At 37.1% G+C, this 144179-nt stretch overlaps 1 long non-coding RNA gene and 1 other non-coding gene across 2 annotated transcripts; one reads left to right on the forward strand and one right to left on the reverse strand.

Moving 5' to 3' along the window:
• Positions 1-51931: 51931 nt before the first annotated feature.
• Positions 51932-104978, reverse strand: LOC141276739 (uncharacterized). The gene is made up of 3 exons (XR_012326728.1): positions 104916-104978; positions 91336-91428; positions 51932-52034 (listed from the first exon to the last, which is right to left on the reverse strand). It is a non-coding gene; the product is annotated as an uncharacterized lncRNA (long non-coding RNA).
• Positions 76108-76209, forward strand: LOC117308569 (U6 spliceosomal RNA). The gene has a single exon (XR_004522667.1). It is a non-coding gene; the product is annotated as a U6 spliceosomal RNA (small nuclear RNA).
• Positions 104979-144179: the final 39201 nt, after the last annotated feature.

Genomic DNA, 144179 nt, shown 5'->3' on the forward strand with positions numbered 1-144179 from the left:
ACTTTGAATAGTCCAATTCATATTTCAGCATTCAATAGCCAAAGTCCACACTCTCTAATGATAGAATGAAGTGCACTAATTAGACCCACTTGACAGTTCCTGAGGCAGGAGAATGAAGGAAAAAAAGAATCAAATTCCCTTAGAGATCATTTTTAAAGAGTAAATACCTGCTTTCCCAAATGGAGACCCTTTGAAATAAGTGGGTACTTATATTTTGGCTGCCACTTTAGGAAGCATCAAGTGACCGTTACAACAAATCTGGGAGTCATTCTCCCACTCCATCTCCCTATCCCTTACCTCCTGTAGGGAGTTAAAGATAAGAATGTAAGGGAAACACACCTACTTCAAAGAGACCTGTTTTTCTCACTGTGCTCTAAAAAGTGTAAGGGCTATTTTGTTTTCTCTTTCCATACCAGTTTTCACTTATATGTATGTATGTATGTATTTGTCAGCTTGTTTCTTTATTTTTATGTTCATGTATTTACTTATTTAGTGAAAATGACTGAGGTGCATTTTCTGACTTCTCTATTTTTTATTTTTTCAATTTCTCCTTTGTTCTCCCTTAGTATCTAGTCTCCACTTTCATGGAGAAGTATCTACCAGTAGGGTTTTATTGACAAATAGGAGGGATGTACCCAGTGTTAGAGAAATTTAATTAAAAATAAAATCTCCTCCCAATTCAGAAAACCACTCTCCTCAAAGAGGTTTCCAAAAGAATTTTTTTTATTGAATAAGGATTAAGCCAGATGTGCATCACAGGTAATTCAATAAGGAGACTGCAAAGACAGAGAAAAAAATCTCATATTTTTATAAAGCCAAGCAACCCATTGCATACATGCTCTCAAGATAAACAATAACTAGTCCCAAGTAGGAGGACTTGACAGCGCTACTTGTCACACATAGTTTACCCTAGATCCACCTGGTCATTGGGGTGGCCATCTGTGCTAACTAAATGTCTTTTTCCAAAGGAAAAATAAACTTCTTATAGCTTTATGACAGAAAGCAGTTTGGGAGAAAGACATCAGCCCCACTAAAGGTAGGCTACTACCCTCACATAGAAACTGCAAGGTAAGGGTGTTATCTTCCTTGATGATTACATTTGAAAGATGTGGTTCCCAGGTCCTTAAAGAGACATTTCTGGATCCTAAAGCTGGTAAGAGGATTATTTAGCTTTTTAAAAATTTACAGTACATTTCAACCAGAGAAAGAAGTTTCCATTACAAGCTTTCTAAAATAAATGTTCTAAGAAAAGAGAGTGGGGTGAAGTCTCTTCTCTTACTTTTAACAAGAAGGATTAAGCCTTTTGTTTTAAATTTGTAATTATCCTTACATCAGCCAAATACATCACACTAGGAATCAGAAAATTAGGCATCAGTCCTTTATTTCTCACTCAGCGGCTGTTACTTAGCATTCTATGAACCTCAGTTTCTGTTAGGAGTTTAGGCTAATAACCACAAAATATCTAAGACCTTATATATAATGTGCCAACAGCACAAGGACCAGCAGTAGTAGGGCTTGTTGGATAAACATGATCTCAGACTCCCTTCAAATACTAAGTCAATGTACGTAATTTAAGAGTACTTCTGATGATTCAGCATGTATTTAAGTTTCAGAAGCATTACTCTAAAGTCATGGTTCTCAAAGTGTGGCCTTAGACCAGGAGCACCAGCATCATCAAGAAACCTATCATAAATGGAAAATTTGAGCCCCATCCAGATCTACTAAATTACAAATCCTGAGTACAGTATCCAATAATTGTATAATTGTGTGTGCGTGTGTGTATTTGAGTAAGATTTGCTGAGATAAAATCTACATATTGTAAAATTAATGCTTTTCAGATTACAAATCAATTAATTCTGACAGTCTTGTAACCATGACCACCATCAAGACATAAAACATTCCTATTACCCCTAAAAGTTTCATTGTTTCCCTTTATACTTAATTCTCTACTTAACCTCTAATCCTAACAATGACTAATCTGTTTTACAACCCTATAGTTTTGCTTTTCCTAATGTCATATATGTAAAATAATACATTGTATAGACATGAGTCCAGCTTCTTTCACTTAGTGTAATGCATTTGAGAATCATTCATGTGTATCGTTTTTTACTATATATTTTTGAATTTTCTAACGATTTTTCTGTTATTAACTTCTAGTTTTATACCATTATAGCCAGAAATATGATTTAATATGATTTCAATCTTTTTGAATTTGTTAAGACTTGTTCTGTGGCCTAACATTTTATCTATTCTGGAGAATGTTCCATGTGTGCTTAAGAAGAATGCTGCTGCAGGATGGAATATTTTGTGTATGTCTGTTAGGTCCATTTTGTCTAGCCAATGCTGAAAGTGGAGTACTGAAGTCTGTTACTATTGTTGTACTGCTGTCTATTTCTCATTTCAAATGAAAAGGAGAGACCACTTACAAACTCATTTTATGAGGCCAGCATTATTATGGAAGAAAGCCAGAAAAGTATACTACAAGAAAACAAAATTACAAGCCAATATTCCTGTTAAAAATAGAGGCAAACTCTCAGCAAAATACTAGCAAACTGAATTCAACAGTACATGAAAAAGATCATACTCTATGACAAAGTGGGATTTATCCCTGGGATGCAAGGATGGTTTGATTTAAGCAAATCAGTAAGTGTGATATACCACATTAACAAATGAAGGTTAAAAAATCATATGATCGGGCTTCCCTGGTGGTGCAGTGATTGAGAGTCTGCCTGCTGATGCAGGGAACACAGGTTCGTGCCCTGGTCTGGGAAGATCCCACATGCCGCAGAGCAGCTGGGCCCGTGAGCCATGGCCACTGAGCCTGCGCGTCCGGAGCCTGTGCTCGGCAATGGGAGAGGCCACAACAGTGAGAGAGCTGTGTACAGAAAAAAAAAAAAAATCATATGATCATTTCATATGACTTTGAAAATTTAACATCTTTTCCTGATAAAAACTCTTGAATTAGGCATAGTAGAAATGTACCTCAACATTATAAAGGCCGTGTATAAGAAGTCCATAGCTAACATCACATTCAGTGCTGAAAACTTATAGCTTTTTTTCTAATATCAGCAACAAGTCAAGGATGCCCATTCTCACCACTTCTCTCCAACACAGTACTAGAAATGTGAGCCAGAGCAATTAGACCAGAAAAAAATATAAAAGGCCTTCAAATCAGAAAGGAAGAAGTAAAATTGTCTCTGTTTGTAGATGAAATGATCTTATATATAGAAAACACTAAAGACTCTACCCAATAAACTAATAACTGAGTTCAGTAAAGACAATCTCAGAGACCTCTGGGACAACACTAAACTCACCAGCATTCGAATTATAGGGGTACCCAGAAGAAGAAGAGAAAAAGAAAGGGTCTGAGAAAATATTTGAAGAGATTATAGCCGAAAACTTCCCTAACATGGGAAAGGAAATAGTCACCAAGCCCAGGAAGAACAGAGAGTCCCATACAGGATAAACCCTAGGAAAAACACACCAAGACACATATTAATCAAACTAACAAAAATTAATTCAAAGAAAAATATTAAAAGCAAAAAGGGAAAAAAAAATCATACAGAGGAATCCCCATAAGGTTATCAGCTGATTTCTCAGTGGAAACTCTACAGGTCAGAAGGGAGTGGCAGGATATACTAAAAGTTATGAAGAGAAAACCTACAACCAAGATTACTCTACCTAGCAAGGCTCTCATTCAGATTTGATGGAGAATTCAAAAGCTTTTCAGACAAACAAAAGCTAAGATAATTCAGCACCACCAAACCAGCTTTACAACAATGCTAAAAAAATTTATCTAAGCAGGATACACAAGAGAAGGAAAAGACCCACAAAAACAAATGCAAAAAAATTAGGAAAATGGTAATAGGAACATATATATTGATAATAACCTTGCATGTAAATGGATTAACTGCCCCAACCAAAAGACAAAGACTGGCTGAATGGATACAAAAACAAGACCCATATATATGCTGTCTACAAGATACCACTTCAGACCTAGGAACACTTACAGACTGAAAGTGAAGGGATGGAAAAAGATATTCCATGCAAATGGAAATCAAAAGAAAGCTGGAGTAGCAATTCTCATATCAGACAAAATAGACTTTAAAATAAAGACTATTACAAGACACAAAGAAGAACAGTACATAATGATCAAGGGATCAATCCAAGAAGAAGATATAACAATTATAAATGTTTATGCACTCAACATAGGAGCACCTCAATACATAAGACAAATGCTAACAACCATGAAAGAAGAAAGCAACAGTAACACAATAATAGTAGGGGGGCTTCCCTGGTGGTGCAGTGGTTGAGAGTCCGCCTGCTGATACAGGGGACACGGGTTCGTGCCCCGGTCCGGGAAGATCCTACATGCCACAGAGCGGCTGGGCTAGTGAGCCATGGCCACTGAGCCTACGCATCCGGAGCCTGTGCTCCGCAACGGGAGAGGTCACAACAGTGAGAGGCTTGCGTACCACAAAATATATATATATATATATATATATAAAATAATAGTAGGGAACTTTAACACCACACTTACGCCAATGGACAGATCATCCAAAATAAAAATAAATTAGGAGACACAAGCTTTAAATGACACAATAGACCAGATAGATCTAATTGATACAGAACATTCTCCAGGACAGATCACATCTTGGGGCACAAATCAAGCCGTGGAAAATTTAAGAAAACTGAAATAGTATCAAGCATCTTTTCTGACCACAACGCTATGAGATTGGAAATCAATTATAGGAAAAAAAAGCTGTAAAAAACACAAATACATGGAGGCTAAACAGTGTGCTACTAAATAACCAAGAGATCACTGAAGAAATCAAAGAAGAAATAAAAAAATAAAATAAAAAAAATACCTAGAGAAATATAACAACGAAAACACGATGACCCAAAAGCTATTGGACACAGCAAAAGAAGTTCCAAGAGGGAAGTTTATAGCACTTCAACCTCACCTCAAGAAACAAGAAAAATCTCAAATAAACAATTTAACCCTACACTTAAAATAACCAGAGAAAGAAGAACAAAGAAAACCCAAAGTCAGTAGACGGAAAGATATCATAAGGATGAGAACATAAATAAAAGAAATAGAAACAAAGGACACAATAGCAAAGATCAATAAAACTAAAAGCTAGTTCTTTGAGAAGATAAACAAAATTGATAAACCCTTAGCAAGGCTCGTCAAGAAAAACAGGGAGAAGACACAAATGAATAAAATTAGAAATGAAAAAGGAGAAATCACAACTGACACTGCAGAAATACAAAGGATTATAAGAGACTACTACAAACAACGATATGCCAATAAAATGGACAACCACGAAGAAATGGACAAATTCTTGGAAAGGTACAATCTTCCAAGACTGAAACAGGAAGAATTAGAAAATATAAACAGACCTATCACAAGTAATGAAATTGAAACCATAGTCAAAAATCTTCCAACAAACAAAAGTCCAGGACCAGATGGCTTCACAGGTGAACGCTATCAAACATTTAGAGAAGACCTAACACGGATCCTTCCTAAACTCTTCCAAAAAAGTGCAGAAGGAGAAACACTCCCAAATTCATTCCACAAAGCCGCCATCACCCTGATACTAAAACCAGAAAAAGATATCACAAAAAAAGAAAATTATAGACCAATGTCTCTGATGAACATAGATGTAAAAATACTGAACAAAATACTATCATACAGAATCCAACAGCACATTAAAAGAATCATACACCATAATTAGGTGGGATTTATCCCAGGGATGCAAGGATTCTTCAATATATGCATATCAATCAATGTGATATACCACATTAACAAATTAAGGAATAAAAACCATATGATCATCTCAATAGATGCAGAAAAAGCTTTTGACAAAATCCAACACCGATTTATGATAAAAACTCTCGAGAAAATGGGCACAGAGGGAACCTACCTCAACTATATAAAGGCCATATATGACAAACCCACAGCAAGCATCATACTAAATGTTGAAAAAGTGAAAGCATTTCCACTAGGATCAGAACAAGACAAGAATGTTCACTCTTGCCACTCGTATTCAACATAGTTTTGGAAGTCCTAGCCACAGTAGTCAGGGAAGAAAAAGAAATAAAAGGATTAAAAATTGGAAAAGAAGAAGTAAAACTGTCACTATTTGCCAGTGACATGATACTATACATAGAAAATCCTACAGATGCCACCAGAAAACTACTAGAACTAATCAATGAATTTGGTAAGGTTGCAGGATACAAGATTAAGGCACAGAAATCACTGTCATTCCTATACACCAACAACGAAAAATCAGAAAGAGAAATTAAGGAAACACTCCCATTTATCATTGCAACAAAAAGAAAAAAATACCTAGGAATAAACCTGCCTAAAGAGGCGAAAGACTTGTACTGAGAAAACTATAAAACACTAATGAAAGAAATCAAAGATGACATAAAAAGATGGAGAAACATACCATGTTCTTGGATTGGAAGAATCAATATAGTGAAAATGACTATACTGCCCAAAGCAATCTATAGATTCAATGCAATCCCTATCAAATTACCAATGGCATTCTTCACAGAATTAGAACAAAAAAAAAACCTCACAATTCATATGGAAACACAAAAGACCCCGAATAGCCAAAGAAATCCTGAGAAAAATGGAGTTGGAGGAATCAGGCTCCCTGACTTCAAACTATACCACAAAGCTACAGTAATCAAGACAGTATGGTACTGCTACAAAAACAGAAATATAGATTAATGGTACAGGATAGAATTCCCAGAGTAAACCAATGCACTTATGGATACCTAATTTATGACAAACATACAATGGAGAGAAGACATCCTCTTCAATAAGTTGTACTGGGAAAACTGGACAGCTCTATGTAAAAGAATGAAATTAGAACACCACCTAACATCATACACAAAAATAAACTCCAAACGGATTAAAGACTTAAATGTAGACCAGACACTATAAAACTTTTAAAGGAAAACATAGGAAAAACTCTCTTTGACGTAAGCCACAGCAAGATCTTTTTTGACTGACCTCCTAGAGTAACAGAAATAAAAACAAAAATAAACAAATGGGACAATTAAACTTAAAAGCTTTTGCACAGCAAAGGAAACCATAAACAAGACAAAAAGACAACCCCCAGAATAGGAGAAAATATTTGCAAATGAAACAACAGACAAAGGATTAATCTCCAAAATATACAAACAGCTCATGGAGCTCAATATCAAAAAAACAAACAATACAGTTAAAAAATGGGTGGAAGACCTAAATAGACATCTCACCAAGGAAGACATACAGATCACCAAGAGGCACATGAAAAGATGCTCAACATCACTAATTATGAGAGAAATGCAAATCAAAACTACAGTGAGGTATCACCTTATGCTGGTCAGAATGGTCATTATCAAAAAAGCTAGAAACAATAAATGCTGGAAAGGTTGTGGTGAAAAGGGAACCCTCCTACACTGTTGGTGGGAATGTAAATTGATACAACCAATATGGAAAACAGTACGGAGGTTCCTTAAAAAACTAAAAATAGAACTACCATATGACCCAGCAATCCCACTACTGGGCATATACCCTGAGAAAACCACAATTCAAAAACAGACATGCACCACAATGTTCACTGCAGCACTATTAACAATAGCCAGGACATAGAACCAACCTAAGTGTCCATCAACAGATGAATGGATAAAGAAGATGTGGCACATATATACAGTGGAATATTACTCAGCCATAAAAAGAAACGAAACTGAGTTACTTGTAGTGAGGTGGATGGACCTAGAGTCTGTCATACGGAGTGAAGTGTGTCAGAAAGAGAAAAACAAATACTCAATGTTAATGTATACATGTGGAATCTAAAAAGAAATGGTAATGATGAAACTAGTTGCAGGGCAGGAATAAAGAGGTAGGCATACAGAATGGACTTGATGACATGGAATGGGAGGGCAAAGCTGGGGCAAAGTGAGAGTAGCTCTGTTATATATACACTACTAGATGTAAAATGGTTGGCTGGTGGGAAGTAGCAGCATAGCACAGGGAGATCGGCTCAGTGTTTTGACCTAGAGGGGTAGGATAGGGAGGATGGGAGGGAGGCTCAAGAGGGAGGGGATATGGGGACATGTGTATGCATATGGCTGATTCGCTTTGTTGTGAAACAGAAAGTAACACAGTATTGTGAAACAATTATACTCAAATAAATGTCTATTAAAAAATACTAATGGCCAGTAGGTATATAAAAATATGGTCAACATCACGAATCACTGGGGAAATGTAAATCAAAATCATATTGAGACCACCTCATACCTATTGGGAAGGCTGTTATTTAAAAAATAATAAGCAAATGTTGGAAAATATGGGGAAAAATGGGGGAAAATTGAAGGTTGGTATACTTACTGTGAGTATACATTGGTGCAGCTATTATGAAAAGTAGTATGAAAGTTCTTCAAAAAATTAAAAATAAGACTACCATATGATCCAGTAATACTACTACTGGATATTGATCCAAGGGAATTGAAATTAGGATCTCAATGAGGTATATGCACGTCTATGTTCACTGCAACATTATTCACAACAGCCAAGATATGGAAACAATTTATGTGTCCATTGATGTATGAATGAATTTAAAACAAAAATGGGCTTCCCTGGTGGCACAGTGGTTGAGAGTCCACCTGCTGATGCAGGGAGCACAGGTTCGTGCCCCGGTTTGGGAAAATTCCACATGCCGTGGAATGGCTAGGCCCGTGAGCCATGGCTGCTGAGCCTGCGCGTCTGGAGCCTGTGCTCTGCAATGGGAGAGGCCACAACAGTGAGAGGCCCGCGTACCGCAAAAAAAAAAAAAAAAAAGTGGTATTTACATACAATAAAATATTCAGTTTTAAAATAAGGAAATCCTGAGGAGAGACCTTTAAGATGGCAGAGGAGTAAGATGTGGAGATCACCTTCCTCCCCACAAATACATCAGAAATACATCTACATGTGCAACAACTCCTACAGAACACCTACTGAACGCTGGCAGAAGACCTCAGACTTCCCAAAAGGCAAGGAACTCCCCAGGTACCTGGGTAGGGAAAAAGAAAAAAGAGACACAAAAGAATAGAGATGGGAACTGCACTTCTGGGAGGGAGCTGTGAAGGAGGAAAAGTTGCCACACACTAGGAAGCCCCTTCACTGGTGGAGATGGGGGGTGGCAGGTGGGACGCTTCAGAGCCACGGAGGAGAGTGCAGCAATAGGGTTGCAGAGGGCCAAGCGGAGAGATTCCCACACAGAGGATTGGTACCGACCAGCACTCATCAGCCTCAGGGGCTTGTCTGCTCCCCTGCCAGGATAGGGGGAGGCTGGGAGCTGAGGCTCAGGCTTCGGAGGTCAGATCCCAGGGAGAGGACTGGGGTTGGCTGCGTGAACACAGCCTGAGGGGGCTATTGTGCCACAGCTAGCAGGGAGGGAGTCCAGGAAAAAGTCTGGACCTGCCTAAGAGGCAAGAGACAATTGTTTTGGGGTGTGCAAGGAGAGGGAATTAAGATCACTGCCTAAACTACTTCCAGATATGGGTGCAAGCCGCGGCTATCAGCTCAGACACCAGAAACGGGCATGAAATGCTAAGCTGCTGCTGCAGCCACCAAGAAGCCTGTGTGCGAGCACAGGTCACTATCCACACCTCCACTCCCAGGAGCCTGTGCAGCCCGCCACTGCCAGGGTCCCGTGATCCAGGGACAACTTCCCCGGGAGAACACATGGCGTGCCTCAAGCTGTTGCAACGTCATGTTGGCCTCTGCTGCCGCAGGCTTGCCCCACATTCTGTACCCCTCCCTCCCCCCAGCCTGAGTGAGCCAAGCCCCCTAATCAGCTGTTATTTTAACACTGTCCTGTTTGGGTGGGGAACAGATGCCCTGAGGCGAACTACACAAAGAGGCAGGGCCAAATCCAAAGCTGAACCCCAGGAACTGTAGAAACAAAGAAAAGAAAGGGAAATTTCTCCCAGAAGGTTCAGGAGCAGAAAATTAAATCTCCACAATCAACTAGATGTACCCAGCATCTCTGGAATACCTGAATAGACAAAGAATCGTCCCAAAATTGAGGCAATGGACATTGTGTGATTATATATGTATAGCTTTGCTTTTACCATTTGTCCTAGGGTTCTGTCTGTCCGTATTTTTTTTTTTAGTATAGTTTCTTAGCACTTCTTATCATTGATGGATTGGTTTTTTGATTGCTTGCTTTCTTTCTTTCTTTTTAAAATTAATTTTCAAACATTTTTATTTTTAATCACTTTTATTTTTTATTTTAATAACTTTATTTTATTTTTTTTTCTTTCTTTTTTTCTCCCTTTTCTTCTGAGCTGTGTGGCTGACAGGGTCTTGGTGCTCCGACCAGGTGTCAGGCCTGTGCCTCTGAGGTGGGAGAACAAGTTTAGGACACTGGTCCAACAGAGACCTCCTGGTTCCACGTAATATCAAATGGGGAAAGCTCTCCCAGAGATCTCCATCTCAACGCTAACACCCAGTTCCACTAAATGACCAGCAAGCTACAGTGCTAGACATACTATGCCAAAAAATTAGCAAGACAGGAACACAAACCCACACATTAGCAGAGAGGCTGCCTAAAACCATAATAAGGTCACAGACACCCCAAAACATACCACCGGACATGCGCCTGCCCACCAGAAAGACAAGATCCAGCCTCACCCACCACAACAGAGGCACCAGTCCCCTCCACCAGGATGCCTACACAACCCACTAAGCCAACCCTACCCACTGGGGGCAGACACCAAAAACAACGAGAGCTACGAACCTGCAGCCTGTGAAGGGGAGACCCCCAACACAGTAAGTTAAGCAAAATGAGAAGACAGAAAAAAAAAAACACAGCAGATAAAGGAGCAACGTGAAAACCCACCCGACCAAACAAATGAAGAGGAAATAGGCAATCTACTTGAGAAACAATTCATAGTACTGATAGTAAAGATGACCTCAAATTCTGGAAATAGAATGGAGAAAATACAAGAAACATTTAACAAGGACCTAGAAGAACTAAAGAGCAAACAAACAATGATCAACAACATAGTAAATGAAATTAAAAATTCTCTAGAAGGAATCAATAGCAGAATAACTGAAGCAGAGCACGGATAAGTGACCGGGAAGATAAAATAGGGGAAATAATTACTGCAGAGCAGAATAAAGAAAAAAGAATGAAAAGAATTGAGGACAGACTGAGAGACCTCTGGGATAACATTAAACGTACCAACATTCAAATTATAGGGGTCCCTATAATTTGAAGAAGAAGAAGAGAAAAAGAAAGGAACTGAGAAAATGTTTGAAGACATTATAGTTGAAAACTGCCCTAATAGGGGAAAGGAAATAGTAAATGAAGTTCAGGAAGCACAGAGAGTCCCATACAGGATAAATCCAAGGAGAAACAAACCAAGACACAATAAATCAAACTATCAAAAATTAAATACAAAGAAAAAATATTAAAAGCAGGAAGGTTAACAGCTGATCTTTCAGCAGAAATTGCAAGCCAGAAGGGAGTGGCAGGATATATTTGAAGTGACGAAAGGGAAAACCTACAACCAAATTACGCTACCCAGCAAGGATCTCATTCAGATTCAATGGAGAAATCAAAACCTTTACAGACAAGCAAAAGCTAGGAGAATTCAACACCACAAAACCAACTTTACAACAAATGCTAAAGGAACTTCTCTAGGCAGGAAACACAAGAGAAGGAAAAGACCTACCATAACAAACCCAAAACAATTTATAAAATGGTAATAGGAACATACATATCGATAATTATCTTAAATAAAATGTATTAAATGCTCCAACCAAAAGACAAAGACTGGCTGAATGGATACAAAAACAAGATCCATCTATATGCTGTCTACAAGATACCACTTCAGACCTAGAGATACATACAGACTGAAAGTGAGGGGATGGAAAAAGATATTCCATGAAAATGGAAATCAAAAGAAAGCTGGAGTAGCAATTCTCATATCAGACCAAATAGACTTTAAAATAAAGACTATTACAAGACACAAAGAAGGACACTACATAATGATCAAGGGATCAGTCCATGAAGAAGATACAACAATTGTAAATATTTATGCACCCAACATAGGAGCACCTCAATATATAAGGAAAATGCTAACAGCCATAAAAGGGGAAATCGACAGTAACAAAATCATAGCAAGGGACTTTAAGCCCCCACTTTCACCAATGGACAGATCATCCAAGATGAAAACAAATAAGGAAACACAAGCTTTAAATGATACATTAAACCAGATGGACTTAATTGATATTTATAGGACATTCCATCTCAAAACAACAGAATATACTCTCTTCTCAAGTGCTCATGGAACATTTTCCAGGATAGATAATATCATGGGTCACAAATCAAGCCTTGGTCAATTTAAGAAAACTGAAATCATATCAAGTATCTTTTCTAACCAACATGCTATGAGACTAGATAACAATTACAGGAAAAAGTACAAGCACATGGAGTCTAAACAATACACTACTAAATAACCAAAAGATCACTGAAGAAATCAAAGAGAAAATCAAAAATACCAGGAGGGGCTTCCCTGGTGGCACAGTGGTTGAGAGTGCCCCTGCCAATGCAGAGGACATGGGTTCATGCCCCGGTCCAGGAAGAACCCACATGCCGCAGAGCAGCTAGGCCTGTGAGCCACGGCCACTGAGCCTGTGTGTCCGGAGCCTGTGCTCTGCAACGGGAGAGGCCACAACAATGAGAGGCCCACGTACTACAAAAAGAAAAAAAAAACCTAGAAACAAATGACAATGAAAATATGATGACCCAAAACCTATGGAATGCAACAAAGCAATTCTAAAAGGGAAGTTTATAGCAATAAAATCCTACCTTATGTAACAAGAAACATCTCAAATAAATAACCTAACCTCACAGCTAAAGAAATTAGAGAAAGAAGAACAAAAACCCCCAAAGTTAGCAGAAGGAAAGAAAGCATAAAGATCAGATCAGAAATAAATGAAAACGAAATGAAGGAAACAATAGCAAAGATCAATAAAACTAAAAGCAGCTTCTTCGAGAAAATAAACGAAATTGATAAACCATTATCCAGACTCATTAAGAAAAAAAGGGAGAAGACTCAAATCAATTGAATTAAAAATGAAAAAGGAGATGTAACAACTGACACTGCAGAAATACAAAGGATGATGAGAGATTACTACAAGCAACTATATGTGAATACAATGGACAACATGGAAGAAATGGACAAATTCTTAGAAAAGTACAACCTTACGAGACAGAACCAGAAAGAAATACAAAATATAAACAGACCAATCACAAGCACTGAAAATGAGACTGATTTAAAATCTTCTAACAAACAAAAGCCCAGGACAAGATGGCTTCACAGGTGAATTCCATCAAACACTTAGAGAAGAACTAACACCTATCCTTCTCAAACTCTTCAAAATATAGCAGACGGAGGAACACTCCCATACACATTCTGTGAGGCCACCATCACCCTGATACCAAAACCAGACAAAGATGTCACAAAGAAAGAAAACTACAGGCCAATATCACTGATGAACATAGATGCAAAAATCCTCAACAAAATACTAGCAAACGGAATACTACAGCACATTAAAAGGATTATACACCATGATCAAGTGGGGTTTATCCCAGGAATGCAAGGATTCTTCAATATATGCAAATCAATCAATGTGATACACCATATTAACTAATGGAAAGATAAAAACTATATAATCATCTCAATAAATCCAGAAAAAACTTTTGAAAAATTCAACACCCATTTATGATAAAAACCCTGCAGACAGTAGGCATAGAGGGAACTTACCTCAACATAATAAAGACCATATATGACAAATGCACAGCCAACATCATTCTCAACGGTGAAAAACTGAAAGCATTTCTTCTAAGATCAGGAACAAGACAAGGATGTCCACTCTCACCACTATTATTCAACATAATTTTGGAAGTTTCAGCCATAGCAATCAGAGAAGAAATATAAATACAAGGAGTCCAAATTGGAAAAGAAGAAGAAAAACTGTCACTGTTTGCAGATGACATGATACTATACATAAAGAATCCTAAAGATGCTACCAGAAAACTACTAGAGCTAATCAAAGAATTTGGTAAAGTAGCAGGATACAAAGTTAATGCACAGAAATCTCTTGCATTCCTATACACTAATGATAAAAATCTGACAGAGAAATTAAGGAAAGACTCCCATTTACCACTGCAACAAAAAGAATAAAATACCTAGGAATAAACCTACCTAGGGAGATACAAGACCTGTATGCAGAAAAGTGTAAGACACTGATGAAAGAAATTAATGTTGATACCAACAGATGGAGAAATACACCATGTTCTTGTGTCGGAAGAATCAATATTGTGAAAATGACTATACTACCCAAAGCAATATACAGATTCAATGCAATCCATAAAAAATTACCAATGGCATTTTTTATGGAACTAGAACAAAATATCTTAAAATGTGTATGGAGACACAAAAGACCCCGAATAGCCAAAGCAGTCTTGAGGGAAAAAAATGGAGCTGGAGGAATCAGAATCCCTGACTTCAGACTATACTACAAAGCTACAGTAATCAAGACAGTATGGTACTGGCACAAAAGCAGAAACACAGATCAATGGAACAAGAGAGAAAGCCCAGAGATAAACCCATGCATCTATGGTCAACTAATCTATGACAAAGGAGGCAGGGATATACAATGGAGAAAAGACAGTCTCTTCAATAAGTGGTGCTGGGAAAACTGGACAGCTAAATGTAAAAGAATGAAATTAGAACACTCCCTAACACCATACACAAAAATATACTCAAAATAGATTAGAGACCTAAATGTAAGACCAGACACTATAAAACTCTTAAAGGAAAACATAGGAAGAACACTCTTTGACATAAATCACAGCAAGACCTTTTTTGATTCACCTCCTAAAGTAATGGAAATAAAAACAAAAGTAAACAAAAGTAAACAAATCAGACCTAATGAAACTTCAAAGCTATTGCACAGCAAAGGAAACCATAAACAAGACGAAAAGACAACCCTCAGAATGGGAGAAAATATTTGCAAACGAATCAACAGACAAAGGATTAATTTCCAAAATATATAAACAGCTCATGCTGCTCAATATGAAAAAACAAACAACCCAATCCAAAAATGGGCAGAAGACCTAAATAGACATTTCTCCAAAGAAGACATACAGATGGCCAAGAAGCACATGAAAAGCTGCTCAACATCACTAATTATGAGAGAAAAGCAAATCAAAACTACAATGAGGTATCACCTCACACCAGTTAGAATGGGCATCAGCAGAAAATCTACAAACAACAAATGCTGGAGAGTGTGTGGAGAAAAGGGAACCCTCTTGCACTGTTGGTGGGAATGTAAATTGATACAGCCACTATGGAGGTTCCTTAAAAAATAAAACTAGAATTACCAAATGACCCAGCAATCCCACTACTGGGCATATACCCAGTGTAGTGGGATAACTGAGGACATGGAAAGGAGACGTGACCCTTGAGCATCCCCCCCCCCCCCAGCAAACTGGGGGCTGGCGAATAAGCCAGAACTGCAAACAGTCCTGATTGCCTTGAGCACCCCCCCCCCGGCAAATCGGGGGCATGCGAATAAGCCAGAGTTGTGAACAGTTCTGAATGCTTCGAGCGCCCCCCCACCCCACGCAAACCGGGGGCCTGCAAAAGAAGCATTGAGTGCTTTGGGCACTGATCCATGAGATATCCTCAGTATAATCAGAGTGGTGGGAACGCAAGGAAATGTCCTTGTGCTACTTCAGTATAATCAAAATAATGGTGGGAACTTTGTGCTGTTCTTGCGCTCAAGGACGAAGCATGGCAGGTGCTCAGGAAAGCCAATTATTGCTTGTATAATTAATAAAAACATAGGTTTCTGCTTTGGCACTTCTGAAATGTTAAGAAAACAAGTCTTAAAGTGTAAATCTAGATAATGCTTTAATAAAAGTTACCACAGCAAGACAGATGGCGCTGTTTTGCCTGAGCGAGCGGCAGCCCTCTACTGCTGTGCTTTGGCACAATTCATCTCGTGTGATGAGCTTACTTTCGGCCCTGTCCTAAGAAACTACAACAACCCAGATAAAACCATAATTTAAAAAGACCCATGCACCCAATGTTCACTGCAGCACTACTTACAATAGCCAGGTCAGGGAAGCAACCCAAATGCCCATCGACAGATGAATGGATAAAGAAGATGTGGTACAAATATACAATGGAATATTACTCAGCCATAAAAAGGAACGAAATTGGGTCATTTGTAGAGATGTGGATGGATCTAGAGACTACCATACAGAGTGAAGTAAGTCAGAAAGAGAAAAACAAATATCGTATATTAATGCATATATGTGGAACCTAGAAAAAATGGTACAGATGAAACGGTTTGCAGGGCAGAAACTGAGACACAGATGTAGAGAACAAACGTACGGACACCAAGGGGGGAAAGTGGTGGGGGGGTGGGGGTGGTCGTGCGATGAATTGGGTGATTGGGATTGACATGTATACACTGATGTGTATAAAAGTGATGACTAATAAGGACCTGCTGTATAAAAAAATAAAAAGTCAAAATTTAAAAACAAACAAACAAAAAACAGAAGAGACCAGAGATCTAGCTCTTTCTCTCTCTCTCATTCTCTCTCCTTCTTCCTCTCTGCCCACCATGTAAGGATACAGCACCCATTAACCAGGGAGAAGGTGTTCACCAAGAACCTGAGTGCACTGGAATCCTGCTCTTAAACTTCCAGCTTTCAGTTCAGGACTAAGAGAAATAAATATTTGTTGTTTAATCAAAAAAAAAAAAGAAAAAAGAAAAGAAACTGATGAAAGAAACTAAAGATGCTACAAACAGATGGAGAGATGTACCATGTTCTTGGATTGGAAGAATCAACATTGTGAAGATGACTATACTACCCAAAGCAATCTACAGATTCAATGCAATCCCTCACAAACTACCAATGGCATTTTCTAAACAACTAGAACAAAAAAATTCACAATTTGTATGGAAACACAAAAAACCCTGAAGAGCCAAAGCAATCTTGAGAAATAAAAATGGGCTGGAGGAATCAGGCTCCTGTACTTCAGACTACACTACAAAGCTACAATAATGAAGACAGTATGGTACTGGCAGAAAAACAGAAATATAGATCTATGGAACAGGATAGAAAGCCCAGAGATAAACCCACGCACATATAGTCACCTTATTTTTGATAAAGGAGGCAAGATATACAACGGAGAAAAGACAGCCTCTTCAATAAGTGGTGCTGGGAAAACTGAACAGCTACATGTAAAAGAATGAAATTAGAACATTCCCTAACACGATACACAAAAATATACTCAAAATGGATTAAAGATCTACATGTAAGGCCAGACACTATCAAACTCTTAGAGGAAAAATAGGCAGAACACTCTGTGACATAAATCACAGCAAGATCCTTTTTGACCTACGTCCTAGAGACATGGAAATAAAATAAAATAAACAAATGGGACCTAATGAAACTTAAAAGCTTTTGCACATCAAAGGAAAACATAAACGAGACGAAAAGACAATCCTCAGAATGGGAGAAAATATTTGCAAATGAAGCAACTAAGGATTAATCTCCAAAAATATACAAGTAGGTCACGCAGCTCCATATCAAAAAAACAAACAACCCAATGCAAAAATGGGCAGACGACCTAAATAGACATTTCTACAAAGAAGATATACAGATTGCCAACAAACACATGAAGGGATGTTCAACATCACTAATCATTGGAGAAATGCAAATCAAAACTACAATGAGTTATCACCTCACACTGGTCAGAATGGCCATCATCAAAAAATCTACAAACAGTAAATGCTGGAGAGGGTGTGGAGAAAAGGGAACACTCTTGCACTGTTGGTGGGAATGTAAATTGATATAGCCACTATGGAGAACGATATGGATAGTTTAAAAAACTAAAAAGAGAACTACCATATGACCCAACAATACCACTACTGGGCATATACCCAGAGAAAACCATAATTTAAAAAGAATCATGTACCAAAGTGTTCATTGCAGCACTGTTTACAATAGCCAGGTCATGGAAGCAACTTAAATGTCTATCAACAGATGAATGGATAAAGAAGATGTGGCACATATATACAATGGAATATTACTCAGCCATAAAAAATGAAATTGAGTTATTTGTAGTGAGGTGGATGGACCTAGGCTCTGTCATATAGAGCGAAGTAAGTCAGATAGAGAAAAACAAATACTGTATGCTAACACATATATATGGAATCTAAAAAAAAAAAAAAAAGGTCATGAAGAACCTAGGGGCAGGACAGGAATAAAGACGCAGAGGTAGAGAATGGACTTGAGGACACAGGGAGTGAGAAGAGTAAGCTGGGACGAAGTGAGAGAGTGGCATGGACATATATACACTACCAAATATAAAATAGATAGCTAGTGGGAAGCAGCCGCATAGCACAGGGAGATCAACTCTGTGCTTTGTGACCACCTAGAGGGGTGGGATAGGGAGGGTGGGAGGGAGACACAAGAGGGAGGGGATATGGGAGTATATGTATATGTATAGCTGATTCACTTTATTATACAGCAGAAACTAACACACCATTGTAAGGCAATTATACTCCAATGAAGATGTTAAAAATAAATAAATAAAAAATAAAATACGGAAATCCTTCCATTTGCAACAAGATGTGTGATTCTTGAAGGCATGACGTTAAGTGAAACAAGCCAGACACAGAAAAAGGAATATTGTATGGGCTCACTTATGTGTGGAATCTGAAATAGTCAAACTTGTTGAAGCAGAAAGGGGAATGGTGGTTAACATGACTTATGGGAGGGGGAAATAGGGAAAAAATGGTTAAAAGGTACAAAGTTTCAGTTATTTAAGATAGACAAATTCTGGAGATTTACTATGTAATATAGTACCTGTAACTAACAATACCTTATTGTATACTTAAAATTTGCTAAGAGGGTAGATCTTATGTTAAGTGTTCTTATCATACACACACAAATAATAATAAAGGAAATTGAAGAAAACTTTGGGAGGTGGTGGATATGTTTACGGCCTGACCGAGGTGATGGTTTTATGAATATATTCTTATTTCCAAACTCATCAATTTATTTACATTACATATCTACTGCTGTTTCTATGTCAATAATTACTCAACAATTTTAAAATAGTAAGTTAGAAAAAGAATTATAATTTATAGTCTAAGAAAGGAGAGAAAATGCAATCATATAAAATGCTCCATTAAAACTATAGAAAAAGAGTGGGAGACCAAAAAGTAAAAAGACATAAAAAAGGCAACTAATAGAAAAAATTTACCAATAGGTAGATATTAAACCAACTATATCAATAATCACTGTAAATATCAGTGTCCAAATACACAGAGTGGATTTAAAAGAAAACAAGATCCAATTACATGTTGTCTATAAGAAAGCTACTTTAAATACAAATACACAAATTAAAAGGTAAGGGATGGGGCTTCCCTGGTGGCACAGTGGTTGAGAGTCCACCTGCCAATGCAGGGGACATGGGTTCGTGCCCCGGTCCGGGAAGATCCCACATGCCGCGGAGTGGCTGGGCCCATGAGCCATGGCCACTGAGCCCGCGCGTCTGGAGTCTGTGCTCCACAACGGGAGAGGCCACAACAGTGAGAGGCCCACGTACCACAAAAAAAAAAAAAAAAAAAGGTAAGGGATGGAAAGAAATACACCATGCTAACACAAATTACAAGAAAGCTGAATTAACCATATAAAGTTCAGACAATGCAGGCTTCAGAGAAAGGAAAATTTTCAGGGTGAAAGAAGCAAATTCACATAATGATAAAGGAATCAATTCTCCAGGAAAAAACAAACCGATTCTAAATGTGTATGCATTTAACAACAGAGCACCAAAATATATGAGGCAAAAGCTGGTAGAACTTCAAGGAGAAATAGACAAACCCACTATTATATAGTTACGGATGGAGACAACACCCATTGATTAGTAATTATCATATCCAGCAGGCAGAAAATCTGCAAGGATGTAGTTGAACTGAACAACATGATCAATCAACTGAATATAATTAATATAAATAGAATATTCCATCTTAAAACAGCAGAATACACACTATTTTCAAATTTACATGGAATTCACCAAGATATACTAGTATCTGAGACATAAAACATGTCTTATCAAATTTAAAAGAAGCTAAATCATATAAAGTACGTTCTCAGACCAGAGTGTTACTAAGGCAGAAATCAGTAACAGAAAGATAGCTAGAAAAATCTACCGAAGTTTGGACATTAAACAACACACTTCTAAATAACACCTGGCTCAAAGAAGTCTCAAGAGAAATTTTAAAACTATTTCAAACTAAATGAAAATACACTTTATGAAAATTTATGATACAGTGAAAGCAGTACTTAGAGTGAAAGTAGAGCCATCAAATGCACATAACTAAAAAGAAGATCTAAATGTATAATCTAAGCTTCCACTTTAGAAAACTAGAAAATACAGAGAAAACTTAATTCAATGTAAGGTGAAGACAAGGAATAATTTAAAAAATAGAGCAGAAATCAATAAAACTGAAAAAGAAAACCAACAGAGAAAAAAAATCAATGAAATAAAAGCTGGTTCCTTAAAAAGATTAATAAACTTGAAAAACCTCTAGCCAAGTTAAACCAACCACCACCACCCCCCAAAAAAAGCAGACAAAAAATAAAAACTGTTAATAACATAAATGAAAGAGGTATTATCACCACGGATCCCATGAAAATTGAAAGAATAATAAAAGAACATAAAAACAAGTTTATGTTCCAAAATTTCATACCCTAGATGAAATGGACCAATTCTTTGAAACATATAATCTATAAAAACTCACACAAAGAGAAATAGATAATCTGAATAGACTTATAGCTATTTAAGAAATTGAATCAATAATTAATAATCTTCCAAAAAGAATGTAAGAAGCCCAGATGGGTTTACTCGTGAATCCTTCAAAACATTTAAAGAAGTGATACTAATTCTCTACAAACTGCTCCAGAAAACACAAAAAAGGGGAACTATTCTGAATTCAATCTATGGGGCAAGCACTACCTTAATACCAAAACCAGAGAAAGACATTAAAATAAAGGAAAACTACAGGCCAGTATGTCTTATGAACACAGATGCAAATATTCTCAACAAAATATTAGCAAAAGAATTTATACCATGATCAAGTATGATTTCTCCACATTATGCAAAGCTGTTTCAGCACTGCAAAATACATTGACGTAATCTATCACATCTACAAGCTAAAGAAACAAAACGTATGATCATATAAAAATACAGAAAAAGCATTTGAAAAACATACAACACCCATTTATGATAAAAACTACCAGCAAACTGCGGATAGAGGGAAACAACTTTAACTTGACTTTTAAAATCTACCAGAAAATTACACTTAATGTTGAGGAACTAGTTATGTTCCCACTAAGATCAGAAACTAGGCAAGGATGCCCGCTCTCACTACTCTTATTCAACATCGTGTTGGAAGTTCTAGCTAAAGCAACAAAACCAAGAAAAATAAATAAAAGGTATACAGGTATACAGCCTGGGAAGAAAGAAATAAAGAGCTTTTTAAGTCCAACTGGTCTATTGTGTCATTTAAGACCGCTGTTGCCATGTTGATTTTCTGGCTGGCTGATCTGTCCATTGATGTAAGTGGGGTGTTAAAATCTCCTACTATTATTGTATTGTTGTCAATTTCTCCCTTTAGGTCTCTCAATATTTGTATTATATATTTAGGTGCTCCTGTATTTGGTGCATACGTTAACGAGTGTAATATCCTCTTCTTGTATTGATCTCTTTATCATTATATAATGTCCTTTTTTATCTTTCGTTATAGATTCTTGTTTTAAAGTCTGATATTTTGTCTGATATGAGTATTGCTACCCTTGCTTTTCTTGTTTCCATTTGTATGAAATAGCTTTTTCCATCCCTGCACTTTTGATCTGATTTTCTATATTTTTATTTGTTTTCTGTTTCATTGATTTTTTAGCTCTTACCTTTATTATCTCTTTCCTTCTGTTTGTTTTGGATTTAATTTGTTCTTCTTTTTCTCATTTCTTCTATTTTTTTCTGCTTCAGTCTTTCTACTTCTTTGCTTGGAATTCTAATTACACATATGGTAAATTGTTAGATATTGCTTTTCAGCTCTTAAGTGCTGTGTTCTGTGCTCTCTCTCTATTGCACACACTTCCTTCCTCTCTCTCTGTTTTTTCTGATATATCTTCTACTTATCTTTATAAGATTTTTTATATGACTCTTTTAGTTTCCATTTTTTTGACGAAGTTCCTCAAGTCCCCATGCATGTGCACCTTTTCCACTAGATCTTTAAACATTAATCATAGTTATTTGAAAGTGTCTGATGACTCCAGTTACTAGGTCATCTCTAAATATGGTCCTTCCTTATTTGTTGCCTTATTTTCTTGACAATACAGTTTTTATTTTTTCTTGTTTTCTATTTTGTCTTAATTTTTGATTGAATGCCACACACTGCATCATAATATGAAGTATATTTGAGACTAAGAGATGTAGTATTACATACATAATATCTATATATTATTATTTATATGAAAATATACCCATCTTTTCTCAATCAATAAGTGTGGAGGATTGACTCAATCTCATCAGGAATTTAGCTGAGTAGATTTCATTGTTGTTCTGCTTACCTTCCATGCACCAAGAACTTCAAATTACCTTAATTATGCCTTGTATTTATAAAGGAGGCTCTGATAGTTAAAGAGTTATTCTCAATATTTTTGCCACACCCTTGTCTCTCAGCTATCTCTGTACATCTCTGCTTATAGGGTATATCTTTGTATGCTCTTTAGCCTTCTAGGAGTAGTAAACTCCTCTTGCTTGCTGTTCAATGCTTGCCAAATTGAGAATGGAAGACAGGTTCAGTTTTGTCCTGGTCCAGCCTCAGTGTTAGGTATGACCTGTGTTCCGGGGCCTTGGAAATGGGTTCTGTCAGCATTCTTTCCACCTGTACCATAGCAGGAAGCTAACCTCTGCCTTGCATCTGTAGTGTGTCTTGTGCAGGAGAGTTTATCACCTTCTCCGCAATGGTGTGAGACCTCAAATGGTAACAGTGTGGGATCTTGGGCTCTATACATTTTCCTGTGATTATAGTAAAGAAGTAAGAATTTACTAATGGCAATGGACTCCATTTTACATTACACGTTTTTGATAACTATTCAGTTCTTTCTACTTTTAAGTCCTTTGGAATGCATATTGAGTGAAACTTCACACATATAGAGATCTAAACCATTTGAACAAATCACACATTTCCCTTTCTATATTATGGTTGATAATCAGCATTTTCTTTCTATTTTGTCCCACTTCTCTTTTATTATTTCCTCGAAACAACTTTTTTGCAGCCTGGACATCATTCTTAAATTTTAGTTGTAGGACTGCTTTGCTTAATTGAATCCCACGTTGCCTGAGAGTGGTTAATTATCAGAACAGCCACTGTGTTTTCCAAATCACATGTGTGAATGGCTTTTTCTTTGTGTGGCAAAAGAAGTCAATCAGGCAGAACAATATATGTGGATAATTTAGAAATTTTATATGAGAAAACGGGATCTATACACAACTACCATTCAAGGTCTTCCTGTCAAGGGTACTAGTCTAATCAATTATCACTTCTAAATTCACATGGTCTATTTATCTCTTGTGCTGAAGTGTTGAAAGCCAAGATTAATGATGGCAATAGGGAGATGGTGCAAAAGATGGTGAAGAGATATCCTTGGAGAATCTTCTCTGTGTTATCCAATGTTTTGTAATAGACTAGTATGAAAGTAGAGGTATTTTGGTTACTTAACTTTCTAATTTGGGTATAAATGTTAAAAATTACATAAATTATCCAGACAGATTGTATCTAATGTTATGTTCCCATTAGTTGAATGGTTCATTGCTTTATATCTAATCTGTTTTTTTTCCTGACTCTATTGCATAGACTATAACAAATCCAATTAACTTTTCTGGATATTTTTATAATCTTTCATTGCAATTTGCTCCATTTTGTTTGGAATTAACAAATTAGCTGACATTAAATGCTAAGATAGTAATAAATGATGATCATGTTAATATCCTTGTGTTACCACAATTTTGGTTAGTCTTATTTGTTTAAAGAATGGTGATAATAAGATTAAATTTATCAATATTATTCCCATGTGGGCAATACAAAGAGAAAAATAACAAAAACAAAACTTTTGTTTCCTCTCCTGTACATGCCTTTGCATAGTCAGCTATAATATATATGCATAATAAAAATAAAGTGTTATAGACAGTATTTAAAATACTATTTTCTGGTCCATCACTATCTGTGGGATAGGTTCAACTTCTTAGCATGCCTGAGTAGAAAAAGCCCACGTAAATCTTACCTTGCCCTATTTTTCTACCTTCACCTGATGTTTTTGCCTGAAAATGCAGTGCTATAAAAACCCTTAACTTATGACTAATCTCAAACATTTGGTGCCCTTTACGAACTTTCTACCTAGGTATATGCCACTTCTTTCTGCCACTTCCTTTCCTTGGAATATGTATCCTACCCCTGCTCATCACTCAGTCTTAACAACCAGTTCAAATGTTACATTGTGTTCCTGCCTTCTATTTTTCACTTTTTTTCACAATAGTAAATACATTCTTCTGTTATAGAACCTATCATATTATAGTTTTCTGTTTATATTTACATTTGATAAGAATTTTATTCTATATTTCTTCCCTCCTAGGTTGACTATTGAAAGAGCAGTATTGTATCATTATTTTTACAGTCTCAGTGTCCTACGATACTACTTCTCATCCAACATGTATTCTTTGAGTTATAAAGGACTAAGTTGCATATTTGATGATGTATTGACTGAAATAATAAATAAAAGAGTGAATTTGGATCAGCACAGTTACATTTTTATGAGGAAGAAAAGCTTAAAATATTGATATATTATCTTTTGGCAATGACCACATTGCTTATCTGCAGAGAACTCTTTGAAAAATTTAAGAAAACAGAAAAAGTAGATACCAAAGACTGTCTTCCTTCATTTCTCTCATCCCAAGCACAGAGTACTTCTATTGATAAGGTTCAAGCATTTTATCACAATTTTGTTGTTGTTACTTTATAAAATAGCATATATTTAGTGCTTATGTATTATGCTATGTGTTTTGAAACACAATTTTTTTAACAACCTGATATGATCAGAGTTCTATTAATCTGACAAATATTCAATAGTTAATAAATGTCAAGCCCAGGTGGCTTATGCCAATTGATCTCAAACCCAGCTGTCTCCACTGATAGCCTCATTAGAGTCTCACAGTTGCTCGGATTCAAAGATGCTGGCTCATGCTAACAAAACACAAACTAAATCAGTATGTAAATCCTTAAGGACAACTTGCTAATTACCCGTGGGACATATAAAATTCTGGATCAATTGACAATACTTTCAGTCTAACCAGGATTGTCTCACTGTAGACTCGTAACACAGAAGCCAAAGTATCAGAAGCATGCTTGGTGATCAGTAGCTGATAAATGGAAAATGGAAGTTATAATGTAGGCTGTATAATTAATAAGCATTGAAGTCTGATGGGCCTGCCAGGTAGCCCAGGTATTAACTTCAATCTGTTAGGGTATCCTCCTTTGCTGACCAGTTTGAATATTCATTGCCAATGTTTTTCCCTGTCACTCACTTTTTCTGTATCTATTCCTTCACTGATAATCTTTCTCCTTATGATTGTCACAGTCTTTCTCTTGGTATGTTCATATTGTCAGTCAGTTACTCTCTCATTTTGGTGCCCAGGAGTCTCCTTAAGACAGTTAATTTTGAACATCTCTATTGTAAACCATCACAGCAACAGTGAGTTGATATTTAAATTTGTCATGAACCAGGTACTCTACCAAATATTTTCTTGTTTTAATTTAATTTTCATAACAACCTTTGAAATAGATACTTTTTGTTTATCCCTGCCTTACAGATAAGGAAACTGATCTTAAGGAATTTAAAAATCCCTCCTCGAGAACACAAAATGTTATGCAGAGAAGTCAGAGTAAAAATCAAGCTCTGTGTGTCTTCAGAGCCTGAGTACTTAATACTGAGATGATTATGAGTTGATTTCATTCCTTAGCTCTCAGAGAGAAAGATTATTTCCAGTTCCAGTTTTTTGAAGACATGCCATTGTTGTCACCATGTGCTTCCTATAGAGCTATTAGTCCCTTTTCACAAATGAAGAAAGTGATGCTTAGATAGGGGAACTGCCCCCAAATCACACAGCTAACAAGCAGCATAACAAACTAGAATCGAAGCTCTCCTGATTTCAACATTTTTGATCTTTCCACTCCATGATGTTGGTGAAAAATTTGCCAGTCTACTCAAATTAACCAGGGAAATGGAAATATTTTAAGTACTCAGCTGAAGAGGGGTTGTCTTCCAGCAGATGAGTTGCATGGAGTTATACTATCTTAGACTCTTAGAAACAGGTATTTTTACACAATGTGACCTGTGTTTCTCATTCCCCTTAGATGCTAACATTTAAGAGCTTAAAATCCTTCAGGGTAAAGTGATGAGCTGGTATTTCATGTAGTAAACAGAGAAGACTGAGAAAAATTCATTTGAAAATATCATTATATACTGCTTTCTAGAACTTCTGAAAGAGAATGAAATAAGTTTTATCCCTTTTCACAAAAGTCCACATTCCTCCATGTAGGTAACAGATTTCTCTAGGATTTACTATACATAACATATAGATGACTTTGATTAATTTTCCTACACCCTAAAGTATCTACAAGCAGTATTCCCAAATATTTAAGGTTCACAGATGAATTAATTGGTTGAAAAAATATATACAAGCTTGACTGCTTGCATCATTTTTCACTGAGCTTTCAAGTGATAAAATGGTTGGAAAAACAGTCTTGCTTCTCTGGACCAAACAGTGATGTGGCAGGGGAAAAAAAACCCACATCACTTAGAAACTTGAGTGTTAATTTTCATTCTAGTGACAACAGCATATATAACTAACAAAAACTAACACCATCATAACAATCAGTTATGAGTTATTAAGTTCCAATTATATATCAGAGAATTATCTCTCTTCACAGTAGTACCATAAACAACTAATATTAGTTCCATTTTTAAAGTGAGAAAGGAAAAAAAAAAGATTGAATCAGAACATCCTTTCGTAACTTGCTCAAAATCATGAAGTTAGTGTATCAGGTATGGTTCCACTAGGAAAACAGAAATGGAGATCATTTATAACACAAGAAATGGATCACGCAGGTAGCAAAAGGTCAGTTAGAGCGCAGTGAGGCAGCCTAGAGGTTGGCAGTAACAGGAAGCCACTCTCACTTCTAGGCTAAAGGGACAAAATGAAGGAGACAGGCAGTGTTGTACCTAAGTTACTGAGTGGAAGATGGAACTACAAAAGGACTGGCTGTCAGAAGCTGAAGCTAGTTATGATGCTGCTGGTCAAGATATTGTCCAAGGCAGAGAGAATAGGGACAATTTACTTTTGTTCTGAGGGCAAACAGACCTAACAAAACATGGGCTGATAGACACTTGCGATTAGTTTTAAGACCTGTGCTCTTTCCAGGCCACCATGTTAATTCTATGTATTTCCAAAATACTATACGATTTGGGGGAAAGAGTTTAATTCCCTGGGCCTTTTGTTCCTTGTTTTGAAGAACTTCTGTAAAGCTAATTGATGATAGTACAACCATAAAACTCAGACCTCCTGAAATTGTGTAGGATTTCCCTCCACATCAGTCTACCTATAAGGCCTTAAAAGGACTGATGTTTTATATTTTAATTGAAACCATTTTCTTTCCATTGCATCAGTTTCTTGTTTGAATAGTACACTGTAATATGAACAGTAGATTTGTACAAAGCTACAAAACAATCTCAATTACCTTTAGAGGCTTAAGGACTTAAAATAGCTTATTAATCTTAAAAGACAGGTAGATCAATTCAGTAAGAGCTATATCTCCAAGAAAAAAATCCTGTATCATTGGAATTATATTCACCTGGGACTGAGCCTTAAGAACAGGCTGGTGACATTCTATCTCATGACACTGTTAAACACCACAAAAACACTGGTAGCTGGACAAGCAATCAAAACATAGAATTGTATTACAGAATACGCAAGAATTGGATGATTTGTTACAAATTATTTCCAAGAATTCTATTAGACTATAACTAGCCAGTAAATCTATATGGGCAGGCAAAATCCAGGAAGGAGGAACAAACCATAGACGGCTTTCTGCCAGCACTAGCTCAAGTGAAACCCTTAAACTCTAAGTCAATTTGAATACCAAGTTATACAAAGATGCAGACAGTGGAGATCCATTATGCTCCTAATTTTTATTCTGAGCCTGGGTTTCTTTACTCAGGGGAGATGACCAGCAACAGTTTCTTGACATCAGGCTTGCTAAGAAAGTAACCATGAAAAGCAGAGTTGTGCAAATTAGATGACAGTCAATTAATATTCAAGGAGGAGAAGTTACAGCTGCTTGGCTATCCATTCCAATCTGAACCCACAGATCCCTTCCTACTGCAAGCATGCTAGGAAAACTCAAATGTCCTCAAGAGAAGACCAGACTAAGCCCCAAGATATTCTTCTCCTTTTGGTGGGATAGGGCAGTTAGTGAGATTTGGAATTTGGAGTACTCAGAGGAAGAAAAGAAAATCCCATGATATAGCAATCTTGGTATGTTATGAATGCCTCAGTACATAGAGAAGACAAGCCATTGATGAGATATGATAATATCAAAAGAGATAAGAATGAAAGATGTGTTGAATCCCTTTGAGAATCTGTCAGCAATGCATATTTGTCATTGACAAATATCTAATAAAGAATGTGTGAAAATCATCTTGATAATTCACTTCCAATAAAGTTTGGTGGTGATAACATAGTGCCTTATCATGTGATTCTTGCTCTTCTCTGAATGCGCAGTTAGGAAGAGCTGACATAAGACAGTTTGGAGATTTTGACCGTGCAATAGGTAGGTGAGTGGGAAATGGCTATTTATTCTAGCAACTTTGCATGGATAGAATCAGGAATTCAGTTCTTACTTTGGTATTTCATTTTCTTTATAGGGCCTGAAATAGGCCCTATACGTTTTCTATCTGCACTGAAAAGGAAATCAGACTAAAAGATAACCAGATCTTGAGTATAACTTTAATATCAATGTACTTTATAGGGCTAGATACATAAACTATGAACATTGTTTGAAACTTAGAGCAAAGGCAGTTAAAGGAACTATTTTGAAAGACTATTATCTGATATATAAAAAGAGCTGCTGACTTATTTAGAGAGGAGAGTTTTGTAAATGCCATGTTCAAATAATTTAATTTCATTCACCTTTTTTGTTTTAAAATATTTGTTAGAAAAGTTGCTTACCTGGGCATGTATGGATTTTTGGAATCTACGGTATTTTAAGTTTTAGAAATTTTAATGTATTGTGCAATTCTGTTTCCAGAATGTTAGAACCCTAAAAGACCTTGGGATTATGGTCCAATTACATCATTTTCCAATAAGTGGTAAGGAGGTTCCTTACCTCAAGTTATTAAGCAATTAGGGATCAAGAGGATTTCCTCAAGTCCATGAATTTTCAAATTACTTTCAAATTTTCAAATTACTGCTGTTACTCTAGCAGATACTTTGTCAGGAATAATGCCTACAATCTCCAAAAATATTAATATAAGAGAAAATAAACTAGTAGTCCTGCTAGAATGAGAAACATTAGACAAGTCCCGAGAATCAGGGATCAGTGGTGATTTCAGGTGTTTAACATACTGAGAGAATAACTGGTCAGCCAAAATATACAAGGAACTACCAAGTCCTGCTTCCTATCAGCCTCTATCTAGTATCTGGGATACTGCCTGTTTGTCCTCATCTTCTCTCAGCTATGACCCTAAACTCTTCCCTTGGATCACCATGTTTTTGACTACTGATTCTTCCCAGAGTCCAGTTTGTATAATACTGAATCCAGATCCCTTCAGCTGATAGTCTGATCAAGGTCAAAAATTTGAAACAAAGCTATTCAGCTCATCCCTAGAATTAACAGGAAGTTAAAGTCTACTAGCCAATTGTCTTCCCAGGCTTACCACACCCTTCCCACTTATATATTGACTGTGAAGAATTCTGTGACATACTTAGCTCCTCTCTGAAACTTGCCTTGAGAGAAGTATTTCCATTTGGAGACAACAGACAGAGCTAGCGCTTGGAAATCCTGAATGTCCAGAATAATGCTCAAGGCTTGGTCGCTTCTAATGCTAATTAGGCATCCAGTCAGATGAACTGTATAACTCCATTCATTATCGAGCCCTTTGAGCCTCAGAAATCCCACAATGATCACTGGCCAACAATAAAGCTTCTCTCTTCTCATCTAATAACTACCAAATATTATGTTTATACTTCCAAATGTAAATGATACTTCAGCTATCCATCAGCTGAAAGCCAAACGTGAAGTTCACCCAAAAGTAAAACAGGCAGTTAGATAGGCAATTGCTTCATTTTCAAAAGTTCTACATTAAATTCAAATGTTATTCAAGGTTACTGCCATTCATATTAAATTGACATTTAGAAAGAAAATATGAATTCGTTCCTAACCTTTAGAAATAACATAGGATTTAGACATTTCAATATTGTTTCCATCTCCCTTACTTGTGTTTCTTATCAGTTTATTCAGTGCCCGAACAATTATTTCTTAACCTTTGACAGGATGTGATGAGCTGGTCTAAGAACAGCAACTAGTAGACACACGTCAGTACTGCAATAGAGCTCCTAAGAGCATTTTATCTCATTTTCTCTGTGATTTTATTTATACCAATTTTTGAAAATCAATTAAAATGAAAAAAATAATCAAGTACTTTTTGTTATGTGTTTTGGAGTGTGAAATCCAACATTCTCTAGGACCAAATGGAAATATTTTCTGTCTGAGTAAAAAAAAAAAATAAAGCACAAGTTTTTACCATGTCTGTTATCAACTTACTCTCCCCAGTCTTTAACCAAGGATATAATCAGAGACAACTACTTCTACTCAAAATGTTAAAATTGGTCAGAATATTTCCTATGCAAAAAGATAAAACCATAAAATTAATAGTGGAGAATATTAGCCAAGCATTTCTTCCAGAATGAGCATGGAATACAGAGAGGGTCAGCAGTCAGATCTTATGTGACTTTCATTCATGGATTATTCATGCACAAGACTGGGAACACTGTAATATGATGGCAAAGGAAATTTAAAGGAGAAAGGAGTGTTTGCTCTTTAAGAGTTAGTGATAAGATAATTGTGCAACGGTAGAGCTGAGAAAGACATGACTTTTGGTCATTACATATAAGTTAAAAGGACAAAGGCATATGATTTAAGGCATAATTTAAAAGTGGTGGAGTAGACTGATGTGAAAGTTCTCCAGAGGGTATAAATCCATTTATCCATTTACCTATAGACCAATTTCTCTGACCACATGTATAAACAGAAGGTGGTCATATTGTCACAATATTAAAGTAGAGAGTGCAGGTTCAGGGGGCCAGTGTTATGATCCTTAGTCTGTCAGAGAGTAAGAAAGTGCTCAAAAAAACAAAGTAATGGGGGTAAGTCACAGGGACAGAGGCGCTACCTGAAAGAACTCCCGTTTGCTGAAGATGGAACACCTTGAACAACAAAATAGAAAAAGCAGTAATGTATTATAACCACCACAGTATAAAGTAAATATCCATGTGTCCATGTTGATGGAAATAAATAATTTAATACATTTTAAAATGGGAGATGAGACAAATCTACCATATAGAAGTATTATCAATAATTCACATAGATATTCTCGCCTCAAGAAGCACAACTCCTCAACTTTTCAGTGTGGACCATGCTTAGTGATTTGCTTCCAAAGAGTACAATGTGAAAGGGAAAGAATGGGAAATAACGTTACAGTGAAGAAACCAGGCAAACACTACCTTAGCCAGATGATCATGAGGAATGAATCATATCAACAGCATATATCCGTGATACGTGATTAGAATAGCACTTTACTTTTGTGGATTTTTCTCCAATAACTAAAAACTCCAGTCTACACATGACAAAAAAAAACAGACAACCCCAAACAGAGGGGCACTCTATAAAATATCCGACCATTGCTCTCAAAACTAGCAAGGTTATCAAAACAATGGAAATTCTGAGAACCTATCACAGCCCAAAGGAACCTCAGGAAATAATTAAATATAACACGGTATCCTGGATGGTTTCATGGAACAGAAAATGGACAATGGTGGAACACTAATGAAATCTATCTGCTCACTTTTTCCCCCCTTTTTTTCTTCGTTTTCTTCTGAGCCGTGTGGCTGGCAGGGTCTTGGTACTCTGGCCGGGTGTCAGGCCTGGGCCTCTGAGGTGGGAGAGTTGAGTCCAGGATATTGGACCACCAGAGACCTCCCAGCTCCATGTAATATCTATCAGTGAGACCTCTCCCAGAGATCTCCATCTCAACGCTAAGACCCAGCTCCACTTAACAGCCAGCAGGCTCCAGTGCTGGATGCGCCATGCCAAACAACTAGCAAGACAGGAACACAACCCCACCCATTAGCAGAGAGACTGCCTAAAATCATACTAAGTTCACAGATACCCCAAAAGACACCAAACAGATGTGGCCCTGCCCGCCAGAAAGAAAAGATGCAGCCCCACCCACCAGAACATAGGCACAAGTCTCCTCCACCAGGAAGCCTATACAAGCTACTGAACCAACCTCACCCACTGGGGGCAGACACCAAAACAACGGGAACTACAAACCTGCAGCATGCGAAAGAGAGACCCCAAACACAGTGAGTTAAACAAAATGAGAAGACAGAGAAATATGCAGCAGATGAAGGAGCAAGGTAAAAACTCACCAGACCAAACAAATGAAGAGGAAATAGGCAGTCTACCTGAAAAAGAATTCAGAGTAATGACAGTAAAGATGATCCAAAATCTTGGAAGTAGAATGGAGAAAACAGAAGAAACATTTAACAAGGACCCAGAAGAGCTAAAGAGCAAACAAACAAAGATGAACAACACAATAAATGAAATTAAAAATTCTCTAGAAGGAATCAACAGCAGAATAACTGAGGCAGAAGAATGGATAAGTGACCTGGAAGATAAAATACTGGAAATAACTGCTGCAGAGCAGAATAAGTTAAAAAGAATGAAAAGAATTGAGGACAGGGCTTCCCTGGTGGCGCAGTGGTTGGGAGTCCGCCTGCCGATGCAGGGGACACGGGTTCGTGCCCCGGTCCGGGAGGATCCCACATGCCGCGGAGCGGCTGGGCCCGTGAGCCATGGCCGCTGAGCCTGCGCGTCTGTAGCCTGTGCTGCACAACGGGAGAGGCCACAGCGGTGAGAGGCCCGCGTACAGAAAAAAAAAAAAAAAAAAAAAAAAAAAAAAAAAAAAAAAAGAATTGAGGACAGTTTCAGAGACCTCTGGGACAACATTAAACACACCAACATTCAAATACTAAGGGTCCCAGAAGAAGAAGAGGAAGAGACTTAGAAAATATTTGAAGAGATTATAGTTGAAAACTTCCATAACATGGGAAAGGAAATAGTCAATCAAGTCCAGGAAACACAGAAAGTCCTATACAGAATAATTCCAAGGAGGAACATTCCAAGATGCATATTAATCAAACTATCAAAAATTAAATACAAAGAAAAAATATTAAAAGCAGCAAGGGAAAAGCAACAAATAACATACAAGGGAATCCCCATGAGGTTAACAGCTGGTCTTTCAGCAGAAATTATGCAAGCCAGAGGGAGTGGCAGGACATATTTAAAGTGATGACAGGAAAAAACATATAATCAAGATTACTCTACCCAGCAAGGATCTCATTCAGATTTGACAGAGAAATTAAAACCTTTACAGATAAGCAAAAGTTAAGAGAATTCAGCACCACCAAACCAGCTTTAGAGCAAATGCTAAAGGAACTTCTCTAGGCAGAAAACACAAGAGGGAAAAGGCCTAAAGACCTGTATGCAGAAAATTATAAGACACTGATGAAAGAAATGAAAGATGATACAAATAGATGGAGAGATATACCATGTTCTTGGATTGGAAGAATCAACATTGTGAAAATGACTATACTACCCAAAGCAATCCTTATCAAATGCAATCCCTATCAAACGACCAATGGCATTTTTCACAGAACTAGAAAAAAAAAGTTCACAATTTGTATAGAAACACAAAAGACCCCAAATAGCCAAAGCAATCTTGAGAAAGAAAAACGGAGTTGGAGGAATCAGGCTCCTGGACTTCAGACTATACCACAAAGCTACAGTAATCAAGACAGTATGGTACTCACACAAAAGCAGAAATATAGATCAATGGAACAGGATAGAAAGCTCAGAGATAAACCCACACACATATAGTCACCTTATCTTTGATAAAGGAGTCAAGAATATATAGTGGAGAAAAGACAGCCTCTTCAATAAGCGGTGCTGGGAAAACTGGACAGCTATATGTAAAAGAATGAAATTAGAACACTCCCTAACACCATACATAAAAATAAACTCAATATGGATTAAAAACCTAAATGTAAGACAAGACACTATAAAACTCTTAGAGGAAACCATAGGCAGACCACTCTATGACATAAATCACAGCAAGATCCTTTTTGACCCACCTCCTAGAGAAATGGAAATAAAAACAAAAATAAACAAATGGGACCTAATGAAACTTAAAAGCTTTTGCACAGCAAAGGAAACCATAAACAAGACAAAAAGACAACCCTCAGAATGGGAGAAAATATTTGCAGATGAAGCAACTGACAAAGGATTAATCTCCAAAATATACAAGCAGGTCATGCCACTCCATATCATAAAAAACAAACAACCCAATCCAAAAATGGGCAGAAGACCTAAATAGACATTTCTCCAAAGAAGATACAGAGATTGCCAGCAAACACATGAAAGGATGCTCAACATCACTAATCATTAGAGAAATGCAAATCAAATGAGGTATCATCTCACACTGGCCAGAATGGCCATCAGCCAAAAATCTAGAAACAGTAAATGCTGGAGAGTGTGTGGAGAAAAGGGAACCCTTTTGCACTGTTGGTGGGAATATAAGTTGATATTGCCACTATGGAGAACAGTATGGAGATTCCTTAGAAAACTAAAAATAGAACTACCATATGACCTAGCAATCCCACTACTGGGCATATACCCTGAGAAAACTGTAATTCAAAAAGAGACATGTACCACATGTTTATTGCAGCACTATGTACAATAGCCAGGACATGGAAGCAACCTAAGTGTCCATCGACAGGTGAATGGATAAAGAAGATGTGGCACATACATACAATGGAATATTACTCAGCCATAAAGAGAAACGAAATTGAGTTATTTGTAGTGAGGTGGGTGGACCTAAAGTCTTTCATACAGAGTGAAGTAAGTCAGAAAGAGAAAAATAAATACCACAGGCTAACACATATATATGGAATATAAAAAAAATGGTTCTGATGAACTTAGGGGCAGGACAGGAATAAAGACGCAGACATAGAGAATGGACTTGAGGACACAGAGAGGGGGACGGGTAAGCTGGGACGAAGTGAGAGAGTAGCATTAACATATATACATTTCCAAATGTAAAATAGATAGCTAGTGGGAAGCAGCCACACAGCACAGGGAGATCAGCTCAGTGCTTTGTGACCACCTAGAAGGGTGGGAGGGAGGCGCAAGAGGGAGGAGATATATGTATACATATAGATGATTTACTTTGTTATACAGCAGAAACTAACACAACATTGTAAAGCAATTATACTCCAATAAAGATGTTAAAAAAATTAAAGTTCTAAGAAAAAAATGAATCTTTCATAGTATAATTTTAGTGTTTATGAACCTCAGTATATTGAAATGTAGATTACAAGGTTTTCTTTTATAGGTACTACCTCAAAAATATTTTTGATCTTTAAATTATTTCCCTAGACAGGAAAATGCTGGATCAATGTGTATGAGCATTTTAATAGCTTTTGCTATGCCTTGATATAATTTTGTCTAAACAATCTGTATTAATTTTCAAGATCATCAGTACCGAAAATATGTAAAAATTTCATCAAAAATTTGCCAGTATTGAGTTTTATTTTGTAAGAAAAATGTTAATGAGTGAGTATTCAAGAAGGCGGTATGGAGAAACCCTAAACTTACCTCCTTTCATGGACACAACGAATCCACAACTACATATGGAATAATTATCTCTGAAAGGGACCAGAAAACTGGATGAACAGAGCCTCCACAACTATGGGTAAAAGTATAGCACTGAGATGGGTAGGAGAAGCCAAAATACAATTTTGCCAAGGGAAAAAAATTTAAAAATTTAAAAAATAGACACACCCAGCCACAGCAATCCACAATTGAGAGAAATGAAAAAGGTACAGATGTTTTTTCCATGAGGAGAGAGGTATTCAAGCTCCACATCAGGTACCCTAAGCATGAGATCCTATATAGGACAAAAGAACCCACAAAACACCTGAATTTGGAAATCAACAAGGAACTCTAGGGAATGCATGATGAGGAAAGAAACAGAGGGACTACAAAAACAGCCAGAAAGCAATGAACAAAATGGCAATGTGTGCATACCTATTAATAATTACCTTAAATGTAAGTGGATTAAATTTGTTATTCAAAAGGCAGAGTGGCTGAATGGATCAAAAACACAAGACACATTTACATACTGTCTACAGGAGACTCAAGTCAGGAGAAAGGACACAGACTGAAAGTGAAGGAGTGGAAAAAGATATTCCATATGAATGGAAATAAAAAGAAAGCAGAAGTAGCTATAGTTATATCAGACAAAATAGACTTTAAAACAAAGACAGTAATAAAATATGAAGAAGGGCATTAAATAATGGTAAAGGGATATAACAGCAAGAAGGAATAACATTTATAAATGTATATACACTCAACATAGGAGAAATAAGATATATAGAGCAAATATTAATTGAATTAAAGGGAGCAACTGAAAGTAATACAAATAATAGGGGATTTTAACACCCCACTTACATCACAGATAAATTATCCAGACAGAAAATCAGTAAGGAAACCTGGGACTTAACACTTTAGACCAAATTAACTTGATATATTCAGAATATAACTTGATATATTCCATCCAAAGCCACAGAATACACATTCTCCTCAACTGCACACAGAACGTTCCCAAGGATAGATTACATGTTAGGTCACGAAAGAAGCCTCAATAAATTCAAGAGCATTGAAATCATATAAAGAATCTTCTCTGACCATAATCATATGAAACTAGAAATCAATTAGAAAAAATGTGAAAGCATACAAAAAGCATGGAGATTAAACAATATGGTACTGAACAACAATGGGTTATCAAAAAAATCAAAGGTTAAATTTAAAAAAAAATGAGAGACAAATTAAAACAGAAATAAAATGTACTAAAATCTAATAGATGTTGCAAAAGTTGTTCTAAGAAGGAAATTCACAGCAATACAGGCCTACTTCAAGAAACAAGAAAAATCCCAAAAAAACAATCTAAAGGAACTAAAAGGAAAGAAAAAACAGAACACAGCCCAAATTAGTAAAAGAAGAGAAATAAAAAAAATCATACAGGAAATAAATGAAATAGAAAAAAATAGAAAAGATCAATGAAACTAAGAGCTGGTTCTTTGAAAAAAAAGAATATTGACAAACCTTTAGGTACACTAACCAAGAAGAAAGGGGAGAGGCTGCAAATAAATAAAAGCAGAAATGAAAAAGAAGTTACAACTGATACTACAGAAATAAAGGATCATAAGAGACAACTATGAACAATTATACACCAAAAATTGAACGACCTAGAAGAAATGGATAAATTTCTAGAAACAGATCTTCCAAAACTGAATCATGAAGAAATACAAAACCTGAATAGATTGACTACTAGTAAGGAGACTGAAACAGAAATAAATATCACCCAACAATCAAAATCTAGGACCAGACAGCTTCACTGGTAAATTTAGCAAAAGATTCAAAAAAAATTTAACACCTGTTCTTCTCAAATTCTTCAAAAAATAATGAAGAGGATGGGAAACCTTCCAAACACATTTTATGAAGCCAGCATTACCCTGATACCAAAATCAGACAAGGACACCACACACACATACACACACACACACACATACACACACACACACACACACACACAAATTACAGGTCAATATCCTTGATAAACATGGATGCAAAATCCTCAACAAAATACTAGCAAACCAAATTCAACAATACATAAATAGGATCATAGACCAAGATCAATAAGATTTATTCCAGGGATGCAAGGACATTTCAACATTCACAATTAACAAAATGAAGAATAAAAATCACATGATCATCTCAACAGATGCTGAAAAAGCATGTGACAAAATTTTCAACAAAGTGGGTATAGAGGGAACATACTTCATCATACTGAAGGCCATAACTGACAAGCTCACAGTTAACATCATACTCAACAATGTAAACCTGAAAGCTTTTCCTCTAAGATCAGGAACAAGACAAGGATGCCCACTCTCACCACTTTTATTCAACATAGTATTGGAAGTCCTAGCCACAGCAATTAGGCAAGAAAAGAAAGAGAAGTCATCCAAATTAAAAAATGTCACTATTTGCAGATACCAAAATACTATATGTAGAAAATCCTAAAATCTCCATCAAAAAACTGTTACAGTGAATTCAGTTAAGTTACAGGATACAAAATCAATACACAGAAATCTGGGTTGTTTCTTTACACTAATAATGAACTATAAGAAAGAGAAAATAAGAAAGCAATCCTATTTACAACTGCATGAAAAAGAATAAAATACCTAGGAATAAATTTAACCAATGAGGTGAAAAACTTGTAACTTGAAAACTATAAAAAACATTGATGAAAGAAACTGAAGAAGAAACAAATAAATGGAAAAATATGTTCATGGATTGACAGAATCAATATTGTTAAAATATCTATAGTATCCAAAGCAATCTATAGAGTCAATGCAATCCCTATCAAAATTCCAATGCCACATTTCACAGGATTATAACAAATAATTCTAAAGTTTATATGGAACCACAAAAGATTCTAAATAGCAAAAACAATCTTGAGAAAAAAAGAACAAAACTGGAGATATCACAATCCCTGATTTCCAACTATACTACAAAGATATAGTAATCAAAACGTTATGGGACTGACAAAATAGTAGACACACAGGTCAATGAACAGAATTTAGAACCCAGAAGTAAACCCACATATGTATGGACAATTAATTTATAACAAAGAAGCAAAGAACATATAATGGAGAAAGGACAGTATCTTCAATACACCATACACACAAATGAACTCAAAATGAATTAAAGACTTGAATAAAAGACCTGAAACTATAAAATTCCTAGAAGAATACATAGGTGATAACCTCATGAACATTGGTCTCAGTGTTGTTTTTTGTGGATCTGACTGTAAAGGCAAGGAAACAAAAGCAGAAATACACAAACAGGACAAAGCTTCAAATCTACAAAGCTTCTACACATGAGGGAAACTACCATCAAAATGAAAGGGAAACCCACTGAATGGGAGAAGATATTTGCAAATTGTATATCCAATAAGGGGATAATATATATATATATATATATATATATACACACACACACACACACACACACACACATATATATATACACATATGTATGTAATATAATATCCAAAATATATAAAGAACTCATACAAGTCAACAAGAAAAAGAACCTGGCTAAAAATAGGCACAAGATATGAATAGATATTTTTCCAAAGAAGATATATAGATGGCCAAAAGGAACGTGAAAAATGTTCAACATTACTAATTATTAGGAAAATACAAACCAAACCACAAGATATTGCCTCACACGTATTAAAATTGCTGCTATCAAAAAGATAAGAAATAACAAATGTTGGAGGGGATGTGGAGAAAAGGGAACCCTCATACACTGTTGGTAGAACTATAAATTTGAACAGATACTCTGGAAAACAGTATGGAGATTCCTCAAAAAATTAAGAATAGAACCATCATATGACCCAGCTCTACCTCTGGGTATTTATCTAAAGAACATAAAAACACTCATTTGGAAAGATATATGCACCCCCATTCATAATTGGGGTGCATTTGTGACAGAAATACTGTCATTTGTGATGATGTGTATGGACCTTGAAGGTATTATGCTAAGTGAAATAAGTCAGACAGAGTAAGACAAATACCATATGATTTCACTCATATGTGGACTCTAAAAATATAAAACAAACAAAAAACAAAAACAAACTCATAGATTTAGAGAACAGATTAGTGGTTACCAGAGGGGAAGCGGGTTGGGAGAAGGTGAAATGGAGGAAGGGGTCAGCTGTATGATGATGCATGATGACTAGACTTTTGGTGGTGGTCACTTTGTAATGTGTACAAATGTTGAATTATAATGATGCACACCTGAAATTTATATAATAAAAAGAGGAATTACGAACTAAACTTTTGGTTAAATTCAGTTCTCATATTTGAATAACAAGTAACATATTCCTAGATGCTTTGAAGATTTTTATTTAAAATGCATGGAAATTTTAAGATTCTCAGAACTCCTGATTTACCAAGTATCATAAATCCCAAGATTAGAAGAACTAAAATCAATCATTAAATATTTCTGAAGTTGTGAATTATAATGGTTGTGTCTTTTAACATTTATTTTATTGTTCTTTAGTCATAGGATGATTTTGAATACTTTAAAATACACTTTAAAACTCAGTAACTATGATTCTTTACCATGATCAAAGGTGTATAAAAATAAAATCATACAGTGTGCATAATTTACTGTTATTTACATTCTATCATAGTTGGCTTAAAATAGAGTTCCTTGTAACAAAATACATTAACTACAAACTACCTAATCAATGTCTCAAATGATTTCAGATTAGTTAATATAGGTATATTATTATCAAAGATATACTTATCAGGTATTAAAATTTATATGTAAAAATCTGAAATAGCATGAATTACTCTTGCTAATTCTATTTTCTTGTATAAATTAAAATGAAATAAATTTTAATTTAAAAAAGAAATATAATTTAATGTATATATAAATTCATAATTATATTAATAAATATAATTAAATCATGACTTGAATATTCACTGTGTGTTGGGGCCTTGGGCAAATAACTTCTCTGCCCCTTGTTTCTCTCATATATAATCTGAAGATAGTTTTAATAATTCTCTAACAGGGTTATTATGAGAATCAAATGAGATAGTATGGACAAGTATTTAGAATGAGGCCTAGTACATAGTAAATAATAAATAATGGCTATTGTGACTATAATGATATTAGTTAATTTAAATTTTAAATCTCCTCTTTTCTTTTTTTCAATTTAATTCTCATCTTTGTTCCCAGATGCAACCACTATCATAACTTTGGTAAAAAATTTGTAGACCATGTTTTAATAACTATACTACATATTTATAACATTGTGAATGTGACACAGTATAATAATCAAGGCATCATTCTATGTGTGCATTTACTCTATATTTCCCCTATAATTTGACTATAATTATTACCCATTAATTTATTTCTAGCTTGATTTCTTCCTATCAGGCTTTATTGATGTGTAAAGTCTACATCTTTGTAGGCTGTATATAATCACTATTTTCCATGTTTAATGAAAATATTTTTTCTAAACTCATCTTCCTTGCTTTGCTCTGGCTTGTTGGTTTTTATCTAAGGAGGTTTTTTAATGTTATATATTAGAATCTATCAATCTTTCTCTTTGAGACTTTTTTGTGTTAAATATTTTTATTTCTTTGTAACTTTGATAAATATCCCATCTTATATTTTATTAATTTTTTAAAATTAATTTTAATCCTCCTGTATATTATATGGGTTTTGGCATAAAACCAAGAGCCAAATGTCATAATTTAACTAACATATTTCTATCTAGTTATTAATTTTTTAAACTTATAGTCAACCCAAATTTCAATGGCCTTTCCTGACGTTCATCCACATATTATAAATTTAATAAATGGACAATTTCTTGATGGTTATAATTCTGGAGTAAAATATGATTTGCCTATATGTTTTATGATTTGTTTATGTTTCACTAGATCTTAGGAATGAAGATTGAACTTGTAACTTTCAGCCATTTTTTTTCTCTATAGTAAAAAATATTCATGGTCTTAGCTTTTTCACAAGTATGAATATGCCACAGTGCATGATCCTCATTGGTAGTCTAATTGTTTTCTCATCAAAAGTTGGTTTAGAAAGATAAATATGGGATAAGTAACTTGCAGAATTCTCTTCACCTTTGAAAGGTGAAGAATTACCCCAAATAGCTTTGCTCTCTTGGGACCCAATCATTACCATCACAGAAGGATTTATTTAGTAGCTGTATTATCCAGGATTTTATCCAATTAAGAAACTCTATATAAATGTAAAATTAACCTACACTCTCTTGTTTTCCCCTTCCAGTCTTTAAATGAAGAGAATTATCAAAACCTAGAAATTAGGGAATAGATATTTTTAAAGAAAATATTAAACTACCTATCAATTATCTGCAGCCTCCTTATTATAAATTAGGTGCTGCTTACAAAAATTCATTTATATATATTATGGAGTGTAAGGCAAACTTCACACAAAAAGAACAACCCCACACAATATATTTGACACAGTCTTCAGAGAGAAATGATTAAATAAATTATAAAAACCTCCATAAAGTGGCTGGGTTGATGATTTAACAGGCATTGGAGTCTGTCCTCATTTTCTTTATAGTTCAAATCATGCCTACTGCTCACATCAGAAATAGCTTAATTATCAGGGCTAATCTTGGGCTTGAATTCTTTAAAAACAAGGAGGGCTAAGAATAAGGTTTGGGTCATTTATTGACACCATTTCAATCAGCCACTTTATTGACATCTCCAGGTTCTGAGCCATGCTCAGAATATATATCATTGTGGGTAACACAATTTCTGCCACAAGCCAGGGGATCCACTTTATGCTGCACTGGTTTTTGGATGGTTGAAGCAAACTTTGTATTATAGACAATGTGGTAGCGTAGAGGAGGACTAGATACAATTATTAACTTCCACATTCTGGGGGAAATGCCACCTGTTATGGTCACACAGATGAATGAAATATGCCTTGTCATTGAGGAAAGCTGAGTGTAGAAGGAGAGAGAGAGGAATAAACAAATAGCTGAGAGTATAATTTACGGTTTAATATACAGATGCACAAACTGATACAAGCCTATAGGAAGACATTTCAACTCTTCATGGGAAAATTCAAGATTTCGTGAATAGCCAATATTGAAAGAGGAGTGGAAATTTCACTGAGGGAGAAAAACAACAATAGGGCTGGTAAGAAGTCGGTGAAAAAGAAAAAGCCTGGAGGCTTGAATGTTTATAAAGTTTGGGGTTCTCAATTGTAATTCCGTGTGATCATTGAAACCAGGAAGGAAAATAGATGAAGCCAGATGTTAGCTTGGGAATGGATTATGAAGAGCTATGCATATACGTAATGATCAGGAGTATGGTAGCAAGTTATTGAAGGCTTCTGTCTCGAAAGAAATTTTTTTAATTGGTTTCAGAGACATAATATTAGTGTGAAGAGTGGATTATAGAAGGAAAAATATGAAACGGTAATAAATGAAGGTTGTTTTAGTCATCTAGGCTGGAAAAGATGGTGGCCTGAATCCTAGCAGTGAGAATAGAGGACCAAATTTTTAAGAAAGTATTCAGGAAATTAATCTGCTGGGTTTATAATGATTTATTGTGAGAAAGATAGAGAGATCTGCTTGGGGCTAGGAATAATGGCATAGGGGAAAACAGGAAAAATGGAAGAAAGACAGTTCAGTTGCAGAAGGACTGCATTTGAAATTCTATAGGAATATCTACAGAAAAAAATATATTCTAGGCAGTTAGAAATCTGGATGTGGAACTCCAGAGATGGCTTATTTTAGTGTTATTGATTTTTAGGTACCCAGTGAAAGGAATGGGGTTCCCCAGGGACAGCAGAAAGAGAAAGAACATTATCAGTATGACTTTCTGGTAGAGCCCAGGTTTGAAAGCCAGGTTCTGCCATTAATTAGCTTTGTGATCTTGGCCTTATATTTTTCATAGACAGAGTCAACAACAGTCGCATTCCTGATAACTCAGTTACTTAAAACATCCAGTGAAAGGTGAATGTGCTTTGGTAACACTTAAAACATTTTCTATACTTTTGATCATAGCATATTTCCAACAGCACCTATAGATTAAGATGTTCACTGCAGCATTTTAAGGAAAAATTGGAAATGGCCTAAATAACTGTAGCTAGTGATCACTTATATTAAAAAAAGAAAAAAACCTCATCAATTTACATGCAATTATTATTACGATGCCAATAATCTGGGTTGCTACAGAGATTGTAAGATCACAGTAATTGTTTACATTGTTCCATCAAGTAAAAAAAGGTACAAAACTGTATATGTAGCATATTCATTATTATCTAAACATCTATGCAGAGAAGGTAAAAGCTGGAAAGAAGATTTCTAAAGTCTTAGCATCTGTTGTTTTGAAGGGATGATACTATGGCTGATGTCTTTCCTTTTTTTTTTTTTTTTTTTTTTTTTTTTTTGCGGTACGCGGGCCTCTCACTGTTGTGGCCTCTCCCGTTGCGGAGTACAGGCTCCGGATGTGCAGGCTCAGCGGCCATGGCTCACGGGCCCAGCCGCTCCGCGGCATGTGGGATCTTCCCAGACCGGGGCACGAACCCGAGTCCCCTGCATCGGCAGGCGGACTCTCAACCACTGTGCCACCAGGGAAGCCCGATGTCTTTCCATTTTACTGCTATAACTATTTTGGGGGGAGAACTTAAATGTTTCTTGAGTAGTTAATTCACTTGTGAAGCAAATAAGCAAGTCTACTTTTGTCATGTAAAATCTATTTTTTACATTTGGTAGCATGTAGAATCTGAACCCTGAAAAGAAATTTAAAATGATCACACATCAATTACAGATAGATAATTTGAAGCCCCAATAAAGGACATTATACCTTTCACAGATTTCATGGCAGAGCTGAGCTATAACCTCAGGAGTCCTGGACTCTTATTGCAGAACTAAAGCAGGTTAGGTTAAAAACTCCCAAATAAGGCCCCCTGTACTGCAGCCAGTTGTTGAGTAGACAGGACGAAAGCAATTGCAGACTGTGCCACAAGGTATGGCTAGGGATTTGATTTCCACGTAACAGTTGTGGAGGTGGGCAATAGATCAGAGGGAAGAAAGAAAACACACATATAGAGAGTTTTTTCAAGGTGGTTTCTTCTCCCTGAGTCACCTTGCCAAAAGATACACTGTCTTGTGCAGTTCTGGTTCTGAAGGATCAAATCCAATTAGGAGTTTTCTAGAAAGGACTTGAACAGCTCAAGAAGATAATACTGTGTTGTCAGAAGGCCTAGCTCTTTTACTTAATCTTCTGTGTGGACTTGGACAAATTATTAAAACCATTTATCATTTCATCTTTAAAGTATAGCAATAATACCTACTTTGTTGAGATTTCAAAGATCATTTCTGTAAAGTGCTGAACCAAAGGGATTATTGTGGTTGTGGTGATTATTGTGGTTGTGCTGAAGAAGGGATTATTGTGGTTGTGGTGATTATTGTGGTTGTGCTGAAGGTGATGATGGTGAAAAGGAGGAGGAGGGAGTAATAGTAACAAAAATAGTAAAGATGATGAAGTTGACAACAATAACAAAGGTGATGGGGAAGATGGAGAGGAGGATAACTGCATGACGATGAGAATGCCTGATGACAATGAGGAAAAGGATAAACAGCCTGTTCTCTTAAATTTGTAAAGAGGTTCTCAGAGATAACTCTGTGTTTTACTTATGCGTGTCATGGCTCTCCTGTCTGCCTGATGGTAAACTTCAAGAGTACAAGGTCTTTTCTTCTTAGATATTCATTCTGTGCTTATTGACAGATGAATGGACTGCAGTAACTCACAACTGCTTGTACGTATTACAGCAGATAAGAAAGCAAGCTGCTTTCTGCAAGAGGCCATTTCACTTTCTCCTGCAGGGGACAGATGGGGAAAACACTGCATTTAATTTAGCTGGCTGTTTCTGATTTCTTTTTCATGGAGTTTTTTTTTTTTTTTTCTTGAGGGAAAAAAATGGTTTTCTTTTATATTTCTTTGATGGATTCATTCTGGTGTTCTCTTTAAGGTTTTTAAACTTGGGTCTTGGTACAGCAGAATTGCCCTCCAGACTTTTTAAGAAGGCTGACTGATAACGTTTGGGAAGAACTATCATTCTGTGTCTTGACAAAAAAAGGAAGGATTTTTAGTAAATGTGATGGGCCGTGGTTGAAGAATTAAGTTAAAAGAATGTATTTGAGGTGCACTTGGCAACATGCATGATGTATGTTACTACAGCCTTGGTGCCAGGAGTGTGCCCGTAGAACTTAAACTAAAGATGTCTGTCCTCATGTTCACAGATCTGTAAGAAAATAAAAGCCATAAAAATTGCATCTATAAATGGCATGTAATTTATTTTTATGGCTGTAACTTCAGAGATACTGATATTCAATAAAGGAAAATTTACTGGACGAATTATAATTCTGTTCTTCTGCCTTTATAACATGGATGTGTGAAGAGCTAAAAAGGCACATGTTTTGCAGATTTTCTGCATTAGCACCCAGGAGGGACATGGGTTTCCTGCAGTGTAACAAGTCCATGCCTCAGTACGATGCTTCAGAGCAGTACTTTTACTATCGTAGCTCTTGGTTGATGACTTAAATCACACGCTGAAACAGAAAATTAAATAACAGAATACCAGTTCTCAAATCTTTAAAGATTTATACATGACAGCTTTAGAGTAGGTAACCTTCAATATCACGTAGTTATCAAAGAAACAGCATTTTTCTCTAATGTCTTCAATAGAATCAAACAGCAACTTCCATTTTACAGGTGAAAAAGAAAAGCTGAGGTAATCACTGCAGTCTGTTTTCATAATTTATGGGGAATCATAATTAGAAGATCAATTCTCAGTTCCCCTGATCCAGAGTAATTTAAAAATTGGATCCATTATTTTAGAATTCTATGGATTTATTGCCTCTTATTTTAGTCATTCATTCTTTCCAACAACTAATTATTGAGATCGTGCTATGTGCAAATTACTTACCCTTCTAGGGAGTTGGATATTTATGTTCTTACCGATGATCTAATTCACAAAGCTTATTATTGTTTAATATTTAAATGTTGTGGTTTATTATTGTTTAATATTTAAATGTTATGGTTAAAATAATGTTTGTTGTAAAAAAATTCGAGTGGTACATCATTATAAAATTAAAAATAATAGCCCTTCCCCTATCTCTATTCCCATAAGTAATTTTTATTGAAACGTTTATATAACTGAATTTATCCTAATGGTATCATATGATACATACTATTTTGCCTACTGCCTTTCTTCTCTTAATAGTAAGTGATGGATGTAGATAGGATTCTCTTGCTATTTTTAATAGCTGACTAGTGTTTCTTTTTATAATAACTACATGAATTTTGCAAGTCCCTTATTGATGGATTTTTTCTTTTTCACATTTTAATGTCTCTAGATTTAATCTCCTACGTTTAGTTCCTAGTTCAGGCCAGCATTATTTCAAGATAAGATTACCCCAAATGTGTATGGACTACAGTTTTTCCTGCTGATCTACTGCGCTCTGAAATCTTACCACCATCCTGCCTGCACATAGCTAACAAGGTCATCATATAGACCCCCAGGCTAATCAACTTCTCCTCACTCACCACTAAGTGAAGTTCACACCCCTAGTGTAAGATTCAGTGCCTTCTAAACTCACACAACTAAATAGAAAAGCAAACAAGCAAACAAATAATCCAATGAAAAAATTGGAAGAGGATCTGAATAGGTATTTTTTCAAAGAAGACATACAAATGACTAACAGGTGCAATTAATCTATGACAAAGGAGGCAAGACTAGAAAATGGAGGAAAGACAGTCTCTTCAATAAATTGTGCTGGGAAAACTGTACAGGTACCTGTAAAAAAATGAAATTAGAACATTCTTTAACATCATACACAAAAATAAACTCAAAATGGATTAAAGACCTAAAAGACCAGATACTATAAAACTCTTAGAGGAAAACATAGACAGAACACTCTTTGACATAAATCGTAGCAAGATCTTTTTCGATCCGTCTCCCAGAGTAACGGAAATAAAAACAGAAATAAAAAAATGGGACCTAATTAAACGGAAAAGTTTTTGCACAGCAAAGGAAACCAAAAACAAAATGAAAAGACAACCCACAGAATGGGAGAAAATATTTGCAAACAAGGCAAGGGATTAGTCTCCAAAATTTACAAACAGCTCATGCAGCTCAATATCAAAAAAAAAAAAAAAAAAAAAACACAATCAAAAAATGGACAGAAGACCTAAAGAGACATTTTTCCAAAGAAGACATACAAATGGCCAAGAGGCACATGAAAAGATGCTCAACATTGCTAATTATTAGAGAAATTCAAATCAAAACTACAGTGAGGTATCACCTCATACCAGTCAGAATGGCCATCATCAAAAAAATCTACAAACAATAAATGCTGGAGAGGGTGTGGAGAAAAGGGAACCCTCTTGCACTGTTGGGGGGAATGTAAATTGATACAGCCACTATGGAGAACAGTATGCAGGTTCCTTAAAAAACTAAAAATAGAGCTACTGTATGATTGAGCAATACCACTCTTGGGCATATATCCTGAGAAAAACATGGCCCGAAAGGATATATGCACCCTAATGTTCAGTGCAGCACTGTTTACAATAGTCAAGACATGGAAGCAACCTAAATGTTCATTGACAGATGAATGGATAAAGAAGATGTAGTACATATGTACAATAGAATATTACTCAGCCATTAAAAAGAATGAAATAATGGCATTTGCAGCAATATGGATGGACCTGGAGATTATCATACTAAGTGAAGTAAGTCAGACAAAGACAAATACCATATGATATCGCTTATATGTAGAATCTAAAAAAAAAAAAAAAACGGATACAAATGAACTTATTTACAAAACAGAAACAGACTCACAGACTTAAGAGAATGAACTTATGGTTAATAGTGGGGAAGGGTGGGGAGAGGGATAGACTGGGAGTTTGGGATTGACATGTATACACTGCTATATTTAAAACAAAATGCCTTTCCATGAAGAAAAAAAATGGTGCTCAACATCACTAGTTATTAGGGAAATGCAAATAAAAACACAATGAGATATTACCACATACCTGTTAGAATGGCTGTTTTCAAAATGACAAAAAATAATAAGTGTTGCCAAGGATGTGAAGAAAAGGGAATATTGCTGCACTGTTGGTGGGAATATAAAATGGTACAGCCACTATGGAAAACAGTATGGAGGTTCCCCAAAAAATTAAATAATAGAGGTACCATATGGTCCAGTAGTTCCACTTGTGGGTATGTAAAGGAAATAAAATCACTATCTCAAGAAGATATCTGCACCCCCATGTTTATGGCAGCATTATTTACTATAGCCAAGACAGAAACAAACTAAGTGTCCATCAACAGATGAATGGATAAAGACAATGTGAATATATACAAATATCACTCAGCCAGAAAAAAGAAGGAAATACCGCTATTTGCAACAACATGGATAGGCCTTGAGGACATTATGCTAAGTGAAATAAGTCAGAGAGAGAAAGACAAATACCATAGGATCTCATATGTAGAATCTAAACAAATAAAAAAACTTATAGGTACAGAGAACAGACTGGCAGTTGCCAGAAACAGGGGACAGGGAATGGGCAAAATGTGAAAAAGTACTCAAAAGGTACAAACTTCTAGTTATAAGATAAATAAGTCCTTAAAAAAAAAAGATTTTTGTCTTCTGAAAACTATCAATTTGATGTCTCATCACTCACCCTCATAAGAACATTCTACATTTTATTCAAACTAAATTCTATCCCCACCTTTAAAAACATTTTAATTTTTCTCCCAAAATTCTTCTCTTGAACACTCTCTTCTGTCTCTGAAATCTTTACTGTCTGTCAAACTACAGTTCAAATTATAGACCCTTCGGAATTCTTTCTTCCTCTACCTCACATTTTGTACCAATATAGCAAGGACTCAGTCTTTATCTTTCCGGCCTATCTGGAAAACTGTTTGGTACCACATAGTCTCTGTGTACTGCCTAGGTACATGAAATTTAGCAGAGGAGGACAGCAATAGTGCACATAACTGTAATTCAACACTCAGAATGTCATGTGTTTCACGTATCTCCCATCAACTTTTTAGTGCCACCCCCTGCCATATGCTTGTGCATGTATTAAACATTATAGTCATAATAACTAAAATTTACTGAATGCTTATTACATGTACTAGACATCATATCCAATATGTAAAGTAACCATCTTATTTAATCCTCCCAACAAGCACACAGGATAGGTACTATCAGTATTCTTAACTTACAAATGAGAAAACAGCCTGAGAAGGTTCAGCTACAAAGTCATTGAGCTACTACTTAGTAAAACCAGAATTTGAAGCCAGGTTGTCAGAATTTCTAAGCTTTATTATATTTCTTTCCTTAAAATCTGTAAATTGAATCAATAAAATAGTCTTTGGCAGAATTAAATTGGTAGTTTATGACCTTAGGTTCATGACACAAAATGTATGGAAACTCCTTTAAAGGCAAGCAATTGGAAAATATTATCCTTTACAGACTGATGATTAACCAATGACCTGCCTTTGCTTAATAGCTAATTAGAAGAATTATATCTTTAAAAGATCAGGTAAATTGCCAACTAATTCGATTAAAAAGCATTTTCTTCTAGGCCTCAAAGATCTAGATAGCTTGTCATTTTTTTCCTGCTGCCCCATTCATTCTAGATCTAAAAGAGCATTCTTCTTCATTGAAGGATATTGACAAATGGGTAATTCATCTTTGCTCGAAGCAAATTATGTTTCATGTCCTTCTGGAAAATGAAATCATTAGGGCAAATTCTGCCTGGATTTACTCCTTCTAAGGAAACCTTACATTTGTCAAAATGAATGACCATTTTCAATGAAATATTTACTGTGATATGGATTATAGTAACTTCCTCATTTGTCTCTCTGGCAGCAGTTTCATCATCTGTATTAGTTGTCTGTGGCTGCTGTAACAAATTACCACAAACTAAGGCTTAAAAACCCCCAAATTTATTTCCTTACAGTTCTTTAGGTTGAAGTCCAACATCCGTCTCACTGGGCTAAATTCAAGGTTTCAGGAGGGCTGCTTCCTTTCTGGAGGCTCTAGCAAAGAATCTCTTTCCTTGCCTTTTCAGCTATCTAGAGGGCATGTGCATTCCTTGTCTCATGGTTCTCTGGCTCCTTCTTAAACTCCAGCAACAATAAGTTGAATTCTTTTCACATCACATTACTCTTATATCCTCTTTTTCCCACCTGGATAGTCCAGAATAATTTCCCCATTTCAAGGTCCTTAACGTAACAACATCTGCAAAGTTGCTTTTGCCATGTAAGGTAACATAGTCACAGGTTCAGGGGACTAGGATGTGGATATCTTTGGCCATTATTCTGCCTACCATACTATCCCTTATTCCCATTCATTCTCCACACCATTATCAGAGTAAACTTTCTCAAATGTGTATATGAATATTCATGTCCCTGTGAAAAATTCTTTAATAGCTCACCTTTGTACACATGACAAACAAGGCACTTCAAAATTTGGCTTTTGTTTACTCGGTCATTCTCACACTTACCTATTTTGCTTCCACTTTTATTCTATTCTACTACTGAACTTCTTATAAGCTGCTTCCTTTACCAAGCATTCCCTCCTCTTGTGACCCCCTCAAAAGTCCGTATTCTTTCTTCAATTCTTAGTCCAAGGCTTACCTTTTCCATAAATCTTTCTCCGACTCTTCCCAGGGAGTTTTTAGGAGCACCAATAGAAGGTTTCTCCTGCTGTTCAGGTGTTAGGGAATGCTGATGGCTGAGTCACAGCTGGTTTGGGGAGGATATATTCAAAGACCTACCCGGAAGACATAATTTCATTCAGTTCATTCATTCATTCAATCATGCCTGATGATTAGCTGTTAATATAAGAGGGATCTTTACAGACAAATACAGCCACTGATCAGAGGTAGGAAGGTCACGTGGAGTTATCTACTCCTGTTCCTGTCCTGATACTACTGGTTCAGGACCTATTCAAAGAAGTCCATCTTTCATTCACAAGACAACTTACGGCAGCACTGGGGATAGAATTCAGAATTGAGGACTGGGTATGTGTATGCGGTAACAGAACTCTAACCTCCTGTCCTTTGTTCCACTTTTCCTATGGGCCTGGGATCTCTTCTCTTTGGACCCTTGAATACTAAGGGCAGTTGCCTTATTGTCTTCAGTCTGGATGTTTCCCTCTCTTAAACTTCAAAGTGAAGGGGATGGTGAGACTCCATTTTCTGGAAGGTAGAGTCATTTGCCTACATTCCTATGGTCAGTTATTCTCACTGCTTTCCAACAGGCTCACGACATCAAGATTACTACCCATGGCTAGGGCTGGAGGTTATTTTGTGTTTTTCAAATAATCAAGGCACATTTTTGGAAACAATCTGGCTATAGCAAAAAAACAAAGCAACAGCAAAACAGCACAAATCGCAATCTTTTTAGGGCCTCTCAGTATGATACCATAAATTGGTTCATCAACAACTAGCAGATTGTGAGTTCCTTTAGGTAATATAACTTGTTTTCTTTGTTAGAAATCTTTAGACTCTAGCAACATATCTAAAACAAAGAATGAGACCAGGAAAAAAAAAGAGGTACAAATATAAACGAATTATTTTGAAACAAGTAATTAAGTAATGGACAGAGACCACAATTCTCTCCCTAGATGATCTTTAACATTTCTATTTTTAAGGGTCTATCCTATGACAGCCTTTAACTTGTAATACATAGCCACCTTGAATGAGAACTATCCTGATTTGTTTAATCCCACTACTTGCAGCAGATTTGTATTACAGCTGACTAAAAATTAAAGTAGTATCTCAGTCCAAGTAGACTGGTAGGGTAATATGGATGTATTATATATAAAGGTTTACTTAGAAAGAAAAAGGCAAAAAAGAGCCAACATAATCCTAATGAAGAAAAATAAGGTAAAATGATTTGTTCTATTGGTTAACAAGACTATTATAAATTTATCAGTATCAAGATAGCCTGTTACCACAGGTATAGCCAGATAGAGCACACGTACATAGAAACTTGACATATTTTAGAATATCACTAAGGATAAGTGAGAAAGGGATTATCTATTCACAAATGATTTTGCAACACTTGGCTATCCTAATGAGAAAAAACACTGGGCCCCTACCTCACGGCATACATAAAATTTATTACCACGTGAGTCAAATGTTTAAAGATAAAAGGTAAACAATAAAACTTGTAATGTAAAAGATGAGATGAACCTGGAGTATGGAAGGAATTCTTATCCAAGGCATATACACACACACAATGACTAACCAAAAAAAGATCAATGCATTATAATATATTAAGAATTTGAGAGAACACAGGCAACCACAGAGCCCATCCTACAGCCTCACTTAGGGAGAGAACAAAGCCAGCATTCTTCTTAGGGCAACATGGAATATTTCCTATGATAGACCATATATTAGGTCACAAAACATTTCTTAGCAAATTCAAGATGATTGAAATTATACAAAGTGTCTTCACTGACTACAGTGATATGAAGCTAGAAATCAATATCAGGATGAACACTGGAAAACTTATGAATACGTGGAAATTGAACTCTCCTCATCAACCAATTGGATCAGAGAAGAAATTAAAAGGGAAATGAAGTATCTTCAGACAAACAAAAAAGGAAAAGCAGCATAGCAAAACTGATGGGATGTAGCAAAAGTGTAACTAAGAGAGAAGTTCATAGCAATAAACACCTACATCAAGAAACAAGACAGATTTCAAACAACCTAACTCTGACTTAAGGAGCTAAAACAAAAACAAAAACTGAGCCCCAAGTAAGGAGAAGGAAGAAAATAATAAAGATTAGAGCACAAAAAAGTGAAATAGAGAACAGGAAAACAATAAAAAAAGATGAACAAAACTAACAGTGTGGTCTTCAAAAAGATACATAGTTGACAAATGTTTAGCTAGACTAAACAAGGAAAAAAGAGAGAGGACCCAAATCAACAACATTATAATAAAAAAGGAGACATTTCAACTGATACCATAGACATACAAAGGCTAATAAGAAGCTACTATAAACAATACACCAACAAACTGGACAACCTAGAAGAAGTGTAAAAATCCTCAGAAATATTCAACATTTCAAAACTGAATCAGGAAGAGATACAAAATCTGAACAGGTCAATTACTAACAAGGAGACTGAATCAGTAATCAAAAATCTCCCACCAAAGAAAGCCCAGGACCAAGTGGCTTCACTTTTTATTTTACAAAATATTAATTAATTAATGTCAATCCTTCTCAAACTCTTCCAAAACATCCAAAGAGAATACTCCCAAACTCATTTTACAAGGTCAACATTACCCTGATACCAAAGCCAGAAAAGGACACTACCAGAAAAGAAAACTACAGGCCAGTATCCCTGATGAAGATAGATGTAAAAATTATCAATAAAATACTATCAAACCAAATTCAGCAGCACATTAAAAAAAATAAACAAGTGGAACTACATCAAACTGAAAAGGTTCTGTACAGCAAAAGAAATAATCAACAAAATGAAAAGACAAGCTACAGAATGGGAAAAAATATTTACAAATCATATCTCATAAGAAGTTAATATCTAAAATACATAAAGAACTCACACAAATCAATAGCAAAAAACACAAATATTCCAACTGAAAAATGGGCAAAGGATCTGAATAGACATTTTTGCAGAGAAGATATATGAATAGCCAATAGGTATATGGAAAGTTGCTCAACAATACTAGTCATAGGGGAAATGCAAATCAAAATCACAGTGAGATATCACCTCATACATGGTGAAATGGCTAGCATCAAAAAGACAATGGGTGGCAGACAAGTGTTGGCAAGGATGTGGAGAAAAAGGAACCCTGTGCACTGTTGGTGGGATTGTCTGCCAGCACAGCCACTATGGACAACAGTATAGAGGTTTCTCAAAAAATTAAAAATAGAGCAATCATAGGATCCAGCAATTCCACCTCTGGGAATATAACCAAACTAAATGAAAACACTATGTCAAAGGGATATCTGCACCCTCATGTTCATGGTAATATTATTTACAACAGCCAAGACATGGATACAACCTAAGTGTTCATCAACAGATGAACAGATAAAGAAGTTACATGCATACAAATACACACACACACACACACACACCCCACATACACATACGCACAGTGGAACACTAATCAGCCATTGAGAAGGAGAAAATCCTGCCATTTGTGACAGCACGGATGGACTTTGAGGGCACTATGCTAAGTGAAATAAGTCAGACAGAAAATGACAAATACCGCATCATCTTACTTGTATGTGGAACCTAAAACAAATGAATTAACTCATAAAAAAGAGATCATACCTGTGGTTACCAGAGGCCAGGGGTGGGGGAAGGGGAAATTGAATGAACTTGGTCAAAAGTAAAAACTTTCAATTATAAGATAAATAAGGACTAGGGACATAATGTACAATATGATGACTATAGTTAACATTGCTATATGGTATGTACGAAAGTTATTAAGATCATAAATCCTAAGAGTTCTCATTGAAAAGAAAAATTATTTTTTCTTTTTTTGTATTTATATGAGATAAAGGATATTAACTAAACTTACTGTGTTACCATTTCACGGTATATGTAAGTCAAATCATTATGCTGTACACCTTAAACTCATACAGTGAGACTTGTCAATTATATCTCAATAAAACTGGACAAAATATTTCTGTACATCAAAAAAAAAGGGAAAAGAAGCAACAAACTGGGAGTGCAAAGATTTGGAATTCAGAATAAATAAAGAACTCCCATAAATTCGTAAGAAAAGGATATCCTATCCAATAGAAAAAGATGGCAAATATCTATCAGTCACGGCTTCAATAATACTGCATAACAAACAGGTGTCAGATCACAATGGCATACAAGAGTAACTTTACTTCTCACTCACATCTCTGGGTTAGCTGGGCCAACTCTGCACTATGTGTTTCATTCTAGGGCTCAAGCCGGTAAACGATAAACAATGGCTACTTGCAGTTTTTACCTCATGGCATGGCTGAATACTCAAGTGGGTCAGCTCAAACACAAAAGCATAGTTCAAGTTGTTAGTCACATTACTTTCATTCATATCCTATTGGTCAAAACAAAACACTGACCAAGCCCATAGTCAAGAGAGAGAATAAAACACAGCCCAGCCACCAAGAGGCTATATACATCTAACAAGGACATCTACAACGTTATTACAGGGGAGTGAAAAACTGAAGCAAACACCAATCAGCTACACGCAAGAACCGGAATTTCACAAAATAACAAATCAAATGAGGAAATACATGAAAAGTTGCTCAAAACAATTAGCAACATGAAAAAGTGAATTCAAAATCAAAATAAGATAGAAACTAACATCTATCAACTTGGTAAAAAATGAAAAGTTAAACAGCAAGTGCTGGCAAGGATGAGGAACAATGGAAGTTTTTGTACCTTTGCTGCTCAGGGTGTAAAGTTTCTCAATCTTGGGAAAATAATTTGGCATCATCTACCAAAAGGTGAGGCTGCACATATTCTACATTCCCACAGTAATACTTCTGGGTGTATATGCTGGAGAAAATGTATCTCTGGAAACATATACTATAAGAAATGTTACCATACTTGTGTTTATATTATACATACACACAAGCACAGCAAAACAAAAATACTGGGAACACACTAGGTGTTCATCATGGAAAACTAGATGAACAGATAAACATACTATGGTAAATTAATATAAAATTCTATTCAGGAAGTGAAAATGGAGAACTGCTTCTTCACTTATCAGCGTGGGTGTAACTCAATATAATGCTGAGTGATAAAGTGATAAAATAACATCTAAAGTTAAAAACATAGAAAAGTAAAGAATCTATCATTCAGGAATATATAAAGTGAAATATTACACTTATACATATTTTATACAGAGAGTAAAATGTAATAAGATGTTTATATCATACTGAACACACATAACGACTCTTAGACTGCCGAATAAGAAACACAAAAATCAAGTGGGAGCTGAAACAAAATCAGGGAGAAGCACATGGTGGATGTGTTGCTGATGTTTATTCTCATTAAGTGAGGGGATATATGCTTATCATTATTACTATTAATACAATTGTGTCTTACATATGTTATAGATCTTCATTTGTATCTTATAATTTAAAATATGTAAATATATGAGATGTTGGACATGTAATTCATTTATCCCTTTAAAGGATATCTAAAAGTTATTTTCTAAAGAGTTCTTTTGAATTTATTTATATTTGTACAAATTATTCCATGTAATATCAAATAAAAGCTGATTGAAATATAAATTTACATCTAGTAAATTAATAATCAGGGAGTTAAAAATCCCACTCTTATTAAAAATAATCAAATGCAAATATCAACTCAGTTCATTATGTGTTTCCACTTGAAATGTACAGCACTTCTTATTTGAGGACTCCTGGTTATTCCTCTGTGCCTTATTGTCATGGTCCCCAATTACAGCTACCTCTTCCCTTTCTTTTATGGTCTTTGAAATTTTATGTCAAATGTGTCCTTCTACCCTTTCCCAGTGGATCTTTCAGTCCCACAGGTAAGTTGTTCCCGCTCTATGAACTATATTTTCAGAGGCCTCAATGCTCCTTAATGGGCTTGCAGGACCAGCCATTTCCTAAGAGGGCACCAAACTCATTAGGGAAGGGGAATTGTTCCTACTGTGGTTCTGATGGTCAAAATTTATAGAGTCTACTTTGCAGGTCACAGATCCATCACCTCATGTACGCACTATCCTCTCTCCCAGAGTTTTATTATCCCCCAGGGCATTTTGCTGATGGCTTCAGTCTTCCAAAGAGTACTTGTCACATCAAGCCTGGATGCTAGAGTGCAAGTTCCAAGCTATATATAATGTGAGATTTATCTGGAGTCCCCTTTTTATTCTTATTGTATAACCATCATAAATAAACTTTCATGTGGAAAAGAAAACAATTAATGGCATAGTTTTCAATGCTAAGAAAGAAAAAGAATCAAACAACATACACAGACATGCTTATAGATAAATACCAGACAAACCAGAGACCAAAAGGAACATCCTTTCAGAACATTTCTTCCAGCACAGCTTTACTTATATTGAAGTGTTAGCAACACAAAAATGCATTCGCTTTGCTATGCTCAAACTTACTTTGAAGATATACCATTACGCAAATGAGCTAGAAGTTCTTGAATATGTAAGAGTTCATGAAAACACATTAATGAACATACATGCAAATTTTTAAAATGAGATTCACATTATGAATTTCTACGTTGATGCTCTAGGTCGACATTATCATTGAACTAGCAACAGGATCATAAAAATCTGTCTGAAAGACCAGCAGAGGAATGAGGCTAATTATTTACCCTAAATTTTAAAAAAAGGTGCTTACCTATTAAAAATGTCCTTTCTGAGGGATCCATAAGCACATAAGCCTGTTTAATCATGTTTATATTGTTAGCGGTGGACAGACCAATTAGAGCCAAAGCACCTATGCCTTTTCTTCTAATCAGTGAAAGTGACTATGTTTTCCTAAGCACGGTCTAGGAAACTCAGAGTTTTTCTCTCTGTATTCAATCAAGCAGTAAAAAGCTCCATGCCCTTCCAGTACAGTCCTATGTGTGTTGGTTGGCTACACTGTGTTTTCTGGTTCTCTAAACCAGAGTGAAATCAAAGTGCAGCAGAAACACGGAACTCTAGAAAGCACAACATTTGTCAGGGCTCTGGGTTCAAACCCTGTCTCACATTTCAGCCATGAGACCGCAGGCAATTTACCAAACCTATACAGGCTTCTGTCTTCTCATCTTTAAAAGAAGCGGTGTGGATTAAACGATATCTACGTTCCCTCCAGAACTAAATGCTTAAGATCATCATCTCTGTGTTTCCAAGTAGAGTCCTGGTTCTAACCAATGGAAACCTTTCTGATGTTTACATATCCCATCATACCTATCCATTATATAATTATTTAAAAATTCACTATCTGTGAAATGTGACTTTATTTTTAGAAGGGGCTGAAGCCCCTGCCCTGAACGAACACGGTCATCACACATCTACCTTTAAAACAAGTGTGTGATATAACTTTGGAGATTTCTCTACCATCCTTCTGTCTTTTCCTTCCTGGGTATCTGGTAGTTCTATGAATACTGTTCTATTTGCATAGAATACATGCATGAGCAGGTAGCCAGGTTATCCACAAGATACAGAGTGATACACTCACAAGAGCAAACAAGACACAAGAAGACCTTTGTAACTGCTTGTTCTTTTGAGAAAAACTATTGCATTTGATCATCTCCAAAAGGCCCCTTGCATAATAGAAAACTATCCCTACCTAAATAAAATTGGGAAGGAATTCCTACTATTTGGGAAGGAATTCCTACTATTTGACTTATCACTCTTCAACAGCTTTGGTTATAACTTTTGAATTTATAGATGTTTTCCATTAGTTAATATTCTCCTTTTCCTATTGTAAAATATGTCCTTTTGATTTTAAGCTGCTCTTACGTAATCTCAGAGAAGGCAATGCTTTTGTGGAATTCAGTGTATTTGTACTGCAAGGATATCCTTTAAATCCCTCTTATCAAGGAATGTTGGATTTTCCTTCCCAGTCTAAAAATGTAAATGAATGCCTGTTCAAGGCCAGGAAGGGTAGTGGAAGCCTGTTTCTGTTTCTGGCTCTGAGTGTGAGCAAGTCTGGAAACACTTTAATCACATAGTAATACAGCATGTTTGGGGGAGACTTAACTCCCCAGGCTCTTGTAAGTTACTGTTCCAACTCAGCCTCTGGTGTGTAGAGAAAATGCCTCTAGAAAACAAGAATATTGCTTTTAATTAGACCTTACAAATTGGGAAAGCCAGAAAATCTGTACTAGCAGGCGGGTTTACTAGGGGTGATTGTGGACTACATCTGTGCTGTGCACTAAATAGTAACTTCCAAAATAAAAAAAAAGAAAAGAAAATCTCACACATTTAAAGACATCTGAGAATCCTGACCTGACTGGCCCACTGTAGGAACAGATTTTTTTGAGCCACCCATGACTGTATGACCAGCAGGATCTTTCCTTGGAATAGAACATTTTCTTGTTATAGGTATGAAGAAGGAGACTCCCCTCCCCTTGTTTTTGTCTCTATAAAGGACTTTCAGGAGTCCTCTGAGACCAAGAAGATGGCTGAAGGCCAGGAATAGAATCCCTAGCTGCTCACCCAGGACAGGAGCCTTTATTGTTCCCAAGATTACAAACGTGTATTCAAACAGCCACTTGCTACTTCTGAGTTTTCCACTCTACAACTGTCCTTCTGACTCTCACTGGGGTGGGAGAGAAGGAAGGGTCCTGAAGAAGGGACTTCCTATGGTCATCGCATGACACATGAAACAGTGTTCACTTCTTGATCTACCGGCTGTAACACACTGATGGGGCACACTGGGTCTCTGGATTGATCTCCTGCAGGAGTCAGACTGAGGCCAAAATGAACTCCATGAAGAAGAGGGAAAACAACTGTCAGTATCAGGGGAGGTTCACTCCAGAGTGTTGGACTGAATTCACAAGGGTTTGCTCTGTCCCACTTCAGAGTTTTTGAACCATGCAGTTGTCTAAAACTTATTGCTGACAAATAAACTTTTTTCAAGTACTTACTTTGGCCAACTGTTGCCTTTTTTCCCATGTGGTTTAACTGAGAATGGTATGAGGATCTTAATCATTTCTTTAGATAAGATTTTTGAGCGATTACTAGATGAAAATGTGGAGAGTAAGTGAAACTCTCTAGGAAGCACATTAAAGCTGATATATGAGCAGGAGGTGAACATCCCACATGGTTTGAGCCACCTCTTCTTTCTTTTTCTTGTTCCCACTTTCATCTCAAAGAGACATTTTTGGTCTCTGTGTGTTCCTGTGTTTCAATGTGTTGCTACATAAAGTTCCAAGGCTGAACAGTGCGTCTCATGTGTCAGAGAGTACAATGCAGATGGGAAGCTGTTACTCTGTCCAGACTGGTTTGGCTCATCTCTAAACGCCATGAAATTGAACCTCAGTTCCTAAAACAGAGGGAGAACTGACATCCCCACTCCTGAAAGGTAAGAATTTTGAGCAAAACAATACTCTCCGTAGGCTTCTTGGCAACACAGTGGCCTTCCCAGTTAAGACAGATGAGTGATTCGCATAAGTAAATCTGCAGACACCCAGGCAATCACCCTGTCAGGCAACTGCTATTTCCCTGTGCCTCCCTGCAACTCTCTCTCAGCCATCTACCTTATGTCAAATTGTCTAATTTAATTGCCCAGGTAGGTTTGTTTGTGAGCTGCGTTCACTGTGACGGAGGCTGAATGCTGTGGGGAGTCATAGAAAACAACACGGAGAAAGAACGTAGCAGGTCCAGCTTGAGCCACAGCCGGATTCTACTTCTGATGGGCTTGGTAGTGAGTCTAAGGTGGTACCTACCCTCCTTCATCATTTAATCCTTATAAATTTTGTATTACATTATCAGTTCATTTCTTCCTAACACAAATTTATGTAAAATACTACTCTTTATAAAATACTGCATTAGGCCCTTCTGGGAATTTAAGGATTTATTTGTCAAAGGAAAGGTACATAGATAACTCTTAATATAAAACAGAACTAATGCTGGCTAGAACAGCATAATAGGCTTAATGGCTAGAGAAAGCCTCCTGGAAAAGATAACATTGACCAGGGTCTTAAGAGATGAGTAAACATTTTGAATATAGAGGGGTGTAAGGCATGACACTTCAGGCAGTGCTAGTATGAACACAGACCTAAAGATAGAAAAACACATGCTTTGTTGCTACTATAACAGAGAAAAATAAAACTACTCGCTTTAAAAGACCTCCAAGAAAACAAAGTTCAAGATCCCCACTGTGCTAGATATAGAAGTTTCCCAAAATCAGAATTCCAGTCTGCAGAAGGCCCCAGTGAATGAATTCACACTGATGAAACTGAATATTATTCTGACATGCTCCTTGTTTTTGTTTTTTTTTTAACCCCAAATTGAAGTGCTCTTCTTGACTAGCCAATCAATAATGATCCCTTCTGGTGTGACTTGATTTGGGAAGCATGTTAAGAGAAGGCTTGTCCTGTTCCATAAAGGAGTCAGAGATTGACTACGGATTAGGAGTCAGCAAAACTATTGTTCTAGTCTTCATACTCGCCATTGTAGGAAAACTCCACTGTACTTTAGGATGACAATCACAGAATGTAAGAACAGGAAGAAGCTCTTGTTTCTTAAACTTTCATATATGCAGTTATCAATATATAACCTTTGGATTTAGATTGACCAGAATTCAGATTCGCCATTTATCTCACACAACCTTGGGAATATGACATAGCTTTCTGAACCCCAATCTTGTTATCTGTAAAATGGACATAATAGTATGTCACTGAAAAGCTTAGTAGCAGAAAAGTTTGGCAAAGTGTTTTGTATAAAGTAGGCACGTAATTCTAATAGGCTTGTCCCTTTTCTCTCCATCATTGCATATATAAAGGGTCAGAGACATGATGAGCGACGTTGAGAAACTCACACCAGCTAATGAAACTAATTAGCAGCAAAAACAGAATGAGAATCAGGTAGTCTTTTCCTGATATGGCATTCTCTCCTTTCCAACATGATGCTTCTTGGACCATATTTTCAGCAAAATTTTCATTTTCAGCATGTCAGAGCCCAAGTGGAGTTCATTAAACATGTGTCTATAGAACATTAGGAAAAAGGCACCCTTACCTATGACATTCAAGTGAAGGACACATTCTTTTGAAGTTTTTTATATTTAAAATAAGAGTAAAACCAGGGTGGCCTAATTTTCCTTATCCTACACCTTAACTTTTTTCAGTGCTGCTCAGTTAATAATATGGATACGATAAGAACACATTTGTACTTGTGAACTTGGTTTGTTCTGAATCAGATACCTTCCCCCTCATTTGCAAATTCAGACTAGGAAAGCACAGTGGGTGTCTGATATCTGATTTTTTTCACAGATACTGCTTCTGCCGTCCTAATCTCAGGCAGAAAGGAAGGCAACACAGATCCACATGGAACAAGGATAACCAGGGTTAACTGCAACTCAGACCATCAATCACTTTTATTGCCCCCAAGGCAGTGTTTTCATTATTTATGCTGCTGGGTGATCTGCTATATTTATGATACAGCAAGTTGTCATGCCTTTAAAAATATGATGGATTCCTAAATTAATCCCGTATTCCTTGTCTTGAACTTGAAGCATGGGCAGTCATAAAGAGCACAGAGGTTTCTGTAATCACAAAGTTGAATGCCCATGGGTCACGATGGAGGACTGACCATTATGTCCAGAATGGGTTTGTGTCAATAATGCTGAAAACTCCCTATGTATGCTTACAGACTGAGTGCTGAAATTCATTCTATCAATATTTATCAATGCACTGATATTTCCATGTTCTGTGGGGAATAAAAACTTGAATAAGACACGGATTTAACTCCCAGTGGGTTTTGAGTCCACTTACAATTAATATTTGAGAACACAGTTTCTGTCTTAGGAGAAGTAAAAGTAAAGTGCTGGAGATTTTGAAAAGTGAGATGCCGCTTGTTGCTGAGATGAGGGGTGATGATAAAGATGGCTGTGGCATTTGGGGAGATATGAAGAATGGAAAGGTGTTGAGAAGATGTTTACAAAGCGCCATGAGCAAAGAGAGAGAAATTGTGGAGAACAATTGAATAGTGCACAGGAAACGTTGTTTTTGAAGAGAAGGTAGGAGCCAGATCCTGCGAGGTCAAGAGAGAAGTTTTGACTTAATTCTAGAAGCAATGACAAGCGTATATGATATTTTTATAAGGAAAAACTCCCTGTACTGTAGGAAAACAAATTTGCCCATAGAGTTTAGTGTGAATTGGAATGAGCAAAGACATAAATCAGGTTTATTCTTATTGCAAGAGCACAGATAGTAAGAAAAGACACAGTAGAAGCAGGACTGGAAGATACTGTCATGTTAAAAGGAATGATAAAAGGAAGTACAGAGAGAATGAAAACTAAGATTGATGTTGAAATTTGACCCTGTGTCAAGTAGCCAAAGCCTTTACCTTGGCCTACAATGACCTACATGACATGAGCCTCTTTTGCATTGATAAACCCATGTCCTATGATTTTTCCCGCATGCCGACTCCGCACTAGACCCACAGGCTTCCTTGAAGACCCTGGAATGAGGCAAGCATACTCTAGCATTAGGGATTTGCACCAGAGAAGAGAAAGCTCCTCCCCCTAATAGCTGCGTGGCTCATTCCCTCGCTTTTTGTGAGTCTTTTTTCAAACACCCTTTTCTCGATGAGGATTACTCTGACACCTTTACTTAAAATTGCAACCCACCTCACTCCCATCCCATAACTAGTGCTTGCCATCTTCCTACTCTCCTTTTATCTATATCACATATTTCCTCACATACAAAAATATAATTTACCTACTTATCTGGTATACCATTTCCTATCTTCCTGTATCTGCTTGCATATAAACTCCACAAAGGTAGGAATATGTCCATTTTATTTACTGATGTATGCCAGGTACCTAGAAGAGTACCTGACATGTAATATGCGGCTAGTAAACATTTGTTGAATGAATCACCTGTGCAACTTGTTGACTGCTTATCCCTGTTGGTGATTCTTGGATCCCATCATGTTCTGCCAGTCTATGTGTGTACTATGCACAACACATGGGTCTCCACCAGGTTTCTGGATCACTCACAGCAGTTCCACGTTTGATTTTGTTGTATTTACCACTAGGATAAGAATGGCTTGTTCCAATGGATGGAGACTCTGAGAACAGTTTAAACAAGAACTTACTTTTCTGTATATTTGGGAATATCCCTTCTTCCTTGATGCTTTGTAGGCTGTTCTAAAGAAATCCTCTGTGTTGCCTCATCATTCTAGTCTTACATTATATCTAGGATACTTTGAAATTTTAAATAGGAAATCACTTTAAGTTTAGTCATTGGTAATTAATTGCTGTGATTAGAAACTTTTCCATTTTCATCATATGTCCTTTAAATCAAGATGAACATAATGGCAGAAATTTGGCAGAAACAAAGAAGATGATATTTAGTGTGATTTTCAGCTACCCCAAGTAATTTTCATCTTTTCTCTAGCATCTTCTCCAGGATGGAAACAACATTTAATTTGTCATCCCAGAACCTGCTCAGTGCCAGCCCATCAATACTCTAGACCAGTCAGAAATATGGTCATTTCTATGTGCGCAGACAGGTGCGTTAAGAGATGAGAAGTTATGAGTAATACTCACTAAAGTTTTCTATGTGGGCTTCCATTGATATCTTGCCTTGTATTTTCTCTTGGCATGTACTAAGCCATAGGACTATGCTCTTACTTGGGATGTAAACTTCAATATTTATGTAAAGCTGTATAACAATATCAGACACCTTTGGTGATTTTAAGCTATTTGATTTGATGTGTTAAACTTCTTTGCATACAGTCTATATGCAAATTCGGTAAAGCCAGAAAATTGATGATCAATCAACAGGTAGATCCTGAGTATACACCATGTCACTAACAAAGGGCTGAGAAGTGTGGATAAAAATGTCTCTCCAGTGAGTACTGCTAGACAAATAAGCAAAATGTGACAAATAACAAGGGAACAAGGCATAACAAATCATGGCAAATAGCCAAGTTGTGGGTATTTTCCATGAGGTTTAAAAGAAAAAAGATACAAGATATTCTGGGATTTTAAAAATTCATAATGATTACTTTATAATAAGAGTAATACATGTGAACAATAAAACATTTAGGAAAACATAGATTTTTAAATGAAGAAAATAAGGTTGCTATTATAACACCTCCCAGAAATCTTCAATTTCAATGTTTCGGTGAATATCATTTCAGTATATTGTATCTCATTCTCCTTTTGTCTTTCCATGCTTATTGAATGCTCTCAGAAGTAAACAACAACAACAGCAATAATGTCTAAGATACTCTTTAAAAATCTCTGAAGGATGACAGAGATTTGGCACACTTATTGTGCTGACACTCTTCTAAGATCAATTCATGATCACAAGGTGTTTTCTTGGAAGTGGTTTTTAGAGATTAAAAATGTTTAATGACTATAGAGTTGATGTCAAGTACCTTATTGTCATCAGCAATGAGAATTTTATGAGGAGATTGCCACACTCATGGGAAATATATACAGTTGAGTATATAGTGTATATGTCTGGAAATATGATCAATAACAGATTGTAGCACTTGGCAAGAGCCAAATGTGCAGTGTAGAACTCTTGGTTCACAGATTGGCAGCAACAAGCATATGGCTGGGAGCTTGTTAGAAATACATGAACTCCGTCCCTGTTTCAGATTCAATGAGTAAAAATCTTTTTTTTCCCCCAAAATTCATAAGTGATTCTTTTGCACATCAATTTTGAAATCACTTGCAAATATATGTTGAGACTGTTCATTGGAGAAAGTACTCAATGAAGCCAGGGAGGTTAGAGACTCTTAGAGGAGCCTCCAGGTATATCAAAGAATTTCAATATGAGTTATAAAGAAAACAACCAATGACATCAAACTACAACGAAATCAAAACAGGATCCTGAGATGTACATGCATACTTTGGAGACAATCAAATAGATGAGCACCACAAAGGGACCAGTGGTTTAAATACAAATTATGGATGAAAGACTTGAAATTGAGGACAGTCTATCCATTAATGCATTTTTCCCTGCCATTTTGGGGAAAGGTAGCCCAAAAACTATTTTAAAGATGTACCTGGAAATACCAACCAAAAATCACTGTTTGAGAAATATTAGCTAATGTCAGAGCTGAAAGAGAACATTCTTGTTTCACTTTTAGGAAATTATTTATTCTTTAATTATGTGCCAGCTAAGAACTTTCCACCTAAGAGAGAGTCAGTCAAAATTTGCAAACCAGGCTAGACAAACAAGACTACTAGGACAGTTGAGAATATAACACTTATGATTTGTTGGTATATGCGGGAAGAAGATATTGAATCTCTAGTTTTTAAAATTTATCCTATTTTAAATTTATAATAGTGTTCCTACTGTTTAATATATATGACATTAGTAATATTTAACGCCTATATAGTCTTTAATAAACAATGCATTGAGTTTCATATGGAAAAATGTTTTACTGATCAGGATACACTTACCACAAAATTATATATTAACTGATTTTGCTATATATATCAGTCTTCCTTTATCAGTAAATAAAATGTAATGATTTTTTTTGCATTTATATTTAGGAGAAGGCTATGTCTCCAAGTATGAGCAATTATTTTAAGAGATTTTTAAAATAATCATTGATAAATTATGCCAATAAGCTTTGTTCTTACATTATTCAATCTCATATGTAAGATTCAAAAGTTACCATTTTACTAGCTAGAGCAGAGCAGCAACAGAAAAAGTACAAGTGAGTACTTCATAATGGCTTTATGAACATATTGTTATGAACTAGCTGTCCCTAAATAATTGTTGATTAGTTGATGGGTTGATTACTTAAGTAATCACATACCCCCCAGGCACAATGAATAGCAGTACAGTTTATATCAGTGTTTCTCAAAGATACGTTCCCTATTTTGTCTGTGTCAGATTCACCTAGTGTTTTCTGAAACACTAGATGGGCACAAGACCATACCTATTCATCATAATATGGGGGGAATCTAGGAATCTGTATTTAACTAAAATGCCCCAAGTTATTCTAATGTATATTAAAGTTTGAAAACCAATGAGATTCTAGATCTTTACCTTGATATAAAGGATGACTGCCTTTTAGGACCAAAAGCATACCACAAAATTATTGGAAGCTTTATCCCCAGAATTTCCATACCTTTCAAATGAAACTATTCTGGAATGCTACAGCACATCACCCTGATTATTGACATCTTGTTTTGGTAGTTATCCAGTTATCAAGATCTATTGTAGCATGGGGTAAATACTGACCTCATCATTGGCCTATCATTTACACATTAACTCTGTTCATCTTCTCTGCCTCAGTAGGAAACATCTGATGCATCTTTGACTGTGGACACACTGATTTGACCATTTACCTGAAATATGTTGGAGGAATTGAAAGGCAACACTATCGATGAGGAGAGGAGTAGGAAAAAAATTGATTCATGTAGCAAGATAAATGGGCAGCATTTAAAAATCAAATGCACTTGCATTTTGAGAAACAAGCTTAAATCATAACACTCAGATGCCAAAAACACACATTCAAGAAAACTGTGAATGTAAAAAGTCTGTCTTTATGATGGCAGTATACTGAGCTTTACAGTTAAGGTCAGTGTATCTTTATGGAATAAGTGAAACAATTTTCAAAGGACATAGTGTCTGCACCCAACATAGAAGCACCTCAATACATAAGGTAAATACCAACAGCCATAAAAGGGGAAATCGACAGTAACACATTCATAGTAGGGGACTTTAACACCCCAATTTCACCAATGGACAGATCATCCAAAATGAAAATAAATAAGGAAACACAAGCTTTAAATGATACATTAAACAAGGTGGACTTAATTGATATTTATAGGACATTCCATCCAAAAACAACAGAATACACTCTCTTCTCAAGTGCTCATGGAACATTCTCCAGGAGAGATCATATCATGGGTCACAAATCAAGCCTTGGTAAATTTAAGAAAATTGAAATTGTATCAAGTATCTTTGCCAACCACAACGCTATAAGACTAGATATCAATTACAGGAAAAAACCTGCAAGAAATACAAACACATGGAGGCTAAAAAACACAGTACTTAATAACCAAGAGATCACTAAAGAAACCAAAGAGGAAATCAAAAAATACCTAAACAAATGACAACGAAAACACGACGACCCAAAACCTATGGGATACAGCAAAAGCAGTTCTAAGGGGGAATTTTATAGCAATGAAATCCTACCTTAAGAAACAAGAAACATGTCAAATAAACAACCTAACCTTACACCTAAAGCAATTAGAGAAAGAAGAACAAAAAAAAAAAAAAAAAAAAACCAAGGTTAGCAGAAGGAAAGAAATCATAAAGATCAGATCAGAAATAAATGAAAAAGAAATGAAGGAAATGATAGCAAAGATCAAGAAAATTGAAAGCTGGTTCTTTGAGAAGATAAACAAAATTGATAAACCATTAGCCAGACTCATCAAGAAAAAAAGGGAGAAGACTCAAATCAATAGAATTAGAAATGAAAAAGGAGAAGTAACAACTGACACTGCAGAAATACAAAGGATCATGAGAGATTACTACGAGCAACTCTATGCCAAAAAATGGACAACCTGGAAGAAATTGACAAATTCTTAGAAAGGCACAACCTGCCAAGACTGAACCAGGAAGAAATAGAAAATATGAACAAACCAATCACGAGCACTGAACTTGATACTGTGATTAAAAATCTTCCAACAAACAAAAGCCCAGGACCAGATGGCTTCACAGGCAAATTCTATCAAACATTTAGAGAAGAGCTAACACCTATCCTTCTCAAACTCTTCCAAAATATAGCAGAGGGAGGAACACTCCCAAACTCATTCTACAAGGCCACCATCACCCTGATACTCAAACCAGACAAGGATGTCACAAAGAAAGAAAACTACAGACCAATATCACTGATGAACATAGATGCAAAAATCCTCAACAAAATACTAGCAAACAGAATCCACATCACATTAAAAGGATCATACTCCATGATCAAATGGGGTTTATTCCAGGAATGCAAGGATTCTTCAATATATGCAAATCAATCAATGTGATACACCATATTAACAAATTGAAGGAGAAAAACCATATGGTCATCTCAATAGATGCAGAGAAAGCTTTCGACAAAATTCAACACCCATTTATGATAAAAACCCTGCAGAAAGTAGGCATAGAGGGAACTTTCCTCAACATAATAAAGGCCATATATGACAAACCCACAGCCAACATCATTCTCAATGGTGAAAAACTGAAAGCATTTCCACTAAGATCAGGAACAAGACAAGGTTGCCCACTCTCACCACCCTTACTCAACATAGTTTTGGAAGTTTTAGCCACAGCAATCAGAGAAGAAAAGGAAATAAAAGGAATCCAAATCGGAAAAGAAGAAGTAAAGCTGTCACTGTTGGCAGATGACATGATACTATACATAGAGAATCCTAAAGATGCTACTAGAAAACTACTAGAGCTAATCAATGAATTTGGTAAAGTAGCAGGATACAAAATGCACAGAAATCTCTTGCATTCCTATACACTAATGATGAAAAATCTGAAAGTGAAATCAAGAAAACACTCCCATTTACCACTGCAACAAAAAGAATAAAATACCTAGGAATAAACCTACCTAAGGAAACAAAAGACCTGTATGCAGAAAATTATAAGACACTGATGAAAGACATTAAAGATGTTATAAATAGATGGAGAGATATATCATGTTCTTGGATTGGAAGAATCAACCTTGTGAAAATGACTCTACTACCCAAAGCAATCTACAGATTCAATGCAATCCCTATCAAATTACTACTGGCATTTTTCACAGAACTAGAACAAAATATTTCACAAATTGTATGGAAACACAAAAGACCCCAAATAGCCAAAGCAATCTTGAGAAAGAAACACGGAGCTGGAGGAATCAGGCTCCCTGACTTCAGACTATACTACAAATCTACAGTAATCAAGACAGTATGGTACTGGCACAGAAACAGAAATATAGATCAATGGAACAGGATAGAAAGCCCAGAGATAAACCCACGCACGTATGGTCACCTTATCTTTGTTAAAGGAGGAAAGAATATACAGTGGAGAAAAGACAGCCTCTTCAATAAGTGGTGCTGGGAAAATTGGACAGCTACATGTAAAAGTATGAGATTAGATCACTCCCTAACACCATACACAAAAATAAACTCAAAATGGATTAAAGACCTAAATGTAAGGCCAGACACTATCAAACTCTTAGAGGAAAACACAGGCAGAATACTATGACATAAATCACAGCAAGATCCTTTTTGACTCACCTCCTAGAGAAATGGAAATAAAAACAAAAATAAACAAATGGGACCTAATGAAACTTAAAAGCTTTTGCACAGCAAAGGAAACCATAAACAAGACCAAAAGACAACCCTCAGAATGGGAGAAAATATTTGCAAATGAAGCAACCGACAAAGGATTAATCTCTAAGATTTATAAGCAGCTCATGAACCTCAATAACAAAAAAACAAACAACCCAATCCAAAACTGGGCAGAAGACCTAAACAGACATTTCCCCAAAGAAGATATACAGATTGTCAACAAACACAAGAAAGAATGCTCAACATCATTAATCATTAGAGAAATGCAAATCAAAACCACAAAGAGATATCATCTCACACCAGTCATAATGGCCATCATCAAAAAATCTAGAAACAATAAATGCTGGAGAGGGTGTGGAGTAAAGGGAACATTCTTGCACCGTTGGTGGGAATGTAAATTGATACAGCCATTATGGAGAGCAGTATGGAGGTTCCTTAAAAAACTACAAATAGAACTACCATATGACCCAGCAATCCCACTACTGGGCATATACCCTGAGAAAACCATAATTCAAAAAGAGTCATGTACCAAAATGTTCATTGCAGCTCTATTTACAATAGCCAGGACATGGAAGCAACCTAAGTGTCCATCATCGGATGAATAGATAAAAAAGATGTGGCACATTTATACAATGGAATATTACTCAGCCTTTAAAAGAAACGAAATTGAGTTATCTGTAGTGAGGTGGACGGACCTAGAGTCTGTCATACAGAGTGAAGTAAGTCAGAAAGAGAAAAACAAATACCGTATGCTAACACATAAATATGGAATCTAAAAAAAAAAAAAGGTACCAATGAACCTAGTGGCAGGGCAGGAATAAAGACGTAGACATAGAGAATGCACTTGAGGACATGGGGTGGGGAGCGGGAAGCTGGGGCGAAGTGAGAGTAGCATCAACAGATATACACTATCCAATGTAAACTAGTTAGCTAGTGGGAAGCAGCAGCATAGCACAGGGAGATCAGCTCGGTGCTTTGCCATGACCTAGAGAGGTGGGATAGGGAAGGTAGTGGGGGAGCCTCAAGAGGGAGGGGATATGGGGATATATGTGTGCATATGGCTGATTCACTTTGTTGTACAACAGAAACTAACACAGTAATGTGAAGCAATTATACTTCAATAAAGATCTATTAAAAAGAAAAAAAGAAAATGTAGCACATATATACAATGGAATATTACTCAGCTCTAAAAAGGAATGAAAATGAGTTATTTGTAGTGAGGAGGATGGACCTAGAGACCGTCATTCAGAGTGAAGTAAGTCAGAAAGAGAAAAACAAATACTGTATGCTAACACACATATATGGAATCTAAAAAAAAAAAAAATGGTCATGAAGAATCTAGGGGCAAGACGGGAATAAAGATGCAGACCTACTAGAGAATGGACCTGAGGATACGGGGAGGGGTAAGGGTAAGCTGGGACAAAGTGAGAGAGTGGCATGGACATATATACACTACCAGACGTAAAACAGATAGCTAGTGGGAAGCAACCGCATAGCACAGGTAGATCAGCTTGGTGCTTTGTGACCACGTAGAAGAGTGGGATAGGGAGGGTGGGAGGGAGGGACATGCAAGGGGGAAGAGATATGGGGACATATGTATATGTATAACTGATTCACTTTGTTATAAAGCAGAAACTAACACACCTTTGTAAAGCAATTATACTCCAATAAAGATGTTAAAAAAAAAAGGACATAGTGTCGGTTCATATAAGCAATTACAGGTTTACTAGGAGGCCGTCTTATAGGGAGAAACTGAAAAATAAAGGAAAACAATGTAGATGGTGGCCACTATGGGCTTCTGGCAGAGTCTCCTGGGGAAACGAAGAAAAGGGCTCTTCATTTGAAATAAATCTGAGCAGAGTAGGAGGCGGCTCCGTGTGAGGATTAACGTATCACAACACCTTGGGAAGTGAAAGGAGGTGGAGACTGCAATTCAGCAATGCGAAGTCCGCAGCCCATGCTGGTACATCCTCACGTAAGCCATTTTCTTCAAACAAAACATAACCTTCCATTCTGAAGAGACAGAAACGCTTTGCAGGGATTTTTTGACTGTGGGTTTGGGTTTGGGGGTATTATTTTGGGGGTATTTTGCTTTGCATTTTCCCCAATAAAAATCCACATTAGCCTCTTGTACATTAAACATCAGCAAAGGAGCCTAGGTAGTTTATAAACTTCCTTTTGCAAAAGAGTGCATCCAAAACGTACGGCATCGTTCTCAAAAGCATATTAAACACCCTTCAAGGACAGAGTTTCACCCTTTGCTTTCTGCAGTAATGTCCCAACTTCCCTTTGCGACAGCGTGATTTGTCCTAACGGTTCTTGAGAGACATTCGGGAAATCTGACTTTCTCTCTGGGTGAAGCTGCCACACAAGGAAGTCACCTGCAGGTGACATGATAGAGGGGCCCTGCGCTTGAGAAAAGGCTAAAGCTGCCATGTCTCTTGGAAGTTTCCCCACTGGTATTTGACTAACTTTTTGTGAGCTGCTCCCAAGGGTCAGTGTTTAAGAAGTATGTTCCCGGCCGTCAAGCCCCAATGCTGCCTAAATTACTCTGATAAGGAGTTCTAATAAGATACTTTAGAAAGTCACTTATGCCATAAGGTATTCACATTATCTCAAGACATTTCTATTTGGGTAATAGGAAATGAAAGTGTGGATTAATGCCTTTCGCATGCCATTAAAAAACTGAGAGGCAGAAGCCTCCTTTCAGCCACCAGGGGCCTCTTCCTCATGTCTGTTCACTGCTGTCTCAGCTAATCACTTTTGGTGCTTTCAAAAGCAAAGGATAAATTTTGGTTTCATAGAAAATGAGTTTAAACCAGAAAGTCCAGATTACTGCCATGGCATGCTGCATTTCACCTCTGATTTAAAGATAGGGAACTTGTGGCTTCTTAAAAATGAAAAACTCTTCTGCACAATTCCCAAAAGGCTAATGCAAGCAACTGGTAAAGGAGGAATAAAAAGACGGACACCAGAAGTCCAAAGAAGAAAAACTTAGTGAAACTGGGTCACCAATCACCTCCCTGTAACCCTGAGGAGTCAGGGTGGCAAATACGTCCACTTCTCTCTTTATCTCACCTATGATCAGATATAACATTGTTGAGTGTTGCCATAAGTATAAAGCCTATAGAACGTGAGCTTGGTAAACGTAAGAGCAACAGGAACAATAATAATATCATAAACTAACATTTAGTGATTAAGAGCCAGGCACTGTGCTAAGTGTCTTATATGTACTATTTCACTAAATCCCACTAAACTTATGAGGTAGGAACTAGTGTTATTATTCTATTAGACTTGCTAACTTAAGTCTCCATTACTGGCGAGTGATAGAGGTGGCCTTAGGAGAAAAATAGTCTTGATTCTTTAGACCACATCTTTAACTGCACTTGAAAAAATAAAGGTGATCAGCAATTCATTTCCTTCAGTTAATTCTTGCATTGGACAAATGCTTCAATACCTCTAAATAAAGGATTTCTCAAATAACATCAAGAGACCTGAATGTTTTGGTAATGAAACTGTTACAGCCCTAAGAAGCTCTTTCAGGAAAGCAGATGGTGCTGACTCAGAAGAACAGCCCACCTCTCAGCAGAGGTCAGCCACCTCCAGATGAAGGTGGAAAGTCCATTCAATGGCATGAAATGCTGCTCCAAGATTATACATCATGTGGGCATGAAATGTAAGAAGGATGCCGTTTAGATTAGGACGGGGTGGAGCTACACTGCTTTCAAATAGGACGGTCTTCTTTTCCTTTCAGGGAACATGCAAGTCATAACCTGCCTTTCTCTCTTCTATGAAATAGTGTTTTAGTTGATGGATTCCAAAGGCGAGCTTCACCAAGTGAAAACTCACCCTGCTCCTTCTAGAACCTAAATTAATGCCTACTCTTTCCCCAGAGCTCTCGTTTATGGACTCCAAAGGACTGGAGATTTGAAAACCACCTGCCACAAGCGGAATTTAGCTTCCCCAAGATCTATTTTCTTCCTTTTCCCACCCTGGAGCTCCCCACCTCTTCCCAGCAGCCAGCCATCCCAGCAAAGCAGAATTATCACTGACAGTGAAAGAGAAAGGCCTCAGAGTTAGGCTGTGAGCAGAAGCATGCCATAAAGTTACCAGCTTAATTAAGCCATTACAGTTTTTAGGGGGTTTGAAAGACAGGCAATTTGAATGTATAATTGAGCCTGAGTACAGTCTCATTCTATGTTTTCCCTGGTCTGCTCAGAACCAGATTGCGAATGGGAAATAGCTGGGGTGACATCCTGCGGCAACAAGGTCGGTTGCTCATTTTTACTGTGATCTCCACAACGAAGTTATGAAGCGTTTATTTCTATGGGCTTGGCCCAGGAGTGAAGGGCTGGGACCCTTGAAGCGCCAAGCAGACAGGCCAACGACACAGAGAGTGCTTTGACTGCCAGCCTGTCCCCAGTGTTCTCAGGGACAATATCCCACACTTCCTTGTACAGAGAAGCTACAGAATATGGTTAGAGGAAACATTCTCTTTGGAAAAATGATTCTGAACTTCAGCCCTGAATTTAGATAGGGGAAACTAAGAAAGATTACAAACCCATGTTCTTCAACTTTGACCAGTAGAGGAGAAGGCCAATTTGAGTCTCCCCTTGGGGGGAAGTGGATATTTAGGGAAAGCACACGAAGCCCACTGCTTATGCTGTGAACATAGCTCAGCACTTCACAGATTAGGCAATTTTACTAGTTGACAGCTGTTTATTCCAACAGCATGTATTTTACGTAGCAGTACATTCAATACATTAAGTTGTATTTCAGATTTACTCTAATCCCCACTGCCACCCTACCATACATATACAAGTGCACATACACACTGAGATGCTACAAGAAATTTTGCTTAGTTCACTTCAGCAGCACATACACTAAAACCGGAATGATACAGAGAAGATTAGCATGGCCCCGAGCAAGATGCACACAGATTCATGAAGTGATCAAATATAAGACCTGAAACCAGGGCTTCCCTGGTGGCGCAGTGGTTGGGAGTCCACCTGCTGATGCAGGGGACACAGGTTCGTGTCCCGGTCTGGGAGGATCCCACATGCCGCGGAGTGGCTGGGCCCGTGAGCCATGGCTGCTGAGCCTGCGCATCCGGAGCCTGTGCTCCACAACGGGAGAGGCCACAGCAGTGAGAGGCCCGCGTACCGAAAAAAAAAAAAAAAAAAAAACCTGAAACCATAAAACTCCTAGAAGAAAACATAAGCATAAGCAACTTGACATCAGTCTTGATGATGATTTTTTGGATTTGATACCAAAAGCTACGGCAACAAAAGCCAAAATAAACATGTGGGATTACATCAAACTAAAAAGCTTCTGTACAACAAAGGAAACCATCAACAAAACAAAAAGCAACCTACAGAATGGGAGAAAATATTTACAAACCATATTTCTGATAAGGAGATAATATTTGAAATATATAAAGAACTCAAACAACTTAATAGTAAGAACAATCTAATTCAAAAATGAGCAGAATATCTGAATAGACTTTTTTTTTTAAAGGACACATACAGATAGCTAACAGGTATATGAAAAGGTACTCAACATCACTACTCATCAGAGAAATGCAAATCAAAACCACAATGAGATATCACCTCCCACCTGTCAGAATGACTCATCAAAAAGACAAGAAATAACAAGAGTTGGCAAGGACAGAAAGGGAACTCTGGTGCACTGTTGATGCGAATGTAAATTGGTGCAGCAACTACGGAAAACAATACAGAGATTTCTCAAAAAGTTAAAGTAGATCCATATGATACAGAAATTCCACTCCTGAGTATTTATCCAAAGGGCATGAAAATGCCACGTTGAAGAGATATCTGCATCCCATGTTCATTGCAACATTATTTAGAATAGCCAAGATATGAAAACAAACTGCGTCCACCAATGAATGAATGGATAGGCGAATGTCACACACACACACACACACACACACACACACACACATTCACACACAGGAATATTATTCAGCCATAAAAGAAGAAAATCTTGCTATTTACAACAGCATGGATGCCCCTTTAGGGCATTATGCTAAGTGAAGTAAGTCAGACAGAGGAAGACAAATACAATAAGATGTCACTTATATTTAGGATCCAAAAACAAAAACAACCCGCCAAAAAACAACAAAAAAATGAACTTATAGACACAGAGAACAGATCAGTGTTGTTGCCGGAGGTTGGGGGAACAAATGTGTAAAGGGGGTCAAAAGGTACAAACTTCCAGTTCTAACATAAATAAGTCATGGGGATGTAATGTACAACATGGTGACTGTAGTTAATAATACTGTATAGCATATTTAAAAGTTACTAAGAAAATAGATTTTAAAAAGTTCTCATCAGAAGACAAATAATATGTAAGCATGTATCGTGACTGACATTAACTAGCCTTGTTGTAGTGATCATTTCTCAATATATATACATATATTTATATATACACACACAAGTATTGAATCATTATGTTGTATACCTGAAGCTAATATAATGTCCTATGTCAATTATACCTCAAAACTTTTTTTAAATAAAAAATATTTTTTGTTGGGTATGTGCTCATGGTAAAGGAGTCCCAAATCCCATACCCACCCTTTCAGCCTCTGACAATTGTGTCTCCTCTCCTTAAAACTAGTTCAACCTGATAGAGGCAGGGGTGGAACTGAGCAAGCAGAGGGGTGGGATGATATGGGTTGGGGGAGGTGTGCTGTAATGGGTCACAAAGGAGAATATGAAGTATCAGTGATCTAAGGATACACCTGTGCGTCTCCTCCAGTTCTAGTAATTCTTTACATCGACAGAATACTGGCACAGTGATCAAGCAGTTTGTGTTGTTAGATCGTACTAATAAGACACTGAACTTGGCATTAGATCATATGTCTAATTTATCAGTGAAGAAAAAAAATCTCAAAGAAAGTATGCATTTTAGGTCAAATTATATAAATAAACTCTCTCTCTCTCTCTCTCTCTCTCTCTCTCTCTCTCCCTATAGAGAGATTCTCAAAGGATTAGAACCCAAATCCTCTACTTCTAATATAACGCTAAGCTAACTTGGACTTTAATTTCACTTGTGTTTGCGTACAGGATTGAGGTCTGCCTTCCCAAACTGTAGACTCCCAGAAAACGTTTCTATAAACCCCCCATCATGTGTCCATCTGCTGTGCTTCTTTCCTGTTAAATGTTAACTCAGTTGAATCCTACTTTATGTAAACGTGGTTGTATGAAAACTTAAGTTTGTTAAAATAAAACATACACCGTTAAGGGAATTTCAAACAGATTCTCTGGAGCTTTTCTTTAGAGAATGAGCTCCTCTAATGAGCTTAAACGCTTGGATTAAAAGAAACCGAAAATGGCTGCCCCGTTTTCTGAGTAAATATCCTACATTTTAGGAAGGTAACTTTGCCAGCATTGTGCAGCTTCTGCAGCAGAGAAAGGGTGCCAAGTGAAGATGTTCATTCTTGTTCAGGAGGTTGAATTCAAAAGAAACTTTCCCTGAGATATATTTGCATACAGTAGGTAACTTCTTGTTTGTCTTCAAGTTAGGCCCAGCGTTCCCCCCGCTTTTTTTAATAAGATATTTTCTTTTGTCGTATACCTTACAGTAAGACTTCATAAATCTTTGTTTTGAATCACCCCTGATGAGAGAAACACTCGAAAGCAAAATCTATGTGATGAAATGAAAGGAAGAAAATAAACGCTGCGTATGGATAGTCAAATCTAAAAAGATAAAGTAACTTCAGTCCCTCCTTGGAGAGCCCCAGGTTTTATCAACTCACATTTAGAATTCTGATTTTCTTCGTCTTTCTTGGGCCACATGGAAAGAGAATACTGTATATTTCCAAACGCACACAGCCAGCTATCCAAGCGCCTGCAAAGTTGAGTATGGTTCCTTTGAAACGAGCTCACCAACTCCCACAACTCCCGAGACCAAGGGTAACAACTGCTCCTTGGTTTTATAAATTACCCAATGGCTTACAGCCAAATGCTATTGGTTCGATTTCCCAGAGCAGTTCTCAAACTTTAGCAACATCAGAATCACCTGGAGGGCTTGTTAAGCCACAGAGTGGTGTATTCCATCCCTAGCGTTTCTGATTCAGGAGCCCAGTAATTTCATATCTAACGAATTTCCGGGTGCTGCTGTTGCTGCTAGTATAGGTATGGCGACTACTCTTTGAGGACCTCTGACTTGGAAGGCCCAAGTACCCGTGAGATGAACAGTAGCTGACGTGTGTCAGCAAAGTCCTCTGTACTTCTGGCTTCAGTGAGATTTGAAGGGGGCGTAATGGAAGGCATGGGCTATGAGCAGGAGGTGAGAAGGTCAAATGCATTAGATTTTTATTCCATCCATTCTCTGTGGCTGAGAACTACAGGTATTCCTGGTGCCCAGTGGGTTTTCAGGTTATTAAGCTTTTAAAGGATGAAGTCTGCCAGCTTACAGTTTGAAAGCAAAGCAGCCAAAAACTTGTGAGAGGATAAAAGATATGGCCTTAAGGTGCTTGCCCAGAAGCTTTGAATTTATCTGATATAACCAGGTCATAATTTGAGGGGGAATAAATTCCCCTTGTTAAAATAATCAGTTACATTCCCTCACACTTGGGGAGAAGACCCCAGGGAAAGGTAGTTCTCTTTAAACTCTACAGACTTGTGGATTGCTTCCCCTCACAGGTGTAGCCCTTTGATACTGTGTAATTAAGAAGAACCGAATAGTTTAGGAACATCTGCATAAGGAATTAGGATGATTGGAATGGATCACACATCTTTCATGGAGGAACTGATGTTAGCACATGCAATCATAGCTTGATTATCAAGCTATCATAAATAGAAATGGAGCACATATTAAAGAGCGATTTCTGAGCTGAGGGTTGAAGGACAAATAGAATGCAGGTGTTCCATCTATCTGTGGTACTCAAGTAATTTGGAAAGAGATACTTTTCACTGTGCAGTCTTTGTTGTAGTATGGTTTTATTTCCCTGTCCTTGCCCTCCTTTCCTCTTTCAGTTTTACAGATACAACCTGAGTCCCTACTATGTGCAAAGCAGTGTACTAGATCCTTTGTTTGATGCAAAATTCAGTAGAACACGTAAGCCTCTACTCTTAAGTAAGAGGCTATGCTGCCTATTAGATTACAAAGTGTAGGAGAATGCCATCAGCACATACAGAGGTACAGAAGGTATTATCTGAGGAATGTTGAGAAAGTCATATTATGCTTCCCTCTTACAATAATCCTCCACTAAAAGAATCACTCTGCCTCGCCAAGAGGTTCAATGAGACTAGAACCATGTGTGATGGTCTCAATGAAATTAACAATGGAGATTCCTGTTGACTTCACAATTAGTGGGAGAGCCAGTTAGGCCCAAGATTCAGAAACAGAAGGTTGTATACCCTCCTCCTTAAAGTTAATCCCCATGACCCTGGACTTTGATTCACACAGGCATCCTAATCCCGTAGCCAACCTCTTCAGACTACAGCCTGTTACACTCTAATCTAGTTCCTTAACCCAGGTACCTGGGCTGTATTTATGCACATAACGCGTTTCTTCATGCTAGCCTTCCTTCCTGCGGATGCAGAATCTCTTTATTTCTTTCATCCTCCTTTTCAGGATAGCTTCTCTATTTCTTTCTTTGAAAGGCAAGCCACAAGACTTTCTTTTCTCAGAAACAAAACTTCAATTCAGTTGCTTGTTCATGAGATCTAAAATGAATAATCCTAAATACAGATATTAGAGGATGAGTCCCCTTGACAATTTGGAATGATCTGGAGTCCTGAAGAGACAGTGATAGAAGATGCAAGTAATCACTCCAACACACTTTGTAACTGTGTGCTCAAGAGAGCTGGGATTTGAAAAAAAACCTTCCAATGGTTAATGGCATTTGAAATAATTTTAAAATACACGGGGGTGGGGATGTTTGCATAGGCAAATAGACTTATTCATAAAGCAAGGTGGTGGTTTCTAGAAGCTGAGAGTATTGTGATATTTACCTAATCTACCCTTCTGGCATGGGCTACTCAAATGTCCTCAGCTCACTGTACGCCCATAACTTCTGTCTCTACTGCTTGAGGCATTCATTTATACGAGCTATTTGATCAGTTTATTCTGTTTCCAGTCCTCAATTTAAAAAAAAAAAAAAAAAGATCAGTCTCACTTTCTAACATTCTACATAGGGTTTTAATTTTCTTGTGCTATTTTAGGAATTGGATTAAACTTAAGTCAATGGCAAATCTTTTTTGGGATAATTAAAAAGGTTTCTGCAAGAAAAAGGTTGTATGGAACCAATCTATTTCTCAATTACATTGTTATTTTTGAGAAAAGAGGGCAAATGAGTTTCATTAGCTGACTCAGTGACCAGCACTGTCAGCTGGCTAGACAATGTCCAGTAATTAAAGTTGTTTCCCAAGTATTTCCTGATAATCAACCACAAAATCATCATCAGTGATTCTCACGCATTCATTTTGTTAGGGAGCAACTGGGGATAGTCCAAAACTTTAGAACTAAACACTGGAAATTATTTCTCTTCACTACCTAATTTATTACAAAATAGTCTTGTGTGAATAGAGGTGCCGTCCAATGTGAACAGTTTTTGCAAGGCGTATGCCTGGGGCATAACCCGCAGAAATAGAGTTGTGTGGTTGAGCCAGATTTAGAGAGATAACCTAGCAGTGAGGGCCTCCTCCCTGTTCCAGCTGCATTCTGATCACTTCATTTTGAGTTCCACTGAGTACTTCATCAATAGGATCCAAGAGACAACCTCAAATACTCAGAATAAAACTGGCTTTACCACCCCTAGCCAACAAGCTTCCACATATGCCAGTGAAGAGCTGAGCTTCAGATCTAGGGCCCTCCTTCAGATCTAAAGCTCCAAAATTATAGCCTCACCATGACTGTATGCCTTGAAAGCATCAAGATAATCTTATTATTCCCTTTGGCTCTGTTCGTGTCAGTTACCAGAAGAAACCCTAGGCTTCCTGGTCATACCCTAGCATAAACCATTATCATTTCACCTGGATGATAGGAATAGCCTCCAAACTCTTCTACCTGGTTTCACTTTATTCATACCAGTGGCTACACACAGCATCCAGAACAATCCTTTTAAAATGAACTTACCTACGCCTCTGTTCAAAACTATGGTTTTCTCCATAAGACAGAGCTTTATTTTTTTTCTTTGTTACATTCACTGCTGTCTACAATGCCTAAAACAGCATATAGTGAGCGCTCAGAAAATATTTATCAGATGATAGAGAGAGAGATAAATAGGGAATATTTCCTCTTTTCAATGCTCTCTTCTACTGCCTTTGCTCAAGTCCTTATTATTTCATTTGGCTTATTTTTTATTTATCATAATACAGTAGTATATGCATATAGTTCTATAAAAACAGGAAACATAAATAAAAATAAAGAGGAAAATAAAAGTTATATAATCCACTATCCAAAGTTAACATTTTGGTTTATATTCTTCTAGATATTTTCTATAGTAGTGGTTTCTTCCATTATATGCCAGCCCAGGTCCTACTCCTATAGCAAACACAGTCTTAATGTTGTCACCAGTTGCATTTGTTTCCTGTGGCTGCCATAACAAATTATCACAAGCTGGTGGCTTAAAACAAGATAAATTTATTCTCTCACAGTTCTGGAGGCCAGAAGTCAGAAGCCCAGGTGCTGTCAGTGTTACACTCCCTCTGGGACTCTAGGGGAAAAGCCTTTCTTTACCTCCTCTAGTTTCTTGTGGTTTCTGGCCTCTTGGCTTATAGCAACACCCTTCTGGGAAGTCTTCATGTTGACTTCTCTTGTATTTGTGTGTTATCCTCTTTCTGGCTCTTATAAAGACGCCTGTCATTGGATTTATTCCCCCACCCAGATAATCCAGGATAAACGCATCTCAAGACCCTTAACTTAATTATATCTGCAAATACTCTTTTTTCCAAATAAGCTCACATTCACAGATTCTAGGGTTTTGGTGTGGACATGTCTTTGATGGGGGTTCACCATTCAACCTACTACACCAATGTTAAATTCCTCAGACAAAATAAATTTGTTTGTGTCACTGCTGTGTGTTAAAAATCCTTCAGTGGTTCCCCATTATCTAAGTATGCCAGACTCCTTTGGATGGCATGAAAAGCATTTATGATCCTTGCCTAATCTTCCAAGAAAACAGACTTCATAACGCAGGCAATCCATCATAGCCACTCCATCCCAATGATGTGGAGAGAGAAAAACAGAGTCTCCTCAGGAAAACTGGACTGTGTCCTAATTAAACAGCTAGAGGTACACAACACTGAGATGTGGTATTTAGTGTAAATGTGACAGTTTGAATTCAGCAGTGGGTCACAGCATGGTTCATAGAGATTAGTTTACACTTGTATTTTTTCATCACCTGGAAAATATGTGACATTAATAAATTATTAATTTGTTTTGATAAAAGGAGTGAATAGATGCAAGTATTAAATTCATGGTTCAAGGACTCAAATGCTCTTTTCCCTCATCCAGTGTTTGCCTCTTTGTTGCCCCTCCTAGCTGAAGTTTTTTTCTATGCATTTGCTTTTGAATCTCTCTTTTAGAAGAGTGTACTTATTTATGTCGCATTGAATTAATTTCTCCAAAAAAGGAGCCCATCATTCCTGTCTCTCTCTATTGTTCAGATGTTGTATCAGTGCAGGATGATAGGAGCAAGGCAGAAGCTATGCTAAGTGACAAAGTGTGAAGTGTGAAATTCACATGTATTACTTAGTCATTTTCCTTCTTCTGTCTCTTTATCTTAATGTATTAAAGGTAATAGTCTGAATCAAGCCTCCGCAGTTGTTTACCCTTTTCTGACAGAATTAGCTGGGGCAGTTCTGTCTCTCCGATTTATTGTTGAGTCTCATCCACTTTCCATCACTTTCAGGTGTAATTTTTCCTTTCATTTTCTTTAAAAAAAATTAAAATTGCCCACAATCCTCCTTCATGGTTACTTGGTTTGACAAATTTATCAGAAAATGTAGAGAATGGCTTAGAGTAGATCATATCAGACCTGGTGTATTTGTGATACAAGATCATTAAGTTTACAGGGAATTGTTCTGAGATGGCGGGAGAGGAAGCCCCAGAAAGAAGCAGAACAGTGGCTGGGTACCAAGAGCAGTAGTGGGAGTGGTCTATCCTACTGCAGGCAAAATTGGGAGTGGAGGATGTTGTCTTTGAAGAATTTTAAAACAGTAAGAAAACCAAATAATGTCAGTTCTAACTTTTTTTAATTAAAACTTAATGTTTTAGAGCAGTTTTAGGTTTACAGCTGAATTAAAGGGGAGTAATAGAGATTTCTCATTATACTTCCTGCCAGCCCCCCAACACACACTCACAGGTTCCCCCATTATGAGCATCCTCCACCAGAGAGGTATAACTCTTATAACTGATGAACCTACATTGATATGATACATCATAATCATCCAGAGTTTATATTTCAGTTCACTTTTGCTGTTGTACATTCTATGGGTTTGGACAAAGATATAATGACACGTATCCATCATTATGATATCACACAGAATATTTCCACTGCCCTAAAAATTGTGTGCACTCTGCTTATTCAGTCCTTCACCTGCCCCTTAATACTTGTCAAGCACTGACCTTTTTACTGTCTCCATAGTTTTTAATTTTCTAGCATGTCATATAATTAGAATCATACAGTATGTATCCTTTTCAGGTTGGCTTCTTTCACTTAATAATAGAAATGTAAGTTTCCACCATGTCTTTTCATGACTTGATAGCTCACTTCTTTTGAGCACTGAATAATATTCCATTGTCTGTATGTCTCACAATTTGTTTATCCATTTACCCACTGAAGAACATCTTGGTTGCTTCTAAGTTTGGGCAATTATGACTAAAGCTGCTGTTAATCTATGTGCAAGTTTTTGTGTGGACATACGTTTTCAACTCCTTTGAGTAAACACTAAGGAGTATGATTTCTGGATCATAATGATTGTAAGAATATGTTCAGTTTTGTAAGAAACTGCCACATTGTCTTCCAAAAGTGTACCATTTTGCTTTCCCACAGCAATGAAACAGAGTTCCTGTTGCCCACAACCTTACCAACATTTGCTGGTGTCAGTTTCTAGATTTTGGTCATTCTAATAGGTGAGTAGTGGGATCTCTCAGTCTACTTCTTACTATGACTCTGAACCAATAATTCTAATAAATGTCAGTGATAAAATACTCCCAGAGGAGAAAGGAAAACCAGATTGGAGGGGCTCAGTGATTCTTCTCAAAGGTATTTCTAAATGGGCTTAGGAGATTAGCAAGCTTCATTTACAGAATGTTTCTGCAGTGGTTCAGCCATGTGGCTGACAGGGTTTTGGTGCTCCGGCCAGGTGTCAGGACTGAGCCTTTGAGGTGGAAGAGCTGAGTTCAGGACATTGGGCCACCAGAGACCTCCCAGCCCCACATAATATCAATCGGCGAGAGCTCTCCCAGATATCTCCATTTCAACGCAATGACCCAGCTATACTCAATGACCAGCAAGCTCCAGTGCTGGACGCCCGATGCCAAAAAACTAGCAAGACAGGATCACAACCCCACCCGATAGCAGAGAGGCTGCCTAAAATCATAATAAGCTCACAGACACCCCAAAACACACCACTGGACATGGTCCTGCCCAGCAGAAAGACAAGATCCAGCCTCATCCACCAGAACACAGGCACAAGTCCCCTCCACCAAGAAACCTACACAACCCACTGAACCAAACTTAGCCACTGGGGGCAGAAACCAAAAACAACAGGAACGATGAACCTGCAGCCTGTGAAAAGGAGACCCCAAACACAGTAGTTTAAGCAAAATGAGAAGACAGACATATGCAGCAGATGAAGAAGCAAGGTGAAAACTCACCAGACCAAACAAATGAAGAGGAAATAGGCAGTCTACCTGGAAAAGAATTCACAGTAATGATAGTAAAGGTGATCCAAAATCTTGGAAAAAGAATGGAGAAAATAAAAGAAACGTTTAACAAGGACCTAGAAAAAATAAAGAGCAAAAAAAAAAAAAAAATGATGAACACCACAATAAATGAAATTAAAAATCATCTAGAAGGAATCGATAGCAGAATAACTGAGGCAGAAGAACGGATAAGTGACCTGGAAGATAAAATAGTGGAAATAAATATTGCAGACAAGAATAAAGAAAATAGAATGAAAGAATTGAAGACAGTCTCAGAGACTTCTGAGACAACATTAAATGCACCAGCATTCGAATTATAGTGATCCCAGAAGAAGAAGAGAAAAAGACAGGGACTGAGAAAATATTTGAAGAGATTATACTTGAAAACTTCCCTACTATGGGAAAGGAAATAGTCAATAAAATTCAGGAAGCACAGAGAGTTCCAACCAGCATAAATACAAAGAGAAACACTCCAAGACACATATTAAACAAACTATAAAAAATTAAATACAAAGAAAAAATATTAAAAGTATCAAGGGAAAAGCAACAAATAATATACAAGGGAATCCCCATAAGGTTAACAGCTGATCTTTCAGCAGAAACTCTGCAAGCCAGAAGGTGGTGGCAGGACACATTTAAAGTGATGAAAGGGAAAAACCTACAACCAAGATTACTCTACCCAGCAAAGATCTCATTCAGATTCAAAGAGAAATTAAAACCCTTACAGACTAGCAAAAGGTAAGAGAATTCAGCACCAACAACAGCTTTACAACAAATGCTAAAGGAACTACTCTGGGCAGGAAACACAAGAGAAGGAAAAGACCTACAATAACAAACCCAAAACGATTAAAAAATGGTAATAGGAACATACATATTGATAATTACCTTAAATGTAAATGGATTAAATGCTCCAAGCAAAAGACATAAACTGGCTGAATGGATACAAAAACAAGACCTGTATATATGCTGTCTACAAGAGACCCACCTCAGACCTAGGGATACATACAGACTGAAAGTGAGGGGATGGAAAAAGATATTCCATGAAAATGGAAATCAAGAGAAAGCTGGAGTAGCAATTCTCATATCAGACAAAATAGACTTTAAAACAAAGACTATTACAAGAGACAAAGAAGGACACTACATAATGATCAAGGGATCAATCCAAGAAGAAGATATAACAATTGTAAATATTTATGCACCCAACACAGGAGCACCTCAATACATAAGGCAAATGCTATTAGCCAAAAAAGGGGTAATTGACAGTAGCACAATAATCGTAGGAGACTTTAACACCTCACTTTCACCAATGGACAGATCAACCAAAATGAAAATAAATAAGGAAACACAAGCTTTAAATGATACATTAAACAAGATGGACTTAATTGATATTTATAGGACATTCCATCCAAAAACAACAGAATACACTTTCTTCTCAAGTGCTCATGGAACAGTCTCCAGGACAGATCACATCTTGTTGTGTCACAAAGCAAACCTTGGTAAATTTAAGAAAACTGAAGTCGTATCAAGTATCTTTTCTGACCACAACACTACGAGACTAGATATCAATTACAGGAAAAAATCTGTAAAAACTATAAACACATGAAGGCTAAAAAATACACTACTAAATAACCAAGAGATCACTGAGGAAATCAAAGAGTAAATGAAAAATTACCTAGAAACAAATGACAATGAAAACAAGATGACCCAAAACCTATGGGATGCAGCAAAAGCAGCTCTAAGAGGGAAGTGTATAACAATACAATCCTACCTCAAGAAACAAGAAACATGTCAAATAGACAACCTAACCTTACACCTAAAGCAATTAGAGAAAGAAGAACAAAAAAAAGTTAGCAGAGGGAAAGAAATCATAAAGATTAGATCAGACATCAATGAAAAAGAAATGAAGGAAACGATAGCAAAGATCAATAAAACTAAAAGCTGGTTCTTTGAGAAGATAAACAAAATTGATAAACCATTAGGTAGTCTCATCAAGAAAAAAAGGGAGAGGACTCAAATCAATACAATTAGAAATGAAAAAGGAGAAGTAACAACTGACACTGCAGAAATACAAAGGATCATGAGAGATTACTACAAGCAACTATAGGCCAATAAAATGGACAACCTGGAAGAAATGGACAAATTCTTAGAAAAGCACAACCTGCCGAGACTGAACTAGGAAGAAATAGAAAATATAAACAGACCAATCACAAGCACTGACCTTGAAACTGTGATTAAAAATCTTGCAACAAACAAAAGTTCAGGACCAGATGGCTTCAAAGGCAGATTCTATCAAACATTTAAAAAAGAGCTAACACCTATCCTTCTCAAACTCTTCCAAAATATAGCAGAAGGAGGAACACTCCCAAACTCATTCTACGAGGCCACCATCGCCTGATACCAAAACCAGACAAAGATGTCACAAATAAGGAAAACTAGAGACCCATATCACTGATGAACACAGATGCAAAAATGCTCAACAAAATACTAGCAAAAAGAAACCAGCACCACATTAAAAGGAACATATACCATGATCAAGTGGGGGTTTATCCCAGGAATGCAAGGATTCTTCAATATATGTAAATCAATCAGTGTGATACACCATATTAACAAACAGAAGGAGAAAAACCGTATGATAATCTCAATAGATGCAGAAAAAACTTTCAACAAAATTCAACATCTGTTTATGATAAAAACTCTCCAGAAAGTAGGCATAGAGGGAACCTACCTCAACATAATAAAGGCCATATATGACAAACCCACAGTCAACATTGTTCTCAATGGTGAAAAACTGAAACCATTTCCACTAAGATCAGGAATAAGACAAGGTTGCCCACTCTCACCACTATTATTCAACATAGTTTTGGAAGTTTCAGCCACAGCAGTCAGAGACACCAAAGAAATAAAAGGAATCCAAACAGAAAAGAAGAAGTAAAACTGTCACTCTTTGCAGATGACATGATACTATACATAGAGAACCCTAAAGATGCTACCAGAAAACTATGAGAGCTAATCAATGAATTTGGTAGAGTATCAGGATACAAAATTAATGCACAGAAATCTCTTGCATTTCTATACACTAATGATGAAAAATCTGAAAGAGAAATTAAGGAAACACTCCTGTTTACCACAGCAACAAAAAGAATAAAATACCTAGGAATAAACCTACCTAAGGAGACAAAAGACCTATATGCAGAAAATTATAAGACTGATGAAAGAAATTAAAGATGACAGAAACAGATGGAGAGATGTACCATGTTCTTGGATTGGAAGAATCAACCTTGTGAAAATGACTCTACTACCCAAAGCAATCTACAGATTCAGTGCAATCCCTATCAAACTACCAATGGCATTTTTCACAGAACTAGAACAAAAAATTTCACAATTTGTATGGAAACACAAAAGACCCCGAATAGCCAAAGCAATCTTGAGAATGAAAAACGGAGCTAGAGGCATCAGGCTCCCTGACTTCGGACTATACTACAAAGCTTCAGTAATCAAGACGGTATGATACTAGCACAAAAACAGAAATATAGATCAATGGAACAGGATAGAAAGCCCAGAGATAAACCCACACACTTATGGTCACCTTATCTTTGATAAGGGAGGAAAGAATATACAACGGAGGAAAAACAACCACTTCAATAAGTGGTGCTGGGAAAACTGCACAGCTACATGTAAAAGAATGAAATTAGAACACTCCCTAACACCATACACAAAAGTAAACTCAAAATGGATTAAAGACCTATATGTAAGGCCAGGCACTATAAAACTCTTAGAGGAAACATAGGCAGAACACTCTATGACATAAATCACAGCAAGATCCTTTTTGACCCACCACCTAGAGAAATGGAAATAAAAACAAAAATAAACATATGGGACCTAATGAAACTTAGAAGCCTTTGCACAGCAAAGGAAACCATTAACAAGATGAAAAGACAAGCCCAGAATGTGAGAAAATATTTGCAAATGAAGCAACTGACAAAGGGTTAATCTCTAAAATATGCAAGCAGTTCATGCAGCTCAATATCAAAAAAACAAACAACCCTATCTGAAAATGGGCAGAAGACCTAAATAGACATTTCTCCAGAGAAGATATACAGATGGGCAACAAACATACGAAAGAATGCTCAACATCACTAATCATTAGAGAAATGCAAATCAAAACTACACTGATGTATCATCTCACAGTAGTCAGAATGGTCATCATCAAAAAATCTACAAACAGTAAATGCTGGAGGAGGTGTGGAGAAAAGTGAACCTTCTTGTCGTGTTGGTGGGAATGTAAATTGATACAGCCGTTATGGAGAACAGTATGGAGGTTCCTTATAAAACTAAAAATAGAACTACCATACGACCCAGCAATCCCTCTACTGGGCATACACCCAGAGAAAACGATAATTCAAAAAGAGTCGTGTACCACACTGTTCATTGCAGCACTATTTACAATAGCCAGGACATGGAAGCAACCTAAGTGTCCACTGACAGATGAATGGATAAAGAAGGTGTGGCACATATATACAATGGAATATTACTCAGCCATGAAAAGAAATGAAATTGAGTTACTTGTAGTGAGGTGGATGGACCTAGAGTCTGTCACACAGAGTGAAGTAAGTCAGAAAGGGAATAACAAATACTGTATGCTAACACATGTATACGGAATCAAAAAAAAAAAAAAGGTTCTGAAGAACCTAGGGGCAGGACAGGAATAAAGACACAGTCATAGACAACCGACTTGAGGACATGGTGGTGGGGGGAAGGGTAAGCTGGGATGAAGTAAGAGAGTGGCATTCACAGATATACACTACCAAATGTAAAATAGATAGCTAGTGGGAAGCAGCCGCATAGCACAGGGAGATCAGCTCGTTGCTTTTTGACCAAAGAGGGGTGGGATAGGGAGGGTGGGAGTGAGATGCAAGAGGGAAGGGATATGGGGTTATATGCATACGTACAGCTGATTTACTTTGTTATGCAGCAGAAACTAACACAAAAATGTAAAGCAATTATACTCCAATAAAGTTTAAAATAATAAAATAAAATACTCCCAGAAAAATATTATGTTGATCTAAGTTCTAAACAATTCCGCCAATTTTTGCTGTACTTTTAAATACATGTAGAAGATCCAAATTATTATGTGTTTACTATATATTCTTTAATAAACATTGTGTTCTGCATGGAAGGTAGTCATACTCACCCCCACATATTACTTCTGCCTTTTTAATGTTCACAGTTGTTTAAGCCTGTTTCAGGCACAGATTATCTGTAGGTTCTATGTCACCATATACTCCTGCATTTAAAAAGTAGATTAAACGTTATAACCCAGGGATTACAAAGACCAAGATACAGAACATGAGTTACTCTAATTATGTTATTCTATTTGACCGCTTGGAATTTTTCATTTGTGTTTAAATTTTTTCTGCTGAAGAAACATTTGAAAGCTCACAGAATCCATTTGAAAAAAATGACATGAAATTATGGTGATTTCTGGAATTTATTATGTAAAGAAATCTGTATGACTTTGACAAACTTATCCTGGAGTTTAAAACTTTTCCTAATTATTTGTATGTATATTGCTTCATGTGAAAGAAGCTTTGGAAATTAAAATTAATACAATGTGTTCTTCAACTAGTCTACTGAGCAAGAATATGTGAAAGGATCAATTCTGATGAGATCATTTACTAATTTGCAGAAGGTAGGTGTAAAAACAGAAACTGTAACATTATTATTTATTACCATATCCAATACGTAGGTATACATTTTACTCCTTTTTCTAAAAACATAAAGTAGTGTACTTAAAATTAATTATTACTATATTCCTTTTTTAATATTTCACTACTTTTAATTATTTTTGTTTGTTAACTGCCATGATTATATATATGAATTTCCATAAAAGAAATATTCAGTTTGCATTTTCCTCTCTACTCCCAGCTATTATTATTTCTGGCTAATCTTTTCATTTCATGATTATTACTCAAATTATATCTATTATTGTATGGAAGAGGGAAATGTTAAAAAAAATTATCTGTCTGGCTTTCAAGTATATTAGATATACCATTTAATCAATGAAGTTAATAACTTGGTTGGTAAAATGTTGAGCTGAGAAGGTATAGGTTTCAAAGAATGTCAGTGCACAAAGAAGTTATGAGAACATCCCAACCTAAGTTCAGTAAGAAAGAGCCAAAAGTGAGCTATGGCAGGAGATTTCATTTCTTATCTGAAGCCCTACCTTTAAACAAATGATTATCTCCAGGACCCTGTCTCCCTGATGGTTTCATCCTATTTCCTTCTGCAATACAAAGCTTTCCGGAATACTGTTTTGATAAGCAACTGACTTTAGATTGCTTATCTACAGATGTGTAGGTCTCTACTTTTTGAGACAATGAGAATCACTTGGTAAATATAAAATATTAATTATGTGAACAGCTATCTAAAATTAATGATGGGTCTTGCTTTCAAACAAGACTAAAGGAATTTTTTTAAAAAGTAAGAAGACACTGGAAGATTTTTAAAACACACATTTTTGATGTGTCTATAAGTAGTTAACAATAAGTAGTTTCTATGTAATGGAGAATTACTCTCTATATGCCAGCAAGCTGGGGCTGGTTCATCTAACACCTCCTTTGAGGACCTGGAGATGCTCTGTAAAGGGTCTAGTGATGTGGGTGAGGTGATAAAGACATCATCCCCTACCTCAGAGATTACCTGAGCTACTTTAAAATTAATCTTAATACTTGGCTGGTTTTTAGAAGAGCTAATGAATATAAACCAACCAGCTTGTCAGCATCTGGGAGGAAGCGGCTGAAAGAATTTGCTGAACCCATAAAACAAGTAAATCTTTGCTTACGCCTTGCACATGCCATTAATTAAACATTTTTATTGTGTGGCTCATTTAAAGAAAGGAAAAGAAACATCTTTCATTATGTGAACAGGTCTATAAATAATGAATGGATTATCCAATTTCAGCTCAATGTCAACAAATCTTAGTGGGGTCCGGCAGAAACACAGTGCCCTTTTCACTGCCTGTCATGAAAAGAAAAGGGTTTTAACACTTTCCTAAAGGAGGAGACAAACAAGAGAGGGAGTATAGGTGCTAGAAAGAATTGGTTAAAAAGCAAACCACTGAAACAAATTTCTACATCTGAAAAATGTACCAGTTCCCTTTTTCCTAGGTTCCAAGTACAGAGCTTGACTGTGAACTTTTATCAAGATGAGTTGAGAGTCTGTTTTAAGCACTATAAAATATCGGAGATAAGTTCCCTGAGGACAAATATTAGGTTAGGTAGTCCTCGATTATATGCTCTATTACTTATTACCATTATCACTACCACTGCTTGCCCAAGTTGATTGTCTTACCCTTGATAAATGCTTCCTAATAATTCTAATAACCAATAAATATTTATATTCACCTTGTACCGTGTATTGTGCTGAGCACTTTAAATACTGTGTCTTATTTAGTTCTCACAACAAGGCAATGAGTTAGGCAGGATTATTATGTTCCTTTAACAATTCATGCGAAGCAGTTGCTTTATAAGCTTGTGCCAGTTAGGATAACTCCTACGTCTAAGATCTGACTTGGGATTCACGAACGAGCCTACCTGACAACAGAACTATCTTTATTCTGCTTCCATTCGTATACAATCATCAATAAGTATTTTCCCACTGCTCCTCTCAATGTCCACTGGGGTTGCCCAGAACTCCCCACCCTAATCTCTTGTTTGAGTCAGTTCATCTATTTTCCCTCAACCTTCTTACTCCTCCTAGAACCCGGACAGCCATCCTTACTTATAACCTATGGCTTGCAAATTGTCCGTAAGATGGTGGTGCCAGACTGTCATATATGTCTATACACTTCTGTAAATGCCTCCCAACTAATATGGCAAGATGGTAGAAAGACGTTTCTTAAAGGAAACTTCTGGAGTTGGTCCTCACTAATGTCACTTCTGTTCCTTTAGGGATTCTCTTAGGTAACAAGTTGAATTATGTAAGACAACTTAATGAGGATTACTCAATGCAACAGGGAATGCCCAGTCCCTCTTCAAGCCTATGCCTTTATAACTCAGGTACCTCGTGGTTAGTATTATTATTAAAACACTAGCATATTTTGTTGGAACCTGACATTTTCCTGAATGCTTACTATACACTAGTGGGCACTTTACATGAATAAAATGACCTAATCTTTTTAAAAACCTGGTGAGGTTGGTCCTGCTTTCTTCAATTTATAGCTAAGGAAAAAAGACACAAAGACAAGGACAGTCTGTACTGAATACCTTCAGGAATAAGATCGTCGTTCCCCCAGCTTTTGAGAGCATTTGTGACTGACTGCTCACAACTGAGTTTCTCTCTGAGCATTATCTTCAGCAGAGAAACCACCAAGCCCAAAGTCATGTCCTCTCCTTGGGGGCAGCCTACTACCAATGCCTTGTTGGCGACAGCCTATGAAATTCTGGTCTCCTTACCCTAAAAGATGCATCTGTGTAGATCTGTCCCAGCTCCACAGCTCCCAGTGGGATTGACTGAGGCCTCTGTTACGAACACATACAGTCCAACACTTCCTTCTCCTCAGTCCTAGAGCCTTCACACCCTATGGGCACTCCCTAATAAACTTCTTGCACCCAAGTCTTCGTCTCAAAGTCTATTTCTGAGATATCGATCTAAGACAACTGGTAAATCCTGCAGGTCCAATGGCATTAGAAATACCTATGGTGGGAATATATGTCATATGCAATTTTTTGAAGGCTCCAATTTTAAGGAGAATCACAATATAAGGTTGTGGAGCACTGGTAGTGCTCTGGAGCAAGGGCATGTCATGTACAGTAGAAAATTACACATTTGAAAAATATCTCCTGCTGTGTAACTAGGACTTAATAGCTACAGAGATCCTGACAAGTAGGGCTTCAAGTAAACATGTGTCCATAATTATCCATCATGAGCTGAGATCTATCAAAACCACCAAGTCATAACATAGAAGTAATACATCTGGGAGAGGGCACAAGTAAGCTGAGTATGCAGGCCACTGAGACACCGTACCAACCACCACTGTTAAATGGATTTCTCTCCTTTAGCTCACCCCTATGGCTTCAGGGAGGAAGTCACTTATACCTCCTGACAGAGGAGCAGGAAAGCCAAGTTGCAGCCACACCCAGCAGTGATGTTAAAGGGTAACAGTGAAGTGAAATACTCCCAGTGGGCAAAGCGTTGTCCAGTGTGCCCTCTCCTCTTTGTATGGAGACAGAAGTGGCCTGGCAGAGGAATAAATACAGACTCGTGGGCAGTGACAAATAGCTTGGCTAGTTGCTTAGGATTTTGAAGAAGAAGGACTGAAAGGTTGGTGACAATGAATGCAAGTAAGAGGACTGTGGATGGACCTATGAGAGCAGACATGAAGTGTAAAATTCCTGCTATCACATGTTAATGCCAACACTCACCAGAGGGCATCTATTGTGAAAGAGACAACAAACAACCAAGTAGACAGAATAACTTGGCCAGTTAATAGCAATGTATCTGTAATTGGGCACTCCTGTGCTCGCACGATGGACTTACAAACAAGGTAGACATAGTAGTAGAAATGGAGAATAGGCATGGGCCCAGTAGCATAAGCTGACTCAGCTACTGTGAATGCCAAAAGTCTACACCTCCAACAACGGAGAGCATGATCAACCAGCCACTTGATGACAAGTTGATTACTATTGGACATTTCTCACCCTAGAAAGCAAGCACAAGGATTCATCCTGACTAGAATAAACATATAAGCTGGTTATGGATTTGCCTTTCCTGCTCTTAGGGGCTCAACCAGCATCATGATCTCTGGGATACAAAGCATTTTCTTTGCTGGTACAGGACCCCGCATAAGATCACGTCAGGGCAACGATCCCACTTTATAGCAAAGAAGATGTGGCAGTTGCCCATGACAGTGGGATCCCTTGGCCCCACTACATACCGTACTACCCACAAGCATCTGCAATGCTCTTAAAGGTGTCTACTTGGAGATAAAGCACCACTGTCAAAGATGCAGAATACAGACAAAATCAACAACCATTTTATAGTTCTTTTCCCCAGTAGGTAAACATATCAGTCTAGGAGCCAAGAAGTGACACTGCAGTGGTGCCGCTCACCATCATTCTAGGTGACACTTCTGGGGAATAGATGCTTCTCAGCCTCACAACTCTGGGCTTTGCAGGTTTGCAGATCCTAGCTCCCAGAGGGAAATGCTTTCACCATGGGACAAAGAAAAAGGTTTTAATAAACTTCAAGTCATAGTTGTTACATGTTATTTTGGTCTCCTCATGCCAAGAGATCCACAGGAAAGGGAATGGGGAGGATTACCTGATTCTGGTCATTGACATAAGGTAGCATAGCTGTTACACACAATGGTTAGGGAAGAATATGTCTGCCATCATATCATCCACTAGAGTGTCACTTGCTAATTTTGATAATAAATATATACAAGAGCAGTGGCCATGGCTTAAGGAAAGCAGGGTGACTAAGGGCTCAGAGCCCTCCGATCTGATGAAGGTATTAATTATGTCACCAAATGAGTTCCTGATACCAACAGAAGTGCTCACTGAGGGTGCAAAGAATTCAGAATAGATAGTAGGGAAGAGACATGATGAATTTCAGTCGTGGCTTCAAGTTCAGCTGCAGAAGCAGGCACTATACTTTATCACACTATACTTTCTGCGTTTCCCTAGTAAAATAACAGAATCCTAAAGGTGCTATTCCCACAATTTATATGGAACAATAGGATCTGAGTGGCACAAGTCGTGGATGATAGAGGACACTGTGTCCATCACCAAGATTTCCCCTTCGGGATTAGGTACTCCTTCCCCAGCTGTAGGAAGTGTTGACAACTGACAGCTGTCAGTTGAGACCTTCTTGGGAATTTTCCTCAGTAGGGAAAGAAGAGAACACCTACCCCAAGGTATGCTCCTCTCCAGGAACTGCTGTGTCAAATGACTGATCAGTACAGGGACGTAAAGGCTTGCACCCCTGCTTCATGGAGTGATTTCAGTGGGCCATTCTGACTCCAGAGCAATCTGTGGGATCATTTGCTGTGCCAGCACCGTATCTATTCAACTCCTTCTGCCTTACCCCACTCCTTCACTCTCCCACAGATGTTGTTTCAACAGTGCAATCATCTCCCTGTGTCAGAGTCTGATTCCCAGGCAACTTATCTAAAGCAGTGGCAGAGGCACAGTTGTAGCCCAGGCAATCTAAATCCAGACCTGTGCCGACTGCCTCCTGAGAAGCTGGCTAAATCTCTCATCTCTTCCCATTTCCCATTCAAGTTGGAGCCCCTAGGCCTTTCTGTGACATTCCTTTGATGTAGTGGTATGCTAGATGCAGTTATTCCCTGGTATTGCCCACAGTTTACACTGACTTCCAAAACCTACACTGAAAAACATTTAACTAGGGACAAGGAGGGATGTTTTAACTCCCAGATGAGGCCCTGAACTCCCAGCTGAGGAGCCCTTCTGTGTACCATGATCCCTCCCTCTAGCTGGCTGACCTTCAGCCAGGATCTGTGACCACTCTAGAGACTGAGCCAACAATCATAGACAACTTGACGTAGCTATGTTATCACCATTAGACAATGTCTCAAGTGGTACTTCTACATGCCCATGATCAGTAATGTGACATTTGCACATGAAGGGTGCATGCTTAAAAAGGACACTAGGTATTCAACACGCTTGAGAGATAATGGTCTTCTTCATACATAGGCAGATTAGGGGCTCAGGCCCACATCACTTATTTCTCTGTGGTTTGAAAATGGCATAATGGAAAAACCGAAACAGAGTTTGAAGTCAAAAGGACTACCCTCTTGCTGTGTGGCCTCGAGCAAGTGGCTTAATCTCACTGTGCTTCCCTTTCACTTCTACAATAATGCTGGGGAGCAAGGAGCACTTCCTGGATTTTCAGGTCACTTGCACCTACTTCAGGTCACATGCTTTCTTCCCCACCTCTTTGAAGAAAACCATGAAGGCCCCTCCCAGACAGGGTGAGGCATTTTCTCATATCTGCTCTAAAGGAAGTACAAATGAATGTTCCCATCTAGGATGGGTACAGACTTCTCCAGAGCCAAAGGCTTTCCTAGGTATGTATGTCCTGCTTTATCACATGGAGTCAGGGGGTGATCTAGGAATAGAGAATAGCAGGTGCCTTGTACTAGGCACTTAGGTGTGTGGAGGATAAACTGGAAGAGACAGCCTTGAAATGTCAGCACAAGGTTTCACTTACTATGTTAAAAAAGGTAGCAGGTGTGTGTGTGTGTGTGTGTGTGTGTGTGTGTGTGTGTGTGTGTGTGGTGGAAGAGGTCAGAGGACAATGCTAGAATTACCCGTCGCCATTCTTCTGAACATACACTAATGCTTAACTCCAAAACACCTATTTAATGTTCCTATAGGGATTTCTCCCTGATACACATTTATATATTCTCAGGCTCTATTTCTCTAGGCTTTTTCAAAGTGCTTAAGAAAACAAAACAAAACTGATTGAATCAGTTATCAAAAACCTCCCAACAGTGAAAAGCTCAGGACCAGATGGCTTCACTGGTGAATTCTACCAAACATTTAAAAAAGAATTAATGTCAGTCTTTCTCAAACTCTTCCAAATAATTGAAGAGGCTGGAACACATCAAAACTCAATTTATGAGGCCAGCATTACCTTGATATGAAAGCCAGACAAAGGCATCACAAGAAAACGAAACTGCAGACCAATGTCCCTGATGAATATAGAGGCAAAAATCCTCAACAAAATACTAGCAAACCAAATCCAACAGCACATGAAAAGGATCATACACTAGGATCAAGGGGGATTTATCCATGGGATGCAAAGATGATTCAACATATGAAAATCAATTATTGGGATACACCGTATTAACAGAATAAAGAATTAAAAATCACATTACTGTCTCAACAGATGCAGAAAAGGTTTGACAATATTCATTGTCATGATAACACCTGTCAATAAACTAGGAATACAAGTATATTACCTTAATATAATAAAGGCTGAATATGAAAAGCCCACAGTTGACATCATTTATAACTAATATCAACTTTGAAAATATAAAAGTGCTTCCTTTAAGATTAGGAACAAGGCAAGGATGTCCATTCTTGCCACTTTTATTCAACATAGTACTGGAAGTCTTAGAGAAATTAGGCAAGAAAAATAAATAAAAGACATCCAAATTAGAAAGTAAGTAGCAAAATGTTCCCTGTTTATAGACAATAAAATCATATATAGAGAAAACACTAAAGATTCCAACAAAAAGAAGTCAGAACTAATCAACAAGTTTAGTAAAATTTTGGAATACAAAATCAACATACAAACTTCTGGTGTGTTTCTATACACTAACAAAAAGCAATCTGAAAAACAATTAGAAAAACAATCCCTTTTACAATAGCATCAAAAATACTTAGGAATGGGTCTTCCCTGGTGGTGCAGTGGTTAAGAATCCACCTGTCATTGCAGGGGACATTATTCGAGCCCTGGTCAGGGAAGATGCCATATGCCGCAGAGCAACTAAGCCTGTGCGTCACAACTACTGAGGCTGTGCTCTAGAGCCCGTGAGCCACAACTACTGAGCCTGAATGCCACAACTACTGAAATCCGTGCACCTAGAGCCCATGCTCCTCAACAAGAGAAGCCATCACAACGAGAAGCCTGCACACCACAACAAATAGCCCCCTCTTGCCGCAACTAGAGAAAGCCCGTGCACAGCAACAAAGACCCAATGCAGGTAAAAAAAAAATAAAATGATTTAGGAATAAACTTAACCAAAGAAGTGAAAGATCTGTACACTGAAAGCTATAAAACGTGGGTGAAAAAAATTAAATAAGATGCAAATAAATGAAAACATATCTTGAATTTATGAACCGGAATACTTAATATTGTTAGAATAGCCATACTACCCAAAGTGATCTACAGATTCAATGCAATGACTATCAAAATCCCAGTGGCATTTTTCTTGGAAATAGAAAAAAAAATTTACATCACATGGAATCACAAAAGATAAGAAATACCCAAATCAATCCTGAAAAGGAAGAAAAAAGCTCCTGGAGACATCACACTTCCTGATTTCAAATTGTATTACAAAGCTACAGTAATCAAAAGAGTGTGGTACTGGCCTGAAAACAGATATATTGACCAATGGAACAAAATAGAGAGTGCAGAAGTAAATCCATGCATATATAGGCAACTTATCTTCAACAAGGGTGCCAAGAATACACGATGGGGAAAGAATAGTCTCTTTAGCAAATGGTGTTGAGAAAGCTGAATATCTACAGGTAAAACAATGAAATTGGACCCTTATATATAAAAATCAATTCAAAATAGATTAAAGAATTAAATGTAAAACCTGAAATCATAAAGCTCCTAGAAGAAAACAAAGGAGAAAGAAAGCTTCACGATATTGATCATAACAATGACTCCACAGATATTGCAACAAAAGCAAAGACAAAAAATATTTAAAAATAAACAAGTGGGACTACTTAAACCTGAAAAACTTTTGCACAGCAAAGGAAACAATCAAAAGAGTGAAAAGGCAACCTGTAGAGCCAGAAAAAATATTTGCAAACCATATATCTGATAAGGAGTTAGTCTTCAAAATATATAAGGAACTCCTACAACTTAACAGTAAAATCATCATTGTCATCATCCTCTTCATCATCATCTGATTAAAAAATGGGCTAATCATCGGGGAATTGAAAATCAAAATCACAGTGAGATAACACCTCAGACAAAAGACAGCAAATGTCAGCCAGGATGTAGAGAAATTGGAACCCTTGCACACTATTGTTAGGAATGCAGATGGGGCAGCTGCTATCTAAAACAGTATAGAATTTCCTCAAAAAAGAAAAAAATATAGAACGATCATATGATCCAGCAATCTCAGTTCTGGATATTTATCCAGAAAAATGAAAATCAAGATCTTGACTACGTATTAGACTTCCTGTGTTCATTGCTGCACTATGCACAATATCTAAGTTCTGGAAACAAACTAAATTTCCAGAGAGATGAGTGAATAAGGAAAATGTGGTATATATATATATAAAATGGAATATTATTCAGCCTTAAAATTGAAGGAAATGCTTTAATACACAACAACGTGGATGCACCTTGAGGACAATATACTGAAATAAGCCAGTCACAGAAGGACAAATACTGCATGACTCCACTTATACGACGTACCTAAAATAGTTAAATCCATAGAATCAAAGAGTAAAATGTTAGTTGCCAGAGGCTGAGGAAAGGGGAAAAGTGAAATGACTAATCAATAAGCATAAAGTTTCAGTAAAACAATGATGAATACGCTCTAGAGTTCTGCCACACAACACTGTTATTAACTATAGTCAACAAGAATGTGTTTTACAGTTAAAATCTGTTTAGGAGGTAAATCTCAAGTCAGTGTTCTTACCTCAATAAAATAAAAGTTAAAAACCAAAACAAAGAGCAAACAAACACACACTCTGGTCTTCTTTAGGATTCAGGCTGTATTATGGTTATTTTAATATATCTTGGACCATTAGAGTTCTCTTTCTCATCTCTTTCTGTCTCTCAGCCATAAATTTCTATCTATGTGTTAATATTTTAGAACATAAAATGTTTGTTTTTATCCTCTTCTCTTTCTTTTGTCCACCATTCCCCTACTCCTACTCACCTCTATTCCCTGAGAAAAAAATCACTGTTGAGCGATGCTCTAGAATATGGGGCATCTATTCTTGATTATTCTAACCTCTTCAATCATGAGTTCTTGAAATTGTGGGACCACAGTTTCCTGACACAGTTTACCACTAAAGCAACGATCAGTTCAGTTATTAAATACCAGAATACAGGGATTTAAAGGGGCAAGTTATCTCATCAAAAAATAGAGCTGTCTGGTTAACACATGATTAAGAGGAGTATCTGTTCATTATAGATTCAATCTCATGCTCTTTCCTACCTGCTCCTACCACCTGCTCACAGACAGCCCTCCTTCTTTCTCCTGTTTTTCCCTTGTTCTCCTACTAGTTTTAAAATGTGCTCAAATTAACAAGGACTCAAATGTTAATAATTCCATAATTCAAAAATATATTTAACTTACTTATTCTACTTAAAGGCATAATACAATTACCAATTTACTAGAACTAATGGGTGATTCTTCCCACAAGCAAGAGACTAGTAATGAAAATGCCTTGATAGAAGAGTTTCTTTGCAAGATACAAACGAACAAGTGTCTTTTTACAGCCACATGCGCAGAATTTCATTCCTCCAAACACACTGAATAATACCATGTAAACCTCGCATGGTGACAAAGTCTAAATGCCAGTTAGTAAGGGGCAGGCCTGGAGTTTAGAGCCAGCCCTTTTTGACCCCAAAGCCCATGGTCTCTTTCAGAGTATGAATCTGCCCAATATCTTCTAAACTCAACTAAATTTGGTTCATAGATGCTTTTGCTCACTGTTAAGTTCCATCAGCTAACTCAGTGCCTGGCACTTAGGAAGCTTTTAATATCAATAAAAAGCTATGCAAGGAATGAACGCTCTGGGCACCTGCATCTCCCCCTGAGGCGGGCACAGTGCCTTTCCATCGTGACTGACCCTCCAAAATCGGCAGTAGGTTGTGTTTTTGTATTTGGTAAAATACACACAACCAGAGAACACTGCTTTAGACCTGGATTCAACTTTCAATGTTATCTAATCTTATCTCTTATATTTCAGTTTAGGAAACTAGACCACACAGAGAGAAAGTGACCTATCTCAAGGCTCATAACTAATTAATAACCAGAAAAAGTTTGATTCCAGGTTGTTTGACTTCGTTTAGAAAAGGTTTCTTGTGGCTTTGAAGATGACAAAATCATGGGCAATATTTCAACCAAACCATAGTAGCTGAGGTGACAACTCAAAATATTTAACCAATAATAAATTATTGTAGTTATACTTACTTTGAATACATTTGCTTTTTAACTTGTCAACTAGAGTTGTAAATGAATTATGCAAAACTATTACAATATTAGAGAATCTGACTTTGACTATATATTTAATATTACCAGTGAGTTTTACAAATACATTCATATGTTTTTATGATGTTAATTAGCATCCTTTGCTTTCCACTTAAAGAATGTCCACTTAAAGCATTTCTTGTAAGGCAGGTCTAGTGGTGATGGAACAATCTAAGTGTCCATTGGCAGACAGATGAATAAAGAAAATGTGGTATGTATATAACAATAGAATATTATTCAGCCATATAAAAGGAACCTCTGCCACTTGCAACAACATGGATTAACCTTGAGGGCATTATGCTAAGTGAAATAAGTCAGACAGAGAAAGACAAATACTGTAAGGTCTCATTTACATGTGGAATCTAAAAAAAAAAAAACAACTCATAGAAAGAACATATTGGTGGTTACCAGAGCAGAGGTGGGGAATGAGGGAAGGTAGGGCAATAGGTAAAGGTGGTCAAAAGGTATAAACTTCTAGAATAAATTCTGGGAATTTAATGTACAGCATAGTGACTATAGTTCATAATACTGTATTACATATTTGAAAGTTGCTAAAAGAGTAGATCTTAAAATTCTCATCACAAGAAAAAACATCACTATTGAGGTGATGGATGTTAACTAAACTTATTGTGATAATTGTTTCACAATATATACATATAACAAATCATTATATTATACACCTTAAACATATACTACATTATATATGTAAATTGTATATCAATAAAACTGGAAAAAATAAATAAAAGGAGTTAAAAATTAGAAAAGTAGAAAAAAAAATTCACCAATCCTATGGCCAAGGCACCAACCAGTCAGAATAAACGCTGGCCTGTGTGTGATTCTGTGATGCTCCTCAGAACAGGAACACCAGCCTCACATTATGTGCATCTATCATCTGTTCACTTCACATCCTCCTAGACATTTTTTGCTCAGGCTGGTTAGTTCATCTGTCAGTTTTCCAGGATTTATTATCCTCAACTCACTCCTCTTCTCTCCTCTCATTTAATCCAGAGAAAATGCTCTAACTATATGTATGGGAAGAAGAAAGGCATTTTCATATGGCTAATGAGATGCTGGGCCTGAGGTTGAATCTTGGGGGACCTGCTGCATAAAGAGATGCCAGTGTTGCCTGAACCAGGCTGAGGGTGATAGTTAAGCTCCTGGAGGACCATGGAAAGTCTAGCAGGCAACCTGAAGTCCATTAGTAGACTCCATCTGTTGCTAAGTACCTCAGCACTTAAGCATCCTAGGAAATGAGCACGTATTGGCTCAAAATGTGGAGATGCAGAAAATGGATTTAAATATCTTCCCTTCCAGGAATGCACCTTCCACTAGGCCAGCAGGCTGTCTGTCCTCATTGGAGACTGCAAGCATGTTTAATATTATGTGACATTAATGTATATTGTTCTCCAAACATACCATATGCAAAATAGCAATAATTCTCCATGAGAAATAAAAGAGCAAAGCTAGAGAGTTAAACAGATTGCTAATGAAATAAAGTTAAACTGATCCGTTTCTGTCTAATTCATTCTGGCTCACTTCTCACGGTTAAGAGTCACAGGTGAGTGGAAGAAACGGAAGCCATTCTCCTGACCCCGACCAAGGGTGGGCTTCAGGAATGAGTCTGGCCATGTGCATGAACAGACCTCGCTGCAGGAGCCATGCACAGATGGCTACACAACTAAAACATTAAACGTTTCAAACGATCTACAGGGAAATTGCTCCAAGGCCTTTACATCCTTAAAGCAGGAAATCTCATCAATCAGGAAAATTAAATAAAACAGCTAATGTTGATTTCTTACCTTGTGGAATAATTCTTTTTTTCAATCCAGACAAAGCTGATTATAGGTTGTAAACTAGGTCGTCTGTAATACATTATGGCAAAAGAGAGCAGAAGTAAGCTGAGGATTAAAGTGTCGTGAGGAAAAAGAGGTGTTCTGCCTAACTGGCTGTAGAGAAATATTCAAAATATTTTGACCACCTGATTGAAGATCATTTTAACACAAATGTGTTAACTTCTGATATGGTTGTCAGGACTGTTTAGGGTCCAGTATGGGGACTTCTCTCACCAAAGTTAGGAGTCAGTTTTCAAATAAAACCCCTTGAAGTCTTCACTGAATAAATGCCTCACTCCTGATGGGTTCTGTTTTTGTTTTGTTTTTACTTAAACACTTATTATATGGGAATATATGCCCAGTCCCAAAGGACTATGACCTCTTTGAGAACCAAGTCCATGTTTTGTTTTTGATAAAAACTGTTTGAGTAGAATGAAAATAAATTGTCTCTCAGAAGAAATGCAACCCTAAACCAAGATGCTGATTAGCTGGAATATCAGAAACACAGAATTTTAGCTTTGGAAGGACTATGAGAAATCATTTGGCCACCTCTTCTTCAAAGTAGGGCTTCTCCTTACAGAGACTTCCTGGACACCTGTACCCTTCCCTTCTCTCTCTTTGGTGGTTTCTGTGCCCAGAATGCAAATGACCCCCTACTGATGCCATTTTTTAAATTGGGGTAAGATACACATAACAAAAAATTTACCATTTTAACAATTTTAGACTGTACGATTCAGTGCTATTAAGTACGTTCACAATGTTGTGCAACCATTACCACCGTCTGGTTCCAGAACTTTTTCATTATCTCATTTGCTTTTAAAACAAGATTCTTTGTGACTCTCTCTCTCCCTCTGTTTAACTGACAGTCACCAAGTATCAGACGATCACTGAAACAGAGAGAGGCAGAGCATGCAACCAGCAAGTGTTTACTACACACCTATGCTGGATAGCTCTACCATGATATCAAATGGTGTTGGGAATCAGGATCCTGAATTCCAGTTCCAGTTTATTTCCTAACTACCTGTCCTTAACCTCCCTTTACTTGATGGATACAGTGACTCATGTGTGGATAAAGTTAACAATAATGACTCTTTGGGCCTCTTAGGTCCACTGCAAATCTGATTATCTGTGTCAACTCTCTTTGAGAAGCATAAGATATTACGTAAATTCAAGAGGAAAAGGGTGAAAACAGTTTTGAAATTCGAAAATCTTATTTTGTGGTCCTCTAGAGGGAGCCGTATCCAGGAGGCGATTAACAGACACGTATAATATTGACGAGCTAATGAATTATCACTAATGACAAGTCATATCATTAAATGGCTTGTTAGCACCATATTGGAACTGGCTTCAGATTGGTGTCCAAAAGATATATCCAAACCTCTCCAATTTCTGTTCTTTTGTTATTTGATTTAATCTTCCTTTTACCCCTGCAAACATGGCTCACATTTTCAACTACAAAGTTAGGGTCTCATAAGTCTTAACTAAACATCTATCTGTATGAATCAGTGAATGAATGAGTGAGTGAGTAAATGAATAGCTTATTTGCAAGCTGAATGAGTTTGCTACTGAAGCAATGGAACTATTCAGGGTGAACCAAATTTTTCAATAATTTCTATGGAGAGGAGGCATTGGTCCATAGAACTGGAAGACAAGAGGAAACATCATTTCTCTTTTCATTCCACGGTTAGAAATGGAAAACACTAGCTCTTTGTGAAGCTACTCTGTGTGATGCTGAACCATGCCAAGGATTACTTTATCTCCAATCTGCCTGTTTGAGGCAGAAAGGAAAGTTACTTTTATAAAGAACTTCTTGCGCCCTCTGCTGGCCCTATGGAGTACAACACACACCCTGGAAACCTCCGTGTTACTCTTAACGGTATTAACATGGAAATCAAGTGGGGCCTTTGGGATACAGACTTCGTTTGCTTGAGATTAAGTGATGAGTCTCTTACCAGCTACAACAAAATAATGGTAGAAAACAACACTTAACATGAAAATAATAATGGCTAATGGTAAAAACTGTGTTCCAAGCACGATTTTAAAGCACTTTACATGCATTTTCCCATTGAGGAGATTTCTCTGTGGCTGGTAATAGACTCTAATCTGGTGTAGGAGCTGGGGTAGGAAAAAAGCCATTGTTCAGTTTCATAACAATAAAAAAAAAAACAGAATGTTTTGTTTGGCACCAGTTTTAGACTATCACCTTCAAAAGAAAGATGTTATTTTATTCTTGAAGTGAAGATTCAGAAATAAATACTTCCTAAAAACCAAGTAGGACACATTCGGCTTAAAAGCCATGGTACAAGTTTAAGTGGTGGACTTATTCGGTTGGGGTTTTTATTTGTTTTACACAGTCAAGGGCAATCCTCTAGATCACCCTTTCAGTTTTAAAAGCCCAAGCTGATGTTAAAATTGGTGCTTCAATCAAAATTCAGCCAAGTTCTCAAAGCTCACATTGGAAAAGTTCCTAGATGGACCTAAGTAAAGGGAAACATTCTGCTGTTTGTGCTTTGTTTTTCATCAACTTTGGGTTTTTTTACTCCAAAATACAAAATGCTTTGGCAGGAGCTAGTGGAATCATGTTAATATATTTATCATGCAGAAAAGTTTTATTTTATAAATATTTTGAGAAAAGAATCTGCAATTAAGATGACTGTATGGTGTATGAAAAGATAACAGATTTGGGAACCAAACAGATGTGGTTTTGAAATTTGAAACAGGGGGATAATTATAACATATAGTGCTGTTGAAAGAAATGAAGATAAGTTGCCAACCTGGCATATAGTAGGTATATCAGTAAGGGTCCAGTCGTATGGATAAATAGAGAGATGATAGATAGATGCTTGGACAAGGATTTGCCATTAGGCAATGGTGGGGGCTGGTTAAACAGCTCTCTGCAAGGCTGCTGTCCCCATGACTGGTGCTGGAGCTTGAAGCCCATACGGCAGGCAGGCAGGCAGGCAGGAAGAGTAGATAGATGTAAAGCTTTGGAGAATAAGAATAAGCTACTACCCACAAGCAAAAGCTGGAACTAGGAGGACAAACTAAACCCTGTGTTAGTTCCTGTTGGCTCTGGCCTTGGTGGCATGCATGTCCTGCAGAAGCTAGGGCCTCCTGTCATGGAGCTGAACATGCACATCTGGCCCAGGAGTTCAATGAGGAGGAAGGATGAGGAAATGTGAGACTTCAGCCTGTCTCTGCCTCCGGCCAATGAGATAAGTAAGCAGAAAAACACCAATGTGAATGACCATCAGATAGTTGCTACTGCATGTCTTCCCTCCAAATCTCACAAGAGAATCTCTCTTTTGGTCCACCCAAACCAGAAATATGCAAAAAAGGGAATTCTGCAGATGTACTTTAGTCTAGCTAAGTTGACACATTACAAAACCACCACAGTAGAAACCCATTAACGGAAAGCTATGGGCATCTGCGTCATTCACGATGCACCCTCCCTTTTTAAAAAATTAATTATAGGTAACTATTTAGTTATGGAGATTCTTTAGTTGTCTCGTAATGGGGGAGATAAGACACATTCATGACAAACAATGAAATACATCTTAGCCTAAGATAAGTGGCAAATGCAGGTGGAAATTAGTCTTGAATTCTAATGCTCATTAACTGACAGTACTAGACAGTAGTTCTGGCTTGAGAAAGATTCCGAATCACATTCGTTTGCCAAACTGTCACTGAGTGCCTCCTATATGCGAGGCACTATTCTAAATGCTATGGACGTAACCGTTAACAAAAAAGTCAAAAAGTGCTGCCTTCATTCTAGTGAGAGAGTCATTAAGCCAATGAATAAGCACAACACATAATGTAACAAATATATTTGAGTTTAGCAGTAAGAATGTAGCAATGTCTGGAGTTGGGTGGTATCTCATGGGTATATTGTTCTCTCTGGTGTAGAAGGTCAAGGTCAAGGTATTGATGCTACCTGAAATGTTCAGGAAAGGCTTGAGATGGGTAAAGTTTGACCATCAAAATCCAATCCATCTGTCAAGTCTCATTTCAAAGTTCTAAGTTTCTTTTCTACTTCAAGTCTCTGCTCTGAGAAATAAACATGGTATTCCTGTGTTGCAGTATGCTGATCAGAATGGTTGAAGGAGAGGATCCATGTAGGACAGGCGTAGGAGATGTGACTGAAAAGGTAGATCAGGGTCAGGTTGAAGAGGATGTGAATGTAAGGCCTGTTACGTAATAGTTACTTTTCTAAGGTGTGCAGTATAGAAATTTTCCAGAGGCTCAGGAAGCCAGCAGTGATAGGAACCATGCTAGACTCCAATCCCCCTTCCCTATATGCAGCTGATTGTGAAGATGAAAATCAATAGGCAATAAAGGTGGTCCTTGTTAAAGCTAAACTGGAGTGATTGGTTTTCCCTTGGATCATTTAGATTCCTGAAATCTGTGAGCCTCATTATGGAAAGAAAAATATTTACACTTAAAATTTTACAATGGTTAAAAATCCAAATAGTACTGGGGAGAAATGCAAGAAAACCAGGTCTTTATGTGGCAATTGAAGGTAATAATGTGGCCCATAAAGAGGGGTTAATGTGCCCAAGCTGCTCTGAGAACAAATTTCATCATTAAAATCAACACTCAAATGCTGGTAAACCTGGAAGGGGAGGGGTTCTGACTTAAGATGAATTAATTCAGTGTTCTTCAAAGAAAGTCCAGTGGGGTCCTCTTCACCACCAGAAAGCTCTACTCTGAGAAATAAAAGATTTTTTTTTCGGCGGGGGTCAGTAAGTACATTAGACCATCTGATGGAGGGGGTTTATATGGGGCAGAGGTAGGAGGTTGGATACGTTCTTGAAGTCACCATAGAAGGTGTGGATATTATCTGGGCAGTGTAATATATGATGCAAAGAACACTGACAAATACAATATCTCTAATAGCAAAAAGAAAAAGTAAGGCTCAGAATCAATGATCTGCAGGCAAGGTGCTCATTGGTTGGAGTGGGGTAACCTTAGAGAAGGGGAAACAGCCAAGTTAGACTAGCCCAGGAAGGAAGGGAAGACTAAACATCTCAAGTACTATAGAAATTTAAAGTCCCAAAGTCCTTTAAGATTGACATTCCAATTTTTGAAAATCAAAGGACCAATGCAAATGTTTTATCAGACAATTTTTACATATTAGATCATATATTTTCAGTTATTATATAATAATCTAATTAATGATTCTACTTAATATTCTCTTGTCAGTCTTTCCCTTTCTGGCCTAGACCTGCTACCTGGCTGCAGGGCATTCAGTTTTCAGCTCTTAGAGCTGTGAATGGTGTCAGCAAGAACTTGGTCTCCTCTCATCCAAACAAACCCACCTCTTTGGAGCCTCTGATTCCTGCAGTGTAGGATCATTCATGTCATAGTTACCTGATCCAATTTATACTGCTGCATTCTAGAATGTATCTGTAATAATATTTATTAAGACTTTCAGAGAAGATAAATCACTATCTCTGACACAGATGTGTATGTAACTTTAGTCCTGGAAGGGATATCTCAATACATTTTCTCATCAATTTGTGGAAGGGAATGTAGAATTAAATAAAACACACAGTACCTAGTGGGAGTCTCCTGACTGATTATTGAGACTACCTGGTGCTTTTGTTTGTTCAGCACCTATTTCCTGTTCTGATATTAGCACCTCAGTTTTCCTTAGAGAACTCACTCTGCACATGAAGCCATTCCTTGGCTTCAGGAATGGACAAAGGTATATAGGTTTCGTCAATTGAAGTGTCACATCCCCCTGGCCACAGTGATTGTTTTAAGACAGGCATGTGGCTCAAAGCCACTCCTGTGATGTTTTCCCAAAAGTTCCAAACTGAGGGTCTCTCTTTCCACTGGATTGCTTAAAAGGTTAGATACAAGCTTGGAGCTATTTTGGCCACCTTGCTTGTCTGAAAATAAAGCCAGCACACAGAAAAAAAAAGAAAAAATAGTGAAGAAATAGAAAAAAGTCCACTCTGTGATGATACTGAGTTAGAATTCAAATGAAGTTTGTGAACCAACGAATTTCATTTTTATTTAAGATAGCCTGGATTATTTTAGCTATAAATATCAGATACCTAACTCAACTAATATACATGTAAAGAAAATCTAAGTATAAAGAAAAAAATGCTTTGCAACTGGATTAGAATCTTATGAAAAACAAAGCTCACCTGACATTATCCAATCTCACTTATAAATGAAGATTTGAGCCAAACACAGTTTGCTTAATTGATGTATCGAAAGCCTCTTAATATCTAATATCATGGCCAAAAATTAAACTCACTTATCTGGCAGACTGCTCTTCAAAATCTGCAAATAATAGTAATAACAATAATATTATTATTTCTTATTATTATGACTATATTATTATAATATTATTATGTATTATAATATTATAATATTATATATTACACACTCTATATTCTATAGTAATACATAATATAAAATAATTATATAAATATAATTATACATAATGTATAATAATGTATAAATAAATTACTATTATTATTTTTTTTTATTTTGGGTGGATTCCAGCATAGATTCAACCCAAATTATTGGTCATTAACATTGGTTGTAACTGCAAAGCTCAGTAAGATTATGTACTATTTCTAAACATGTGAAAAGTTTCTCAACATAAAAATGTGCTTTTCATATTTCCTTCAGAGCTTCCTTAAAACCGGAAGGAATTTTATAGCTCTTTTCACAGAAGAATAATACAATCTATGTGCGGTAATTCAAACAATAATGATTAAATTAAGTTACTCCTCATATCAACATCCCACTTATAACCAATGAGCTGCCCAAGACTGTCTTGAAATGCCTTTAATTCCAAAGTACAGTATGAGTGAATTATCACACTTCATAGCCAAAGATAATTACATTCATTTAAAAAAATGAAAGATACTGTCAAATTGAAGGTTCAAAAAATCTAAAGTGTTAAATCTATTTCTTTATGATATGTGGGGTATTCAAAATCTAGATAGCACTATGCAATTAAAAATGTTGAAAGGGGATGATCAATTTAATCTTTCTAGATTTAGGAATCAAATGTAATAATAAGTATTATTGAAATTCACTGACATTATTGATATAATAACTATGTACACTATGAATTTAGAATATACCATCCCATCCTGAAGTTGTGAATGCTTTGCACTGCTTTTATCTTTTCTTCAGGTGTTTTAAAACCGCAGACAATCGGGGTACAGTATATGTCTAAAACTGTTACTCCCATCTTTCAGATTAAAAACACAAATTCCACAAATAAAATTTAAATGCAAACAGAAAACAGGGAAATAGCTGGAAAAAAGGTCAAATATCATTGACAACCAAATAATGATAATTTTATGATGCATTAATAAGAAAACCCCAAAGATTCCCATTTTTAAAAGGGACAGAGGAATAAATAGGAAATACAAATTAACAGCAAAAAAATCTGCAAAGTAAAATAACAATGACACATCCCATTTTTTCTATTATGTGAATCAAGAGAGTAAAAGAGAAAAAAGCATTAGTGTAGTAGGAACTCAAGGACGATTACTGGTGGGATAAGTTTACCAATTTGCCTCTGTCTTACAAAAGTTTCTCACAATTTCTGCTCTGCTGATGGCATTCTGAGCCCCTCCCACCCATGGTGTTATGGCTGAATTATTTTTAGATACCTCTTTTTTTTATCTGCTATTTTAAGTGGCTTGTGTTGGGTAAATGAAACCATATGTACTAAATCTGCCAACCTCCACCTTAATGAATATATTTATATTTATAAATAATGTGAAGTAGTGAAATAATATGGTATAATATGCAATTTGTTTTATGCCATATTACACTACATTTTATTTTAAATACATAAATGTATATTTTAAATATATGCTAAATTTATGCTGTATTATACTATTATAAATAAAATAATGATTATATGTTCTATACACGAAATACCATTATAATTAGCAGTGAAAAAATTTTTTTCCAAATGCAATTTTGTACAGAACAGTGAGGCATAAAACAGGTGTTCTGTTTACAGTGGGAAGTGGAGCCCAGAGCCTTACCATCTTGGCTTCCTTCTCACCTCCTCTCACAGTGTGCACATCTCTCCTGGTGGCTGCTTTCCACAATTAAGAGAATAAATAAAATGTGTAGGTATAAAGGGCATTAAGCGATGATAGTCACGGCATGGAAAGCGGAATTTATATCATTCCCAATGTTGCCAGTGCACATAAAATCAATGCTAAATAATGCATACTTGACTGATGGATACTCACAAGTCTTTATAAAAATATTAGTGGAAGCATCAGTGTTTAGCTTCCTCTTGACTCTGTTAAAGATGGTGGTTCCAGATGCTCTTTATAGGAGGGGCCAAGTTCAGTAATCTGATCCCAAGTTAGCCCTGGGGGTACTTGTTGTAAGATCCGTTTCTGTAGCAATCACACTGTTTCTTAAGTCCTCTTCCTCATGCCCGTTTTCTGTGCCCCAGCAGTGATTCTAACTTGGATGATATGGAATTCCATTCAAGAATGTTTTCAATCCATGGGCATATCGACTAAAGTGACCTAAAGTTCTTCAAACCCCAGCTATTCTTAAAACATGTATCTTGGATTGTCTGCCAACTTGGAAATCTCCATGCCCTTTGCTAGTATTTTATTAATTTATGATTAGAAGACCCTATCCAATGTGTCCAAATGACCCAATTCTTATAAAATGCAACTATTCAGAAGAGAAAAATGTTGAAGTTAAGACACCTTAAAATAATGGCCCAATAATAATTAATTTTCTTGGTATTTAAGAAAACAAATCCTGATGAACTCTTTAGTATTAATATGAATGCCACTCACTAGCACTTGTATAGAAATTTGATTTGAATTCCACCATAATTAACTAGGCCATTAATTTAAAGTGCAAGAGCAGAAAATAATAAAACAGCAGTTCATGTATAAAAGACATCTCAGTTCTTCATAAAGACAAAAGACTGTCTCATACAATTGCTATTTAATTTGTCTCAGTCACAAACGAAGACAAAATCAGCCTAGATGAATTTGGAATATAACTTTCAGACCACGTGGCTCTGCCTTTAGCAAGGTACCATGGACACAGGCATTTTACTTGCTGCATTCAAGAAACATGAGACACCATGAAACTCACTAATTACATTTCTTTCTGTAAGCTGATCTAAAATAGGTGTGGCTCCCCAGGGGCTCAGTAGGTAAAGAGAGAAGGTATAGAAGAAAGACATTTACTTATTTAGCAATAAGGCAAATGATAGCACATCTCAGGCCCTATGGCTGCCCTATTTGCCACCTGTGGTGGTGTTCATACTTTCTCAAGGTTTTAACAAACCAGCTACAAGTTCAAAGAACTGGGAAATTTGCTAAGGTGTCTGCAATTTGCTAGTCTGTCCCTCTGCCTTTCAGCAGACCTAAACATACTAGTTTCCTAATAAACTTTAAAATTTTAAAAATATATATTAAATGGAATTTAAAGACTTAGAATTACCAATATCAGAACATTGTTTTCTTCCTCTTTTCCTGAAAATGTCTCCACTACGTCAATAGTGAAGCTGGAGATGCGGTGACCCCTGTTCCCCCATTACTCTCCATGCTCTGCACACCCATTGCCAATATTAGATTAGCCATCTGGCTTCTTTTCTGCAAATTCAGCTCATTTTACTAATTTCCTCTGAATCCTTTCCAAACCTTTTGTGATCCTCCATATTTCTGGGACACCGATATGGAATTAATTATGAAGCGCAGGAATATTTTGCAAGCCTAAAATAAAAATTGCTTTATAGTTGTAGAGAGCTATGTAATTGTGCTTTATAAGGTTTTTGCTAGCTTTTCCTCTTACACAGGATTTTATTTTTCTGCTCTGCCTTAAAGAATCATCTAGTCTATGGTTAAATCAATACTTCCTGATATGAATATAGCATTTTCAGGTGTGTGTGTATGTGTGTGTGTGTGTGTGTGTGTGTGTCTACACACACACACACACAACAGAAATTGAGACAATGCAGAAGAATATGGAAAAATGCAGTTAGAGTCAATTTTTAAAAGCCTAGGGCACCAACTCTAGAGGTCACACATCTGCAGTGACAAAGACGTTTTCATTTCAAAACAGAGAGGTCAAAATAGGCGACAACAGAAAGACAGGCATAGAAGCCAAACAAATAGGAGAGAAAGAAATGAGAGAGACAGAGAGTGATTCAAAAAGGCAAATGAAACAAAGCCTCTGTCACCCAGGAAGCACATTTAGGGGCTCCAATTTATCTTTATGTATGTGGAATTTTTTACCAATGAGGCTTCTCAAACAATATGTCTCTAGACAAGCTAGTCTGAGATGACTAATATTACGGAGGACAAATCTATCAGTTTAAATACACTGTAGGGAGAAGAGCAGCATTTAATAACTGTTAGTTGATGGTAACTTTATGTAGTAGAGAAGAAATACTCCTGCCTTTTCTAAGTGTGAATAAACATGGTTTTAGAAGCTTCTTAAAATTTTGTGACATACATATATTTGTAGCTCCTTAACAGGATTTTATAGTTCAAGGCAAAGGGGACATTATGACTTTTTGAAAAACTCTTCTTTTAAAAATGGAGTACCAGGACAATAAGAATCCCACAGAACAGGATAGAGAGTTTAGAACCTGCAAACATGGGGGATCCATCTCTAGTGTATTCAAAGAACCAAAAGCCTTTAGATTTCTAGATTAGTTGTGAGGCTGCAGAGGCAGTCCCCAGATTTTCAGTGATCCTGAATTCCAACCTATGGCCTTGCCAGCAGACTTTCCCAACAAAGGACCACATCATAGAGTGCAATATAGAACTGGCTGATCTTCAAAGGCTGCATATGTCCTGATACATCTCTGAAGAGTTAGATATATCCATAAACCTCTTTCCTCCAGGAGATGACACTATTTGAACTCCTACTATGCACTGTGTTTTACAGAAGGAACCCCTGTAATCCTCATGGCAACACTGCATCATTGCAAAGCACAGGAAATGGAGCCTTGGAGACTTCAAATAGCCTGCCCAGGTCACACACCAACCCAGGTGTTTAACAACCACCATCTGCTCAGGTAGACATTTGATGAAAGATACCTTGATGAAGGCTATCCTACCCAAAGCATTATTTCATTACTCCCAGGATGTAGGGGATTCCAGAAGCAGATGTTTAGAGGTTGCAGTTTCTAGCTTTGGCATCATTCATTCATTCATGTAGTTACCAAATATTACCGAGTGCTGTCTACACATCAAGCACTGTGTTAATATTGATTAAAGTCTTGGGGAAGGAGACAACAGAAAGACAGACATAGAGGCCAAAAAAATAGGAGAGAAAGAAATGAGAGAGAGAGAGAGATTTAAAAAGGTAAATGAAAGAAAGCCTACTGTCACCCAGGAAGGACATTTAGGAGCTCCTAGATATGTCTTCCTAGCAGGTCAGTGCAGAGGTAGGCAGTTCCTAGGTAGTAGTAGTTGAGGGCCCAGAAGAATTTCAGGGCAGTGTGACGCAAACAGTTCATTCATAGGTAGCATGTTTATAAGACAAGAATGTCCACTGCAGACCTAGGAGAGTGAGGCCCTCATTTTGAGGACTACAAAATTTTTATATGTGTATATGTATATGTATACATACACGCATACCTACAGAAAAAGATGTTACCACTACAAAAGGGTATAAAGAAAAGAAGTGCAAATAGCTCATTTCTTGAGCTTCTCCAAGCAGCAGCTATGGCAAGGACTTGAGTGTAACTGACTTATGTGGAAGGTGATTGCTGGAAGCCCTCTTAGGGGAGTGTGGAATTGAGACAAGGAAATGCATCCAGTAAGAGCGTCTTAATGAGAATGCTACTGCTGAGAGCAGCTAGACCTTGATTTGCTGGAGATCTCTGAGAGTGAGGATGGTGCCTCAGAGTTGTAACCACTCTACCCCAAGGGGAGTAAGCTGGAGTGTTTCTTCTCTAAATACGACTTACCACTGGTGGAGCGCTACCCTTCGAGCTTTCACTTTACCTTAATTCCAGATGGCTCCACATGTGGGGTTAGAGGAAAATGGAAGGCAGAGTTTCCGGCATTTTCAGCCAGAACACCGTGAAGCTTGTACAGGAAAACAAAAGCTAAGAAGTACTGGAAGAGCACTGACAGCATCTGCTAAGATCCTCATATCACCATCCATGGGAGACCACCCTCAACATTCCGGTAAACGGTCATTCCAGTCATCTATCAATAAATGCATGTAGCCATGCTTTCCTGTGATATGCTTGTATTAGTTCACTCAAAAATGTTTTAGACATCCAAATATCAGACATTTGATATTGCATATTTGTGAGATTATACCTATTTTTCGTATATTCACTGATTATTATATTTTTAAAATTTCCTTTTAGGTGTTTTGCCATGGAGACTATTAATGTGTTCATGGTTTTATTTCTAATTGACAAATAAGACCTCTTTGTGTTTCAGTGATATTAACCTTTTGTCTACCACAAGCATTGTGGGTGTTTTTTCTAATAAATTATCCATCTTCCAATTTTGTTTCTGTACATGAGATAAAAAATAATTATTTTATGTGCTATATTAAGAAAGACTATATCCATGCCAAAATTGTGAACATTCTCAGCCATATTTTCTCCTGGTATATTTTCCCTGTTTTCCAAGGCAATCTTTCCAAAATATTAACAAATATGTCAAGAAAACACACTTAAGGATCAAATAATTTAAAAACCATCAGATTCAATAATGAGCAAGCTTTCTTACTTTAGAGCTACTCAGAGTTTTAATATGTTTACAGGAATTGCAACTCCAAGGGAAATAAAGTATTCCATATTTCCAAAATGTATTTGACCTTGAATCATTTAAAAATTTTTTCAAGGTCTATTTATTAAAATCATCCAAAAGAGTGTTTTGGAGAATACTAGTTCAGGAGACTTTTACAAAAAAAGCAAAATCATAAAAGAAGTAGAAATGATATACTAGAAAAGATGTACATATTTATTTTTCTAGTATTTAGCCCAATAAATTTAGTAGTTATATGGTCACACTAGTTAGTATAAATCATTTCCACCTCACCATAACTCTAGTACAAACATCTGGTTACCTTATTTAAAATTTAGGTACAAATGAAATATTTAAGAATCCTTATTGTTCTGAGTATGTCTAATTTTCTTTTTTTTTTTAATTTTGCATTTTTGGTCTCTCTCAGTAGTATTTCTAACCTATGCACACCCTTGGATTTATCTCAAGTTATTACCCTTGAGTGTTTTGGAATGGTCTACAACCTAAGAATCCAACAGAGTCATTTATAAATCTTTTAACAGTACCCTCTTTTCCAAGTATTATTACTTACATTTAGGCTTATTTCATGGAGGATAAACTAAATATGATTGACGTGAATGTTGCACTATGGACAAATAAAAACATGAAATAATATCCAGGAAGCCTCAGGAGAATACCTTTTGAGCTGTTGTCTTTTAATAGCTGGAAGCAAACTTGAAAGTTGACTAGCCATCACCTTCTTCTTGGGTAGGACACACTGGGAAGTGGGTTGACCTGCCTGGATGGACGAGATAGAAAGTTCCAAGTAGTCCTCATAAAGAGAGGTTTCTCTCTTAGTTCTTTGGAAGGAAGCTTTGGCAAGAAGCATCTTGCTAAAATGTTGTAGAATTGAGACTAAAAGAGTATGTAAACATTTTAAGACAATTATTACAAAGTAAAATAATTTGCAAGTGATATCTAAAATTCTACTCACAGGTTAGATTCCAAAAAACACCAAACTTTCCATGGTGCAGGATTAGAGGCAGAAAAATCATGAACTCACTGCTCATTTCTTTTATTCAAATCAGCCTGCTAGAGAAATTCTGATATATTCCATCTCATATGTAAATCAAAATGTGTCTTTGTGCTTCTCTTTTAGCAGATTAAATTAACCTAACTACAGAGTTTTATACACCTTTTCCAGGAAGATCCTTGGATGAAAGGAGCAGAGAACTAACTTTGGGTTCTTAGATTCTCTCTCTCTCTCTCTGTCATATATATTATGCATAAAATATATTAAGAAGACATCTTAATAGAAACTATGCAAATAAATAAGTTCTATGGGAACCACAAGTAAATCATATTTAAGAGTGAAAATGTCTTCTACAGGCCTTCCTGTCTTTTGAGAATGACAAGTGATTCTAGGAAGATGAAAGTTTATGAAAAATCTTGGTCAGCTATATAGCTATTCTCAACACAAATGCCATGCATCATAAATAGATTCAACTTCTCTGAAGCCCTTTCATTACTAGGAATAAAGTTTCTTTTCTGAGACTATGCCTTAAGGGGAAAATATTTATTGTGTATGCATATGTGTATTTCCCAGGTGTAAAATTAGTAAAGAAAAACAAATGCCCTTTTAAAGGAAGGGGTGAAAGTGGTTTAACATAATCACTTAATTAGAGTGTTTGGTATGTTTGTTTCAGACATGCTTCTGTGTCTTCCTGTGATGGGATAATTCTCACTGAGCACAGATACAGTCATCTTCCAAGGGCATTCGTGCATTGTTTGCTATTTCTAGAGCATTCTGACTCCCCTCCAGGTATGCTGGGGTAGTGGCATCTTTCAGAAAACTGGGCTGATTTGTCCCATATCTGCTGATGTGAGCGTTTCTGTTTAATAGGGTGCTGTCAACAGGAAGGCAGAAGGAGTTAGTGTGGTTTGCCTTGAGAATCAAATCTAATAATTGAGAATATGACAATTCCCCTCCTTATGACTGTGTAGATTTATTTTTATAAAAAGCAAAAGACACTAATAATAACCCTCTTTCTGATTCAGTTTAGAAACTTAGGGGAAAAGAAATAATAGCTTACATTGTTGAATTCTCCTCCCATTTGCCAGACATTGTGTTGATGTCTCATTTGCCAGATGTTTTCTTCAGATATTCTCCTTTAACTGCCATCTCAGTTGTATAAGGTCAAAGTCCTACTAAGTTACCCGAAGGTTACAGTGGGAAAACTGAGGTCCAAAGAAATAATTTGCTCAAGTTCACCCAGCTAGTAAGTGGTGGAACTAAAATTGAAACCCAGATTTATCTCTGATTCTATGCCCAAATTCTTAACTGTGATACTACATTGCCTTTTAAATATAGTGGAAATCCGAGAGAAGAAACAAGAACATTCTAATTTTTATAGCTGTTTATTAATAGCTCTTTAATTGTTTAATCTCATATTAAGGCATTTATTCAATAAGTTTCCAACCAGTTCTTACTTTATATCTAAGAAGAATTTGACTAGAATATAAGCTCCATGAAGCTAGGAGGGTCAAAGAAAAAATTCACTGTTGAATTCCCAGAACAGAAGAGTGTCTGGCATGTAGTAGGTCCTCAGTAAACATTTGTTCAAGGAATGAATCAAAAATCCAGGCAAGGGATAATGGACTTTTCACATTGTGGAATACTGGTGGAATTAAGCAATTGATAGTAATTCCCTAAGGTTTCTTTACATGGAATGTAAATCTTGGAGGAGTGGAAGATGGTATGGAACAGGAAGTCAGAAAAAGATTCTGAAATGTCTCTTTCTTGAGCTCAATGATTCCTTACTAGGCATGTAGAGAAAGTAACATTTTTCAGAGTTTGAGTTAATTTGCTCTTGTCTTCCACTTTCATTGATGGCTCTTGAAAAACAGGACCCTTTCTTCCCTGCTGCCCTCAGACATGAAGTAAAATAATTCTCCCTGATTTTTCAGAACTGCTGCCAGGAATGTTTGGATGTGCTTATACTATGTGCAGTGTTACTTCCCTTGGGCATTTCAGAGAAGACAGAACGTTAAGTCCCACAGTGAGTTGTAAGACTTTATTTTATTTAATTTTTTTATTGAAGTATAGTTGACTTAAAATGTTGTATTAGTTTCAGATATACAGCAAAGTGATTCAGTTATACAGGTATATACATATATATGTGTGTGTGTGTGTGTATATACATATTTTTTCTTTTTCACATTTTCCTTTTTAGGTTATTACAAAATATTGAGTATAGTTCTCTGTGCTATACAGTAGGTCCTTGTTGGTTATCTATTTTATATGTAGTAGTGTGCATAACTAATTATAAGATTTTAGATGTCAGAAATCTTGTAGGAAAGGTATTCAGAGCGGGGAAAACAGGACTGGAATTTTGGGATGAGATTCTTTTTCTCTGATGCCTGCATTGATTCCATCTAGGGAGGTATTACTTTTTCTACTAAGTCAGCCTACAACAATATGGCATAGCTCCATCTACATTTCCCCAATTTTTCTGCCATTAGGGTTTATTCATTCGTCTATGCATTTGTTCAATCATCATATATGCCAGGCACTGATATACAAAACAAATAATACAATCCTGCAAAAGACTGAAACAACCATTTTCTTACACTATATACAAAAATAAACTCAAAATGTGTTATAGACTTAAATAAAACTCTTCAAAAAAAACAGGCAGTACACACTCTGACACTGCTCTTAGCAATATAGTTTTGGATCTGTCTCCTCAGAAATGAACAATAAAAGCAAAAAAAAAAAACAAAACAAACAAGCAAACAAAAACAAATGAAACTACATCAAACTAAAAAGCTTTTTTTGCACAGTGAAGGAAACCATCAACAAAACAGAAGGGCAACCTACCGAATAGGAGAAGCTATTTGCAAATGATATATCTGATAAGGGGTTAACATCCAAATTATGTAAAGAAATCATACAACTCAACATCATAAAAACAATCAGATTAAAAAACTAGCAGAGGACCTGAATAGGCTTTTCTCCAAAGAGTACATACAGACGGCCAACAGACACATGAAAAGATGCTCAACATCACTAATCGTCAGGGACAGGCAAATCAAACCCACAATGAGACACCACCTCACACCTGAGGTATCATCAAAACGACAACAAGAAACAAGTGTTGGTGGGGATGCTGAGAAAAGGAAACTCTCATGCACTGTTGGTAGAACTATAAATTGGAACAGAGACTATGGAAAACAGTGTGGAGGTTTCTCAAAAAATTAAAAACAGAATTTCAGAACTGCTGCCAGGAATGTTTGGTTGTGCTTATACTATGTGCAGTGTTACTTCAACACTGCAATACCATACAATCCAGCAATTCCACTTCTGAGTATTTTCCCAAAGAAAACAAAAGCACTCATTTGAAAAGATGTACACACCCCTATGTTCGCTGCAGCATTGTTTACAATAACCAAGATATGGAAACAACGTAAGTGTCCACTGATAAATGAATGGATAAAGAAAATGTGGTATATACATACAATGGAGTGTTAGCCATAAAAAAGAATGAAATATTGCCATTTGTGACAATACACATGGACCTAGAGGGTAATATGCTAAGTGAAATATATCAGACAGAGAAAGTCAAATACCATATGATTTCACTTATTTGTGGAATCTAAAAAAACAAAACAAATGAACAAGTAAAGCAAAACAGAAGCAGGCTCATAGATACAGGGAACAAACTGGTGGTTGCCGGAGGGGAGGGGAGGGGAGGGGAGTGGGGAGTTTGGAGAAATAGGTGAAGGGGATTAAGAGACAAACTTTCAGTTATAAAATAAGTGTCATGGGGATGTAATATACAGCAGAAGGAATATAGTCAATAATATTGCAATAATTTTGTATGGTGACAGATGGTTACTAGACTTACCTTGGTGATCATTTCATAATATTTAATGTTGAGTCATTATGTTGAACACCTGAAACTAACATAATATTGTACATTAATTACACTTCAGTTAAACACACACACACAAACAATATAGTCCTTGAGCAACACAGATACAATCCTTACCTCAAGCCAACCTACAGTCAGTGGAGAAGGCAAACAAACAAAAAAGAATAAGGCTAAAGTGTGATAGGGATGAAAATAAGTGTACAGTGGGCTGCGGGAGGGGCACGTCTGAGACAAACCCAGTGGGATCTCAGGAGTATCAGGACAACTCTCCTGTAAATTGTGATTTTTAAAATGAGATCTGAAGGATGAATGGGTAACCACCAGGCCAAGCATACAAGGAAAGTTGTGTCAGGCATTGAATCCTTCACGAGATGGACCTTTTTTTCTTCCTCAGACAAAGCTCGGTTTGGCTGGGGTGTTAGGAATAGGTGGCAAATGATAAAAGGGGAAACCAGTAAAAAAAGATTCGGAAGCCCCTGATATAAAGTGATGACACATTTGGACCTTAACCTCAGCCCTTGTGAATCCTCCTTCTGATGGGTTTTTAACCCTAGATTGACAGGATCAGCTGAGTACCCTGGAAATACTATTCTGCCTGCAGTAGGCAGACAGGATTGGAGAGGGGCAATGCTGGATTAAAGGGGCCCCGTGAGGGAGCTGTTGTTCTGAGTTAATTCCTAAGAGATGACTGTGGTCTGTGAGGGATGGCCCAGGTTCCCAGAATAATTGACCTAGAGTACAAACTTTTTAACAGGACAAAGGTGTCTTAAAGATTCAACCGACCCTAATTCTATGCTTATTCTGCAATTGGTACCATTAAACAGCTTGTCATAAATTCAGTTTGACCCTGCTTACCTTAGAACTCTTTTTAGCCACTTTTCATGGATGTAGGTGATGTTCTTTACCAGACGATGCTCCTTTTTCATGGGAGAAGTATCTCTTTTTAAGGGTCAGCCTGTAGAAAACCTGGGGAATGTAACATCCGCTGGTATATTAATGAAGTCCCTTTCCGCACTTAGCAGCTTTAGCAAGAGCAGAGAATTCCCTTCTGGAGCTCACGACTCTCTTCCCCAGGGTGAGAATGGGATAGCAAATTATAAAAAATCATTCTGTTATCATAACAATAAGGAAGGCTGTAGAGCTATAATGCCGTGCATCCTCTTCTCTTATATGTACAGCGTGAGGCAAGCAGGGCTCTTAGCATTTCTTGAATGAAAGACATAATTTATCCTTCTGGGCCCTGGTCGTTATTTTTCTTTCCAGGAGGAGGTCATTTGGTAAATGGAACCCAGCTGCACTAAAAGGAGTAAAGGCCTTCAAAAAAGAAAGCAATTCATTCTCTTCTTAATCCCTTATTATGGCTGCTTTTAACTGCTTCCTCCCCGACTACTGCTATTATATGGTTTGGTGTTCAGTTCATGTGGCTGTGTATTGCTTTATAATATTAAGAGCACCTTGTGTGTCTGTGTGGTAGGGAGGTTGGGGGAGGTACAAGTGACATGGGCATGTGAGTAAATGGATGAATAAAGGTGAAAGGCACTTCTTGAAGCCGGTTAAACAACACAATCAAGGAAGAAGTGTCTTGGTTTAACTACCGAGATGTTTCTCTGGATTTCTTCCCTTATGAGCTTTCAAAATCAATAGAGGCTCTGGCTATGAGCTAACCTGCAAAAGCAGATCTGGTCTCATGCGAATAGAAAAGTACAAAGCTGCTTCCAGGAAATGAAAAATACCCATGAAAGAAATGTTTAATGTAGAGCCGGCCCCAGTGGTTAGGGGTGGGCCGCATCAAAGAGATTTTGAAAGCCCAGAGAGTAACTTAACGACAGCTCCAATGCCTCACAAATTAACTAGCTATCTTAAATTAACCTAGAGAAAGAGAAATGTTGGCAAGGCTGAAAATGTTGATTAAAAAATTGTTTCTAAAGGATAAAAATGGCAGAGCGGATTCCAGACCTGCCTGCTTATTTTGTGACACACACTTCAGGGACCAATTTGAATAAGTCAGTCACATTGATATGGTTATATTTGCACGTGGTGGCGTTGCTGCTTAAATAGCTGCATGTTTATTGGCGTGAAGATGCACTTTAAGGTACGTGCCGTGAAACGTGCCACCTGCGGTCTGCTCCTGGGACTCCCAGCAGCTCTCTGATTGATGGGCATACTCTGCGCTATGCTTGAAAGATAGCAAAATGGTGTTGGAGAGAGTGAAGGAGAGGAAGCAGCTTGAACCACTTCCAAGTTTGCACTGAAATTGGCCCTTGTGACATTTTAAATTCACATCTGGAGGAAAATAAATGTGGCCACAATTATTAATACATTCTGGAAGAAATAAGTCAAGAGCTACTTAGACTGCACAGGTGTCTGTTATCAAAATCTCAGCAGAGCAGTGTTAATATGGTGTATGTTATTTTAGACTCTCCAGGTGGGTTGTGGCTAAGAACAGGAGAGAAGAGCATTAAGGGCATGCTTCAATACAAAATGTTAATTTTGCAGGAAAGGAAACTGGTGAACGAGATTAGAGGAATCCACTGGTATGTGAGCTGAGAGATTTCGAAGGATAGAACAGGAAAACCAAAAGCAAATCACTCTTACCGAGAAGAAACCCACTAAAGAGATTTTCTGTGGCAGAGGAAAATGTCTTCCTGGTTATTGTTTCTGGAGACTCTGCAGTTGTCATTCCCTTCCCAACAGACCTTTATTCTTGACTAAATCCTTAATGAAATGATTTCCTTTTTAGTCATAAGCTATTCACTGAGAATCTGGCAGCATGAATAGATTTTTTCCTATTTGATATTATTTAGGTAACCCTCTGTTTCTGAGGCTACCTACCTAGAATGCAAAAGTTTGTCAATCAGTTTCATGGGGCTTTGATTTGGATATGATACTGGTGTTATAAAATTGGGAGCATCTCTGGAGACTCAGCCGGCTGTAACCAACATAAGAGAGCCATCAATTACTGGGTGAAAGATCCCTCACTTGGGAGAATAACGTAGTCTGTGAAGCTAAAGACAGTAAGCGACTTGCCAAAAAGCAGACTGCTAAGCAGTGGCGTGTTTAAAGGCAGCTTCTGTATTTTTTTCATCACACTCACATGTAAAGCCTTGACATTTTATGTATTACGTTTTATGTCCTGAAACGTGCATTTGGGAGGCCACAGGGATTCTGTTTTGCCCAAGCAGGTAAAATGATAATCCAGACACATAAAAAGAAGTTGTAGTCTCTGGTGAAGTATGACCTGTACTGTGTTTTGAGTGTGTATATGGTTGGCAAGTATTGCAGAAGTATAGGTGGTGGAGGGTTTGCTTAGTATTGGGAAAATGCCATTAAATGTAGCTAGACAGTTTACCTTTATTGTTTAGCTTTCTCTACGGCAACCAAGATCTCATTTGAAATTAGAACTTTGTTTTTAGTTATTGTAGCTGTTGTTTATTGAAGTGATTAATGGATCTGAGTTAATCTGCTCGTTCTAGAAAGGAAGTGTTTCAGTCTCTTGGAGAACTACATGATGATACCTTTTCCTAGCTAAGTAAGAAAGGGAATAAAATTATAGCAAAATAGATGCCGTTCAACGAGAGCAATGACCTTGCAGGAAATAAATATCCACTGTCTCTACCGATTTCTCACATGAGTCAGGTCTTATTCAAAAAGAAGTCCAGATCATTGTAGGATTCTGCAGACAAATTTGGTACTTAATTTCTTTCTTGTCAGACAAGAACAAGCACACCAGGCAAGAGAGATTTACAGACCTCAGAAACAGGAAAGGGCAAGGGTCTAGACCTTGTGGTAGAGTCACCACTGTCACCCAGAATCTAACATGCTGGATATCACCCAGGGATAGCACGCCCCCGTTGAAAATAAAGTACCATATTTAAGACTGTTAACGAGTTCTGTCCTCAGACAGGCCCTAGCTTATCACTGTTGCCTGGTAAATAAGAATCTTCTTTTTCCTTTAGGGATCTACAAAACACAATTCTATCGCTGCAATTTCTGTGGCTGCCTAACACAGCAACATAACAGTAGACACTACATGCAAAATATGTAAAGGTTTCCCCAAAGGGTAGAATGGGTGCGACGGTGGCTTATAATGAGGAAATCCAGGGAGAATTTTCCAATAAGCAATATCATAAAGAAGAAGAAGTTTTCCCAGCCATGAGACCTAATTAATGGAGTCAGGTTTATAGAGAAGGAGACACAGCTTAACAAGTTTTCAGTAACCCCAATAAATTAATAAATTAAATTACATTATTTAATTGCATTTAAATTAAAGGGCAGGGTTAGGAGAATATTATACTTCATGTTTATTTTAATAATAGCTTTGCTGAGATATAACACACATGCCATAAAATGCATCCCTTTAAAGTATACAATTCAGTGCTTTTTAGTATATTCACAGTGTGCAGCCATTAACACTATTTGATCCTGGTTACTTTTTTTTAACTTTTTAAAAGTGCAGACAATTTTTCTAATGCAAAAATTTCAGGTATCTTTTGGGTACGTTCATACCATTTCTGATGGGGACTCCGAAAGTTTGGCCAATGACATTCTTACATCAAGTTTAGAGGAAATTCCCTGAACAAAAATGTGCATCACCGGATAGCTGCACTGACATTTTCCCAGATATCTTAGGCACTTGAAACTGTACTAGGAAAGGTAATGCATCATGCCATGAGTACGGAAAGAGAACTCCTTTTCAGGGCTCTAGAGACCTGAGTTCTACACAAGCATACCACTCAGAGGCTTGCCCAAGCCATTTCATCTCTCCGGACTACATTTTTTCTTATGTATGCAAAAGAAAAATCAAATATTTGCTGAGAATCCACTGTGAAAACAGGGTGCTGTGACAGCAATGGGAAGAGTGGGTTACTTTAGCTTATCTGCACAAAGGGAGAGTGACATTTGAGCTGAAACCTGCACGTCGCAAAAGAGACAGGCAAGTAAAAAGCTGGGAGTAGAGCCTTGCATGCAGGGGATAAAGCAACTCTTAGGACCCTAAGACCAACTGCACTTACTGAAGGACAGAAAGAAGCCCAGAGAGGCTAGAGCAGAGTGAGCAGTGGGGAGTGGGCTTATGAGTGGAGACTTGAGAAGTCTAGTCAGGGCTAGATCATGTAGGGTCTTCTAAGACAGCTGCAATAGGCTTCAAGTCTATCCTAAGTTCAATGGATAGGCATTAACCAGTTCTAAGCAAGAAAGTTTCATGTTTATGTCTTTAGTAGGTTATTGCTATGTGAAGAGGGATTTTAGGGAGGCCATAAAGGAAGCAGGAATATAGGAAGCTACTGTGTGGTCCAGGCAAACTGTGATGCTGGCTTGGACTAGGCAGGTAGCAGTGAAGATGAGGAAAAAACAGTACCTATCACATCTGACACTATGTGCTTCCTATAGTTTTAATGAGATTCAAAGGAGCAAAAGGAAACATTTATTAAGTGTTAATATATAGCAGGCTCTCTGGGCAAGATTTTTAAAGTACATTTTATTAAATCTTCCCAACAAACCTATGAAATTGGTAGCCAATGAATGTGAATAAAGTTTGAAAGTTAAAAAGTATTATACAGGGCTTCCCTGGTGGCGCAGTGGTTGAGAGTCCGCCTGCCGATGCAGAGGACACGGGTTCGTGCCCCGGTCCGGGAAGATCCCACATGCCACGGAGCAGCTGGGCCCGTGAGCCATGGCCACTGAGCCTGCGCGTCCGGAGCCTGTGCTCCGCAACGGGAGAGGCCACAACAGTGAGAGGCCCGCGTACCGCAAAAAAAAAAAAAAAAAAAAGTATTATACAAACATAAGGGGACGGTATTATTATTGTTATTGCTCTCATTTATATGTTTGGGTCCAGTCATGGCTGCTATGGTAAGCCTGAGAATGACTTATATACCACATGCCCTCTTCAAAGAGTAAATGGGCTGCCCTCTCATATCTACCTTGAATCTTCTTTAAGCTCTCTTTGAAGAGGGCTTTGTAGTTAATCAGCTTTCAGGTTTAAAATGCTAACTCTTGTATGTGCAGCATGTCATGTCTTTAAGAATCAAAGAGCACCATGCTTTTCTTTGTACAAATGCAAAAACTACAACAAAATGGAAACAAAGACCTATTGAATACATTTGGAACCCCCTGCGTTTAGAAAGCATCCATGTGTTCAGTAGAATGACACACTGCCTTCGGTGTGCCAAGCGAGGCATTCTGCTCTCGAGGAGTTCGGATTCCAGTGGGGTGAGAGGCCAGTTAGGTGGATAATTAAAATAATAATAGTAAGAATAATGATAATTAACATCTACTGGGAACTTACCACATCCCAGGCATTAGTTCAGGTATTTTACATTTAATATATTATGCAATCCTCACAAAACTTTATGAGGTTGGTGTTATAGATAGCCCCATTTCACAGGTGACAATTTTCAGATGACACAGGTGATAAGTAAGTGATTTGAGAGAAACAGAGTGGTAGGGCGCCTAGATCATTTTTCTTGATATAGATGCGTCCCTCCACAAGAAGCAGCGAGGTGAGGAAAGGGGAAAATAGAGAAAGGAGCAGACATGCACAAGAGAGCCAGGGCATATACCACTCTGAAGGTGACAGTCAGGATTTGGGCTTTTCACTGAGTGAGAAGGGTAGCACATAGAGGGTGCTCATTTGTACCATATCATGATGTCCTGAGAAGTATCATGCCTGTATCAGACACAGACTCATTTTTACCAACAAAACAGCTTTAGCTCAGTTACAGAAAATAATAATGTACATGGCCTTTCACTTTATGAAGCTGATAGTTCTATGAATGACAAGGAATGTTAAATGGAAAAGAAAAGAAGCATGTAGAATTGATTTTGGATCCACTTTAAGACTTCAATAGAAGGGGTGATGTGCTTTCTTTGTTAATTGCATTTTAAGGGAGGCATAGAGCTACATTTCTAAATGTGGTAAAATAAATAACATTAAGGATATATCTTGAATGATTGAAAAATCAAAGCAAGTTGGCATTAAGTCTTAAATTCTCATGGCTTTTTATTTAAAACAAAATACTGGAAGAACTGAGTTCACATTATGTTCCAGCAAAATGAAATATGGCATTTTAATGAGAAATGTCATTTTCTTGGGTTATAAAAAGACAACAAAAATGATAAAGCCAGTCAACATCACTAGGATTCTCTCTTTTTTTTTTCCCCCTCTCTCCCATATATCCAGTATTTTATTTTGATATACTTGTCAAGTCCTTTGGTTTCCTTTGGGAAGAAACAGCTATATGGCTAGGAAATATTACTCAGCATTTATTTATGGCTGTCATTGTTTTTAATAATGAACAGACACAGAATGATTTTTTTTTCTGTTCTTCATCAAAATCTGGAACACTAAACTTGACTTTTATTTTTTCATTTTGGATACTAGGTGCCCTTTACAAATATTAGCTGGTCAAACTTTACTGTCTTCTAGAGTGAGTAGTTTATAAATTGGCACATAAATTGAGAAACTAAGACATGGTAACCAGTCACCCAGGCAGGAGAAAGGAGCAGAAATAGGCAGCTCATGTGTTTTTCCTAAGTTTTGCTTCAGTGTGGAACATACTTTATAAGTGGTGTGATTATTTCAGAGAGGGTAGATGCATTTAATAGACAATAGTTGATTTGGGGAGACATGGGGGAGTTTACTTGCTTCTGGGAAGACCAGAGATGAGATCACTATTGCCTGCTAGATAGTTCTAGAAGAGCTTTAAAAGGAGGCAGATATATTAATAAGGAAGCAAAACATCCTTCTTATAACAGATCAAATAGAATCTTATATTACTGACTTCCTTTTGAGTCATCTGGCCCATTAGAGTCCTATGGTAATTTATACAGTCTAATCCGCCACCTGGGAAATTTTATCTTCACCTGTGCAGCCAGTGAGGTAGATAGGGACATAATATAGTCTCACAGGGGTTTACTCTTGTCTAAGACTTATGGAGCTCACAAGAAATTTCTTCTCCCTGCCCAGCATCTCTCCATTTCTTCTGATTTCAGCCCCTTACAAAAATAACACCAATAACACCTACCTCGTATAAAGGCTATAGGTAGCTGATGAGGAAAGATGAATGAAATATTATCAGGACCGTATATTTTATATATGATACCAAAGTCCACTTTTAATTCTGGGAAATCCACATAAATTTTTGAGCTCTTAGGTTCTTCACGTTCTACCCATAAAAAACTGAAGATCTGAGTTGAGAAATCAAATATTCAGAATGTCATAGATAATATACATCTACCAGGAGAACGATGAACTATCCTAAGACAACAGAAGGGGAGCCTGTCACCCTGGGCTATGTCTGATAATGAGACATGGGCTGGAGAGCTCTGAAATTACTTCCTGTAAATGACAGAGAGTTGATATATGGTTTGGAACAACTATAATTCCAGACTTTCATTGCTTAAAAGGGAACCTCTAATTACATTATTATAATTCTTACAGATTGTTTCAATTATCCATACACAGTTTGCCCATCTCTACCTGCAAATAAATGTCTGGTCCTTGTGCTAATATTTACTCTTTTGAGAGTCTAACATTTCAATGATAGAACAATCATTGACTCTAACTCTCCCCTTAGAGAAGAGATCTAGAGTAGTCACACCTCATAAGTGTTTAAGAAATGACCTAATCAGGTCAAATAAATGTCCATGATATACTGCAAAATTATTCATTCATACATACATACATATTTTAGTCTACATACATTTTTTTCTTGGCAAACACCTACCATATACCAAATATTGTAAGCCTTTTGCCTATTATCCATTGGTTTATTACCATCCTACTCATTTTATAGAACTCAGTTCAAGCATTCCCTCCTCCAATCATCCTTCCTGACTTCTAGTCTGACTTAGCAATCTCTTTGCTATACTCTCATAGAATGAATGGATATCTTTATCAGCATACTCATCACACTGGGATGCAACAATTGATCTTCTTGTTTATTTTTCCTCCAGCTGGCCTCTACTCTCCATGAAGGAATGAACCATGCTTTTATTTACTATAAATTCCTCTTATATGATACATAATTGAATGTAAACTTAGTCCCCAAAGCATTGGCAAGACAAAGAACACTTTTATGCAGGGAAGTGACATGAACAGATTTCTGTTTTCTAGTGTGCACAAATGCTGTGGTGAGAATTATGGCTTTTAAATGGTGATGACTGGAAGTAAAGACAGTTGGGAGTGATTTAGGAAACAGGATGGAGTTTGAACTAAGGCAAGGCTATTACTATTGAGGAAGGGAGGAGAGGACAAAAAAGGATTTTAAGGTTAAATAAAGCATTTAGAAATTTGTAGGCTGAATCTACTTTTCCCCTCACTTTTCATATTTAATTGAAGATATTTCTTTGGGTTTCTGGTATGCACTTTTTAAAAGATGATGGTAACTTTCTCTGAAACAGGAAAGAGAACAGGAATATGCAAAGTAAGGTACATTCAGTTCTGAATATGTTAAACATGAACTCTATTTGTATGCCCCTCAAGAATCTCAAAATGAAAAGGAACATATTATCCAGGAAGACTACATCACATGGGAAATCGGGATGCTTAAAATGGAACACTAGGGACAAGAATTCTAAGGGATGCACAAGGGGGAAAAATATATAAAGAACTATTCAATTGGAGGTAACACAAAGAGTAGAGCAAGAGGCACAACGCTAAGGTTAGATTATAACTTTATATCTTTCTTTACCCGCATTGATCTCCTCCTGGGGTCTCACCCATCAGGAATTTATCTCTTTCATTCTTAATTTATAACACAGATCTTCTCAGTAACATGTGAAGAAAGAACTGTCATTCTCCAAGGAGCCTACAGCAAAAACTAAAGACTGGGTGAGACTCTTTTCCTTCCTGTTCTCAGCATGATGCTCTCAAAATAAAATAATTCTTGCTTTCATTTTCCATCTAAAAAACTCAATTCGTTGTAAATTGAAACAAATAAAACTCTACATAATACAAATCGCATTCCAAGCGTTCAGTGATTTGTCGGCTAATGATATAGGAAAATTGTTTGATCAGCTTTGACAGAAATGTCCATCACCATTTTAGCAGCTTTGTCATTCACATTTGAAAGTAACCCTTATGTTTAAGTGAGGAGAAAAGGCAAGGATGAGCTCTTAAAAAAAAGGTATGGAGATAGAATCATTCTGGGCTTTGCTTAAACTCTCAAACAGACAAAACAACTGAATAATTCTGACCTAAAAATGGCAAGGCCAAGTTGTTATCCCATGCCCTGTAGACATGTGGATGGTGATTTTATTTTCCCTAAGGGAATAAATGGAAAATAATCAAGTCACTCTGGTAATAAAGTTTGGTCCAGGTGAAGTTGCTACTTCAGAATTCTTGCTTCCGTCTTGGCAACTGAGAAGTTGGCCTGAAGTCTGTGACATGTGTCCTCAGTGTGAAACTTTAGCAACAAAGTGACTTGTACACTCATCTTAGGCAAGTCACTTGTGTGCCGGAAGGGCAGTGTGATTTTGCCTGAGAAATCCATAGAAGCTTCTGAAGACTCACACAGAACTATGGAAACGCTCAGAAGTGATCGCTAGATTCTCTGACCAATGGTGCTATGCAATATCAATATGAGACAGGGCTTTCTCTCCTTACAAAGTGGCAGGAGTTTAGGCAAAGATGATGGCAGCTGCAGGTGGCCCTTAGGAGACAGAATGCCTACTGAGCATTGTAGGAAAAGTCTCCATGAAGTCTGTACATCCAGGACAAATCAGGCCCTCACATTGAGTATACAGTACAGTCACTTTGTTCCCATCAGTCACACCTGGTGCTATTTACCCAGCATGGTTAAAGAGCACAGTTTGCCAACTAGAGATCTGCAGAGGGTGTACTGGGAGTCCAAGAAATTATTGCTTTGTTGCCTTCATATAATAGGAAGCCAGAGACACTGAGTTACACTACTTTGTTGCAATAGAGAAAGCACTGATGTCCATAACTCATGCTCTTCTGGTAGCTACCAAGCTCTTTTCAACTACCGAGAGCTAAGGATAAAGAAAGTAATTCAGGCTCTGTCTCCTTGATGGCAAACATCTGCTTAGTTCAGTCCCAAAGCTTAGTGAATGAAGGGTGAAAAGTCAAACAAATCTATGTTCAGGATTATGTATGTTTAGAGCAGTCAAGGAAGCATTAGAAATACATTTTTGCTTAAAATGAAGAAAATAAGTCTCTGGAGAAGGGAAATGGCATATTTAGAGTCACTGTGTGAGGAAAATAATATATGTTACTTTCTGTCAGAAGCTTTAAGAATCATGTGTAAGTTGAACAAAAACAAATAATTCTAAAATTTATATGGAACCATAAGAGACCCAGAATTGCCAAAGCAAACCTGAGGGAAAAGAACAAAGCAGGAGTCATAACCCTCCCAGACTTCAGGCAATACTACAAAGCTACAGTAATCAAAATGGGGTGGTATTGGCACAAAAACAGACATATGGATCAATGGAACAGAATAGAGAGCCCAGAAATAAACCCACACACCTACAGTCAATAAATCTTCCCCAAAGAAGCAAAAATATACAATGGGAAAAAGGCAGTCTCTTCAGCAAGGGGTGTTGGAAAAGTTGGACGGTCACATGTAAATCAATGAAGTTAGAATACACCCTCACACCATACACAAAAATAAACCCAAAATGGCTTAAAGACTTAAACATAAGACATGACACCATAAAACTCCTAGAAGAGAATATAGGCAAAACATTCTCTGACATAAACCATACCAATGTTTTCTTAGGTCAGTCTCCCAAAGTAATAGAAATGAAAGCAAAAAATAAACAGATGGGACCTAATGGAATGTACAGGTTTTTGTACAGCAAAGATAACCATAAACAAAATGAAAAGATCAACCTACGGAATGGGAGAAAATATTTGCCAATGATGCGACTGACAAGTGATTAATCTCCAAAATATACAAACAACTCATACAACTCAACAACAAAAAAACAAGCAACCCAACAGAAAAATGGGAAGAAGAACTAAATAGGCATTTCTCCAAGGAAGACATACAGGTGGCTAAAAAGCACACGAAAAGATGCCCAATATCACTAATTATTAGAGAAATGCAAATCAAAAGTACAATGAGGCACCACCTCACACCTGTCAGAATGGCCATCATTAAAAAGTCAACTAATAACAAATGCTGGAAAGGGTGTGGAAAAAAGGGAACCCTCCTACACTGTTGGTGGGAATGTAAGTTGGTGCAGTCACTATGGAAAAACAGTATGGAAGTTCCTCAAAAAACGAAAAATACAGTTGCCATATGATCCAGCAATCCAACTCCTGGGCATTTATCTGAACAAAACTCTGATTCAAAACGATACATTCACCCTTATGTTCATAGCAGCACTTTTCACAATAGCCAAGACATGGAAACAACCTAAGTGTCCATCAACAGATGAATGGATAAAGAAGATGTGGTACATATATACAATGGAGTACTACTCAGTCATAAAAAAAGAATGAAATAATGTCATTTGCAGCAACATGGATGGAACTAGAGACTATCGCACTAAGTGAAGTAAATCAGAAAGAGAAAGACAAATACCATATATTACTTATATGTGGAAACTAAAATGTGACACAAATGAACTTATCTATAAAATGGAGACAGACTCACAGACATAGAGAACAGACCTGTGGTTGCCAAGTGGGGAGGGTGGGGGAGGGATGGAGTTGGAGGTTGGGGTTAGCAGATGTTAGCAGATGTAAGCTATTATATATGGAATGGATAAACAACAAGGTCCTACTGTATAGCATAGGGAACCATACTCAATCCTATGATAAACCATAATGGAAGAGAATATAAAAAAAGAATGTATATATATGTATAACTGAATCACTTTGCTGTACAGCAGAAATTAACAAATCATTGTAAATCAACTATACTTCAATTAAAAAAAGAATCATGTGTAAGTTACCTTATCCACTTTCCTATCAGGGAAAATATAGAAGCAGGGAGATGGAGCTCCCTCCAGCCTAGGTCCCTGAGTCAGGACAACATAGAACAAAGCTTCCTAGATGCCCCAGGATGGACAGGTGGTGTGAACATATAATAAGCCTTTCACTCATTTAAGCCACTTAGACTCAGGGATTATTTATTTTAATTTCAGTGTTGTTTTTATTGCAGCACAGTCAAGCCTACATTGATTGATATATCCGTCTAGTAAGTGGAGTTTCTAGAGGCAGAATCCACGTTTACTTATGTGTAGCCTAGTTCTTGGCCTATAATATTAACACAAAGCTGCATGCAAAAGTGCATACCAATATGTGTACCCAACCACATGTGGTTAAGGAAATACGGCACTAATTACATGCGATAGATGAGTGATACTTATGGCTGCTTAGTCAGTTGACCTTTAGAAATGCATGACCTTGCTAACCTTGGTAGTCACATCTACAGTTTAGATGTCATGGGGAAGTGTAACCTGGTTCAAAACTATAATCACAGACGAGATTATTCCATTACTCCTTAGGCTTGCATTTATCTCTCTAAAATGCAACCCTGATCTCCCTCCCCATGTAAATCCATGTATCTGCTGAGATCGTCTATGTGTATCTGTTAGGATTGAGTTCAATTGTAAGTAACAACCACCACCAAATTAACAGTGGCTGCAACAAATAAAAGTTGTGTTTTTCTTTTTCCATGTATCAAATAGTTAGAGGTAGGCAGCCACTCAAGTATGTTTTTGATACCTAGATCCTTTCTTGTCTTTGGTTCTTATCATGGTCTCCTTCTTTCTTATGCTGGATGCATTGTGCCTGCAAAATGAGTGCTGTAGCTCTAGTCATCACAGCCACACTTAGAGTAAAAAAAAAAAAAAAAAGGGAGGGAGAAAGGACAGTAGTGCTTGCAGATTTCACTTCAGTCTCACTGGCTAGGACTGTGACTTATGCCCCCTCCTCAGGGCAAAAGACGCTGAGAAACTGCAAACAAGAATTTTCATGATTGGCTTAGACTAATCCATCACTTGAAAGCGAGCATATTCTCTCCCAGAACAAAATCAGGGCTCCTGTTACCAAGGAAGAAAAGAATGAGTATATACTTATTACATTCATTCCAGGTCATGAGATGGAGGATGATGTCACCTCAGTACACCTGATAAATGGTCTATTGCCCAACTCGCCCCAATTGTCGTTATAAGAGCACGGAAAGGGAAGGCTCTTTAGGACAATGAAAATTGTTTATTGGGCCCTCTCCTAGAGGTTCATTCATTCTAGCTACTTTTTTAAATGAATTAAGGCTCTTGAGTCATGTCAGAACAAAGAATGAGAGTGCTTGACTGCCTAGCCTTGTTAGAAAACTACAGGAATATGCTCAGTGAGAGATGTGGCTTGTTAATTCCAGTTCTTGCTAACGCCACAGGGATGGTAGCAAGCACCAGGCTTTGGATTCAATGAGACATGGTTTGACTCAAGAATCCACTATTTGGTAGCTGTTTGATCACGTGTATGGATCGTTTTACCTCTGTGATTCTCACCTTTTTTTCTTTTTAACTTTTATTTTATATTGGAGTATAGCCGATTAACAATGTTGTGATAGTTTCAGGTGCACAGCAAAGCAACTCAGCCATACATAAACATGTATCCATTCTCCCCCAAACTCCCCTCCCATCCAGGCTGCCACATAACATTGAGCAGAGTTCCCTGTGCTATACAGTAGGTCCTTTTTGATTATCTGTTTTGAATATAGCAGTGTGTATGTGATTTTCACCCTTATGTGTGATAATAAACTTTAGGATTTTCAAGCAAATTCAGTTGTAATAGGTAATTTATAAGTGTTAATATTACTCATAGGTTCTTCACAAAATAAAAGCACTGGGGGCAACTTAGAAAGAGATTTAGTAGAAGTGAAGCAATGAGAAGGTTGCATTTGGAGTAGTCAAACATCGACCCCCATGCTCTACCGGGAATTCAATTTTTCCTCACTATTTCAACTGCTCTTCATAATAAAAACCCTTCTTTGGATTAAACAAAAATCTGAAAATCTCTTTCTTTCAACTTCTCTGAGAGTTATTGGTTTCTGATTCTTTGAATTATTCCTTATGCCATAGTGTTGTATAATTTATACAGAACACTCTCTCCTGTCTTGTATTATTTAATTCTCCAAAGTGTTTGGAGAAAGGATTTTATATGAACGCAGTGACACAAAATAAAGCGGCATTATACCAGTGTCTTGCATCTTTAATAAAGTTGCTCTCAAACAGCATTTCAATAAATGAAATGTACCTGGGAATGAAAAGTTTTCATATATCAAAGGTACGCTATGACCTGCTCTGGGACATAAAGCCTAATGCCATAACAGAGCCCAGAGGCTTGTGTTTGATTTGATTTGCCTTTCTTTCTTTTCTTCTAAAGGAATAACACCTACTTTCCAAAATAATAATCATAAGAGAAAAAACCCATCTCATCCAATGACAGAAAAAAAGCACCATTAAGATTGAAGGCATTCAGTGAATGTTAGATCCTAAGCTTTGAGGGAAAACCACACACACACACACACACACACACACACACACACACACACACACACACACACCACCCCCAACACACCCCACACACACACACACACCAAAGAAGGGAAAGGGGGCTTTTTCAATTTTAATAATTTATAACACATCTCCAGGAATGTTCCAAGCCTCCTTCTGTAAGAAACTGTCAAACATGAAACAAAGAACAAGGAGAGAATCCCTGAAGCACTTAGTTTAGCATGAGTGAGATTTATGATTAGGGATACCTATGTGTGTAGACAGAGTGGCTTCAAATGCCCCAGAGCGAAGGCAAATGGGAGTGTCCTTATTGGTGATGGGAAATGGGAAAAAAAAATGAAAAACACCTGACAAATGTGACATCACCTTCCTGATCATGTGACACCACTGCTACAAATAAGACTGCCTCCTCATCATTCCAGGGTGAGCTGCTTATTATAATGGGAAAGAATTGTCATTCAAAGCTACACAGAATGCAGTATTTGCCTTAAAGAGAAGAGAATTCCTTTTTCCCCAAGTAAGCAATCCCATGGCAAAAATTGAAGAGTACTGAGCAGACAGCTTTGCTCCCATACAGTGCCCGAAGGGGATCCAAAGTGTACAGTGTGACACAGACCCATTTCAGGCCCTTTCTTCTGGAGTATGGAGACATATTAGTCTCCAAGTCCAAGAGTCTTCTGCTGAAAGGTAGGTATATCATGGAAGAATAACACCTAAGAGATTATCAGCTAGCTCACAGGACAAAGGTCCTATAATGGCCAGAGACAGATGATGCAAGAGGTAATAGAAATCAGAAAGGTACACAAGAAATTTTATCCATTTAATATATTTGATGGGGACAAGTCTTATTTAAAAGTGGGAAGACAGAGACTACTTTTCCATTACCTTTTTGTTTTCCGTTCTTTCCTTTCCTCTAGCTCCTGCCTTTGTAAATACAACGACTTCAGTCTTGCCAAGTAAACCTGGAAGTTTGAGAAAAAAGGTGACTGCTTCCCTACCATTTAAAACTGGGAGAGAAATGTCACATTTAAATAAGAAAGCACAAATAATCTTTGCAATGCCTGCTATGTGTTGGACATTCTCCTAGGCACCATAACATATGCTATTCCCTATAATTCTAAGGGTATCTTATAAAATATTATTATAATTTTAAAAAATAGTAAAGAAGACTTTGTGAAAGAAAGTAATTTGCTCATGATGTCATAACTAAGAGCTAGCTAGCAGGATTTGAAACCAAATATCCCTATAAACACTATATAAATACTATTTTTAAGACTGGAGAAAAGCATTGATAAAATCACTAGGGTACTGATAAATATCCTTTCTTATGTCAAAATGAATAGAATTTTTACAAGCCTATTTCCTTCTCCCCATCCTGCTTTTCTTCAACAAATGTTTTCTGAGCATTCACAAAGGCTGTGACTAGAGCAGTGAACAGAACAAGCACCATTCTTGGGGTGCTTGTATTCTAGTGGGTGGGACAAAAAACAAACAAAGAAATGAACACATTTTGGGTAGCAATGAGCACAACAGAGAAATGTAAGACCACAGATGGGGATAGAGAATGAAGAGCTCAGACCGTGTTTGTGGTAGTTTTGGTGGTATGCTTTAGGAGGTTGTTCTCATAGCATAATATTTAAGCAGAGATTTGAATGAATGAGTGAGCAGAGGAAACAAGTGCAAGGATCCTGCAGGCCATGGTAGCACTTCAGCTCTTATGCTGAATAAGAGGCAAAGGCATTGCAGGATTTTTAAGTGGAGTCGTGACATAATGTAATGCAAGAGGTGAAAGGAGCTGGCTAGAAGTATTCAAAGTCTGGATGTATTTTAATTATAGCCGACAGGATACAACAAAGAATTAGATGTGAGGTATGTGTGAAAGAGGTATCAAGAAAAAATGATGGATTTGGGCATGAGTCACTGTAAGCAAATTGCACACCAAGAATTTGAGTGAAGATAGGAATATCCTGAGATCTTAAACCTGGCTATAGTTTCAGTCCACAACATCATCTTACCCAGCTTGCAGACTTTGTAATCCTCTTTCCTTTGGTTTAGACCTCTTGTATTGGGATACTGGAGGCATCTTTTGTCATCCAATTTGATACTGCATTATCCATGTGTTATTTATTCAAATTTGTTTCAGGGCAGGTTTGATTTTGTTTCTTTCCCCCTAGTTTGCTTGAAATCTTAACAAATTGTTTAAGTCTGAGTCTCTGTAATAAACCCTTTAGAAATGGAAATGACAAGTTTCATGGCACAAGGCATACCAGAGATTTGAGTTTCTTTCACTACCAGAGAAATGATCGTCATGAGGAAGAAATCTGGCAGGGATACTGCCATTGTTCAATTCTAGCCCCAAATTCTAATATACGCACAAAACAACAAAACCAAGAAATGTGTTTTGTTCTCAACTTATGCTAGTCATGAAGAAAATCTCTTGCTGCAGAGTCGAACTTTTCCAGGAACTGTCAGACAAGGAAGAACAGATTTCAAAACTTCGGAATTCTTGTGACTCCGAAATTTTCAGTTGAAAATTTCCTATGAAAGGGAAGGCAATGACTTTTTTGCCCCTATAAGCTAGATACTCTTCTCCAATGATTGTCATGTTGTCTTGAAGTCGCGTATGCTAGGGCAGAGTTGAATGCCCAGTTACCAACCTGGGAGTACAGACTCCCAGATAGAGATCATAGAATTTTCCCACTTCTTTCCAGATACTGGTGGAGTAATCAGTGGTCTATGATGTGTGCCTTCAGAGATCTACACAAAACTGGTTGTGATAAAAGATATCCTTTTACCTCAAAACTTTATCATTTGGGGTTTAATCTCCTGGAGCTTTCCCACAATTCACATCCATCCTCCTTATCTTTTTTCTTTAATTTTTTTCTACATGCTTAAAGCTAAACCGTCTGGATCAAATCTTGAGCCCAAATTTCATCGCCTGTCTGACTGCAGGCAAGTTACTTAATCTCAGTGAACCTCAATCCTCACCTAAAATGGAAAACTCAGGTGGGGGAGCAGGGCACACAGAAAGCACACATGAACATGTTTACACCAGTTGAGAAGTTCTGGACAGATATAAAGTGAAGTAGTAAGAACCAGAGAAATTAGAAGACATGGAAACACTTCCCAGCTCAAGTACTTTTGGGAGTAGGGAGATGCATGGAGGAAATTTCAATAAGACCTGGGCATTGAGGCAGGGCACTGGAGAGAATATTTGCCAGATTTGATCTCAAGAACTTATCGGACTTTTATTCTAGAACTAGCATGACACTTAAGCGTTATCTCATTTGCAAATTCCAAATGGTTGTTAATGGCTGCCCAGAGCAATATGTTGAAAAATATTCTAATGTGTAGCCTGGACTAATCAGGACCAAGATCTATTATGAATGTCTTGGATCATATTGATGCCATGGGAGCAGAGTGGGAAAATGGAGGCACTGAAGCACATTATTTGCTAGCTTTCCCTTGCATTAGGAAACTGTCCTGAGGATTTTATTATGCATTGACTACACGTAGGCCTTGGTGCTTTATGTCAAATGTGTTTTACTAGGACTCCCCTAAAGTTCTTTTCTTTGTACGAGTCCTTGAGTTTTTTGTGTTCAAAATATTCATCCTAATGCTTGTACAGTTGTTCTCCAGACTGTAAAATTAAGAAACATGCATTGTTGACATAAAAGGCCCTATCTCCATAGCAAGGAATACCGTTAATGCTTTAACGTAAAATCCTTGACTTCTTAAAATTAGATTTCAATTGAAAAACTAATCTTTGTTCAGTTTTGGCTATTTAAAAATTATGGAGAAGTAACAAGAATAAAGTTAAAATCCTGTGCTATCCTGCATAAACTCAGTTTTGTCCATTATTAATATTTTGGTGAATATAATTTTTATCTTCTTTCCCATTGTGTATGTGTGTAGTATATACATATATATATATATATATATATATATATATATTTGTAGGTACATATGTATATTTGGGGTGTATAGATTTTTAGGCAAATACAGAATTATGTTGTTGCACATACTCTTTTATTAAGGTTTTTTAAAAACTTAATATATCGGTTTCTTGTTTCTCATGTACACAAATGACCACAGACTTGGCAGCTTAAAACAACTAACTTTATTATCTTACAGTTATGGAAGTCTGAAGTTGGAAATGGGTCTTACAGTATTAAAATCAAGCTGAGCTACATTTCTTCTGGAGGCTCTAAGGGAGGATCTATTTTTCTTGCTTTTTCCAGCTTTTAGAAGCTACCTGTATTGCTTGGCTGCGTTTCCTTACTCCAATTGCAAAGCCAGAAGCAGCACTGCTCTCTCTCTCTCTCTTATACACACATACACACACATCTCTGTTCCCATCAGCACGTTTCCTCTGACTCTGACACTCCTGCCTCCCCCTTATAAGAACACATAATTTCATTCATTTCACCTGCAAAATTCAGGCTTATTTTCCCATATTAAGACCTTTAACTAAATCATATCTGAAAAATTCCTTCTTTCTATGTAATACAACATATTCACAGGTCTAGGGATTAGGACATTGACATCTTTGGAGGGGTTGACATCCTTGGAGGGGTAGGCGTTATCCTGTCTACCACACATTGTACATCTGGATATTTTATGGCAGCTTGAACACACACATTTATCTCTACTACTGTGTTAATGGGATAGTAGAAAGGAACGAATCAATTTTAATAAATGCTGTCTATTAAATCCTAAATAGATAATGGAATGAGAGAGTAGACCATAGCAACTGAGCAATTTAAACAGTTTGGGATAAATGGGAAGCAGATGGAAGAGTGCAAAATGATTTAACAGAAAGTAGAAAGTTGAAATATAAGTCAACAGAGGAATAATTCTAACAAACATGAAGCGTAATCACATACAGTATTCTGGAAAGGTCTTAGATATGGTAGCATTTTGAAATTAGTAAGGAATGTCTGAGAAGTGTGCTAAAAAAAAAAAAAAGAATTTCTGAAAGACTGTAAAGTCACCAGAGAGCTATCACATTACCGGAGATATCCTCCTTCACTTCAGTCAGGCAAATAGTCCTCCTCTCTACATACCAGCGAGGAAAGGTTTATTCCCTGGAGAGTAATAGGTAGAGCGTCCTTGGAGTCAGATGAAGGTCATTCATTGGAGGAAAGGATGCTGTGGTTCACTGACATTCAGGAATTGACTAACAATCCATATAATGACCAGTGAAACATCCATCTCCCTGCTTTTGTTCAACTCACAGAACACTGGCTTTGAGGTATATATCTCTAGGCAGAAGATTGCACAATTCTTCTCTGGAGAAATTGATTAGTCCAAAAGAAAACATCCCACACACTGACATTCAGAATTCTCCAATGAAATGACCACCTGGTCACCCAACAGTCAGAACCACCATCAACAAACACAGACCTTCCAATCAGCTTTTTAGAAAGCTACTATAAACTATGAATTTATAGCCAGGTCATACCCAATGTCTGAGTAAAGCTTTTGACAAGAAAGAGAGAAACGAACCAATAAAATAGAAATAAGTTGGTGAAAATAGTGTCAGTGAAAAGAATGGAAGATAACCTCAAAAATAAGATAATTAGTACAAGCAAAAAGAACTAAATGTTATGTAGAAAGGACAAATAGGGAATAATAATACCATAAATGTTAAAAATAAAAGAGCAGAAATTTAAAAGCAAACAGAAGAGTTGGAAGATGACATTGAGTAACTATTATTAAGCATGGAACAATGGGCACTATATTAGTTTCCTAGGACTGTTAAGACAAATTACCACAAAGTTCGTGGCTTAAAATAACAAAAAATTTCACAATATTGATTCTTCCAATCCAAGAACATGGTATATCTCTCCATCGGTTTCTGTCGTCTTTGATTTCTTTCATCAGTATCTTACAGTTTTCTGTGCGCCAGTCTTTTGCCTCCTTAGATAGTTTTATTCCTAGGTATTTCATTCTTTTTGTTACAATGGTAAATGGGATTGTTTCCTTAATTTCTCTTTCTGATCTTTTGTTGTTAGTGTATAGGAATGCAAGAGATTTCTGTGTATGAATTTTGTATCCTGCAACTTTACTAAATT

The sequence above is a fragment of the Tursiops truncatus genome, chromosome 16 (genome assembly GCF_011762595.2).
Source record: "Tursiops truncatus isolate mTurTru1 chromosome 16, mTurTru1.mat.Y, whole genome shotgun sequence".
NCBI lineage: Eukaryota > Metazoa > Chordata > Mammalia > Artiodactyla > Delphinidae > Tursiops > Tursiops truncatus.